Raw genomic sequence first — 144,179 nt, 5'->3', positions numbered from 1 at the left:
GTTCTTCTTTACTAGCCCGCCAATCGCGAATAGTTTTTTGTGTTGGTTGAGGTCCGAAATGCCGCTCAGCTGTTCTGTTTCCATGTCCTTCTGCATTTGCTATTGTGTTCTTGTGGTCTTCAGTCCTGAGACTGGTTTGATGCAGCTCTCCATGCTACTCTATCCTGTGAAAGCTTCTACATCTCCCAGTGCCTACTGCAGCCTACAGCCTTCTGAATCTGCTTAGTGTATTCATCTCTTGGTCTCCCTCTACGAATTTTACCCACCACACTGCCCTCCAATACTAAATTGGTGATCCCTTGATGCCTCAGAATATGTCCTACCAACCGATCCCTTCTTCTGGTCAAGTTGTGCCGCAAACTCCTCTTCTCCCCAATTCTACTCAATACCTCCTCATTAGTCATGTGATCTACCCATCTAATCTTCAGCATTCTTCTGTAGCACCACATTTCGAAAGCTTCTATTCTCTTCTTGTCCAAACTATTTATCGTCCATGTTTCACTTCCATACATGGCCACACTCCATACAAATACTTTCAGAAATGACTTCCTGACACTTAAATCTATACTCGATGTTAGCAAATTTCTCTTCTTCAGAAACGCTTTCCTTGCCATTGCCAGTCTACATTTTATATCTCCGTTACTTCGATCATCATCAGTTATTTTGCTCCCCAAATAGAAAAACTCCTTTACTACTTTAAGTGTCTCATTCCTAATCTAATTCCCTCAGCATCACCCGAGTTAACTCGACTACATTCCATTATCCTCGTTTTGCTTTTGTTGTTGTTCATCTTATATCCTCCCTTCAAGACACTGTCCATTCCGTTCAACTGCTCTTCCAAGTCCTTTGCTGTCTCTGACAGAATTACAATGTCATCGGCGAACCTTAAGGTTTTTATTTCTTCTCCGTGGATTTTAATATCTACTCCGAATTTTTCTTTTGTTTCCTTCACTGCTTGCTCAACATACATATTGAATAACATCGGAGATAGGCTACAACCCTGTCTCACTCCCTTCCCAACCACTGCTTCCCTTTCATGCCCCTCGACTCTTATAACTGCCATCTGGTTTCTGTACAAATTGTAAACAGCCTTTCACTCCCTGTATTTTACCCCTGCCACCTTCAGAATTTGAAAGAGAGTATTCCAGTCAACATTTGCTATTACTTTCAATTTATAGCCCGCACCTTTTGAAAACCTTTTATTTTTTTTCCCATTACGAAACTAGCTACTAACGAAAACATTGTACTCTTACCGATAACGCAAATACTGTCAACTGAAGTTCACTGGCACGGTGGACTGCAATGATGCATCATAGGCTGGGCAGTGTTCTGGGTTTGTGATGGCAGGGCGGGAGGGAGACAATGTTAGCAAGCCTGTGAATTCCCGCAACTCGTGTTCGGCGCATCGGTGCACTGCTGCTGCCAGTTGAATCCAGTGTTGCCGGATAGAGATAAGGTTCCCGCTGCGTCGAATATATGGCCATTTCTAAGACTGGCGCGAATTTCAACCCAAACACTGGACATTTTTATATTAATATCGAATATAAGTCGCATCTGGATTTTGGAGGCAATTTTTCGAAGAAAAAGTGCGTCTTATAGTCCGTGAAATACGGTAGCGGAAGGAGCAGAGAAGACTGAACGAAGAACGAGGAGTTCTGCCTCACGTACGTCAAGTAGTCACGAGAGAGATAAAGATGCGTTTGACGCACTACAGTGGCAGACGCTAAATGCAAGGCGCTGTGCATCTCGGGGAGGTATGCTGTCAGAATTTCGAGAGCGTCCGGTCTCTGGCAACGTATTATTTCTCCCCGTGTACGTCTCGACGTGACCAAAACGTAGGAAGTCAGGGAAACTGGAGCTCATGTCGAGACTTGCCATGTGCCATTAGCGAGTGGAAGGGGGTGGAAATCAGACTGGCAGGCTGCAACATGTTCCCTCGGCTGGACACCGTAAGGTGACTAGCAGACTGCAGATGCAGATGTAGAAGAGCACCGCTCCCTATAGAAAACTGTGTTCAATAGTGAGAGTAAGGACCTCCAGGGTTGTCGCTGGTAATGGCCGTTTCAACGAGCGGCAACGATTCTGATGGTGAGATCGATAACTATCCAAATGTTTCATACAGCAACATAGACGACAAACTTCAAGCTTCTGGATGCGGGGGCCATAGACTCCAATTAGTGTTAGTCTCTGGAAGAGCGGTGTGCTGACACCACGCCCCTCCTATCCGCATCCTCCCACTCGTGGCCTGAAGACGAAGTGCGCTAGTGCTGTGCTGGTTCAGGTAACAGTGGCCAGTACCACACGCACCCATAACGTGATTCAGCCCTGTCTGTTGCAAGTGATGTCCTTTCCCCTGGGTACAATACTGACACGTACCTTGCACTCCCTACAGGAAAGTCGTCAGTTCGCGTGGCCATTTCAGATGGTATCGGTTAGGGAGTGACACCTGACACGATCTAAATTACCCACACCAAACGACGATTAATGACAACAGGTGGCGGATATTTTAGCCTGTTGAAACCACCCACCTTCTTTGACCCATGACGTCACCAGAATCGCGGACGTAAACCACTCGTCGACCTCTAATGTGAGTAAAGAAGACGACGCAAGAAGAATTGTAGTCACTCTCATGAGATCCCATTCTTTGCCTCCGTCAACTCACGACTTACCATATCCCAACCTGACCTACATCTTGGGTTATCCTTCAGATAAGTTTAACCTACGTACTACAATTATAACAAAACAAAAGCAGGAAAATATTGGCAGTGATCAGTTATGTATCTCTGTGTACGTGTATGACGTTACACGCCGCAACATCATTACGAGGCGAGTCAAAGATCACGTCCAGTGTCGATAAATTCAGTCGACCTTCCTCGTACTGCAACATTCCTACAGACATAGCGCTTCTAACAGCGTCACGGAGCTTCCATCGCTATCCACTTGTTCATTTACACGTAATGTAAATCGCAGCATTCTGTTGTGTGCTCACAAAATTTCTTTGACTCCTGTTGACACAAAATTTTTTTGACACCTGTCGACCCAAAATTTTTTTGACACCTGTCGTTGTCGTCCTGTTACGCACGAGGTGTTTAGACCTACCTCTTAGGAAGTCCTTAATCAAGTTACAAATGCCGTGCGATGCTCTCTAAGATCGTTATTTTGTTTCCTATCGTCAGTGCAAAACTGTATGTAATCCTTCTCTGAGGTCAAGAACACGTAGGGTAAGCGGGAGCAAAGGTTCACACGGGGTAAAGATCGTAACCTGGTGTTTTTCCTACTTCTGAGTGTAGTCTGGCAGCCCCACATGTTCAGTTGAGAGCCTTTATAGTGGAAGCGTCAGATGTGTTGTGTTAGTCGCTTGCTCTTTGAGGCTTTCCAGATGTCAGGTGAGAGAATTTTTTGGAACTTTAGGTATACGTATTACCAAGTAACTCATTGCTATCTACAACAAAATCCCAAAGAATTACCATCACCACATGTGTAAGTACATAACCTAAGTCACGCTTCAGGCTTAGTTGTTAGTTTATCAGGTTGCCATACACGGAAGCTGATACCAGAAGTTCAGCAATGAACACCACGAGGCGAAGATTCTGCGAATTAGCAGGGGCAAATTTCCGCGTGGCTGCCTTATCTCCTAAACGTTTATGTTTTCTTTTTTCGGTTTTAATACTGGACGCATAGGTTTATTTAACACATTTAGTGGAGCTTAATTTTTAGCTCACTGTTTCACATCGACTGATTCAATATTAATAATGCATGGGGGCTTAATTAAATATAATTGAAAATACTTTTTAGTTTTTTTGTAGCTGTAAGTCCGATTACGCTGTGTCTCGTAATCGGTTGGCCCTGACTAGTATTATTACGCTATCTGACTGCAAAGAACAACAACAAAGAATGAAATGAAATTTTCGTTAACACAATTAATTAATTAAGTCCCCAGCAACTATAAAACCAAAGCAACGACAAGCTCAACTGTAGCTGTTCTGTGTGTGGGAGTGTGACTCAACGTACACATCTGGCACGGTTCTTCTTCAACAAGACAAGAAATTTTAAATACCATTATACTGACGCGATAAAAGGAAATTAGAAATACCATAATTGCTCAAGGAAAGCAGAATTACACTCTAATACAAGAACACAAGCCAGATGCTTTGTTGACTGAACCTGTCATGACGCATTATTTAAAACATGGAAATAATGAAAAAATACGCAATATTTTACCTTCATATATATTGACGAAAAGCACTCTGATCGTTACAATATCTTCATTGGAATAACATCTGCTATCTCTCCCATCAAATAACTGCATAAACATGGAACAACACTCTCCACTACCACATCTCACTCCAACTTCACGACAAGCAGTGTCCACCACAACTTCTCGGCAAGAACTGCCTGCCGCTACCTCTCAATAATCACTCTCTGCTACAACATCTCAACACAGACTACCACGAGCTCTGGACAAGCACTGACTGCTACGAGTTCTTAACAGGCACTGACTACTACGAGCTCTCAACAAGCACACTACCACGAGACCTCGACAGGCACTGTGTAGGCGGCTTAATAATACTCTTTGGCTCAATCTCTGGCGCAGTGGCTCAGTATAGCCACCTTTCAATAAGACTAGTTCAACATCATCTTACAGAAACTACGAGAGAAAAATGTTCTCCACGCCGTTGTCTTCCAAATAGTTACAGGTGGCTAAGAAGCTAATAGAAGATCTTGCATTAGAAATTTAGCTAAAAGACTTGGCTGTAATGAATCCACATTACGTAAAAGACTATGGAGTGGCATCATTGCGGCGTTCCAAGAGAGTATTTTCTGAGACAGAGGAAACTGAATTGGCGGAGCACTGCACTATCTCGATTCCATGTTCTATGGCCTTACGTTTGAACAATTCCGACATTTAGCACACCAGTCTGCCGAAGGTAGTGGCATAAACTAACCGTTTAATAACGAAACCAAGTCAGGGGAGCAGTGGGTTCGTTCATCCATTGCTCGTCATAATTTGAGATGGAGGCAACCGGAGAAAATCAGTATCGGGAGGATAATGGGATTCAATAAAGAACAAAGTGAGCTCCTTATCAGCGGCTTGGAAAGTTTGCAATCAAAATGCAATTTTCAGCTCCATCGAGTTTATAACGAAGACGAAACGGGAATGCAGGCTGTACCGGGAAAACTACAGGAAAAATACCAAATAATAATGACAAAACGATGTGTTTGCTTGTGTTAATGTTTTGCATTTAAATTAGTGATATGTTAGTGTCATTTTTTGAACTTTAGTACGATCACGGTGATTTAGACAAATGGTTCAAATGGCTCTGAGCACTATGGGACTTAACTTCTAAGGTCATCAGAACTGCTTAAACCAAACTAACCTAAGGACATCACACATATCCATGCCCGAGGCTCTGAAGATCTTATTCTGTTTGATGTCCTCCCTCGTGATGCAACGATCAACACTTAAGTGTACTGTGCTACCGTCATGAAATTGAAGAAAGGACTTCAGCGTGTTCTTCGGCACAAAAATGGAAGCGAATTTCTCCATGACAACTCAGGGCATCACACAAGTCTGCACACCCGAAAGGGGCTCACAACACTACACTGCAGTGTTCTTCCTCATCCAACCTAAAATCGTGATCGCACACCTTCCCACGTCAATCTGTTTGGCCCAATGAAGTATACACTCCACGGGAAGAAGTACGATGCTGGAAGTGTACTGACGCAGCAAGACGTTGCCGCCAATGTCGATCAGTAGAGTAGTAGCCGGCCGCTGTGGATGAGCGGTTCTAGCCGTTTCTGTCCGGAACGGCGCTGCTGCTACGACCGAAGGTTCGAATCCTGCCTCGGGCGTGGATGTGTGTGATGTCCTTAGGTTAGTTAGCTTTAATTAGTTCTGAGTCTAGAGGACTAATGACCTCAAATGTCCCATAGTGCGTAGAGCCATTTGAACCTTTTGACTAGAGTAGTTCCATGCGGGCATACATGCCCTCCGAACAAGCTGTCGTACGTTCGTTGCATTGAACGGAGATTTATTGAAAAATATGGTTTCCCAGGCTAAAGAGTGGGGAATAAGGTACTGGAATTCTTAATAAAACCAAACTGCTTCTAGAAAACAAAACAATGCGTTAATTATTGAACGCCACTCGTACACTACTGGCCATTAAAATTGCTGCATCACTAAGATGCCGTGTTACAGACGCGAAATTTAACCGACAGGAAGAAGATGCTGTGATATGCAAATGATTAGCTTTTCAGGGCATTCACACAAGGTTGGCGCCGGTGGCGACACCTACAACGTGCCTACACGAGTTTCCAACCGAATTCTCATACACATACAGCAGTTGACCGGCGTTGCCTGGTGAAACGTTGTAGCGATGCCTCGTGTAAGGAGGAGAAACGCGTACCATCACGTTTCCGACTTTGATAAAGGTCGGATTGTATCCCATCGCGATTGCGGTTTATCGTATCGCGACATAGCTGCTCGCGTTGGTCGAGATCCAATGTTAGCAGAATTTGGAATCGGTGGGTTCAGGAGGGTAATGCGGAACGCTGTGCTGGATACCAACGGCCTCGTATCACTAGCAGTCGAGATGACAGGCACCTTATCCGCATGGCTGTAACAGATCGTGCAGCCACGTCTCGATCCCTGAGTCAACAGATGGGGACATTTGCAAGACAACAACCACCTGCACGTACAGTTCGACGACGTTTGCAGCAGCATGGACTATCAGCTCGGAGACCATGGCTGCGGTTACCCTTGACGCTGCATGACAGACAGGGGCGCCTGCGATGGTATACTCAACGACAAACCTAAGTGCACGAATGACAAAACGTCATTTTTCGATTGAATCCAGGTTCTGTTTACAGCATCATGATGGTCGCATCTGTGTTTGGCGACATGGCGGTGAACGCACATTGGAAGCATGTATTCGTCATCGCCATACTGGCGTATCACCCGGCGTGATGGTATGGAGTGCCATTGGTTACACGTCTCGGTCACCTCTTGTTCGCATTGACGGCACTTTGAACAGTGGACGTTACATTTCAGACGTGTTACGACCCGTGGCTCTACCCTTCATTCGCTCCCAGCGAAACCCTACATTTCAGCAGGATAATGCACGACCGCATGTTACAGGTCCTGTACGGGCCTTTCTGGATACAGAAAACTTTCGAGTGCTGGCCTGACCAGCACATTCTCCAGATCTCTCACCAATTGAAAGCGTCTGCTCAATGGCGGCCGAGCAACTGGCTCGTCACAACACGCCAGTCACTACTCTTGATGAACTGTGATATCGAGTTGAAGCTGCATGGGCAGCTGTACCTGTACAGGCCATCCAAGCTCTGTTTGACGCAATGCCCAGGCGTATCAAGACCGCTATTACGGCCAGAGGTGGATGTTCTGGGTTCTGATTTCTCAGGATCTATGCACCCAAATTTTGTGAAAATGTGATCACATGTTAGTTCTAGTATAATATATTTGTCCAATGAATACCCGTTTATCATCTGCATTTATTCTTGGTGGAGCAATTTTAATGACCAGTAGTGTAGAAAGAACGGCTACAGCACAGCACAGGAGTAAATTTAACGCACAAGTAGAAGCCAGAAATGAGGAAGAAGGAATGAGTGAACTGATAAGAACTCCCAGGAAAATCAAGGCAAACCACCGGAAACTGCGCACTCGTGACTCCTTTACCTTCATGTAGTAGGAGAGTGTCAGTAGGACCAACTCTTCGAAAAAGAATAAGAAACAGAGCAACATCATCTCCTGTTGAGATCATAGGTGGCTCCTACAAGAGGCTCCTCCTTAACGAAAAAATCTGAAAAAAAGTAGGCCTAACAGAACTAAAACTGGCAAAACTAAATGTGGCAACACCTCTTCAGGCTGAATGTGCAAGATCTGCCACGTTGATCAGGCGGAAAAAATGAAGAAGTTCCTGAAATGTGTTTTCTTCTGCAAAAGTGCGCAGAAAAAAATAATTTAATGTGACAGCTGCAAAGCTGAACGAGTAGCCAATGCTGATACTGTTCAGTGTAAGATTGCATTTGTTTGCTAATCTCTCATAAATTAAAATAAATGTTGATCATACTAACAAAATACGTATATTTGTTGCTAATTTCATCAAATTTTTTACGGTAAAGTTTAGGATACCACTGGTACAACTTAGAAGACCTACTTTTAAACTTTTCCACTTTGCAGTGCTCTAACTAATGTTTGTTGAAAATTCACTTTCGAAACATTCGGCCTGTGTGTCTGAAAAAATAGGCTACACATTATTAGTATTAAATTTAGGTAACGTATAGCATACTTCTGGAGAATCAGAAAAATGAAGAAAATGGTACAATTTATGAGGCTTAACCCTAATTGTAATCCGTCTATTGTGACACATCCTATTAACGATATCAAGTTTGCTTCATTTATGTGTACCTTTGTGATGCTCGAGTTTCCTTAAAGGCTGGTCTCCTTTTGCACAACGTCCGTGACAGCAATATTGAAGAAATTTTTCAAAATGGTTCAAATGGCTCTGAGAACTATGGGACTTAACTTCTGAGGTCACCAGTCCCCTAGATCTTAGAACTACTTAAACCTAACTAACCTAGGGACATCCTGCCCGAGGCAGGATTCCAACCTGCGACCGTAGCGGTCGCGCGGTTCCGGACTATAGCGCCTAGAACTGCTCGGCCTGCTGGTGAAATTTTTCACTCGGAACGGTCTTCGTTCTCTTTGTCCAACCACCACAAGAACTATAGGGTGCAGTTACTGAGCACACTGTAACCCCAACCCGCCCTCCCTTTCCAATTGTCATATTTGTAAACAGGTGACCTTGGAGGCTCGCTAGAGGAAACAAACAGAAAAAGCAAGTAGTATCATTGTAATGTCGAATTTGTAAAGCCGACATAACTCGAACTGACGCGGATTAAAAATCTTAAAAGATTACACTCAGCCGTACAACTGTGAAGGACGCCAAGGGCACAAGTGACAAGTAGCCATTATTCTAGTGTCTTCTAAAGCGACACAGATTTGCTCCGCCTTTTCGTGTCGCAGCAGATCCTCTGCCTCACAGTCAGAACTGCCCGACCGGCTACAGCACGCCGCGTCCAGTTCTTGACGGCTGTTATTAGCGGTGCGAAGGGAAGGTTCGCTCGCGAGACGTACATAAAACCTGGCATCAGAATGTGCTTGCTCCATATTACGCGGCGCGCAGTAAGTGCGGTTTTGCCGACAGGCGTCAGCCTCGGCGGCTTGTCTCGCCCGCGGCAGGACAAGAAGCGGCCGGCGGCCGGCGGCCGGGTCCATTATTATCAGCGCCCCGCCAGCGCCGGCACGACGTCCGAGGACCGCTTCTTGCCTCGCGCATGCGCGGATGGACTCCTGGTCGTCTTGTGGCGACAGCGCTTATCTGACGCACTCAGCCACTGTCCACTGTGTCCGCTTCTGCGCATCTGCTGCTCTCCATCCCTGTTAGACACGGGCTCTTTGCGGTCGCTACTGCAGTGAGTTCGTGAATACACTACTGGCCATTAAAATTGCTACACCAAGAAAAAATGCAGATGATAAACGGGTATTCATTGCACAAATCTATTATACTAGAATTGACATATGATTACATTTTCACGCAATTTGGGTCCATTGATCCTAAGAAATCAGTAACCAGAACAACCACCTCTGGCCTTGATACGCCTGGGCATTGAGTCAAACAGAGCTTGGATGGCCTGTACAGGTACAGCTGCCCATGCAGCTTCAACACGATACCACAGTTCATCAAGAGAAGTGACTGGCGTATTGTGACGCGCCAGTTGCTCGGCCACCATTCACCAGACGTTTTCAGTTGGTGAGAGATCTGGAGGACGTGCTGGCCAGGGTAGCAGTCGAACATTTTCTGTATCCAGAAAGGCTCGTACAGGACCTGCAACACGTGGTCGTGCATTATCCTGCTGAAATGTAGGGTTTGACAGGGACAGAATGAAGGGTAGAGCCACGGGTCGTAACATATCTGAAATGTAACGTCCACTGTTCAAAGTGCCGTCAATGCGAACAAGAGGTGACCGAGACGTGTAACCAATGGTACCCCATAGCATCACGCCGGCTGATACGCCAGTATGCCGATGCGAATACACGCTTCCAATATGAGTTCACCGCGATGTCACCAAACACGGATGCGACCATCATGATGCTGTAAACAGAACCTGGATTCACCCGAAAAAATGACGTTTTGCCATTCGTGCACCCAGGTATGTCGTTGAGTACACCATCGCAGGCGCTCCTGTCTGTGATGCAGCGGCAAAGGTAACCGCAGCTATGGACTGAGAGCTGGTAGTCCATGCTGCTGCAAACGTCGTCGAACTGTTGGTACAGATGGTTGTTGTCTTGCAAACGTCCCCATCTGTCGACTCAGTGATCGAGACGTGTTTGCACGATCCGTTATAGCCATGCGGATAAGATGCCTGTCATGTCGACTGCTAGTGATACGACGCCGTTGAGATCCAGCACGGCGTTCCGCATTTCCCTCCTGAACCCACCTATTCCATATTCTGCTAACAGTAGTTGGATCTCGACCGACGTGATCAGCAAATAGAGATGGGTTTTTTGTTTAAGTTCAACGTGGAATCCTGCTCTCTCCGTTGCTGGAAAACAGGGGGACAGAGTTTATGCTATCTCCGTATGGTTATTAATTTTCACTGTTTATACTTCTGACTCCAGTCATCTTTGTTTCCGTAATAGCTCTAGTGTTTTCAGTACGTGTGTGCATGTTACCTTTCCGGAAATGCTCTGCAAACAGAGGTTTTAGATTCACTTTCACAGCGCTTCCTTGCTACAGTTTTGCCTCGAAAATTACAGGGCGTGCACCTGTCGAAATATCGGCGGTCGTTGAGGACGCCACCCAGCTGAATTCCCATAAGTTGTATGGACATTGTACACGCCGGGAGAAACTCAGGTCCCACTGGAATTGAGTCACGACACGAAGTCGCGTTCAAGGCCTGCGACCAGTAAGCCAACAGACATCAATTGTTAGTCACTGCTGAATGCATCGCTCGAGACGTACAGACCTCTTGCTGTCCAACGAATTATATTTGACGCGTTCCGGGCGTAGCTATCTTCGAACTGAAAAACAAAGTCATGAGAACACAAACACACTGTACACCAACAATTAAGAGTAAAGACGTTAAAGGAGCTACAAAACCTTTCAAAATGAAACACACATGTCCAGTGCCTACAACCTGTGCCCACTATAATCGTAACTGTCGATATCATTGTGTCTACATGGACACACGGACGGGGTCGTCTATTGCAAATCCCCATGTCTGAACAAAGTACACTGTTCGCTGTTGTCGAAACACTTGTACCTGTGCCGCCTTGTGCCCTGTCCTCAGATCTGCCACAGATCGTTGCCTGTTCTACATTCGAGAACGGACGAGCTTCTGACTTGCGCGTTCAGTGACGAGGCGTCGTCGCCCACTCGTGGTTTCACCGTCCTCCAACCCCTTTCCACAGCTGCTCACGAAAGCTGCACGTGCGTGCGTGAACGGCTTCGCCGTTTTCGAGATGTTCGTTCCCAGGTGTTGAGCTACAACACTCTGCCCTTTGTCTAAGTAGTTCTATGTCCGTGTACCCCTCCATTTCCTGGTCGTATTCTAGTTAGCACGCCGGCCGGAGTGGCCCAGCGGTTCTAGGCGCTTCGGTCTGGAACCGCGCGACCGCTACGGTCGCAGGTTCGAATCCTGCCTCGGTCATGGATATGTGTGATGTCCTTAGGTTAGTTAGGTTTAAGTAGTTTTAAGTTCTAGGGGACTGATGACCTCCGATGTTAAGTCCCGTAGTTCTCAGAGCCATTTGAGCCATTTGTAGTTAGAACGATTTTCTATTAGTCTCTGCTCCGCTTATACAGAGCGAACGATGACCCCACCGATAAACTTTCAGAGGTGCAGTAGGCAGCAGAACAAGTTTCAAATATTCTGTTTTTATAGTAAAAATCAGCTCTAAATGTATAGCTTATCAGCTACTACTACTTGTTTATCTTACCTACTGTGAAACAGGTCTCTCGTGGTGCAAGCTCTTTGCGTACCTTATGTTGGCAAAAGGAGGTATGGACCAAAACGAGAAAAAACATATACAATAAACGTGGGTTCTAAAACTCGTACCATAAGAGCTATAAGCATTTGTCCAATAGAAGAGATGTGTTTCACAGAAGCGATGATGAACAAGTGTTTCCAGCTCTTAAAACATTCATTTTAAAGCCCATACTTACTAGAACTTCTTTTCTTGCTTTGGTGTCTACTTCCACCTGTGGAAGTTCGTCGTTGGAGTTCCAGTGTACCTCGTACACTTCCCTTGTACGTTGTTGTTGTTGTGGTCTTCAGTCCTGAGACTGGTTTGATGCAGCTCTCCATGCTACTCTATCCTGTGCAAGCTTTTTCATCTCCCAGTACCTACTGCAACCTACATCCTTCTGAATCTGCTTAGTGTATTCATCTCTTGGTCTCCCTCTACGATTTTTACCCTCCACGCTGCCCTCCAATACTAAATTGGTGATCCCTTGATACCTCAGAACATGTCCTACCAACCGATCCCTTCTTCTGGTCAAGTTGTGCCACAAACTTCTCTTCTCCCCAATCCTATTCAATACTTCCTCATTAGTTATGTGATCTACCCATCTAATCTTCAGCATTCTTCTGTAGCACCACATTTCGAAAGCTTCTATTCTCTTCTTGTCCAAACTATTTATCGTCCATGTTTCACTTCCATACATGGCTACACTCCATACGAATACTTTCAGAAATGACTTCCTGACACTTAAATCTATACTCGATGTTAACAAATTTCTCTTCTTCAGAAACGCTTTCCTTGCCATTGCCAGCCTACATTTTATATCCTCTCTACTTCGACCATCATCAGTTATTTTGCTCCCCAAATAGCAAAACTCCTTTACTACTTTAAGTACCTCATTTCCTAATCTAATTCCCTCAGCATCACCCGACTTAATTAGACTACATTCCATTATCCTTGTATTGCTTTTGTTGATGTTCATCTTATATCCTCCTTTCAAGACACTGTCCATTCCATTCAACTGCTCTTCCAAGTCCTTTGCTGTCTCTGACAGAATTACAATGTCATCGGCGAACCTCAAAGTTTTTATTTCTTCTCCATGAATTTTAATACCTACTCCGAATTTTTCTTTTGTTTCCTTTACTGCTTGCTCAATATACAGATTGAACAACATCGGGGAGAGGCTACAACCCCGTCTTACTCCCTTCCCAACCACTGCTTCCCTTTCATGTCCCTCGACTCTTATAACTGCCATCTGGTTTCTGTACAAATTGTAAATAGCCTTTCGCTCCCTGTATTTTACCCCTGCCACCTTTAGAATTTGAAAGAGAGTATTCCAGTCAACATTGTCAAAAGCTTTCTCTAAGTCTACAAATGCTAGAAACGTAGGTTTGCCTTTCCTTAATCTTTCTTCTAAGATAAGTCGTAAGGTCAGTATTGCCTCACGTGTTCCATTGTTTCTACGGAATCCAAACTGATCTTCCCCGAGGTTGGGTTCTACTAGTTTTTCCATTCGTCTGTAAAGAATTCGTGTTAGTATTTTGCAGCTGTGACTTATTAAGCTGATAGTTCGGTAATTTTCACATCTGTCAACACCTGCTTTCTTTGGGATTGGAATTATTATATTCTTCTTGAAGTCTGAGGGTATTTCGCCTGTTTCATACATCTTGCTCACCAGATGGTAGAGTTTTGTCAGGACTGGCTCTCCCACGGCCGTCAGTAGTTCCAATGGAATATTGTCTACTCCGGGGGCCTTGTTTCGACTCAGGTCTTTCAGTGCTCTGTCAAACTCTTCACGCAGTATCATATCTCCCATTTCATCTTCATCTACATCCTCTTCCATTTCCATAATATTGTCCTCAAGTACATCGCCCTTGTATAGACCCTCTATATACTCCTTCCACCTTTCTGCTTTCCCTTCTTTGCTTAGAACTGGGTTTCCATCTGAGCTCTTGATATTCATACAAGTCGTTCTCTTATCTCCAAAGGCCTCTTTAATTTTCCTGTAGGCGGTATCTATCTTACCCCTAGTGAGATAGGCCTCTACATCCTTACATTTGTCCTCTAGCCATCCCTGCTTAGCCATTTTGCACTTCCTGTCGATCTCATTTTTGAGACGTTTGTATTCCTTTTTGCCTGTTTCACTTACTGCATTTTTATATTTTCTCCTTTCATCAATTAAATTCAATATTTCTTCTGTTACCCAAGGATTTCTACTAGCCCTAGTCTTTTTACCTACTTGATCCTCTGCTGCCTTCACTACTTCATCCCTCAAAGCTACCCATTCTTCTTCTACTGTATTTATTTCCCCCATTCCTGTCAATTGCTCCCTTATGCTCTCCCTGAATCTCTGTACAACCTCTGGTTCTTTTAGTTTATCCAGGTCCCATCTCCTTAAATTCCCACCTTTTTGCAGTTTCTTCAGTTTTAATCTACAGGTCATAACCAATAGATTGTGGTCAGAGTCCACATCTGCCCCTGGAAATGTCTTACAATTTAAAACCTGGTTCCTAAATCTCTGTCTTACCATTATATAATCTACCTGATACCTTTTAGTATCTCCAGGGTTCTTCCATGTATACAACCTTCTTTCACGATTCTTAAACCAAGTGTTAGTTATGATTATGTTGTGCTCTGTGCAAAATTCGACCAGGCGGCTTCCTCTTTCATTTCTGTCCCCCAATCCATATTCACCTACTACGTTTCCTTCTCTCCCTTTTCCTACACTCGAATTCCAGTCACCCATGACTATTAAATTTTCGTCTCCCTTCACAATCTGAATAATTTCTTTTATTTCATCATACATTTCTTCAATTTCTTCGTCATCTGCAGAGCTAGTTGGCATATAAACTTGTACTATTTTAGTAGGCGTGGGCTTCGTATCTATCTTGGCCACAATAATGCGTTCACTATGCTGTTTGTAGTAGCTTACCCGCATTCCTATTTTCCTATTCATTATTAAACCTACTCCTGCATTACCCCTATTTGATTTTGTGTTTATAACCCTGTAGTCACCTGACCAGAAGTCTTGTTCCTCCTGCCACCGAACTTCACTAATTCTCACTATATCTAACTTCAACCTATCCATTTCCCTTTTTAAATTTTCTAACCTACCTGCCCGATTAAGGGATCTGACATTCCACGCTCCGATCCGTAGAACGCCAGTTTTCTTTCTCCCCTTGTACGTATCGTATTGTATGTTAACCGGGGACCTAGAAACGACGGAGAGGCTCCGTCCCTGCCGCAGCCGCAGTGGTCCGCAACCCCACGACGACTACCGCAGTCCACTTCACCCCTCCGCCGCCCCACACCGAACCCAGGATTATTGTGCGTTTCGGTCCCCGGTGGACCCCCCAGGGAACGTCTCACACCAGACGAGTGTAACCCCTACGTTTGCGTGGTAGAGTAATGGTGGTGTACGCGTTCGTGGAGAACTTGTTTGCGCAGCAATCGCCGACATAGTGTAACTGAGGCGGACTAAGGGGAAGCAGCCCGCATTCGCCGAGGCAGATGGAAAACCGCCTAAAAACCATCCACAGACTGGCCGCTTCACCGGACCTCGACGCAAATCCACCGGGCGGCTTCTTGCCGGGGACCAGGTTCTCCTTCCCGTCCGGAAAGCCGTGCATTTTTTTGTAATATTTTTTATTTTAATCTCATTTTGTTCGTTTTCATTCGTTTTATCTGCTCGGTGCGGACGTCGCAAGACGCCCGTTTCAGTTCGTTGTTTGATCCATTAAGTCAGCTTTTTTATTACAGAGCGCAGCTAACCCTCTGAGTGAACACGCTGAGTTACCGTGCCGGCTGCATGAGACCGCACGGCCAACCGGGCGGGCATACTTCCATTACTGCATCAACGGCAGCAACGCCCTCAGGCAGCTTTTGGTCTCTGAGTGGTCAGTGATCATAACGTACATAATATATGGAGGGTGTAACAGGCGCAAGAGCAGATATTACTGTTGGTAACCGAAGACGGTACCGAACAACAGTACATCAGTAGTTACGTCATATTCAGACTAATAATTGTAGCTATTACAAGTCATATGTATTTACGTCATTTTGCCCCGGGCAACATGTCAGATGTGGAAGTGTGGATGCGTGGACATAAAACGGGTAGTCTATACCGACAGGCGTAGTCGTCTTCCAATTACTGGTGCAGTTACGACCGCGCAGAAAAGATCAGGCAGTAAATATTATGATGTGTTTGTGGGAAAACTGTTCGACGCAGAGAAAGAACAACAGACTGATGTGTGTACAACATGTAAAAATACCTGCGCTTACCCGAGTTACACCCTGTATAATGTATGTGCATTGATCCTCCGCAAGATCTGCTGCCGCCGAGCAAACGAGTTTTCTTCGCAAACGTGCTGTACCGCGCTCGTCGACGGCTGGCCCGCGGCTATCCATTGCAGGTGTTATTATTTTGGGAGCGGCCACATTGACTTGCATCAGATCAGGGGCGGTGACGAGGAGCAGAGCAGCCGCGACGGTGGCGCCGCGCGCGGCAGCAGCGGGCGGCGGCCCCCCGCGCCCCGGCGCGGCCGCAGCGGCGCCGCTTTCCGGCGGGGGCGGATGGAGCCGCCGTCCATCACGGGCACGCTTCCCGTGTCCGCCTCGCCACTGTGCGTGCGTGTGTGTGTGTGTGTGCGCACTGCGTGCCTCCCACAGCGCAGATAGCTGCCGGCGGGTGCCCAGCCCACCACAAGTTACTATCTTAATGCTGTCACGGGCAGTAAAAACTTGTACCTGCCCAATTTAACAAACAAGATTTTCATGGTTAAGAATATACGTCGGTACGGGGGTGGGTGTGAAATGTTCCTGACTTTACACCGAGACGATAGTGTCAGAATTTAGATCATACATAATGGTTCAAACGGCTCTATGGGACTTAACATCTGAGGCCATCAGTACCCCTAGACTTACAACTAATTAAACCTAACTAACCTAAGGGCATCACACACATCTATGCCCGAGGCAGGAATCGAACCTGCGACCGTAGAAGCAGCGCGGTTCCGGACTGAAGCGCCTAGAAGCGCTCTGCCACAGTGGTCGCCCATACATAATTATTCAACATAAAGGGTGTTGTGTTGGCGGAAGAGTCAACACCGTGTTACTAGTGGAAGCCAAAATGCACGCGTTTTAGCTCACGCAGGCTGGAGTGAGGAGGGAAGGACTATACTAACGTGAGGTCTGGAACATGACAAGTAATGAGAATTCAGAATGCGGGCGTAATTAGTTGATAGTTAACTTTAATCCATTAATGATGAACGTCGCTCTTGACGGTACATGATTCACAATATTATCAGTTCAGAATACATTCTCCAAGATATGACTTCTAGTAACTGAATATGGCGCCTTGCTAGGTCGTAGCAAATGACGTAGCTGAAGGGTATGCTAAACTGTCGTCTCTGCAAATGAGAGCGTATGTAGACAGCGAACCATCGCTAGCAAAGTCGGCTGTACATCTGGGGCGAGTGCTAGGGAGTCTCTCTAGACTTGACCTGCCGTGTGGCGGCGCTCGGTCTGCAATCACTAATAGTGGCGACACGTGGGTCCGACGTATACTAACGGACCGCGGCCGATTTAAACGCTTCCACCTAGCAAGTGTGGTGTCTGGCGGCTACACCACAGAGAGTGTTTCAAAAAAGATATATTTATTATGTGGTGTCACCGCCAGACACCACATTTGCTAGGTGGTAGCCATTAAATCGGCCGCGGTCCGTTAGTATATGTCTGACCCGCGTGTCGCCACTATCAGTGATTGCAGACCGAGCGCCACCACACGGCAGGTCTAGGCTAGAGACACACTCTAGCACTCGCCCCAGTTGCACAGCCGACTTTGCTAGCGATGGTTCACTGACTACATACGCTCTCATTTGCAGAGACGACAGTTCAGCATAGCCTCAGCTACGTCATTAGCTATGACCTTGAAAGGCGCCATATTCAGTTACTATGAATGTATTCTGAACAGATAATGTTGTGAATCATGTATCGTCAAGAGCGACGTTCATCATTAATGGATTAAAGTTAAGTATGAAACTAATTACGTTCGCTTTCTGAATTCTCATTACTTGTCATGTTCCACACCTCACGTCAGTATGGTTCTTCCCTCGTCACGCCAGCTTGCGTTTGCTAAAACGCGTGCATTTCGGCCTCCACTCGTAACACGGTGTTGGCTCTTCTGCTAACACAAAATATTACAAAATACAATGTCGTCAGAACTATCAATCGCTGGGCCATGGATCGTCTGTTGGAGGAACGAGGACGATGTCTAGTTTATATTTACTGCCGCTAGATGTCGGTTGCCTAGTGTTTCCTTCATTACCGTACACACAGCAAAATGGCTGCTCTGCAGCAGAAATCATTTGTGTTTTCGAGTTTGGAAAGAGTAATTCCATAATTATGGTGCAAATACGTTTCAGGCTCAGGTAGTAAATTCTTCCTCTGAATGGACGGAATATTCGAAATTGCTATCGACAGTTCTTAGACACCGGATGTGTACGTAAAGGAAAGGGTTCTGGCCGCAGTCGTGTTTCCGACGAACATTTAATACAGATTCAAACTGCTTTCCAATGTAGTCCTACAAAATCAGTTCGTCGCGGCAGTTGGGAGTAACAATAGCCTACAAAGTAATCTGGCGTGTTGTGAGACTTGCGTTGGTAATGAAACCGTACAAATTGCGGCTGGTAAAGGTTTTACGTCATGATGACAGACGCAATCGTTTGGCATTTTCCGTCGAGCTTGCGAGTGCTATTGATAGTTATAACACTTCCGCACAACGCATCGTGCTCACTGAAGAACAGACTTTCCACCTTATTGAGGAAGTAATCTGACACAACGAATTTGGAGCCTACGGGAGCCAAATGCACACAATAAACATGTACGAGATTCACCCAACGTCAATGCGATATCAAAGGTTCAAATGGCTCTGAGCAATATGGGACTTAACTTCTGAGGTCATCAGTCCCCTAGACTTGGAACTAATTCAACCTAACTAACCTAAGGACATCATACACATCCATGCCCGAGGCAGGATTCGAACCTGCGACCGTAGCGGTCGCGCGGTTCCAGACTGTGCCGCCTAGAACCGCTCAGCCACTCCGGCCGGCAATCCGATGTCCGGATTATCTGTTTATGGCCCGGTCTCCTTTGGTGGAAACCCTGTTGACGGTCAGCAGTATCTCGCTATGTTACAAAACTTGCTGTTTCCGAGACGGAACGAGAACAACTTCACTTCTACAAGGCCGGGAACCCTCTTACTGGAGTCGCCAAGTGTGTGAATATGTCAGTGAATCTCTACCGAGCCCTTGGACTCGTCGTCAAACAGCCGCCGATTTAGCGCTTCTCAGCTGGCCTCCACGGTTACAGGGTGAGACGCCCTGTGACTTCTTCCTGTGGGGTTAGGCTAAGAATAACGTTTCAGCACCGTTACTAACACAGGACTCAGAAAATCTGAACAACTGTATCCGTACTGCCATAACATCAGTGACTACCGACCCGAGCATGGCAGGAATCCGAATATCAACATGATATTGTTCTTATGGCTGGTGCAGGATATATTGAACATCTGTAATCTAAACTTGAGACATTTGTAAATACGTGTCTCAAGTTTCGTAATAGTATTCTTATAAGTTTAGTAAATACTTTTTCTAAAACAACCTGTATTCTCCATTCTCAGCCCCCCCCCCCGCCATCCGAAATCCACCAAGCACCAGAGTAGCTAGTAGCGAAGGGCGATATTTAACGTAACTACCAAAATAACTCTGAGTCGTTTTAAGAGGGTAGCATTCACGAACAGAAAAACCGCTTTTTACTATTCACCGCCGGTTTTTAGTAGCAGTGAAAAACTATTCAGTTTTTAGTACAATGATTTTAATCTTGTTAAAATTTCAGTAACAATACCATTCTTGCATTGTCACTGTAACGGACAGCTCAGAAGTCCACCTCGCCAACTGTGACACGCATGTGGTTCCATGTAGTCTGGATGTTATTTGGAAGCCTGCAATGTATTCATTTCTCATTAATAGGGGTGGATGTTACCCGTGGATGGAAAGTATTCGTTCCTTGTGTAAGTACGGTTAACTGAGCCCGGATTGCGCATCCCTTCCAGTGCGTGCCAGCCGCGGTGGCCGACCGGTTTAGGCGCTTCAGTCCGGCACCGCGTGACCGCTACGGTCGCAGGTTCGAATCCTGCCTCGGGCATGGATGTGCGTGATGTCCTTGGTTAGGTTTAAGTAGTTCTAAGTTCTACGGGACTGATGACCTCAGATGTTAAGTCCCATAGTGCTCAGAGAAATTTGAATCATTCTGAACCTTCCAGTGCGGAGGTCCTGACTCACTTACAGCTCCAGGTGTGTTGTGAATTCTTCACTGCAGTCTTGTACCAGTGTATACGCAAGTGTGATATCTGAAAGTGAAGTATAGAAATTTTACCTGCAGTTTTATGTGTGGCTGGCACGAAAGTATAAAGGCAGACCTGTAGTTATTTGTAAGGATGTTTTTCGGTAATGGATCAAATTAACAAAAGTTCTCTGAATTCCACATTTTGGTACCATCAGTGCCTTGCACAATGATTTGTTCAAAACTGCACCATGAATTACGTGAGCGTTATAGTCGCTTAAGCCCAAAATATGCTGTTTCAAAGTAAGGACCCTCATTTGTCTAAAAGTACAAGAATACAAATTTCCTACCGGCCGCTGTGACCGAGCGGTTATAGGCGCTTCAGTCAGGAACCGCGCTGCTGCTACGGTCGCAGGTTCGAATCCTGCCTCGGGCGTGGATGTGTGTGATGTCCTAAGGTTAGTTAGGTTTAAGTAGTTCCAAGTCTAGGGGACTGATGACCTGTCCCATACTGCTTAGAGTCATTTTGAACAAATTGCGTATCTTGACTATACACCTCCTGATCAGAAGTTTGAGGACACCTGTTAGTGGATATTAATGCCGTGTGTGTCCACTGTTCACCTTTATGACAAACTAAACACTGCTGGGGACTGTGTCAATGAGGTCCCTGAATGGCTGTGGTGGAATGGCCGCGCATTCTTGCTCAAGAGCCGAAATCAGATGAGGCAGTGATGTTGGACGCTGGGATTTCGAGCGCAGTCGACTAAATGAGTCCAGAGGTGTTCCACAGGGTTCAGGCCTGGTGTCTAGTTAGACACGTCATTTCAGGAATTGTATTCTCCACACGTCATTGCTGTTATATGATAGTGTGCATTGTCAGTGTGCTACAATCGACCATCGTCTCAGTACTGTTCCTTTACTGCAATCACAAGGGGACGTCACGACGTTGGTATCACTGATTTACCACAAACTTTTTACACCTTTAGTGGGCCATTAAAACAGCATAATGCGCAAGTGGTAAGGTGCACTACACTGGCAGTTCCGAGAAAATCATAAGAGAAGTTTTACCGCCTATTATGTAACTGATTTACCTGTGCGAAGATGCTTTCCGCAAGACGTCGCTGTGGTCAAGTTCTTAGCGTTCGCGCTATGCAAGAGTGTCATGGCTGAAGCGACGGTCCGAATCCCGCAAACACTTATTTCTAAATCTATATTTTTTCTCCTCAAATTTCGACAATAGAATGATGAAGTACTTCTCAAATAGCCATTGCACCTGCAGAAATTGTTGGTGATTGCTCCGCATAAATAAGGTCCGCTTCTTGAAGGGTGTCACAGTACTCGAGCATGTCTTTTAACTAACGTTCTGTAGCTGCATTATGCACTGGCTCATCATGATATTCATTATCTGCAGTAGTCGAAGGACAGGGAGTCACCTTCATTTTTGTAGTACAAAAATTCTGCGATATTCAAAACATTTGTACCTACGCTATACGTTCTTGCTACGTTAGCAATGTCTCACCGCCAGGCAGGTTAACTGCCAAATGGGCCATGCCCTTGTGTCTGCATTTCGAAGCGTCGAGGTGCTTTGCCTTAGCAGATTGCGTGTATAACGGATTCCGCAAAGCACGACAGGCATACATTTTAAGCAAAACTCTATGCGTTTCTTCGTTGACTTTTCGATTGTTATAAATATGTTTGTTCTAATACTTACAAGTATTTAAAAATGGTAATTAGTCAAATAACATAAAACTCCCTATAACTTCATACAAGTACACGTGTTTTCACACACGTAAAAAAAAGTTTTGCATCACCTCGGTTCCTAGAGTTCCGGAAACTGTACAGAAAATTGGAATGGAGATCAGTAGAAGCATCATTTCCGCCCTTTTTATTGCTCATTAAAACCACACATTGCATGTCGTACCACCATACAGCGAGACCTTCAAAGGCGGTGATCCAGATTGCTGTACACACCGGTACCTGTAAGAGCCAGTAGCACGTCCTCTTGCATTGATGCATGCCTGTATTCGTCGTGGGATACTATCCACAAGTTTATCAAGGCTCTGTCGGTCCAGCTTGTCCCCCTCCTCAATGGCCATTCGGCATAGATCCCTCAGAGTGGTTGGTGAGTCACGTCGGACATAAACAGCCCTTTTCAATCTATCCCAGGCATGTTCGATAGGGTCAGGAGAACATGCTGGCCACTGTAGTCGAGCGATGTCGTCATCCTGAAGGAAGTCATCCACAAGATGTGCACGATGGGGGCGCGAATTGCCGTTCATGAAGAAGACTGCCTTGCCAATACCCTACCGATATGGTTGCACTATCGGTGGGAGTGCGGCATTCACGTATCGTACAGCCGTTATGGCGCCTTCCATGACCACCAGCGGCGTACGTCGGCCCCACATAATGCCACCCCACATAATGCCACCCCAAAACTGCCCTTGCTGGACATTGTGTCCATGGCGTTCAGCCTGACCGGGTTGCGTCCAAACACGTCTCCGATGACTTTGTGGTTGAAGGCATATGCGACACTGATCGGTGAAGAGAACCAATCCTGAGCCGTCCATTATGAATGTTCTTGGGCCTATCTGTACCGCGCTTCATGGCGTCGTGGTTGCAAAGATGGACCTCGCCATGGACGCCGGAAGTGAAAGTTGCGAATCATGCAGCCTATTGGCCACAGTTTGAGTCGTAACACGACGTCCTGTGGCTACACGAAAAGCATTATTCAACGTGGTGGCCTTGCTGTCAGGTTTCCTCCGAGCCATAATCCATAGGTCCTGGGTGACCTCAGAGAGGCACGTCATCGACAGTTGCTGTCTCTCTGTATCTCCTCCATGTCCGAACAACGTCGGTTTCGTTCACTCCGAGACGCCTGGACACTTCCCCTGTTGAGAGAACTTCCTGGCACAAAGTAACAATGCGGACGCGGTCGAACCGCGGTATTGACCGTCTAGGTACGGTTGAACTACAGACAACACAAGCCGTGTACCTCCTTCCTGGTGGAAAGCCTGGCACTGATCGGCTGTCGGGCCCCCTCCATCTAATAGGCGCTTCTCATGCTTGGTTGTTTACGTTTTTGGTCGGGTTTAATGACTTCTCCGAACAGTCAAAGGGACTGCCTCTGTGATACAATATCCACAGTCAACGTCTATGGCCGGCCAGGGTGGCGGAGCGGCTCTAGACGCTACAATCTGGAACCGCGCGACCGCTACGTTCGCAGGTTCGAATCCTGCCTCGGGCATGGATGTGTGTGATGTCCTTAGGTTAGTTAGGTTTAAGTAGTTCTAAGTTCTGGGGGACTGACGACCTCAGATGTTAAGTCCCATAGTGCTCAGAGCCATTTTGAACCCAACTAACCTAAGGACATCACACACATCCATGCCCGAGGCATGATTCGAACCTGTGACCGTAGCAGTCGCGTGGTTCCGGACTGAAGCCTCTAGAACCGCTTGGCCACCACGGCCGGCTCGGCCAGTTAAGAACAGTGTGGTGCTTAAGCTGGAAGTTGGCATTTAATCCAATCTGACTGTCACTGCTGGCCACTCTGCAGTCGCCATCAGCATGTAGCACCTAGAGGGGGATGGATTCTAAACGAAAGGAATCTCATAGGGAGACAGCCCACTGAGAACTGTCACTAATCAGCAACGGAGCTGCCAGACATTATGCCATCCTCAGGTACGTAGATCAGCTCTTCCTTTTAGTTGAGGTTTCGTCTAGAGCCGCACTGGATTAGCCGCGCGGTCCAAGGCGGTGCAGTCACGGATTGTGCGGCTGATCCCGGCGGAGGTTCGAGTCCTCCCTCGGGCCTGGGTGTGTGTGTTTGTCCTTAGGATAATTTAGGTTAAGTAGTGTGTAAGCGTAGGGACTGATGACCTTAGCAATTAAGTCACATAAGATTTCACACACATTTGAACATTTTTTGTCTAGATAAATAAAGACGAACTTAGCGAGTAGGAGGCATTATTTTTGATAATATGTGGTTTTTGTCCTGAAAAAAGGATGGCATGTATGGATGAAGAAGACCTAGATGCAGATGGTGTGGGGAACATAGGCGATATCAAAACAATATCGAGTGGGCAAGCAACTCATTAGACAGAATGAAAAGGTTTGAGGTTTGTGGAGCAGGTCTGCTGTCGATAAGTCCTCATGGTATAAAAGAAAAAAATACTCAAATACTCGCTAACGATCCGTGAAATTGAAAAATAACTAACTGCAGTGTGTGATTACGAGTGAAGGAATACAGCTTACGTAGCCTTCAGAGATTATATCGTGACGTTTTTAATGCGTTGACGTGTTGTCTTTCTATGACTTTTTCTTTTCGTGGTAGCAGTAGTGACGATTTATCATCCATTAGATTTCCTATGCCGCCGCAAGCAGGCGGGGATCCAGTTGTCGTTGTCGAAGCGGCCCACACATTATTCACGGCTACACGTGTGACACCGCTAGCGGGGCCAGAGCGGCTGGCGTCTACCGTAGTGAGCGAGGTCTGTGGCGCTAACGCCAAGTCTAAAAGGTACTGGGGTGGCAGGGAACTGTGAAAAGGCGAAGTAGTCGCTCGTGTAATGCATACATTGCCGTCTCTCGCAATGGTTAGGAAGAGTTTCTTCTATACCGCAGCCATGTGCTTGGTTTATATTGCATTGAACAACAGGAATGTCCTAGCAGATCCACAAATACGTCTACATTCCGCAAGCAGAGGGTGCTTCCAGTGTCATTGTCATTCCCCCCTTTTCCTGATCTATATTCTAACTATGTGGGAAGAACTACAATTGGTACGCCACAGACTGAGCAATTTCTCCCACTTTCTCCTCGTTGGTCATTCTGTGAGATGCATATAGGGTGTTACAAAAAAAGTGTCCAGTATTTCTGGGGATGATTGTAAGCATGGAAACATAAAAATGTTGTAACCATGGGTCCTAAAAAACATATATTATGACATGTGACCACTTGTTCAGAGGAGGTGCTTAACATGATGTCAGTTCATTTCGCCCGCATCTCGTGGTCGTGCGGTTGCGTTCTCGCTTCCCACGCCCGGGTTCCCGGGTTCGATTCCCGGCGGGGTCAGGGATTTTCTCTGCCTCGTGATGGCTGGGTGTTGTGTGCTGTCCTTAGGTTAGTTAGGTTTAAGTAGTTCTAAGTTCTAGGGGACTGATGACCATAGATGTTAAGTCCCATAGTGCTCAGAGCCATTTGAACCATTTTCAGTTCATTTCAATGCGCGCCTCTGTCCTTAGATGGTTCAAATGGCTCTAAGCACTATGGGACTTAACATCTGAGGTCATCAGTCCCCCAGATCTTAGAACTACTTAAACCCAACTAACCTAAGGTCATCACACACATCCATGCCCGAGGTAGGATTCGAACCTGCGACCGTAGCAGCCCGTTGCAAGATCCCCTCGCTTATAAACTGATACTGTTATTACTCAACTTAGCCGCGAGTCCGTAGAGGGTGGTATATGTGACGTACAGTATGACTGGTCAGCATTTCCACCCGGAATTTGCGAGTGTAAGTCGGACCTTCCTTGATCCGCCTTGGTGGGTCGTGTCGTCGGATTTCCTCCTACCTGTGCGCGGTGCAGCTCTCGTAAATGTCGTCCCATGCAGATTCTTCATTGGTGCATTGGATGTCTCTGTCGGTGGAAGCTAATTATCTGAAATTGCTGTCGATCAACTTTGGGGTATCTATTTACTCGAAATTAACATTCAGAATGCCGTAGTATCACTTTCATTCCTATTAGATCAATAATGAAACACTCATGTCACAAACTACTCGTAACCGAGAGCATGGCTACCATCGAACAAGACAGGAAGAGCTCTTAACGCCGACTGCCGACTTTGGCGCGCAGTCCGTATCTCTTACTAGTTTCGTCACAGTTCGTGGATTTCCGATCAAGTTCGTACTTACTAAGATATGCATTTGTTAATGAACGGGTGTGAGCTTTAACGAGGCAAAATTATGATAAATAGTTTTAAACATCCAGAGGACCTCCTAGTATTCATGTTGTCATACATGACTTTAATTATTAAATATAAATAAACAAAATCGGTGACTTTGGCGTCAAGATGGCGGTACTTCCCGTCATGTATATTTACCAGGCTGACGCTTGTTGCTACGGTCCAGCGCCGAGCCCCACCCCACTACGCGCGACATACGGTCGCTTCGTCACCTAGACAGCCAGCGTCGGAAATGCTCTCAGATCCATGGCCGGCTACGGACTTCAGCACTTCCTAACTACCGTGAATACATCAATAAGAGACAATAATTTATTAAAACTGGTAAAAATGTCTTCCTTACGTAAGAGGCACCTTACACTGTCCTTAGATGTAAGGACTCATGCACTCTTTGAAATCACCCTGGTTGGTTCTGAATGTGCTGGGAAGCATGGAAGATTGTGTAGTGTCTGCACATCGTTTATTCGCGTGAAATAGACTAATTACCTCATGTGTCTAGTGGATTTAGATCCAGGGAACGAACAGGCCAGGCTATGCGGTTTTAAAATGCCCTCGTCAAGTGTCGATGCACAATGAAGAGAAAATGTGCTGGTGTCCACATTATGAATGAACCACATTCTGTAATCTGTCCCGACATGGCGAATCCCCCAGCAATATAGGCAGTACGCCCCTCAGGAAGTGCTGATAACGAGCCCCAGTCAGCCTCTGTGGTAGCACGTAAGAGACACGCGCGATTAGCCGAGCGGTCTCAGGCGCTGCCGTCATGGACTGTGCGGCTGGTCCAGGCGGAGGTTCGAGTCATCCCTCGGGCATGGGTGTGTGTGTTTGTCCTTAGGATAATTTAGGTTAAGTAGTGTGTGAGCTAAGCGACTGATGACCTTAGCAGTTAAGTCCCATAAGATTTTACAACATATTTGAACATTTTTTGGTAGCACGTAAGGTCCTAGCAATTTACCGAAAAGGACGTCTACCCATACATTGAGTGAGAATCGATCCTCATGCGTTATTTCTTGAACCGCATTCGCAAAAGTCAGATGAATGAAAAAGTGAAAGACGGCATCGATTTAGTTTTTTAATGAGATTTAATGAGGTAGCGTGGGACCATGTGTCAGAAGCTACTTGGTCTTCGTAAGAGCGTCTATTTAATTCCAGAAAGCTTATGAATACTTTAAAACTCAAAAACGAACATCACAAAAGTAAATGACGCAGAATAAGATTTGCAGTAGCAGATTAACAAACAAGACATTTGCGAGCAAGGCTCTAAACTACTGCAGGACTCGTTAGTATAGAATAAAAAAAAGTGTTCTAGAATGAAGGCAGCCTTTCAATTTATATTTGAAAATATGGGGATTCATCATTCGAATATTTCAGTTCTGAACAAAAACTAATTATAACGAGACCAGCAAAACTGTTGTTATCTATGTACAACTCGTTTTTATGTGTAGTGATCTTATGATTTTCCTTCTGAATGAGATCATACTATTAATAAGATTTCTGTTAAGGACGTTCATGAGGAGGGGCGGTGTTCATCTTTTTCTTCTACACTTTCAAGGCATTTTAGGCCATATGTTTCGTTCCATTTATCAAAATTGGTTTCTTTATAGTTTTCCAGTACTCCTTCAACACATTGGCTTGTCATCTATTTCCTTTTTCTGTGTTATATCTCCCATGTTAATTAAATGCTCCTTCTACTTCCTTGTTGTGTAAATTATTTTCTCATTGGTTTTTATACTATTAAGCTAGTGTCTGACTACATTGTAGCTTATCTTATTGAGTAGTGCATGACCTCTAATTGATCTAAGATACAGAAATACTGGGAGACCCATAACTGTGTAAAATCTAAGACGTATTTCTTTTCTTGTTTCTCCTTTCACATCGTATTTAACTGTTCCGTATGTTGTTTGGAATATGTTTTAGTTTCGTCTGATTATAGTTGTCATGGTTGCAATTGACAGTGAAGGCTTTGTAGTTTATTATGAACAGTTATTTTTTGTATTATTTTGATATTTTCCTATAAATAACGTGCTATTACTTTTAGTTGGTGACACAAGCAATTTGTGATCAGAGCGGATTCGACGTCGTTTATGAGTAGCAAACAGAAGCCGGCCAACACTATCGCCTGAAAAACTAAACGTCTATGAGGATGTGTCGGAGTCAGTTGCTATGGGATGATAGAGTTAGGATTACGAGCTGATGTTTCGTTAAACGATTCGCACGCTGAGAGTTTTTGATAGCTCAGCACTGAAAAAAAACAGCAATTTGCAGAAGGGTTGCACTTTTGTCATGTTGAAGGATCTTTTTCCGACAGCAGCGATGGCGGAGATTTGATGTTTTACCGGATTCCAGATATTCACGGTAGACTCGTGAAAGGATCGTACGCGAAAATCTCCACGTCATTGCTATGTCGGAGATGCTGTGTCCCATCGCTCGTGCGCAGACTATAACATAACGTTTAAACTCACTTAAATCTTAATAGCCCCCCACTGCAGCAATGTAACCGATCTAACAATTGCAGCAGACACTTGTCTTACTTACAAGGGAACCTCCCCATCGCACCCCCTTCAGATTTAGTTATAAGTTGGCACAGTGGATAGGTCTTGAAAAACTAAACACAGATCAATCGAGAAAACAGGAAGAAGTTGTGTGGAACTATGAAAAAAAAAAGCAAAATATTCAAACTGAGTAGTCCATGTGAAAGATAGGCAACATCAAGGATAATGTGAGCATAGGAGCGCCGTGGTCCGGTGGTTAGCGTGAGCAGCTGCGGAACGAGAGGTCCTTGGTTCAAGTCTTCTCTCGAATAAAAAGTTTACTTTCTTTAGTTTCGCAAAGTTATGATCTGCCCGTTCGTTCATTGACGTCTCTGTTCACTGTAATAAGTTCAGTGTCTGTGTTTTGCGACCGCAACGCAACTTTTCGATTTCTTACAGTTCGGAAAATATTCATTGTCCTTGTTATTGAGGTCGCGAGCTATATTTGCTGGATTCATATTGCCCACGGAATACATCTCACGTATTCAATGCACCCTCGTCCAAAGTAGCGAACAGTCAACTGCCAGCCAGAGAGCCTTGTTAGCAGGAATACTCTCTCTTCCGTGCGTTGTAGTCGACTGATGTCGTGTGTTTCGATGTTTGTTTAAGTGTAGTGTCCTCATACTACGGCGCAGTTACCTCGCAACGGACGGATAGATAATAATTGTCTGAAAATAAAAAATTAAACTTTTCACTCGAGGGAAGACTTGAGTCAATGACCTCTGGTTCCACAGCTGCTCACGCTAACCACGGCACCACGGCGCACCTAAAGCTCTCATTATCCTTGATGTTGCCTATCTTTCGGATGGACTACTCAGTTTGTATATTTTGCTTATTTTTTCATAGTTCCACACAACTTCTTCCTGTTTTCTCCATTGATCTGTGTTCAGTTTTTCAAGGCCTATCCACTGTGCCAACTTATAACTAAATCTGAGGGGGGTGCGATGGGGAGGTTCCCTTGTTAGGCGTTTCCGACCGCAGCGCCGTGTTCTGCCCGTTTACGTATCTGTGTATTTGAATACGCATGCCTATACCAGTTTCTTTTGGCGCTTCAGTGTATAAAGAGTCTCTTGGACACTTGTGACAGTGAAAGAGCGAATGTCACTTGTGTTCATACAAAACGTAAAAAACCGGATCCATAGAATAACAGACGTAGACCGCTGGCGTCCGTTTGTTAAACGATTCTACAGCATACACTAACTAATCAGAAACGTCCGGACACCCCTGTGTAAGACAGAATTGAACGCTGGATGTCTCAAGAAGAGGAACCGTCAGTACAAAATGGGGAGCGAGAGTGGAGTACTGGGTTGAAAATACTGAAGCTGTAACAGCACAATGGGTCGCTCAGGAGCCTAATCATTGGATGTCATCTGAGTAATAGATCCGTCAGGGACGTTTCAGCCCCTGTGAAACTGCACAGACTGAATGGTGGAGACGCGATTCTAAAGTGAAAACGCGAAGGAACCACAACAGATAAACCAAGAACTTAGAGATATTACGTACTGTACACGATAATTGTTTAAAGCGTACCACAGTGTTGCAGACTACGTCGATGTGCAGTACAGTTTTGGAACATATTCTGTGTTCGAACATTATGAAGTACCTCGAAGAAAACGATTTATTGACACACAGCCAGCGCGGATCCAGAAAATATCGTTCTTGTGAAAGACAACTAGCGCTTTATACTCTTGAAGCAATGAGTGCTATAGAAAGGGGATAAATTGATTCCATTTTTTGGATTTCCAGAAGACTGCCGACGTCGTTCCTCACGAGCGTCTTCTAACCAATGCCTATGGAATATCGCCTCGGTTTTGCGACTGGATTGGTGATTTTCTGTTAGAAAGGCCATAGTTCGTAGTAATAAACGGAAAGTCATTGAGTAAAACAGAAGTAGGGTCTAATATCCGGCGTTCCCCAACTATTATAGGCCTCTATTGTTCCTGAACTATATTAACGACATAAGAGACAATCTAAGTAGCCCTCTTAGATTGTTTGCAACGATGCTGTTATTTACCCTCTTGTAAAGTCATCAGACTGCCAAAACGAACTGCAAAATGATTTAGATAAGATATCTGTATGATGTGAAAAGTGACAACTGAAGATGTAGAGGAAGTCGAGGCGAACGTTTTGATATCAAACACTTGTGGTCCATCAAGTCGGAGAACTGTCACAAATTGGCTTACGAAAATCATCTACGCTACAGGACTTGCGCAGACTATTAGTCCTAGAGAAAAATTGAATAGGATGTTTTTAGTAGGAAATGTAATGTAGTTTAATTTTGCATTTGGACATATTTTCGCTAGACGATGCGACTTTAGAGTTATTCCAGAAAAACGTGTAAAAGTGGCCATCAAAGCCAAGTTTGTTGCCTAGTGGGAAAGTATAAATTAATAACGTGAATGAAGTAGGCGATCAGGCCCGTAGCTTTGTAGTCCAGAGAATGAAGGCCAAAAAATGTCGAACGTGAGAAACAATTTGTGCGGTCGCTAGGTTTTGAAAGGCAGTATGCAGGAGTGCCATGAAAAACATCGTGGTGGTGGAGGTACGCGTGAAATTCACCTACGTATGTTTTTCTTGAACAGCTCTAAAACTGGCGCCTCTAGCGAAATGTTCCCCGGTACAAAATTGAACTAATTCAGTTATTCTCTTGGTCCAATAGCGTGCGAGCAGAGAGTAAGACAATGTTGAGAACCTAGCACACTGCGCATGCGTTGTAGCTTAGGTGGTCTTTGTAGGCCAATTTCTGGTAGTTTCCCGACTTGATGGATGACAAGAATCCCATATCAAACTGTTCCTCTCGACTTCCGCTGTGGTATGTTGCAAAAAACTCTAGTTTACACCCTGCATATGTAGACGCAGAAGTTATTCAGAAATAGGCCGTATGGTGATCAGCATTTTTCGTCTCCCGAAATAGCCCGGAAGACATTTGTGTCATCTTCTACCTGACAGCCTCATTATCTGCATATCATACAGTTTGTGATCCAAATCATTTCTGTAAAGTTCGTAATCAAAATGGTTTCATGTCTCAGAAGCATCACTGGCCTGAGATCGGTACTCGCCAGTGAACCTGCACTGCAGTGTGAGGGTAAAGGGCCAGAATGGAGCGTGATAGCTGACGGCTGTGATGACGTCACGGATGAACACCGCCAGTCTGGCGCTGGTAAATGAGAATTTTTGTAATTTCCGGCAGCTACTTGGACGGAAGGTCCTCCAATAAAGAACGGTTCCATAAAACTCACGTATCTGGGGTTTACTGCCGTGCACAAGTACTGAAATGAGAGACAGCCGTGCCGCGTTTTCATTCGTAACCGTACGCGATGAGGTACTGCCGACTTTACGAGATCTACGTGTTTAGCAGCTGCTGAGGTTTCCATTTTCAATTATCACCAGCAGCTCATGACACGCCCTTATTATAGATGCCATAAATCTTTCGGCACAATGCGTACCTGTTATCTGAGGTGCACTAAAATGGAAGGCACCCTCTCCTGCAGTGGTGTAAAATTTCCCCTGGCGAAGTGAAATCCTGTGTGTTGGTCGGAAGGAAAGTCTATATACGCTACGGTTGGCAGAGTTAAAATCTGTGACACGTGTTCAGCGCGTGCGAGAAAGGAATGGAACGTGGATCCTCCCACACGTGAGTCCAGACAAAACTCTTCGAGAAACGGGATGTTTCATTTCAAATGCTGGAAACTTTCTAAATCGCACCGTGGAACCTGTGCGGGAAGCATTCGCTAGAAGCACAAGTAAACCATTCAAAGAAAGCCAGTAGGGAAGTAGTCGGTCCCCGTTCGAAGGTGCGTATTGTACACAAACGCCCTCAACTTTTGCGCCACATTATGCCTGAGAATCACCGCACGTTATGTGATTTTGCTGTTGAAATGTTGCATTGTATAGACGAACAGCGACTTCTTCAATGCAGTGTTCTTCAGTGATGAATCTGGCTTCCACGTCTGTGGCAAAGTTAGCCGATAGAACTATCGAAAATGGGGAAGCGAGTCTCCACCAAAAGTGACTGAGTACGAAAAGGACACACCAAAAGTTGGTGTGTCGTTGGGATTACATCAACATGCTGTGATTGTTCCATTTTTTATTGGAGTGTACAGTGACGGGTACACTTGTATCGAGACGTCAGCTAACTATGCAGTTCCACAGCAGCCTCCCGACATCATTTTCGAGCAGGATGATGCCCCACTCGACTGTCGACGGAGTGCTACCGCACGTCCGCGTGGGACGTATACTGAGCGTTGAATCGAAAGGAGCCTGGGGGTCCCATTGCATGCCCCATCGGTCTTCCGATCTTTCTTCAAAAATGGTTCAAATGGCTCTGAGCACTATGGGACTTAACATCTATGGTCTTCAGTTCCCTAGAACTTAGAACTATTTAAACCTAACTAACATAAGGACATCACACAACACCCAGTCATCACGAGGCAGAGAAAATCCCTGACCCAGCCGGGAATCGAACCCGGGAACCCGGGCATGGGAAGCGAGAACGCTACCGCACGACCTACGATCTTTCTCCGCTGGATTTGAGTGCTTAGGCATTTATCAAGTACATTGCTTACAGAAAGAATTTTCGCGATCTGGTAGATTTGAGACAACGCACTTGCGCCACAGTAGGGGCCGTAATACCTGTCATGCTTATTAACATCCAAAAAAAGGTGCCCACATTGAACTATACCACCATGCCCAGAAATCTTTGAGCTCCTGTGTACAGTGTTGGTCAAAAGAAGTTATAAACCTCAATAGGTACTGAAATATAAACAAACGTTTTTATATACCACTAACCACACATCCTGTATATCAGAATGTCTTAAGTACTATCAATCTGAAGTTCACATTTTTTTCCAGATACTTCCATATAGTTTTTTCTATACACAACTGAAATGATTAGACATAATCCACTCCACATTTGTATGTACATAGGTCTGAAAGAGGTCTCATACCTGGTCGACTGTACTGTGCTGGACGAACCATGGGTAGACATTTAATAACTTTCATCACTGTTCTCTCCATCATCTCCTTCATGTGGCTCTATACTTTATGACGACCGACGCCGTTTCACGCTCATGTAAGATATTACGGACGTGAACTCTACAGAAATGTGTGTAAGATCAATCCAAGGTCGATGGGTGTAGGTCCTAGTATAAGGAAAACAATATTTCTTTATAGTATGTAGGAGTACATGTAGAATTTGCAACAGTTCAAAACGAAGTGTGCTACTGTGGCGACTGTAAGAAGTACGTCTGCATATTGCACAGTAAACATTTGTGCGCATACATCGTATAATTCAGCGCAGGCCATGAGACGGTTAGGATCATATCTTGGAGAGTATGTCTCTATCTACTGCATATTTACCCAGAAACATAGCATGTCCAGTACCCTAGTTATATGCATTTGTTTGTATTTTTAGCCTGGACATCCTGTAGAAGTGTACTGAGGAAGAGCGTCCACATGTCACATTAGGTAAGCCATATCCAGCTCAAGAAACGAACTGATGACGAGATCCCGTAGCGGTGCCAGACTGCGGGGATGTTGATCCCTGCTTTTCACCTACCGTTTCAGACAGTCCCAAATATTTTCTGTGCGATTGAAATGGAACAATTTAGCGGGCCATTCGACATGAAATCGGGTGCCTCACTTCGTCAAAACGGAACGAACGCGTACAGCCCTGTGATACAGCTGTTTTCATGTTGGAAGATGGGAGTGTCGGCACAGTAGTTACCATGAACATGTAGAACAGAGGGCAAAGCTTTGGTCACCCCTAATACTGAAGTTAACATTCTGCTTTACGTACCCTATAACCTGAATGTGAGGGACCAGTTAATGGTACGAAATACACCCACAGAACGTCTCAGAACCACCTCCGACGTCAACTATACCCTTTGCATCATCTGCAAGAAGGCATTGTGAGGTACCCGATTCCAAATGTTCATTGCAATGTTTGTTCGGAAAATAGTTTAGACGGACCTGTAATCACTGGCAGTTACTGTTCAACTTCTTCGTCTATATCTACATCATACTCGACAGGCCACCTAACGGTGTGTGGCGGGGGTTACTTCTGGTACTACTAACTGATGCTTCTTTCCTTGTTAGACTCGAGAATGGCGCTTGCGAAAAATAATCGTCGATAAGCCTCTGTATCAGCTCTTATTTCTAACATTTTCTCGTCGTGATCATTTCTTGGGAGGAAGTAATACGTTGTCCGACTCTTTCCTTCTCTAGAAATTTCAGCAGTAGATCTCTCCGTGATGCACAACGCCTCTCTTGTAACGTCTGTCAACGGAGTTCGTTGAGCATGCCTGTAAAGCTCTCGCACCGAATAAACGAACCCGTGTCGAAACACGGCGCTCTTCGTTGTATCTTCACTAGTTCTTCTCTCAGTCCTATCTGGTAACGGTCCCAGATTTTTGAACAATACTCAAGAATCGGTCGAACAAGTGCCTTCTACCCGGTATCTGCTTTTCAGACGGTTTGCTCTGTGGTCATTCCTTTTAGGGTCGCTCCGTATAGTTATTCTTAGATAGTTTAGGGGAGATATTGTTTCCGAAGTTTCTCATCACTAGTACAATTGTACAACAGTCGCTTTCTTTTCCTCTGTATGCCCAATGGCTTACCTTTATTCACTTTCAGGACCAACTGCCGGTCGCTGCGCCATTTATCAACCCTCTCCAGAAGCATTTCGGATATGCTAGAATTATCAGCCGTCATTTACCTATAGCCTGGCCGTGCCGATTATCTTGATCTCTGTGACTTCTGGCTACGGTGTATCTGAAAGATGTTGTGTTCAGTGTTCCAATTAGGGACGTAACTGAACTGAAGACAAGCATTCCGCAAAGCGTTCCGAACGTGACCCCCAAGACACTCCTATCTGCTGGGGAACATGCCGTTTCTCGATTTCACCTTGTGGCAGAAAACGTTGGACAGCATATGGAACATGTCTTGCACCACTCTCTGACAATTAGAAACCGACGTTAGTTTGCTAATTATGCGGTTTCTAGCTCGGGGGGAATTAAAAACCGATGTTGCTTTCTTTTTCGTGCGGTTTTCAGCCTAAGCAAAAATAAAAACCGATTTTTCGCATCCGATGTGGTACGATTTTGCCGTGGTGTATGCCACAGCTGTTGGCCACCGAACTTCTGCAGTCACGCACACTGAACAGTGCGGATGGTCTGATGTTTAACACTAGCCATAGCTGTCAGTTGTCATTTGTAGCAGATCCCATCTTCGTTAAGGCGCTCACAGCACCATCTGTTGGTAAAATTTTTGGTTTGTTTTTTGTGTTCCATCATGACGGTTTGCTTTCTTTTTATTTTATTTTTTTGTTCCATGATACTGTACATTGAACAGTACGGATGGTGGAATGGCCAACTGAAACCATACGTGTCGTGTTGTGATTCATCTGCGATATATAGCTGACCCCAGCCGATCGCAACTACGTTAACACGCTTACAACACCATCTTTTCATCTACTGGTAATTATTTTTTCGTGACGTTTCCCCTTGCATTAAGTAAAGTGCTTTTCAAATTTGGCGTCATTCTGTGCAAATGTTGTCTTTCTACAGCGTTTTGGAACTGAAACCTTTATTAGGTCAACTTTTACGTTGTAAACAGAAACTGTTCTATGACGCTTTCTTGGGTGCTTTGGATTTCTCTCTACATCTGTCGGTATTGTTCCGTTAAGAGCGACGTGCTCAGTTCTGTCTGCAAGTAAGTCTTGAAACCAGTCGCAAATTTGGTCCGATACTCGGTAAGCTTGTGTTTTTTTCACAAAACAGCAGTGCAGGGCGGCGTCAACTGCCTCCCTCAAGTCAAAGATCACGGTATCAATCTGAGCCCCGTTGTCCACAGCGCTACAGACGTCATGGAGGAACAGAGCGAGCAGTACGATCTCTGTTTCCAAAACCGATGTTGATATCTATAGAGGTGATTTTCGTTTGAATCCGTTTGTCACTGACAAGACGTGACAGTTCGGTCTATAGCCCCTGTCTGTCTGAGTGCCTCTACGACGGTGTTTCGCGGCTACGAGTGGCACACCGTTCGCTGTAGACAGTTTGGACGGTTCACGTTGATACATCAAAAATAGGGGAACTGTTTTCACGGTGTATCCGAGGTCACGTCCAAACATGAGAGCTGTTTCCTGCCATTCTGTCAAGTCTGCAAGCACACCCATCTCACTCTTATTACACTACTGGCCATTAAAATTGCTACACCAAGAAGAAATGCAGATGATAAACGGGTATTCATTGGACGTATATATTATACTAGAACTGACATGTGATTACATTTTCACGCAATTTGGGTGCATAGATCCTGAGAAATCAGTACCCAGAACAACCACATCTGACCGTAATAATGGCCTTAATACGCCTGAGCATTGAGTCAAACAGAGCTCGGATGGCGTGTACAGGTACAGCTGCCCATGCAGCTTCAACACGATACCACAGTTCATCAAGAGTAGTGACTGGCGTATTGTGACGAGCCAGTTGCTCGGCCACTATTGACTAGATGTTTTCAATTGGTGACATATCTGGAGAATGTGCTGGCCAGGGCAGCAGTCGAACATTTTCTGTATCCACAAAGGCGCGTACAGGACCTGCAACATGCGGTCGTGCATTATCCTGCTGAAATGTAGGGTTTCGCAGAGATCGAATGAAGGGTGGAGCCACGGATCGTATCACGTCTGAAATGTACCGCGCACTGTTCCAAGTGCCGTCAATGCGAACAAGAGGTGACCGAGACGTGTAACCAATGACACCCCATACCATCACGCCGGACGATACACCAATATGGCGATGACGAATACACGCTTCCAGTGTGCGTTCACCGCGATGTCGCCAAACACGGATGCGACCATCATGAGGCTGTAAACAGAACCTGGATTCATCCGAAAAAATGACGTTTTGCCATTCGTGCACACAGGCTCGTCGTTGAGTACACCACCGCAGGCGCTCCTGTCTGTGATGCAGCGTCGAGGGTAACCGCAGCCACAGTCTCCGAGCTGATAGTCCATGCTGTTGCAAACGTCGTCAAAACTGTTCGTGCAGATAGTTGTTGTCTTGCAAACGTCCGCATCTGTTGACTCAGGGATCGAGACGTGGCTGCACGATCCGTTACAGGCATGCGGATAAGATATCTGTCATTTCGACTGCTAGTGATACGAGGCCATTGGGATCCAGCACGGCGTTCCGTATTACCCTCCTGAACCCACCGATTCCATATTCTGCTAACAGTAATTGGATCTCGACCAACGTGAGCAGCAATGTCGCGATTCGATTAACCGCAATCACGATAGGCTACAATCCGACCTTTATCAAAGTCAGAAACTTGATGGTACGCATTTCTCATCCTTACACTGGGCATCACAACAACGTTTCACCAGGCAACGCCGGTCAACTGCTGTTTGTGTATGAGAAATCGGTTGGAAACTTTCCTCATGTCAGCACGTTGTAGGTGTCTCCACCGGCGCCAACTTTGTGTGAATGCTCTGAAAAGCTAACCATTTGCATATCACACCATCTTCTTCCTGTCGGTTAAATTTCGCGTCTGTAGCACGTCTTCGTGGTGTTGCACTTTTAATGGCCAGTAGTGTACTTACACACAGCCGACTGATGCGTTCACAGCACTCCACTGCAACATCAGTTGTCGGTGGAGGGTCGCACGACCGCCTGGTACCGGTTCAACAGCAGCTGCAGCGCTCCACAGCGAACTGACTGCTGTTTACTGTGGCCGAATCACAGTTCGTCCGCTGAGCTTATGGCTGATCTCCCTGACCAAGCGGCTCATCAGTTTGATTTGAATACCACTGAATACAGAATTAGTTTTCTAATACTGGGACAAAAGAGAGATACACGAAATCCCCAACCACGACACAATATGTGAATAGGGTAAACAACTTCTGCATCGAGGGCCAGTGACGGTTTTCAGCAAGGGAACATTAGTATGTGAATGACAATGCAGTCTATCCTGTTCTCCTGCAACGGGAGTAATGTAACACTTAAAATTGTTCGAAGAGCCTCAATGGTGAACACTGGCGCGGTCTGCGTGAGTAATTCTGAACACATTGAGAAGATAAAAAAGAGTGGTGAACTATCGTTGTATGGCAGAATAGCGCACAAGACTTGTAAGATTGCTGTTACTTACCTTCTTTCTCCTCTTCGTAGTTTTCTCGATGATTTCCATTGGCCCAGTATACGTAGAAGCATATTTCCCTTCTCACAAGAACTGCGTAAGACGTGTCAAAAAGATAAAGAGATTAGCGATTTTTTCTGCTATACAAAAATGCTGTTTAAACTCGATTCATAAAAGCAAATACTTTTTTGTGTGTAATTTGTACTCTTCATAATTGACAATATAAATGTTGTACGTTATCCTAGGTAACTGAATAACACTACCTAGCGAAAATCATTATAGATGTTTATCAAAATTATAAAATTTGTATGACACATTTTTAGAATTGCAAGCTTTGGTATGAAACAGCTTACCATTACACGATTTTACATTTGAATTCGACCAAATTATCCTTCATACCATCTATATTAATGTAAATGAATATCAAACTTTTTGTTGTGTGATAAAATGTTATTGGATCGGAAGGTGACTTTATTCAATGTATCGAATTGTATTCTAAAAATAAAAGTGTGTACCACTCACCACTTCCGTTACACTGTACTACTTACTTTCCAAAAATACTCAGTCATGGCCTGTTATCACCATCTCGTGTCCATCATACGACATTTTTACTTCGTGTTTAAGGCGCGTGATTTATTTTCTTAGAGTTGTGTGACAAGAACACGTGTGTATTAAACCAGGGACCTAGACACGACGGAGAAGCTTCATCCCGCCGTAGCCCTCAGTGGTTCACAACCCCACAACAGGCCACAGCAGTCCACTCACCCCACCGCCGCCCCACACCGAACCCATGGTTATTGTGTGGTTCGGTCCCCAATGGACCCCCCCCCCCCGCCCCCCCACTCCCGGGAACGTCTCCTACCAGACGAGTGTAACCCCAAAGGTTTGCATGGTAGATTAATTATGGTGTACACATATGTGGAAACAGTGTTCGCACAGCAATCGCCGGCATAGTGAAACTGAGGCGGAATAAGGAGAACTAGCCCGTATTCGCCGAGGCATATGCAAAACCGCCTTATAAACCACCACAGTCTGGCCGGCACACCGGACCTCGACACTAATCCGCCGGGCGGATTCGTGCCGGGGACCGGCACGCCTTCCCGCTGGGGAAACAGCATGTTCGACCGCGCGGCTAGCCGGGCGGGCTGACTAGAACACGTAGTCTGAAGTCCGATTCGTCATCCGAAAGGTTGCACGTACGTTTATAAAGGCACTGAATAATACGCAAACTGCAAATTCTTCAGCAATGGACTGCTACGCAAATTGTCTCTCGGGCCTTATTTAGACAAATTAGACAAATGCACTGAAGAAAATGGACGAAGGAGTTAAGGACTTTAGCTATTTGAAAGTTAGACCCGGGTATATGTATTTCAATATGTATGTGTTTTCTAACGTATCAGAATACTTATTTACGGCCTTTATTTTCGAGACAAGTGAGTGGAAGACACACATTTTTACGAAAACTAAGGTGTTGGTGTACGGAAATCAAGTTTATACAAATGTCTGAATACAAATAATTTGTTAACGCTAACATCAAAAATGGTAATTTAATCAATCGTCACATCTGGTCACATCTTTAGTGTTCGGGGCAGACTGTTGATCCACACAGACGCTCAAGAACTTAATGTCGTTGCATCAAGAATACCTTGATGTGTCGATTCCGTTAGATGGAGATGGTGTGAACTGTTACTAAGAAGAAAATTCTGGTTCGTACAGTGCCTGAATGTCCCCCCGGTGGCTTAGGGCCTCCCTTTGTGGAGACAGTCGCAGGGAATTAATATCAGTTTAATAGATAATTCCAAAATGAGATTTACATTATTTATGGAGCAATTTGTGCAACATTTCTAAGGATTACACAAAATATGTGGAAGTCTGCACAAATGAAAAGGTTCCATAATATTTTGAGAAGAAGAGAAATATACGAACGAGTGAATGATAAAGTTGTTAAAAAGAGAATAGAAGCTTTCGAAACGTCGTGCTACAGAAGAATGCTGAAGATTAGATGGGTAGATCACATAACTAATGAGGAGGTATTGAATAGAATTGGGGAGAAGAGGAGTTTGTGGCACAACTTGACAAGAAGAAGGTTCTGCGGCATCAAGGAATCACAAATTTAGCACTGGAGGGCAGCGTGGAGGGTAAAACTCGTAGAGGGAGACCAAGAGATAAATACACTAAGCAGATTCAGAAGGATGTAGGTTTCAGTAAGTACTGTGAGATGAAGAAGCTTGCACAGGATAGAGTAGCACGGAGAGCTGCATCAAACCAGTCTCAGGACTGAAGACCACTACAACAAACCCCGGTTTTACACGTTTGTTTCGTCAACCCTGAGTATCTGCATTGATTCGCAGCTACGTTTCCCGTTCCATCAACGTCCATCTCTTTCTCACCTAGTCCAACATTTTTACGAGCGACGAGATCGTTGTGATGTCCAAGAGATCTGAAAATATTTCCATTTACTTCCAGTCCACATTCGCAATTATACATTTGTAGAAAACACGAGACGCAACAAAATTCGCAGTTATCCTAAAAAAGCTCTTTTATTTTTATTCCAATCACCAGGTAGTCAATTACAATCTATGATGACCATTTTGAAGTTCTACAAAGTAGTAAGACGTATCACAGTCCAAAGAATTTTTCAGCGACATATAAATGTGATATGGTCAGAAAGTAACAAGCCAAAAAGGCTCGTCGTTTTATGTAAGAATGTGAGTATGAAATACAAACTATTCGAACTGTCATGTTGACTTTGCACGACACTTTAACAGACCAAGGTGCAGCGACGATAGGCATGCGTGCAGACGAGCGCGCCGGCTGACGTCGCTGGCTCGATGAGATTGAACGCCTCTGTCTTATTATTTTCTAGGCCTCCAAGTTAATCATCATAAACCGAAATTTATTACCTCGCGTAAAATAATATGGTCCGTACTTGGAATAAATGTAAAAAGTCCGTACATACGACCCCGCGCCGCACGACACCGCATCTGAATAACGCCACTGGCAGAAGACGACTCGCCTGCCGCTCAACGTGATATGCTTATAAACAACGAACATCGCAAGCCACCAAGTTACTGGAAGAAAATAGTGCAAAATTCACTTCTATGTGAGAGTGTCTGTACAAGAGAATGAAGTGTATTTGTAGCCGTGCGGTTAAAGGCGCTTCAGTCTGGAACCGCGTGACCGCTACGATCGCAGGTTCGAATCCTGCCTCGGGCATGGATGTGTGTGATGTCCTTAGGTTAGTTAGGTTTAATTAGTTCTAAGTTCTAAGCGACTGATGACCTCAGAAGTTAAGTCGCATAGTGCTCAGAGCCATTTGAACCATTTTTTGAAGTATATTTTTCTTTTTCAATGTTACATGGATTTTGTATACTTATTCAACTCTTCTTTTTACTTGATATTTATTCTTTAATGTAGTAAAATGCAACAAATAAACCCGTTAAAATGTTGAATACTACTTTGTGATTGCCTATAACAGAGAGGAAAGCGACTAAAAAAAGTCAAGAAAGTAGTAATGAACTTGCTTATGATGTTAAATCCTTAATTCACTGCATGTTGTAGCACCTAATTTCGTGGTTTTGGGACACTTATAGGGGTACTATGAAGCCGTTTTGTATTCCAGCCGAAGCATAAAATATTAGAACAGAGATTCAAAAAAATGGTTCAAATGGCTCTGAGCACTATGGGACTTAACATCTATGGTCATCAGTCCCCTAGAACTTAGAACTACTTAAACCTAACTAACCTATGGACAGCACACAACACCCAGCCATCACGAGGCAGAGAAAATCCCTGACCCCGCCGGGAATCGAACCCGGGAACCCGGGCGTGGGAAGCGAGAACGCTACCGCACGACCACGAGATGCGGGCGAACAGAGATTCGGCACTACAATAAAGTGCAGCACAAAAAAAAATAAAAAAAATAGCGGTCGTTGTTCCTTCTATTCATATAACAAAGTAATAGCGACCCCTTAGCTGTGACACCTGCCACAAACAGGCGAAAAGCCCTTGCAGTGTGCTCTGCAGTGTCATGTCCATGGCACATATCGGATACAAATTGTGAAGTTGCCCTTGAAATGCATATACAGATTCCACGGTACATCTGAATGGACCTGTCTGCATTAGCTTTGTAATGACACTCCAAAAATGCATAGCTCTTATGGGTAAACTTAACGCCGTGCTGAAGGCTAGTGATGTGGGAGGCAATATATGTTGACGACAAAAATACTATTCTGCACAACCTAAACAAAGATGCGGTTATTTGTGTGCGGTCGTGGATTGAAAATAAATAGAAAAAAATATAGCACGGCAGTTGATGAACTGAATGCTGGACATTTGCCACGCCGGACATTTGCCACATTTGCCCCTTCGCCAGGTAGCGATCCCTCAGGTAAGGGACGCCCTTCCTACTTCTGTCCGCTTTCAAACCGCCGTCTCCACAACTTACTCGATACAACCAGTAAATAAGGGACCTTCTTCTTCGACATATTGGCCAAATTCGGAGCTTATTTTCCGAAATATAAATATTTCTATTTCGGAAAATAAGCTCCGAATTTGGCCAATATGTCGAAGAAGAAGGTTATAAATATTTCTAACTTTTGGGAAACGAAAGCAATACCGACGATTATGTCAGTATTTAATTAGTTCTGCCAAGTATAAATATAGACCCCTCCGTCTGTACGGTAGCTTTCTTTCACGCTTACTGATTTGGATAGAAACAGTCCATCGCCATGAGAGCAACAAGAAAGGAACGATGTAATGAGAATGCGAATGTACACTAATCATAATTAGTTCTGCCAAGTATAAATATAGAACCCTCCGTCTGTACGGTAGCTTTCTTTCACGCTTACTGATTTGGATAGAAACAGTCCATCGCCATGAGAGCAACAAGAAAGGAACGATGTAATGAGAATGCGAATGTACACTAATCATTTCGATTTGATCACTGCATTTGTGCTTACTTTAATTACTACAACTGCATGCCCAAAAGACAATAAGAAAAGACGAAATAGGTATGTGAATGTTTGAAAAGAAGAACGACATACTCCATATTAATTTACTCTCTAAAATACGATATCCCTTGGGGCGAAACATTAGTTAATAAAGTGTAGCTGGACAATGTTCAAAACATGACTGAAAATACGTTCACTAAATAGAGATAAGATCATCTATGATTGACATGTCATCTAAAGTCGACATACAATTTTAAAATGTTAGAAATAAGGAAATGAAGTAATACAGAATGTTATACTTGTAACGTATGTTGTTGTTCTACATTGTTTAGCTCTGGTATTTACAGGGTCACAGAGAAAGCATCCTAGGTTTTGGAGGGAAAAGCCGTAATTGTAATGACCTGCACTACAACAGAAACAAGAATCACAACTTAAAGAAAAATAATGTAACGTGCATTCCAGCTCACAAGCGACATTGAAGCAGTTAGTCCTGTGTCTTAGTATGGGCAGAGGTTACATTCGACAACCAGAATAAATTAATAACTGGCTCCTTCTATCGATCCCCAGTCTCAGATGAAACAGTTGCTGAACAGTTCAAAGAGAACTTGAGTCTCATCACAAATAGGTACCCCACTCATGCAATTATAGCTGGCAGTGACTTCAATCTACCTTCTATATGTTGACAAAAATATATTTTCAGACCCTATTGTATATAGAAAAAAACTACCGTAATTGTTCTAAATGCTTTTTTAAAATTATTTTGAACAATTAGTCCACGAGGCCATTCAAATTGTAAATGGTTACGAAAACACACTTGAACTCTTAGCCACAAATAATTCTGAGCATCACGACGGATACAGGGATTAGTGAAAACACGGTCGTAGCGAGGCTCATTTCCATAACATAGAAATTCACCAAAACTAAACGCGAACTATGTCTATTTATAAAAGCAACTAAAAATTCGGTTGACGTCTTTCTAAGAGACAGTCTCCAATCCTTCCAAACTATGTAAGTGAATACCATATGTGGCTTAAGTTCAAAGAAATGTATCAACAGCACTCGAGACATTCATACAAAATAAATTAATAAGAGACGGAACTGATCCCCATTGTACACAAAACACGACAGAAAGCTGATGCAAGAGCACCGAAAAAGGCAAGTATAATGTAGACTAACGTAAGATCTCCAAGATTGGCGAAGTTTTACTGAGGCTCGAAATTTGGTGTGGATTTCAATGCGAGATGCATTTAATAGTTTCCACAACGAAACCCTCTCTATAAATGTGGCAGAAAATCCAAAGAGGTTCTGGTTCTAAGTTAAGTGAAACAGCGGAAAGGCTCAGTAAGCCGTGAGGAGGAGGAGGAGGAGGAGGAGGCAAGGGACCCAACCCTTCGGAGCAGGTAAAATCGTGGCAAATGTCCGGCGTGGCAAATGTCCGCACACCGATGAACTAGTCTTCTGCTCCTCACGGCACGTGACGTCTTGGAGTCAGCTCTGCAGTTCCTCACGACGCTTTCGCCTTGCGCGGCCCCTTTGTGGGCGGCAGCGCCAGAGAGATCAGCTTTCTGCAGAGGAGCCAGAGCACGGCCAGCGCGGCGGCGGCGGCCAGGGCGACGAAGGCGACGACGTCCAGCAGCAGGTACTGGTACCAGGACAGGTCGAGTGCGGCAGACCGCATGTGCGGCGCCCCCTGGTGCCGGGCCACGTACTCCACCCAGTACGCTGCCTCCTCCAGCGGCGGCCGGGGGCGGTCCCGGAACAGTGCAGACACCTGCTTGGCCCGCGTCCAGTACCTGAGACACCCAACGACAACAACTCCAGCTTACTCCCGTGATAAGTTCATACGAGAGGCGCCTGCTAAGTTAATACGAAAACCAGGAATAGAATCTTTTCGAAGGTTTTGTTTCTCAGAGTACAAGAAGAGAAGAAGTGGGAGAATAGGACCGTTCAGGAGAGAAGACGAGAGCAAAGGAGAGTGGAGGAGGAACTCAGAGTAAAGGAGATGAGTATAGAGTTGAGGAGAGGAGGATACAGGAGAGAAAGACAGACTAAAGTAGTGGAGAGGACAGGAGATGAGACGATATGAGTTTAGAATAGAGAAAAGGAGAACAGTGGTGAGTACGAATGGGTAGAGGAGAAGAGTATGGAGCAGAGGAGATGAGGACTGAATAGAAGAGAGGAGGATACAGTAGAGGAGAGAAGATTAGAAGGAACTGGAGGAGAGGAGTGGAAACTAGAGGATAGGAGAAAAGAAGAGTAGAGGAAAGAAGGGTAGAGGACACAGGGGAAAGGAGTTCTGTATGCAGTAGAAGGGAGGAAGATAGTGTAGAAGAGAGGAGAGTAAGGTAGAGGAGAGGAGAAGGGGTAAAGGAGACTAGAGGAGTTGAAACTAGAGCAAAAGAGCATAGAGGAGAGGAGGATGGAGCAGAGGAAAGGAAATGAGAGGAGAAGACAGGAGACTACAAAAGGACACAATGAAAGAGAGAAGGATGGAGTGAAGAAGAAAGAAAAGGAGACTAGGAGAGAGAAGAAGAAACAAAAGGAGAGAAAAATTGGGGAGGGCAAAGGAGATGATGATGATGATGATGTTTGGTTGTCGGGTACTCAACTGCGTGTTCATCAGTGCCCATAAAAGGTCCCAATTTTTACATAGCCCAATTTTTACGCTGTCCAGTCTTGCGACTGTCACGAATGATGATGATGATGATGGCAACACAAATACCCAGTCCCCAGGCAAAGAAAATCCCCAACCCGACCGGGAATCAAACCCAGGATCCCATGATGCAGAGGCAGCAATGCTAGCCAAGGGAACAGGAATACAGAGGGGAAGAAGATACAGTAAGTGAGAGGAGGAGGAGAAGATAGTAGATGAGTCTAGAGGTAAGGTATTGAAACTAGAACAGAGTAGGATAGAGGAAAGGAGGAGAGAGGAGGGTAGAGGAGAGCTGAGGAGGACAGAGTAGAGCAGATTATAGTACAAATAAAGGACTGAGGAGACAAACAAACAGTAGAGGAGAGGAGACTATAGATGAGAGACAGGTAAAGGAGAGGAGGATAGAGGGGAGGAGGAAGAGGGCAGGAGAAGAGAGGATATACTAGGAGAGGGTGATAGAGGAGGAGAGAATAGAGGAGAGAAGAGGAGAGGAGATTCTAGAAACACTTTTGTTTTCCTCTCTAATGTTTGGACTGATGAAGCAGCTACTTGACGTAATGAAATTCGCTGCCTAGCATTTATTGTTTGATGTAAGGGAGAGAAAGAAATCGTTACGTAGTAAATAAGGCCAGCACGAACAATAAGTCATTAACTCAACGTTTTTCTCTGCCAAATGGCCAATTGTTTGATTTGCTGTGTGACAGCAGACATTGCTATAATGAAGAATGATGAGACGTTTTCGATTTTTCTATGATCTTATCGATGATTTTTGCAAAAAAGCGATCATTTTGTTACAAAGACCTCGCAAATGAACCACTTTTGTTGGTTTCGTTTCGTCTTGGAACATTCAAACAATTAAATGCAGATTCATTCATGGCACATACGAATAAAGCTAGGTTTCATCTGCTGTTACAATGTTGCGTAAGTATTTAACATATAGTCGGTCGTTCGATGAATGATTGTATTTTTCCTTTACGTCAAGCGTTGATAAATATTGAATATAATGTTGTGTAGAAAATACCCCTTACATCTAACATCAATGATTCAGAGCATATTCGAAAAAACTTTATTTGTGTTAGACCTAACCGCAAAACGTACAGACTCAGTATCAATGAATAAAGGAGAAAGACAATTACGTAACTGATCACCCAACGTATTTAATATCAACATTGACGATGGTATTTGTAGCTGAATTTTTGAGGTAAACACATACAGCTCAGTCATTTCTTGGTATTTGGCCTGCAGATGGCTATTGAGAAATGAATGAAATATTTTATGAAAATCTGAAAATTTCCGGTGCAAGCAACTACAACCATGGTTTTTACAAGTAAAAGACTACACTTGTCGCTGACAACATATTAATTGTGAATCATTAATGTGAGGCAGAAACGGGACATTCGGGGACGTCAGCCTGTTTCTGAAGTATATAGTGCTAATCTCCATCAGTAAGCTTTGAGCAAAAGCAGCAAAAAAAATTGTACGTATTTAGTTTGTTTTACGTTAATGTTGTTGTTATGTCTATGTAATAACGTGCTAACATTGATCCTCACAAAATCCAAGCGAGACGTACACAATCACTGAAGGAAGGACTGTTGTGGATTTGTAAGTTCTATCTTCGGAACTGCATAGAATGTGATTTACAAGATCGCGTTCTGTAAGAACACGTCTTAGGTTTGTCTTTACGCATTCGTTTTATTGCACCTGGTCTATTTTTTGCGATCTGTGGGTGTCAGTCGTTTGCTCATTTTCAGCTTATTGTGAAACACCATCAAGCGTAATGTGTTGGCTGCTTATTATCTTGTGCAACTGTGGCGACGGTCACTTACGTTTTCTTCATAGTTGTTCGCAGTTACTGTTTGTTATTCCCTTCCAGTTTGGTCTCTGTGCAGCTCCTACCTTCACTGGGATACTACTGCGTAAAGGCAAACGTTCACCTTGACGTTTCGATGTTTTCGGAAAATCGGACACAGTACACATAGCGCTGAAGGGAATCCAAACGTTCTAAACCATATTTAAGGCAAAACCTTCTTATGCAGCTACATGTACTTTTACGTAGGTAATTCATAAACGACAAGTGGTAGGCGGATAAAATTAAATAATTCGCACGTAAACTGAAAGCATTATACAATTTTCATGGAGCCTTTTCGTCTGAATGAAGCACATCTGGTACAAAATACCCGAAAATTTTCAGCTGCGAACCAAGGAAACGAGGGTACTAGCTATGGGAAAACTGGGTACTATCTCGGGCCTTGGCAGGAAGCGCTATACATTCCTTTGCACGTGACCTTCGTCATACACGTGCGTCTTCCAAACATCATTCCTACAGACAAAATCTTTGGAGATAATTATTGTCTTAACTGTTGGACAAGCAAATGAAAACTGGGAAAGGAATTTTTCTCTGAAATTTGTCTGTACTTTGTCAACACGACGTATCCGCACGCATAGGCAAGTCATTGTGTATGGTTGTATTTTGTAAAAGACTATCTCAGTTAAATGCGCTAAGAATAAGACACGACCTTATGGCTATATTTGAAATCAACCTCAGTGCAGTTGTCAGTCGAAATGAAACGGCCATAAGAAACGCACGTTGTTGGACGAAAGAGCAGTTTCGAAGTCATAGAGTCAGTATTGCCTCACATTTTCCTATATTTCTCCCCAAACTGATCTTACACTATGGTTGCTTCTACCAGTTTTTCCATTCTTCTGTAAATAATTCGTGTCAGTGTTTTCCAACCCTGACTTATTAAACTGATGATCTGGCAGTGTTCACACCTGTCAGCATCTTCCTTCTGTGAAACTGGAGTTATTACATTCTTCTTGAAGTCTGAGCGTACTTTGCGTGTCTCATTTATCTTGCATATCAGGTGGAATAATTTTGTCATGGCTTTCTCTCTTAGTAATACTGAGGAAATGTCATCTACTCCAGGGGGTCTTGTTTACATTTAGGTCTGTCAGTGCTCTGTGAACTTAGTATTGATATAGTCCATTATTCTCTTTAGCTGCAAACCCCAGAAGGCAGTGGTCAGACACATATTGAACACGCTGTAAACAGACAGATATTTATATATCAGTTGTACTCACAGTGTTAAATGCTTTGTCCAAAAGGAAATAACATACTTACACTTTTGTGTCTCTGGAATGCTGCCATCAGTCCCTATAGAGTTAACCCGAACTCAACCAAGAAAAATTTGAGACTGTTGAGGGATATTTTTAGAGCCTTTTGTTATATGGGAACTGTGGTCTCTGGTGGCCAATATGTACTTTGTGTATGGGGTCACTGAATCCAATGGAAGAGATGATGGTATTCTGTGCTGTGCCTTCAGCAAAGGCAAACACATCATAGAGAGAGAGAGAGAAAAAGAGAGACAAGATCCCATGAAGGGCTCATTTAGATGTTGTGAGAGCATTGCAGAGCTGCTGCACAATCTCTTGTGGCAGACACTACAAGAGAGGTGTTGCGCACAATGAAGAAGTTTACTACTGAAATTTTGAGAGACTACCTTCTGGGAATAGTCAGACAGTATATCACTTCCTACCACATACATCTAATGAAATAACCACAATGAAAAAATTTGAGAAATTAGAGCAAATATGAAAGTTTACCGACAATAATTCTTCCAATGTGCCATTCACGAATAGAACAGGAAAAAAGGGTGGCAGTCAATGGTACCAGAAGTACCCTCCGCCATATACTGTCGTGTGGCTTGCGGAGTATTGATGTATATGTAGATGAACAAGTGCTCACAGCTCTTGAGATATGCACTTTAAAGCCCATGTTTACTGGACTTTTTCCTTGTTTTGGTGTACCCCATCACCTCTCAAAATGTGGAAAGCAAAGAGCGTGCAGTAGAACAAATTTACTTCCCAGCACCGAAGCTAAAGAAGGCCTCATAGCTCTTAAGATATGCATTTTAGCGTCCATGGTATTACTCACGAATTCCAATGCAGGGAACCCCCAAAAGAAAAAAAGTCAAGCAGCTCATTACCTATAATAATATAATTATCATTTATATAGTTCATGGCCTTAATTAGATTTGTTTCTGAGAAAATACCTTCACAACACTGAAAAATCTGTAATGTGCAATCAGCAAGTAACATGGTAGGATCTGGTTTCTCATAGGCGTCAACATATAGATGCAAAACTGCTGTGATGACTGTGGTGACTCACTCAGATCCTGGGGCGGTGAGCTTCCGCAGTGCGTCGACGACCTGGTCAGTGGTGATGTGGTTGATGTCGAGCTGGACGGCGACGCCGTGGCGCACCATGTTGGGCACGTTGAGCTTCTGGTCGGCGAACAGCGGGATCCCCAGCACCGGCACTCCGCAGTGGACCGCCTCCAGCGTCCCCATGAGCCCGCCGTGGGAGATGAACGCCCGGACCTTGGGGTGGCCTGAGAGGGCAGAACAGCGTCCACTTCAGTCACAATATACGCAGAACACGTCTAGCTGCTGTTTGCCCCCTTGCAAGAATCAGGTTGTAAAAACTTTCTCATTGACACTTGAAACCAGTTTCCTCGTGTGGCACTTACAACATTCTTAATTGTTTGTTTTCTAGTTTCCCTGGTTATTTTTTCGGTGATTCTGTGGTATCAGAACACCTTCTGAATTTTTTTATACAAACAAGTTATGAACAAACCGAGATTCATTTTCCTGACAAATTTAATACACTGAAGCACCAAAGAAAGTGGTACAGGCATGCGTATTCAAATACAGAGATATGTAAACAGGTAGAATACGGCGCTGCGGTTGGCAACGCCTTTATAAGACAACAAGTGTCTGGTGCAGTTGTAGACTGGTTACTGCTGCTACAATGGCAGGTTATCAACATTTAAGTGAATTTTAACGTGGTGTTATAGTCAACGCACGAGCGATGGGACGCAGATCACACAGGTAGCGATGAAATGGGCATTTTCCCGTACAATCATTTCACGAGTGTACCGTGAATACCAGGAATCTGCTAAAGCATGGTATCTCCGACGTCGCTGCGCCAGGAAAAAAGATCCTGCAAGAAAGGGACCAATGACGACTGAAGAAAATCATTCATCGTGACAGAGGTGCAACCCTTCCGCAGATTGCAGCAGGTTTCAATGCTGGGCTATCAACAAGTGTCAGCGTGCGAACCATTCAACTAAACTTCATCGATATGGGCTTTCGGAGCGGATGGACGTGTACGGGTGAGGAGACAACCTCATGAATCCATGGACGGTGCGCGTCAGCGGGGCACTGTTCAAGCTGGTGGAGGCTCTGTAATTGTGTGGGACGTGTACATGTGGGGTTATATGGGACCCCTGATACGTCTAGGTACGACTCTGAAAGGCGACGCGCACTTCAGCATCCTGTCTCATCACCTGCGTCCATTCATCTCCATTGTGCATTCCGGCGGACTTGCGCAATTCCAGCAGGACAATGCGACATCTCAGACGTCCACAATTGCTACAGAGTGGCTCCGGGAACTATCAATTTTAAACACTTCAGCTGGCCACCAAACTCCAAAGACATGAACATGAGTGAGCATAACTGGAACCCCTTGCATCGTGCTGTTCAGAAGAGATCTCCACCGCGCGTACTCTTACCGATTTATGGACAGCCCTGCAGGATTCATGGTGTCAGCTCCCTACAGGACTACTTCAGACATTAGTCGAATCCATGCCAACGTCGCGGTGCGCCACTTCTGCGTGCTTTCGGAGGCTCTAGACGGTATTAGGCAGGTGTACCAGTTTCTTTGTCTCTTCAGTGTATATGGCACTTTTTCACTTTACATATACCAGCAGGACTATTACTTATAACCCAATTGAAACTATGGAATGCACGCCGTTTCGAAGCGATAGCTTCAAGTTTGCCAATATCTACTCTTTACTGTTAAGGTAAGGCACAATTAAAGTAACAGAGCAACCGCAACATGCTGCCATTGCTGAAACACTATAGAGATGTGAAACAAAATAAAAAAGTTGGATATATTAAATAAATTCATGCGCCCAGGTTGTAACGATACAATCGCGGCTTCCAGCTGTTAGAATACGTTAAAGAAACTAGACTCTTGGGGTCTGTGCATTTTGTTACTGTTTCGGACAGGGCAGATGCCTTGAGCTTTAGCTAACGGTGCCATTTGCAGATCACCGCGGTTTCCTGGAAATATCCGACCACACGATCAGAGAACACTGGTGCAGTTGGTCCTCCTGGGTGGGGGCTAGCAAAGACTTCGCGCGAAATTATGTCTCAGCATATCACAGAACAGACATAATTAGAGTAATACATTGGTAATTAAAACTTAGTGTATAAAACAGAGAAATAGTTACGTACGATCGACACGATTATGACTGAAATAAGAAAAGTAGAATTTTATAAAAGCAAATGTTGAAAGGAAATAGCAGAAGTTGTCAGAAAGGGGTGATGGGCACTCAATGATTGGCTGTCGCTTGTTACGAAGTGCTAGCTTAGCAGGGCGTACTACTTGTCTGTTATTCTCTAGCTCTCACTTTGCAGAAATAGTTCGCTTCTAACGGAGACTTGGTGGCTTTCACTTGCGACTGGTGGAGAATTTGGAGCGGTATGCCGTCTTGGTAGTTGGTAGCGGTGTTGGAACGCGTTCGTGGAGCGAAACGTAAGACATATTTGACATCCTTCCTCACTGTGACTTTTTTTGTGGGTAGAATTACTGTGAGTCACGTATTAAAACCACCAGCGTATTAGACGTGCTCACATTATCTTGTGGTGCCGTGTTAACGCTTTTGTAATGGCGCTGTGAATTTAAATCTAATGAACTTATTTAAATAATGTTTTACTGGAGTACTGACACGCCTGGCGACCGGGACGTAATAAAAATCTTAATGTAACTGTTATACCTTGACGCATCTTCGTCTCAAGCGTCATGGCCGTTGCGACCTTGGCCTGTACAGATCTACAGGGTTATTCCTAAGTACCTCTGGGATATCAGGAGCCTACTGGTCGTATATTATGAGACATACAGAAAAGACTCATATCAGTGGATACAGCATTTCTCGAGGTTTAGTTTCTCAATACGCGTCATGGAAGAGCGCGGCACTAGGGGACACGCGTGTCAGAAACAGGGAGGTACGGAATTGGCCCGAAAATAAGCCGCACTTTTTATCCTGATCTCAACCTCGATAAGTTAGGGCTAGGCTTGTATCCGCTACCTTATCCCCTTGTCCTTTTATATACTCTTGCTGTAAACAAATCATGCCCATACAACTAGCGTCTGTGGCCGAAACTGACGGCAAGGCATTTTAGTACATAAGAGTGCAAACTCTAACCGGTATTTTATTGGCGTCAGTATTGCGCCAGTCTACCAACATTGTTTAACTAGCTTATTATTCAGTTTCAGTTGGACAATGACAAGAAAGTCTGATTAATGTCGATTTGAAAGACCGTTTAGAGCGAATAGTGTCATTAAGCCAAGGAATTTGGCGCAGTTACGATGCAAGCTTTAAGTTGTGAGGTATACCACAACCAACAGAGAGTCCGGAAGAAAATATGCACGGGACGAATCTAATGTGCGACTTCAGGCTGCTTCAGAAGAAAAATGTAAGAAGGAAGTTTCAACGAGAAAATCATTCAGTGAACCGAACAGTGGCAAATATCCTAAATTTGTAGATTCTCTCCTAAGTGCAAGATAAGAGGAAATACGGGATACCTCTCTCACGAGAAATAATCCACCTGAAGTCCTCGGAAATCGCAACAGTCTTAATTCTGTGCGAGTATTGGTAGTTGTCATCGGTTGATATGGAGAAATGACCTTGCTCTCCGAAGGAGTATTACGGCAACACAGAATGCCAGAAGATTTCGAGGAGAAGCTGGTTAACTTCCAGCGGTATGTCATCAATATGCGAAAGTGCCAGTCATCCCCTTTTGACCAGACTGGCAATATTGACGAAAAGGCATTTTTTCTGACATGCCGAGCAGTACAACAGTAGACATGAAAGGGGCAAAAGATAACGCATTGAGAGGAACCCGGAATAAAAATAATAATAATAATCAGACTGGCTGCGATGTTAGCTGTTACAGGCGATGGCGAAAAGTTACCCTCTTATGTCATTCTGAAGATAAAAGCTATCTCCAAAGAAAACTTTCATAAGGGCTTAGTGATCACTGCCAGGTAAACGGCTGAATGACAACGCAATTGATTGTTGACTGGCTGTCTGCTGTATGGAATCACTGAACTGGGGTACTGCTTGCTAAGAGATACAGGCTAGTTTAGATGCTTTTAGTGGACATCTAACTGCTGAAGTAAAAGATAAACTTGCTGCACGAAGGACAGACTGTTTCATAATACCAGCAGGAATGCCTTGAAAGTAGCAGGAGCTAGGAGTAGCCATAAACAAGCCATTCAAGGACAGCCCCCGAAAAATGTATTCAGATTGGTTCCTGGAAGAAGGTCATGTCCATTCACCGTCTGGTAAGGGCAAGAAGCCATCCATCACTCTTCTGTGGGAGTGGTTTCTTGCTTCATGGCGCTCCATGTCATCGGAGTACATCATCAGGGGTCCAAGAACCGCATATCGAATGCTCTGGATGGCAGCGAGAATGACGAACTCTGGGGAGAGCATGAAATAACGATGGGAATGAGAATGAGACCAATAAAGAAAATATCTGTACCGATAATAATGATAGTGAGGAAGACAAAATACGGTACCGGTATGTTAGGTGCCATCATGTTACAACAAAACGTTTGTGCTACGTACGTATTACGTGTAAGGATAAGCAGATTTCTGGTAATTTTTCTGCTCTCAATCAGTGTGCAGCTTATTTTCGCTCAGAATACATTTTTGTTCTTCCTCGAAATTTCGGGGTACGGCTTACATCCGTTGGCGGCATTTTGTCGTGTGAGTACCGTAAATAATCCATTCCGTACCGCGGCATGAAGTTAGTTCACAACTGGAGATTGGCAACCCTCATAATACATTTTCAAACCATACTCCTATCACTTCTTCCGGTAGCAGCTGCCTGAACGATTTGCAAGCACGCATTGACATCTGTGGCGTCATAAACGGTGCCCATACAGACCACCTGTAACAGGAGTTAAAAACTCGGAGAGACGCGACGCACTGTCCACTGACCCATCTCCACTTTCTGTATGTCTTGTAGTCTGTGCGCGCTCACCTTACGAAACCCCTGAGGTAATGATGAATAACGCAGTGGTAGAGTCCGTGCAGAGTACGGTTGCTGATGAGCAGTGGCCAGGTTTCGTCCTAAAGCCGTCGGCACACGGACCGTGCTGTCGAACGTTAACGTTGAGCGTGCCAAGTTCAACTTGCTGCTGAACGCTCAGGAACGATGCGACTTGTGCGTACGGTACGTGGGCCCCAACGTGGTATACGCGATCGCAACGCACTCCAGCGGCAGTTTGAGGGATGTTTCTAGTTCGTAAATCACACTGTTTACTCAACGGGCGCGCGTGAAATTTCCACGTTAGGTCAATTAAAACGCACATTTCCTCCATCGTGCACCAAAAGGAAAGTACCATGTTCAATCAGTAAGGACACAGGCTTACAAAAGTTCCATTACAAACAGTGCGGTACAAATTTGGAATACTTCTCCGCGTAAGATAAACATTATTTCATCATTCCCACATTTTAGTAAAACCCCAACGTCAGCCTTACTTGATCACTGTTCCTACCCTGTAGCAGAATCTTTGCAACATGTGAATTACGAAGCATAAAAGAAAAACGAGCAAAATATCGTTATACAAGTAGCGCAAGCTGTCCTGTAATTAAGCCACTCGAACAAAGTCACCCTTCAAAAGAAGGTGAACTTATATTTACATAACATCAAATATTATAGCATATACTTATATTAAATTAATAATAAAGTATCAGAACTAAATAAAAACGCGAATGCTAGGTAAAAAAAAAAAATGGGAAAGTAAAGACACGAACCACCGCCTCAACATATATTCTTTTTTTTATTTTTTTATTTTTTTTTATTTTTTTTTATTTTTTTATTTTTTTTTTTTTTTTAAGAGTGTTCAGATATGGGTAGGTGGAGACAAGGCGGGCAGGGGTCGAAACCCGAGGCCTGGCCGCGATGTCTCCCCCCTCCCGTCCCTGAATCACTCACTCAAAGTAGCTTTTTGATTATTTTTTTTATTTATTTTTTTTTTTTTTACCAGGAAAAGGGTAAATGGAAAAAAAAGATCTTTATTGGTACAAACTTAAATACAACAGAAATGCCATCCTTCCGGCGAAAATAACACAAGACAATATACTCGTACAAGGCGAGGAATTTTTTTTTTTTAGGAACATGGTGTAGGGAGAAAAAGAATAATAGGTCTGATGTAATCTAAGAGGTGTGAAGCAATATACAGTGGAGTGAGGGAAAGACCAGTGTTGTCTGGGGTAGTGCATTAAAGAAAGGAGGCGCGTGTCCATGCGCCTACTCCACTGTGGGTTACAATGTAGAAAGTAGCGCGGGGAGTCTCAGATGTCAGCAGGGGGGGCGGGAGTGCTGTCGGCGTGTGGCACCATCCAACTGTAGCGAGGGTGAAGTAAAGATCGCATGTAGGTAATTGGCGAAGAAGGTGCGGTAGCGCGGTCGCTGTTCGACTTCACTGTGGGCGGTTTGTAAGTACTGCCAGAAATCAAGGCGTGATTTGTCGCCACCATTATACATGTAGGTGATCGTCCATCCCTTGACCCAGACAATCGCATGATTTTTGGAGGCGGGGAAATAAGTATTCTCAGGATGGATAAAAGTCCATGGGTCAATCGAGTCCGGCGGAACGCGGAGGTAACAGGCAACGAACTGTCGGGCAAGTTTCCAGACGTCACTGGTGGCAGTACAAGTCAGTTGATGGACATCGTCATCCACGAGGTGGCAAATGGAACAAAGTGGAGAGTCCTGTAGTCCGATGGCGTGAAGGCGATGGTTTGTGGCGAATTTTTCATTTGCGACTTGGTACCATGTTGCCCGGACGTTGGAGGGAAGAAAAGGCTGGTGGATGTGACGCCAAACCGTTGGCCACCGCGTGGACGGATGTCTCAGTTCGATATTGTTGTTGGATATGGAACGAAGGAGAGGGGTGTAAAAATCTTTAGGTCGAGGAGAACGCGTGGTCGGTAAGTGTGTGTGAGCATAACTGAAGTCGACGATGAAATCAGAAATGTGCGTCAAATGGTGCTTGATGTGTCCGACTGGTACTGGTGGTGTTATGGTCGCGGGCACAAGAATTTCCAGCAAGCTGCGCGTAAGGGAGGTGCCCCCGTGCCACTGCTTGAGCATGGTGGACATGTACAAGGACGCCGCTCGGAGTCGCACATTGACAAGGCCGAGGCCTCCTGCTCGCGGGGGAAGGGTGAGCGTGTCGCAGCGGACCTTAAAGATCGTACCGGCTGTAAGGAAGTATCCGAGGGCAGCCTGGAGGCTGCGTCCAATAGTTGATGGCAGCGGGAGGACCTGTGCGATGTGGACCATTCTGGCCGCCACATGTTGATTGAGGTATTGGACACGTTGTAAAGAATCGAGTCGTCGGAGGAGATTTTGTCGCACCGTCGTGCGGATAGTTTGGAGTGCACGCCGAAAATTGATGGCAGCGGAGCGGCGCACGGTGGAGGTGAAAATGATACCAAGATATCGTAGTTGTTGTACACACGGGAGAGGTGCTAAGTCTTCGTGTGAGAGGCCGCGTCCAATGGGCATCGCCGCGGATTTAGCCACATTCATGTTACTGCCCGCTGCAGTGCCGTACGTTGATATCAAATCAAGTACCGTGTGTGTTTCACTCCGTGAGCGGATCAAGAGGAGGAGGTCGTCCGCATACGCACGACATCGAAAACTGTGCTGTCGCAAAGTGAGACCAGAAAGGTGGGTCGTCAGACTCCCGATGAGTGGCTCCAGGCTTATGGCATAGAGTAGGGTCGAAAGTGGGCAGCCTTGCCTTACGGAACGCCGGATCGCCACTGGTCCCGCCACACGGCCGTTAACCTGAATCAGAGATTCGGCGGTGCCGTACAGGCGCCGGATCACGTCGATAAAGGCTGGTGGAAAACCCATGCGGTTCATCACTGAGAACAGAAAAAGATGCCGCAATTTGTCGAATGCGCTGTCAAAATCAATGGCAACCACTGCGGCGCGGAGTCTGCACGCCGCTGCCAGTGCAATTAAATCGCGACATTCTCCTGTGGCCGTTTGTATATTAACTGAGCCGCCCGGAGTTGTCTGTTCCGGGGATAGAATGCTAGGCAGGATCTTGCGGCATCGCGTTGCCAGTAGGCGTGTAAAAATTTTACAGTCTGCGTTAAGCAGAGTCAGGGGACGGTAATGTGCTGTCGTCACACCTGGTGTCGGTTTGTGGATGGGTATAATAATTCCCGTGACGAAGGACGGCGGTACGGCGTTCCCTATCGTCAGCAGTTCATTAAACATCGTTGTCCACCGTGATGCCATTAGTGTGAAGAAAGCGCGATAAAATTCTATCGGCAATCCGTCGACACCAGGTGACTTATTCAGAGCACCTTTTTTGATTGCATCGTGGATTTCGTCACGCGCAATGGGCTCCATCAGCTCTTCCGCTTCGTCGCTGGTGAGGGTGCGAGTTACGTGTGGTAACACAGACTCCTCAGCGTGGTTGTTGGTAGTCTCCTCCTGGTACATTGTGCGGTAGTGGTCGACAAAGGCACTGACGATTTCGGCCTGGCAAGTGACGTGCTGGCCGCGACAGGTGGTGATCTCGGTGATGAGTTGTCGTCGTCGATGTTTCCTATCGGAGGCGATATGATGCATGGTCGGATGTTCTTGTTCCGCCGAATCTTGACGTCGGGTTCGCACCATAGCCCCCTGCAGTCTACGGCGTGTCAAAGTTACAATTTGCGCCTTAATCCTGCTGCGTTCCCTCTGGGTGTCGGGGGTGGGCGGTTGGGCGTCCAGGTCGCGGAGAACGGCGTAGAAATAGTCGGTAGTGTGCCGGCGCCACATAGCAACTTCCTTTCCATACTGAATCAAAGTACGTCGAATGGCAGGTTTGGCACATTCTAGCCACCAGGTCAAGGTCGTGCAGTATTTAGGTAAGCGACGTTCACAGGTGGCCCATGTCTCGGTAACACGTTGAAGACATTCGGGATCATGAAGATGGGAGGTGTTTAGCTTCCACGGTGCACGACTACGCCAGACCACTTGCTTGGGGAAGAGAATGTTGCAGATGTAGGCACAGTGGTCCGAAAAGGCCAGGGGCCAAAGTTCTGCACCTTGGACTGCAGGTGTGAGTTCCCGAGAGACGTAAATTCTATCAAGGCGGCTCGCGGAGTGACTCGTCTGGTAAGTATGTCCAGGCGCGTCGCCGTGCCGAACTTCCCAAGTGTCGCGGAGCAACAGATCTCGGACGACAAGACGCAGTTCTTGACAGGTGTTGTAGTGGGGCACTTGATCTTTAGGGTGCAAGACACAATTAAAATCACCCCCAAGCAAGTAATGGTCGCAGCGTCCAAGAAACAAAGGAGCGATTTCTTCTGAATAGAAGAGGGCCCTGTCGCGTCTGCGGGTGGAGCCTGACGGAGCGTAAATGTTGATGATACGCGTCCCCATGACGGTGACGGCCATGCCTCTGGCAGATGGAAGGTATGTGATATCGGTCACTGGAATGCCTTCTCTGGCGTAGATGGCTACGCCGCGTCCCAGGTGGTCACCAGGAGAAGGATAAGTGTTATATCCCGCGACGTCTGGTAGTGTGGCCAGGTGTACTTCCTGTAGTAGTGCGATATCGACGTCCGACGCCCATATCATCTCTCGCAGCAGTTGAAGTTTCACGGGTGAGCTAATGGTGTTAGTGTTGATCGTCGCTATTCGGTAGGTTTGGAGCTGTAACCCGCCGTGGAGGGGAACTCCACCGGCGGAGGATGAAGAGGGACGAGGCAACGGTGAGTCGTGCCGTACGCCACCTGACGGCATTATCAGCGGCGTAACGATGCTTCCGTCTGGGGTAACTCTGTCCCCAGCGTGTGGTCCGGCTCCTCATCGACGTCCTCACTCCACACCATTGAAGGCGTTGTCGTTGTGATGGTCGTACGTTCCACTTCGGTCGTAGGGGCAGAGGACGTCTCGGCGGCAGTCGCATCTGTGGAGTCCATTGGTTCAGGAGCACCTGAGCGAGCCAGTAGAGTAGGCATCGATGTATCCACAGTCGGCGTCATGTTGTCGTCATTCGTATCGTCGTGTACGTTCTCCGAGGCCTCGTCGGGTCGGACGGCCTCTGGAGCATCGGGGGGTGGTGATCCGTCTCGTTCCGAGACCGTACGGCGCCTCCTCTTGCGCCTCTTAGGTGAACGTTGTTTGCGGGTTCGTCCCTCCGTGTCGGAAGACGGGAGGGAGTCGCGTCGCTCTGAGAGGAAGGCCGTCGCGGGAACGTCAAATGAAGGGGCGTCCATATGTTCAGGCGGGTGGGTGTCGGAAGTCGTCGCTGTTGGTAGTGGCGCCGGAGTAGCGTCAGGCTTTGAGCGCGACGCGTCGGCCCCAGCGGTATCCGTAGCAGCTGGAAGGGTCACCGGTGCATGGTCCGATGGGCGGCGGCCGGTGGGAGGAGAACAGAGCGCCGATGCGTAGGTGATCGGTAAAACCGTAGTCGGAGCCGGAGGTGCCACGGTAGCGGCTGGCAATTGGGTGATCCGTCGCTGAAGACACTCAGATCTGAGGTGGCCTTCTTTGCCGCACCCGGAACAGGTCTTGGGTTGGCCGTCGTATATGACAACCGCGCGGCACCCGCTAATTTGCAGGTAAGACGGCACGTGGCGATGGAGGTCGACGGTGATCTGCCGTACACCGTTAAGAACAGGGTACGTTTGGAATTGCGCCCAGCGTTCGGCAGTGTGGCCATGTACAGTGCCATAGGGGCGGAAAGCCGCGATAACGTCTTCCGCTGGAAGCTCGAACGGGAGTTCGAAAACTCGTATGGTGCGCATTCCTAAGCCGGCATGGTCGACAGTGACCGCTCCGACATTGCCGTCGGCGTGGCAAAAGCGTAATCCATGGTTGGTGTCACGAAGTATTCTTTCACATACTGCGTCATTGACGACTTTGACGTACACAGTACTGCTTAATATGGACAAATGGATGCCCAAGATGTCAGAAGCTGGGATCTTAGCAACGTCGCGTAGGAAGCGTTCCACTTCCAAGGCCTTTGGTCGTGCGTAGTCGTTGCAGAAGTTGAAACGTAAAGGTGATTTTCGAAAACGGTTGGCCATGGTTCTAGCGCACGTAAGCGACACGTAAGTGACGGCCGCTGAAATGTAAACAACAGCGAACGCGCGCGCTCCGCAGGCGGAAATAACAACACGTCCGCACTGCACGGCGGCGAAAGCCGGACTGCCTTTAGCGCTCAGAAACGCTACCCATTACGCTAAACCAACAACAGGCTGCTATTTCTTACAAATATTGTGTTACCCTTGCTAAAAAACGTTAATCGTAGATAATTATGTTATTAATTCAAATTTAATTATAACAAATTGTACGATGAACAATGCGTTTTGGGTGGATCTTCAGTGTGTCGCTATCTTCAAATAGCCTACCCATTACGCTAAACCAAACAACAGGCTGCTATTTCTTGAAAATATTGTGTTACCCTTGCTAAAAACGTTAATCGTAGATAATTATGTTATTAATTCAAATTTAATTATAACAAATTGTACGATGAACAATGCGTTTTGGGTGGATCTTCAGTGTGTCGCTATCTTCAAATAGCCTACTCTCATAATACGCTCGTTACAATAATTCTTTTCCCATGAATATGATGTTTCTCACTATTTTATTGGAACGAATCACACAACTAACAACGGGTTTTCCAGTGATTCTCAATTTGCTGGTGCTCAGAAACGGCGCGTGTGACGTAGGTGGCGATGTGCCATCTCATTGGTCAACGCTCAGACGCACGCTCAGAATATCTGACAGGCCAGATATTGCTCTGCACGTTCGGAAAGACTCCCGCACGTGCTATTCCACACTATGACGTCAGAAACTCGGCACGCTCAACGCTCAACGTTCGGATGCACGGTCCGTGTGTCGACGGCTTAAGCGCTGGGAGAGTTCATTCGTTTGTTCAGAAGGGAAGAGCGACAGTGTTTGCCACATTTCTGCCGGTCGGCGCAGACCCTGTCACTATTCGGTAAACAAATTTCATTTTTGCGTTAGTTATACCTTTATATGTCAGCTTCATGATAATGTTCCCAACATTTGGTTAGTAGTCATAATTATTGTGATATTTGTGTGGAAGTAAGACACTGTGCGAAAGTCGAAAAAGTGTCCAATGAAAAATATGGATCGTTACGATTTTGGGTTTGGTGCATGTTATATAATATGTTGCTACATATGAAATTCATCTAAAGTAGCCTATTGAATTTTTCTTCAGTCTTGGGTGGAGGTCTCCATCTACCAGCAATCAGGAGAAAACTCAGATGAGTAGCACCAGTGTTGAAACCAGAGTAAAAATATCAACATTCCTCATGTTTCACAAACGGTTTGTCATATTGAAATGACGTTTTGGCAAACGATAGCATACACTGAGAGGAGAGTATTTTGTCATATGGTTATTTCTCGAATGTTGATTATCCACTGTGTTATTCCACTAACTACAGACTTTTGATGAAATAATGTAATTTTTAACGGCGAACGGTCATCTATGGATTTTGGAACAACATAAGAGACGACATTACACGGTTATTTTTGTACCGAGGATGTGCTTTTTCGCAAGATATTGACCTTAGTTCACTTCATAAACTCAGTAAACCACTGTTTCAGAATTCTCTCGCAATTGCGTCTGCACAAAACGTTATTGAGGTGAGGCCGTGTAAACTCATCTGTGTTTTGGCAAAAGAAGCAAATTTTAACATGTCGACAAGAGAAATGTGTAGGTTTTAGTCGAAATTCACCATTCATGTTGGTTCGCTGAAAGTTACAAGTGGTTAACAAGCCAGGCGAAAAGGAAATGCTGCTTTTGTTGCATTTTCTGCAGATTTCTTTGTACATACTAACCAAAGTAGAGGTGACAGTAGACCTTTTTGAATGGTCCCATGCAAGAGTGTGCGTAGAGGGAGTCCATTTAACATTTAGAAAAAAGTATGAGGGTAGTAGTTCCCCTCCAGCGCTCGGAATTTCCCCCTACAGCGCCCGCCCGCATCCACCAGCGCTACAGCTCTTCCTGATCGTGCTCTGCCGGTTGTAAATCTACTGGTCACGTTATTTTATACAAATTTCAATACACAAAGCTAAAGGCATTGCCGCAGTGGTAACGCCGGTTCTTGTCAGATCACCAAAGTTAAGTGATGTCTGGCTGGGCTAGGACTTGGATGGATGACCATATGGTCCGCCGAGCGCTGTTGGCAAGCGGGATGCACACAGCCCTTGTGAGGCAAACTGAGGAGCTACTTGACTTGAGAGGTGGCATGAGCCCCCTCTCATATTTCTATCAGACCAATTCGATTTTCCTCTCTAATTGCATGCGGTGAAAAGTTGCTATTCCTTCACACGCGAACTCCCCATGCAGCGTCTCTCGTCACCTGGGTGGTCCGGTGACAGGCGGGATCTGCTGATCTTGAAAGGGTTAAGCTGACGGGTGTGAGGGAGTCGAGTGGATGCTTTCCAGACGCCGACATTGTCATAAGAGCAGGGGCGACACGCCCACAGGCGCCTGAAGGAGCAGCTGGGGCTAGAGATTTCGTTACTTCGCAGAAACTTAGTGAAAATACTTTCTGACGGGCTACCAGCGAAGCGTGGGAATGACTTGTGTTTGCAGGCAGTCTTGGCGGGCAAATTCCGGCGTTTTCTGCAAAATCATAACTGTGATTGGCTTGCTCAGGGGATAGCTCCGTGACGTAGCAAAATCGGCGCAGAAATCGAAGCCAAGTATCTCCATTGGTGGAATAGTAGTGCTTCAGCAATAGAGTGGAATTTTCCACCGGTTTTCGAGTACAGTTGTTCTTGAGGAGTCGTCTTTCGCCTTTCGGTCGGAGTAGGTTACAAGACTGAGCTCTCGCTGCTTTGGACCGCCTGACTTCCGTTGGCTGTCTAATATACTTTTATTTAAATGTAGCTGCTTGACGAATTTGTTGAAGTTTCGAATTCAACGTAACTTTCCGAGTACAGTTGGCAATTGAGCGTTCTGCGTACAAGCGGCCTATGTTGTCTGTCTTAAGCAGTTTTGGCTACAGTTGACTGTATCGGAGTTACTGTGTGACATCGCTTGTTAAAATCAATCACTGTACCGTCAGTGATTGTATAGCGAGCGTTCTCCGAATCCCCCAGAGGCGCATTTATGTTGCTAGGAAGTCTTTAATCTGGAACAAGCAGACCAGGATAATTTATTTCGGGCTATACTCGCGACATTATCATCACCACGACGGGACGTCGAAGCAACAAGCCATCGCCTGGGGTATGCCAGATCGTGTCCTTGCAGTTAGGGAGACAGTTCGGTAATGTATGTCCGCGGCACCAGCAAATCAGGCAATTTTGCTATGTGACAATCAGAGCTCAGCAGAGCTCGCTTGTTCCTGTTGCTGGTTCTGTCTTGGGTGTTCATTGTCTGAGTTGTCACTACTGTAGCTGCAATAAATGTTGGGTTGGCTGGATGTTTCTCTTAAGATGTGAGTTGCAAGGAATTGGCTCCACATACCACTTGGTCATAAATGTCAGAATCTAGTTTATGGACAACTTCACCTTCACAACATTTATTTGAGTATCCAATTTGACGTATTGTAAATGTTTCACGTGTTTTGTTTATTATTTTGAGTTTAGTCATAATAAATCAAATTGTTATTTTGGACAGAGCTTTCATTCTGTGGATCGCTAAAGCAAGCCTTTCATTTCTCACTACGTTAATGAAACTTTCCTTTATCAAACTAATTTCTATCAAATTAAATTATTGCAGGAGCCAAACTCTTTTCTACTCCAGTTGCAGGGTCGATTACAGTCAGTTCGCGTTTCTTCTTAATGCATGTGGAACAGCAAAACTCGGAGTTAGAAAAGGGGGGGGGGCGGCTTAGAGTATCATTTCCATATGAAGATTCTGGAAGAATTAAGTGTTAAATACACTGCTAGCCTCGGCGCCTCGCAGACTGAGAAGTAGCGGCTCCGGTCTCGTAAACTGACATATGGCCGGGAGACCGCTGTGGTGACCACGTGCCTCTCCATATCCGGTCAATACTGTTGAGCCTTCATGGCCTGTTCGGGCGTAGTTTTCATCACAAAAGCCACACTGGTCTATAAAATGCAGAAAATGCGGTAAGCTCGAGAGTACAGTGCTGCTTTTCAAATGGTGCCCCGTCTTCTTGTGACCGATCCCGGAAGTGTTTACTGGAGCTGCCACCTCCACACGTGCGCCGCCCCGCCCCGCCGCGCGTGCCCCACTTTGTTGAGGGGACCTTATTGGCGTGCGGAGAGCCACTCACTGAGGACGTCGAACTGCGGCAGCCAGGTGGTGGCGAGCACGTTGTCCGGCAGGGCGACGCCCCTGGAGGCAGCGGCCGCCGCGTCCAGCTTCCAGATGAAGCGCTGCGGCCGCAGCTGGCGGAAGGCCTCGGCGAACGCCAGCAGCGTGTCGGTGGGCAGTGTGTCCGCCCGCACCAGTGAGCCGAACGTGAACAGCACCGCGCCGGTCTCTCCGGGCGCCCCGTCCAGGAACTGCTGCAGCTCCTGTCGCACACACACACACGCCTAGTTTCAGCTTCTCCACTTGTCGCATGACAGGAATCAAAATTCTACCTCTGACAGAATGCCCTTTAGTAGGCTAAACTCCGCTGAATTCAGGAAGTTGAAACGAATCTACCTAAACTACGGTAATTGTACGCATGCACTGATCTCACTAAGCGCAGTGGCAAATACACTGAGCTGACAAAAATCATGGGGTACCTCGTAATATCCTGTCGGACCAACTTTTGCGCGACATAATACGACGTGCCATGGACTCAACGAGACACTGGAAGTACCCTGCAGAAATACTGAGCCGTGCTGCCTCTACAGCCGACCATAATTGCAGAAGTGTTGTCAGTGTAGGATTTTGTCCACGAACTGACCTCTCAATATCTTCTGGTAAACCTTCCGGGATGTAAGGTCGTGGTCCATGAAACTCTTCAGCTCCTAACGTTTCGTCCAGAGCTGCGCTGGACATCTTCAGAGGGGTGTTTTTCCTCCGGTGAGTCTTGCCGACTGAGTCGGCAAGACTCACCGGAGGAGAAACACCCCTCTGAAGATGTCCACAAGACTCACCGGAGGAGAAACACCCCTCTGAAGATGTCCAGCGCAGCTATGGACGAAACGTTAGGAGCTGAAGAGTTTCATGGACCACGACCTTACATCCCGGAAGGTTTACCAGAAGATATGTCATCCGGTCGTGAAAGCTTTCATACTATGACCTCTCAATCATGCTCCATAGATGTTCGACTGGGATTCACGTCGGGTGATCTGGGTGGCCACATCATTCATTCCAACTGTCCAAAATGTTCTGTGGTCGGTGACATGATGAAATATCATCCATAAAAAAGCCATTGTTGTTTGGAACACGAAGTCCATGAATGGCTGCATATAGTCTGCAGGTAGCCGAACATAACCTTCTCCCGTCAATGAGCGGTTCACTTGGACCAGAAGACCCAGTCCATTCCATGTAAACACAACCCACGCCATTATGGAGTCACCACCAGATTGCACTTCCGTTGACCCCTACATAGGTGAAGGGAAATGACCGATTCCAATTTTCATAGTTTTATATGTAGGTGTAAAAGTCAAACATCCCATCGCAAATTAAAAAACAATCAATACACAATAAATACACAAAACATTACAACTCGAGAAAAATAGACCCAAAAAAACAATTATTTACCACGAACAAATTTCGGCGCTGCAAAGTGTAGGTCGGCCATCCCAAACACACACACACACACACACACACACACACACACACACACAGAGGGAGCCATCATACCCAACAAGACGACATCTACAAACACAACCAACTCATTAACTCTGCGCAGTAATGACGTTACATAGGTCAAGGGAAATGACCGATTCCAATTTTCATAGTTTTATATGTAGGTATTGGTGTTTTGGTTTCGTCAGCTGTGGTTGACCTACATATCTCAAGGGAAGTGTCCGATCCCTGGAGATTTTTGTAATTTTTTTTCGTCATTTTGTGTGTTTTAGGATCGTGATGTGTCTTTTTTTACTGTTATATTTAGTTTGTACCTTCCCTAAAATCCCAGTTTCTCGCGGCAGCCCCGTTAGTTTGATTGTATTTTTGGAGGGAGATGTTATTGTCTTATTTATACGTATCTTCGTGTTTGTTGCCGTGTGTATGTAGTGAAATCATAGGCGCCATATTGGAGACGCTTAGAATAGCCTTTTCCGCCATATTGATTACGTCATGGGTCTCAAAGCAGACGGGTCGAATTGGATACTTCCGTAATCCCGTCAGGTTTCACAAACCTCACATCGGGATTCACCTGACTAGACCACGGTTTTCCAGACGTCTAGCATCCAAACGATACGGACTCTAGCCCAGAAGAGGCGGTGCAGGCGTTGTGCTGTCAGCAAAGCCACTCGCGTAGATTTTCTGCTGCCGTAACCGCTAACGCCACATTAGGTCGCACTGTCCTGACGAATGCGTTCGTCGTATGTCCCACATTGATTTCAACAGTTATTTCACAAAGTGTTGCTTGTCTGTTAGCATTGTCAATTATAAAAAAAAGTATGATCATTGGAGGAAAGGGGACAAAATGCCGTATGACAATAGGGGGAGAGGAAATAGAGCAAGTGAGTAACTTCAGTTACTTGAGAAGTGTAACAATGAATGACATGTATTGCTCAACAGAAATTAGAAAAATAACTGCAATGGCAAAAGAAGGATTCAAGAGGAAACAGAAATTACTTTGTGGACCACTAAAAAAAGATCTGAGGAAAAGATTGCCAAATGTTACATCTAGAGCGTTTCACTATATGGGGGGAGACCTGGACATTGAGGAAGGAAGATGAAAGAAGATTGGAGGCACTAGAGATGTAGATATGGCGAAGGATGGAAAAAATGAAATGGGAAGACCGAGTAAAGAATGAAGAAGTATTAATAAGAGTTGGAGAACAAAGAAACATGCTGAAAGTCATCAGAAAGAGAAAACGGCACTGGATTGGACATTGTTTGAGGAGGGACTGTTTATTGAAGGAAGGAATAGAAGGAATGGTGTAGGGAAAAAGGGGAAGAGGAAAAAGATTATACCAAATGCTGGACAATATCAAAGGAGACAAATATTCAGAAATGAAAAGACTGGCTATGAACAGACAAAAGTGGAAGAGGCTTAAGCCATGACAAGACCTGCCGTGAGGCATAATACCATACTACTACTATACGAAAACGCCTCTGCTGTCGGTCGTTAAGTGAAGGCCGTCGAACAATGCATTGTCCGTACTGACACTCAATGCACGAAATTTCTCGGTATAACCTTGACACTGTGCGTCTCGGAATGTTCAATTCCCTAGCGATTTCCGAAACAGAAAGTCCCATGCGTCTAACTCCCACTACCGTTCCGTGTTCCGAGTCTGTGTGACCATCATGACGTCGGACACCTCTTCACATCAATTACCTCAGCACAAATGACAGCTCCGCCAATGCAGTGCCCAGTCATCTGCATATCTGCATACGCTATCTCAAGACCTTCTCAACTAAGTGTACATCGTTGGGAACCCTCATATCGCAGAAATATCCACGGCGTGCAGATTCAGATGCGCTATCTCCAACATCTACCATCGTTGCCGAGGACACCAAAACAGGCCACTGTGGTGCCGCCAGACTCAGAGGTAAGCCTACTTGAATTCTGGTGTTGGAAGAAATTTTCACCGGCTGTATTTGGTCAGCAAGAGCCTAAGAGGCGGTGGCGTAAAATATATGATCACCAGACTTTTCGCCATTGTCCTGGACTAAGTTCCAAACCTCGTAGTGTCTCAAGGAGTGGGCGTACGTGGCACTGTTAATGATAATTCGACTGCCGGATTTGTACGTTAAGTCCAGTGGCTCCCTCCGTGCCATTCGAGAGGACAAGCTAAGTGCCGTTCACCCCGTCCCTTTTCTCATCATCGCACAACAGAAACATCACAGCACACACAACATTCAGGTGACAGAAGTCGTGGGATAGCGATATGAAGACCAACTATTAAACGGAGGTGCACTGGCGGAGCTGACAGTTCTACTCAGGTGAATCCTGTGAAAAGGTTTCCTACGTGATTACCACCGCACGACGTGAATTAACCGACACTGAATGTGGAACAGTAGTTGGAGGTAGGCGCATGGGACATTCCATTTCTGACATCGTTAGGGAACTCAGTATCCCGACATCCCAAGTGTCAAGAGTGTGCCGAGAGTAACAAATTTCAGGCATTTCCTCTCAGCGCAAACATAGCAGCGGCCGACGGCTTTCACTTAAAGACCGAGAGCAGCGGCGTTTACGTAGAGTTGTCAGTGCTAACATACAAGCAACACTGCGTGAAATAACTGCAGAAATCGATGAGTGACGAAAGTAGACGTTAGGACAGAGCTGCGAAACTCAGCGTCAGTGGGCTATGGAAGCAGACGCCCGAGGCGAGTGCCTTTGCCAACAGCGTCTGCAGGGCCTCTCATGGGCTCATGACCGTTTGGTCAAACCCTAGACGGCTGGAAAACCGTGGGCTGGTCAGTTGAGTCCTGATTTCAGTTGGTAAAAGTTGATGATAGGGCTCGAGTGTGGCGCAGACACCACGAAGCCATGGATCCTGGTTGTCAACAAGGCGCTGTGCAAGCTATTGGTGGCTCCATAATGGTGTGGGATGTGTTTACATGGAATGGACTGGGTCCTCTGAACCGATCATTGATTGAAAACGCTTATATTCGGCTACTTGGACACCATTTAAAGCCATTCAAGGTTTTCATGTTCCCAAACAACGACAGGGTTTTTATGGATGACAGTGCGCAATGTCACCGGGCCACAGTTGCTCGTTATTGATTTGAACAACATTCTGGATATTTCGAGCGAATGATTTGGTCACCCAGATCGCCCTGCAGGAATCTCATCGAACATTTATGGGCATAATCGAGAGGTCAGTTCGTGCACAAACTCCTGCACCAGCAACACCTTCGTAATTGTGGACGGCTATAGGGCCAGCGTGGCTCAATATTTTTGCAGCGAACTTCCAACGACTTTTCTGAGTCCACACCACGTCGGGTTGCTGCACTATGATGTGCAAAAGGAGATATTACACGGCATTAGGAGTTACCCCATGACTTTTGTCACTTGAGTGTACCCTACTCAAGTGCAAGTATTTCACAATTAGTAAGTGTAATTTATATAAATTTACTTTCCAACGTGGGCGTAATATAGCTATCAGTACAGTACTCCGTTTTTGCTCATGTATCACCAGTGTTAGCTGACCCTAAAGACTTGGCCTATCCTGTTACTTTCAGTTAGCAGGAGTATTGGTCAATAGAGCACTACTGCTTGCTATGTACTTCATTAAAACACGTACGCTGAGTTTTTTACCCAGTGTCAATAACATTTAGAAACTAAGCGTGTCTGAAATCCCACCTTCCTCAAGGGTAGCTAGATATTTGGATCAACAAATACAAGCGCGCAGTGGAACCAGAAACAAGAAAAATTCCTGGCCACTATTTAAACTCGTGGTTTGATTTACAAGGAAATTCGCATAGGGCTATGAGAGTTGCTGAGGTACCTGATCACTATATATATATATATATATATATATATATATATATATATATATATATATATATAATGACCTAGTAGATAGTGTCGAAAGTTCCATTCGGCTTTTCGCGGATGATGCTGTAGTATACAGAGAAGTTGCAGCATTAGAAAATTGTAGCGAAATGCAGGAAGATCTGCAGCGGATAGGCACTTGGTGCAGGGAGTGGCAACTGACCCTTAACATAGACAAATGTAATGTATTGCGAATACACAGAAAGAAGGATCCTTTATTGTATGATTATATGATAGCGGAACAAACACTGGTAGCAGTTACTTCTGTAAAATATCTGGGAGTATGCGTGTGGAACGATTTGAAGTGGAATGACCATATAAAATTAATTGTTGGTAAGGCGGGTGCCAGGTTGAGATTCATTGGGAGAGTCCTTAGAAAATGTAGTCCATCAACAAAGGAGGTGGCTTACAAAACACTCGTTCGACCTATACTTGAGTATTGCTCATCAGTGTGGGATCCGTACCAGATCGGGTTGACGGAGGAGATAGAGAAGATCCAAAGAAGAGAGGCGCGTTTCGTCACAGGGTTATTTGGTAAGCGTGATAGCGTTACGGAGATGTTTAGCAAACTCAAGTGGCAGACTCTGCAAGAGAGGCGCTCTGCATCGCGGTGTAGCTTGCTCGGCAGGTTTCGAGAGGATGCGTTTCTGGATGGGGTATCGAATATATTGCTTCCCCCTACTTATACCTCCCGAGGAGATCACGAATGTAAAATTAGAGAGATTAGAGCGCGTTCGGAGGCTTTCACACAGTCGTTCTTCCCGCGAACCATACGCGACTGGAACAGAAAAGGAAGGTAATGACCGTGGCACGTAAAGTGCCCTCCGCCACTCACCGTTGGGTGGCTTGCGGAGTATAAATGTAGATGTAGATGTAGATGTAGAAATCTGAGCTGAAAATCTGTAATCAAATAAATTTATTATGCAGCACAGTGGACCTAACATTTTAAAAAATAAAAAGGGATGTTTAATAAATATGTATTAAGTGGTATTTTAGGAAAATCGTCCAGTTGAAAAAAATATTAGTGATGATTTAATTTACAAATTGTAGAAAAAAAGCGAATATAAATAGGATTCAGTAATCAGCGCTGAAAAAACTGTAATATTCCTTTACTTTTACTCTGGAATTTGCAGACTCGGATACAGATGAATCGTTTGCTACTTTTTTTTTTTTTGTTTGTTTTGCTTCGGTACTTCTGGTAGCGGCAGATATAGGGATCAATTGTCACCGTAACCCATGAGCAAATGTTGATTATTGCTATTATGTGTGAAAAATATTAGTGACACTTCCTTAATAGGTTATCTATGGGCTAAGCTGTTATCTCTGATTCGAGAGTAATTTGTCTGAGCAGGGCAACTGCAATGATATAATCATAAAACAGGAATATTTAAGAAATCAGTATTTGGAAACGTAGAACAGGGTTTCTGTCGTCAATATAATTTGCCTCCAAGGTAATGTCACTTTGTGGCTGCATGTAGAATGTTATTCTTTGCAAATCGATTTGTATTTATAGTAATAACAATTATTTGGCGTCACTATTACTAATACATGAGTAAAAACACGACAAGTGGGTTTAATATTAAACGTCCTGTCTGAACCAAAATTGTTAGCAAATTTTTCTATAGACCTATTTAAGGAACAGTTCTGACTTGATACACAGTGTATTATCCTCACTCCATAGACATTCCGTTGTCTCAAAGATAAATCAAAAAAACTTTCTTAACTAAAAGATGCAAAGAGTAGTCGAATCAGACTAAATGTACGTTGCTCTTCAACTGGAGAGGTCTGATGTTTCATTAATTCACACCTACTATGAAGTGAGCCGACGTCATTACAGCACAGCAAATATAGCGCCTTTGCGAGTGGTGTAGTCTACTCTTCCATCCCGTAAATAAATTCTTTCGTACTGTGCTCATACAAAGTCCCATTATTATACACGTGGAGGCGGTCACGTGGGTAATTTTCGAACGTGCGTATGAAGCTACTGAAATGTTGAAACTGTTATTATGAATAAAGTAATTGCCGGCCGGGGTGGCCGAGGGGTTCTAGGCGCTACAGTCTGGAACCGCGCGACCGCTACGGTCGCAGGTTCGAATCCTGTCTCGGACATGGATGTGTGTGATGTCCTTAGGTTTGTTAGGTATAAGTAGTTCTAAGTTCTAGGGGACTGATGACCTCAGAAGTTTAGTCCCATAGTGCTCAGAGCCATTTATGATTAAAGTAATTGTAAATGAAAGATCACCTCTTTTTTTAAATGGTGGCGAAAACCATTACAATACGGGAATTACCGGCGATCGGCGGACAAAAACGTGATAGAAGCGCACAATCAGTTGTTTGTCTCACCTCTTCCGTAACAGCTGAATGGGATGTCACATCAAAGATATGGGCTCTAAACACGCTCCATATTCGATATCTAACTAAAATTCAGTTGATCTAAATCGCGTATTATTTGAGCAGCTACATTCCTGTCGAAGCACGGTGTGATTTGTTGAACATAACAAAACACTGTAATTGGTTATCATACAATCAACTCTATGTGCTTAGAGGATTATAGTTTTCACTGCAAGTAGAATAAAACCTCCTGATAACACTACTACAGTCTATTCATTCGCTTGCACAAACCATTAAAGACATTCAAAAATCAGAATGTGTTCTACAAGTGAGTTTATTGGAGCTGCGGCCTTTTCACTTTTTGTAAACATTAATTACACAGGCGAATATAATCGATTGATCAGTCGGTGTGAATCAAATAAACAGACGCTCTGCAGGTGTTTTAACATCGACAGAACTGTTGAGACGATGCAAAACTAGAAACGAAAGTAGCAGAATCATCAGTACGAAATTTAGGTTACGTCGTCCAAACGAATTGAATTACCTACCGGTTAAGGTATCTGATACGTTTTTTGTTATTTTAATGTTGTTTCGTACAGATACCTTACAGCTCGAAAAGATAAAACAGAGAAAACATTATTTTAGAATACAGAGATCTGTGTGTTTTGCCAATCAACAGCGTCATTTAGTTATAAAACTCAGAGTTTATGTAAGTCAATGTTTGAAGGTTAGCGAATTTAAACACGAAATGTCGACGAAGGAACAGTTACATGTAACAAATGACATTGTGGCCAGCAGGCACATAACTCATAAAAGAGGTATTATGTAGGAAAAGTTAAACATTGTTTGAATCAATGTACGATAACACATGAAGTACGGACATAATCATGTCTTTATTTCTAAATGGGTAAAAGAATCATACGATACCACTAGAAAGTTGCCTTTAAAAACTTAAACTACTGTCATAATCTACTCATTAAAAGGTATAATATTATGGATAAGATTTAACACAATAAGATTTAACACAATAAGTTGATTACTAAAGTGAGAAACTCTGTCCATGTCTTGAGGCAGTGTAAGCTACGGCTCGCAAATTACCCACACTATTTTCATCTAAATATTGATGAGAATGATAGCAGTTACAATGTTCAATGAACTTTAGACATAATTTCAAACCTTTTAGAAACTTTTCCTGATTCCTCCACGAAATAACGGAAGGACAGAAGTATACAGCTTACTACCTCTTCGCTGTTGATGCAGTCAGAGATAAGCATCAGGCATGACATTTTAATTTATTATATCTTTACTACTAACTGTGTTTGCAACACATTTTGCAGATCTATTCGCATGCAACACTGACCATACCAACAAAATTATAACACTGTGCGACACACAGTCCAGGAGGGATGCCATCGTAACCACTGAGAAGTCTGAGAAACTATCAACTTTTCTTAACACGGAGCGTAAATTACCCAAACTATAGTCATTCATTGTTTGCTAATGAGAGGACATAGCAATTTCCAACGAACTAGAAACACTATTAATTTTTTATTGGTCTATGAGAGAACAATCCGAAACTAACAAAATTCATGCTTGAGGCCAAATATTTAACTCATTTCTAAACTAATCAGACGCCTGAAACTGTTTTTCACACATGGGAGCTGTTTCTTTAAAGAATCGAGTGTGAGGGTTAAATATTTCACGAAATAGAAATTGCTATGTTGTGTTTTCTTTCCTTATTCGTCATCAAAATGCAAATAAGGAATCCCAGTGACTTGATTGAAGCACTCCGTCTGCGTAGTTACGGAGTTCTCACAGGAGGACAGTATATGCCTAATGGAGATTCTACATATTTCTGCATTGGTTGACTTAACCGAAACGTCATTCTCCCGTTTAAAAGAGCAACGCTGATTGGCGGAATATTTCTGACCCAAAGAACCAGAGGAGTGAGGAAACACAACGAATGATATACCCTTGCAATTTTTCGAGATAAAAGGGGCCATTCTGTTGTCGCTCATGGAGCAGGAACACGTAACGAGAGTGAGTGGACTCGTACGTGTACGCAAAAAGTGAAGAACAAAGTCTCTCCTCAGTACTTCACTGGGAGAGCACCTCTGTCGTTAGCAAATCGGAGTGATACTTTATATTGAGTCCCTCGTGATTAAGCATTGTTCACTGTGTTGGCTGCCACACATATTGTGCAGTGTGAACACGGACAGAGTACTAGTTAAACGCCTGCGATCAAATATTGGGTGCCATCCCGGTGGACTGGTTACCTGACTGGTGCACCACACCAATAGTTAGACTAGGGGCGGATAGGAGTCCTTGACTTCATCAAGGCATAGGGAGAGTTTGATTGGTGAAGGTGAATCCAAATAGAAAGAGATAGTTGTGCTATTTGTCAGCAGCGAGCGACGCGGGCAGCAGTCGTCGCAGCTCACGTTATTGTGCGCTACAGCGTATGCGAACCTCATCTGTCCTCCATAACAGTACACTCCATTACATTTCTCACGCGACAGCCTTGACCGTACCTAAAAAGCTATTCACGTTGTGTAGGCGCGTCTCTCGGCCATTCTGCCGAGTAAATAACATTCTTAAAGAAAGGGGAGAAAAGAACCTTTCCCTACTTTTTAAAATAATAGCATTCCTATCCATAAGAGGCAATCTACTGTTCCAAAAAGTACCCGGAATATTATTAATTTATAAGAAAAAGCTTCACTTGATTTCTCACAATTTCTTTGCAATAAATAATATTTTTCGTTCGTTTAATATTTTTCTTACACTAACTAGCAATACTCCAGTACCCAAGTATTCAACTAGTTATGTAAGAATATGGGATATTTTTGTGTCTTTTCCCTACAGCGGACGACTCCAGAAGATATTTGTTACTGAATGTTTTTCAAGCACTTCTTGTTGGTACATTAGGAGCGTCTGTCTGACTTCTGCAGTAGTGTGAGGTGGAAATTGTTTCTTGCAGGAGTCAAACGGTACTTGTTGGATCAATCCATTGCGCAACTTGACAACATAAAAGCTACACACTCACAACCGTTACAGCGCGTATTTAAAACAAGCCTGATTTGCGTCGTCATAGTGGCGCTTCTAGCGCCTCTCTTATACGACTGGCGCGAAATGTGATTAGACGTCAACTTTCAGATGCAGAACACGCTTACCAACTGTCGCTTATCTCGCTCATTCTTCGTGTTAGGGACCATTTCCGTCGGTGTATTTATATTCTGTTTTAGGCGTTCAAACAAGTAATAAGTTCCTAAATTTGTGTTCCATTTTATGAAAAGCTAGTTCCTCAGGCTTCCGAATGATTTCATATCGTACAATGACATAATTTTGCAGACACAGTAAGTGCGGACTTTAGGGCTAGCTTTAACTAACCGACTGTTTGATTTAATCTGCTTACGTGGACTTCAAAACATTTCAGTGGATTGGTTCAGTCGGTGATAAAAGTTCCCTTGGGTGAAGAAACAAGAAATAATAATGACAAAAAGCAAAGTAAGTAAGACTCAGGACATATTGATGTGTATGTTAATTTAAATATGAATTTTTTCTATATAAACATTGTAGAATATCAGCAAATTCAGAAATATAACTCTGTTTTCCGTGTAAAACGGAATTTAATACATCCATCCAGTCATAGCTGCCGTCAGTGGATCTCAGCTGTAATTTAGTTATGAGGTACAGACTCACTTTTGGAAGTGGTTTCGCAGTTGTCGGAACGTGTATGCCGCCGACCTCTACGACATTCGGCACCAGCGGTCGAGGAAAGTTGATGCTAAAGTGGCTGTTCACCAGCAAAAGGCTGAGGTTCTTCACCAGATCTAGCGTCTTTGGTACTTCGTTCCCAAAATACTCCCTGAAATGAAAATGAATTTTACAGTGGGGCGATAATCTCTTCTAGTCAAGTAACAAAAGTGACATATAAAATTAACTGTACAAACGTGCAACTTGCTCTCTTGTTGTAAAATGCGAACTGCAAAACTTCAAGAAATCTAATCAAATTAATGAAGAAGTTTATCACGTGTACGTCAGTTTTCGATAGTCCAGGAGGTAGGACAGTTCTGTACAACACAACACTCAATATTTTAGTGATACAGTGTGTGTAAGTTGCATAATACAACGCAGCAATGAAGGAAATAGTTGTAGTTCACTGTAGAGCATTTATTAATACAGCTATCAGAATTAACTAATGCTGCAGACATTCAACAGTTTGCTAAGTCTGCACTGCACAGTACTTTTATTATTGGTTGGTTGGTTTTTCTTCTATGTATTAGATTTCTTTCGAATACTTCTTCATGTGTATAGAAATAAAAACCGCCTGAAGCAGAGTTCGGTATTATTTTAAATTACTGAGAGACGATTTTTGAGTGGATCGCTCATTTTAGCAGCTAACTACGAGAGTCAGTTATTTACTTGCATTACTATTTTATTTTGATGCAGCTGTTACTAAATCATGAGGACAGCCAATGGGAGGTCGATTTACTTTGTCTAGTATAATTTATTTACTGTGAACGAGCCCATCATGTACTGCTGGGCAGTTTCAGAAATGCATTTCTTTGTCCGTTAAGAGACGGTGTGAGAAATTCAGTCGGTGTACGAAATTTAGATGGAATGTAACGGCAACTAGATGCAGTGGATAGGAGCCCTATCGTGTCGGAGAAAACAGATAAAATGCAGATGCCACGTACCAAGAAATACTGTGTAGAGGTGTATCAACCTTAGAGTGTAACTTGCCCAGAGTTAATCAAGTCTTTAAAAGAACAAACGATTGCTAATGGGCATAATACGCTTTCCTGCTTGTGTTATAACACTAAAAGTTTTGGATTAACTTTAGTAATTTATGTTTTATATTCAAAGAACGTTCCGAAACAGTTAAAACTCGACAGATTTCTCCTTTCAGCATCTACTTTGTATTCCGATCACGCTCTGGCGTAAAGTATGCTAGTTTCCTATTAAAATATACTCAGGTTATTGTAAAGCATTGCACTAATATTGTGCTGTGAAATAACAGTTCAGTAAGAAGAGTTAATTAAGAATCCAACAAAGGGAGTTGCATCGTTTCCACCTACCAAATAATGCAAACACACTTAACGAAAACATTTTGTAAAAATTCTGACTGACATGTTTTTAATATTACACATGCTACTTATAACTATAAGTTTACTGCCAGGAACATCACTGCATGACCTTCTCGGTACCTTGACATTAATCTTGTTATCCTCAGTACGTATTTTATGTAAATGTGTGTACAGAAGATGACTGTATGGTCAACGGATTGAATACCCATATTAAAACAATCACTCATTCACAGAAAGTTGACGTGATAATATAAGTTGGTTATGATTAGAATGAGCGTTCTACAAATTAGATTTACAGCGCTTTACTTACAAAGATTTTTTGGACGAATATTAGCTAGGTTTTAGGGTGAATATCAGGGAGACGATTCTGACATTTCTGTTGGTGATGGAGGAAAGACTATAAAATTCTACATATCTTCCACCGTTATTGGTGTAGAGAACGTCTTTCACTATGTAGGGTGAATAGAAGGTTAACATTTCCTTGAAAACTGGTGCTAAATTATACAAACACCTACAGAGGACGTGCGTTAATAGTAGAAACTGAAGATCAAGAAAGATCATGTTAAGAGATGTGGAAGGCAAGGTTGAAGGTTATCACAACTGCTTAACAACTTGTACATTGAACATGCGATAAACTAAGTTAAAGAAGATTTCGGAACAGGAGTAAAAGGGCAGGGGAACAGAACCACTGGCCGCGCGGAGTGGCCGCGCGGTTTGAGGCGCCATCTCACGGATTGCGCGGTCCCTCCTGCCAGAGGTTCGAGTCATCCCTCGGGAATGAGTCTGTGTGTTGCTCTTAGCATAAGTTAGTTTAAGTAGGGTGTAAGTCTAGGGACCAATGACCTTAGCAGTTTGGTTCAAAATGGTTCAAGTGGCTCTGAGCACTATGCGACTTAACTTCTGAGATCATCAGTCCGCTAGAACTTAAAACTACTTAAACCTAACTAGCCTAAGGACATCACACACATCCATGCCCGAGGCAGGATTCGAACCTGCGACCGTAGCGGTCGCGCGGTTCCAGATTGTAGCACCTAGAACCGCTCGGCCACACCGGCCGGCTCAGTTTGGTTCATTGGGAATTCGCACATTTTGAACAGAACCAGTGCTGAAGTTCGCGTACACAGCAGTCCTCCGCGCCGAACGTAAAGGAAACAGAGGGGAGCTGTTGAAAGGAGCGGACAACACACCTAGCACGGTAAATGGATTAACGATGAAAAAAAGCCAATGTGATGAAGAGTATGATGTCCTGCATAATACCAGTGTAGAAACAAAACCGTGGTAGACGAAGTGAAAGAATTGTCTCCAGAAAGATATCAGAAATAGAAGGGCACAGCCGACCAGTGCTTTCATAAACAAAATATTCCGTCCTAACAGGCCTCGGAAGGACCAACGGTACCGACCGACCGCCGTGTCATCCTCGGCTGCTAGGCGTCACTGGATGCGGATATTGATGGGCACGTGGTCAGCAGACCGCTCTCCCGGCCGTTGTCAGCTTTCGTGACCGGAGCCGCTACTTCTCAGTCCAGTAGCTGCCCAGTTGGCCCCACAAGGGCTGAGTACACCCCGCTTCCAAACAGCACTCGGCAGACCGGACGGTAACCTATCCTTGCGATAGTCAAGCCCAACAGCGCTTAACGTCTATGACCTGATGGGGAACCGGTATTAACACTGTAGGAAGGCCATTGGTTTTGGTAAAATACCTTCACTGAAAGAATTTTAAATGAAGTGATACATAAGAATGTAAAATTAAGTGGAAAACTGAATTACGAAATGAAGACATACCAGACAGTATAGGTCAGAAAAGAATATGGAAGAGCCCTACTAGAAAAAGGGGCAGGTCAGTGCAACATCTGCTATGGGTTGGAGGAATAGTTAACTGGAAGGATCACTAGAGGAGAATATTAACAAAGGTAGTTAACCACTAGAATATTCAATGCAGGTAGGCGTCATTTGTAACTGTTACACAGCTATGAAAATGCAAGCAAACGATAGGAAAAGAAAGAGGAAACCACAAATCCACTTGACAGATTGATAACTATAAAAAATCGATTCAAAAAATTTCAATTGTTTTCAATATCATGCGAGTTTTCTGCACTACATTTACAGTGCATGGAGCTGCATCATTTGTAATAAGTCGTGGTTCTATTCTTCACGTTTGGAGAGCATTGTCAGCAAGAGGAGCCATAAGCGTTCGTTTCATACCTGTTCAGTTCGTCCACTGATCCTGGAACCAAGAGGTCAAAGCCGACGCTCGTGGCAAAGGTGGACACCGTGTTGGCGAGGCGCTCCCAGAAGGTCATGCGCGAGCTGAAGGGCATGAAGTAGTTGGGTATGTAGGCCGGGTTGTCGGGGTTGCCCACGCGGGAGTTTCCCCAGGGCAGCATCACACTGCTCGTCATCCCCACCACTGGGACTCCCCCCAGGTGGTGGTGGAAGGCTGCGAAGCAGTCCGGCCCGAACACCTGCAGCAGTTTGTAGGTATGTTGCCTTGTACACCAGTGACACGTGGGCGAGATGAGACAGATGCGTTTGAAACGTGGTGCTGCAGGAGAATGCTGAATATTAATTTCGTAGATGGAATAAGTTATGAAGAAGTACTGAATCGAATGGAAGAGTTAAGAATTTATAGTAAAAATTTAGCCAAAGAAGAGATCGGTTGATAGGACACATCCTGAAGCATCAAGGAATAATTGGTCTGATAATGAAGGCGAGGGTAAAAATTATAGACGCTTGACTAGAGCGAGCATTTTCAAATGGTGAAGGCTGAAACAGCTAAGCATTGGATAGACCGACGGGAGAGCTCCATCGAACCAGGACGGAAGACGTTCTTTACCTCGAGAAGGATGACGTCGAACTTTTCCTTGTTTTTGATCAGCTCTTTGGTGACCGGATGCTCGAAGTTGGGCCTGCAAAAGGACTGCATCTCGAACCAGATGAATTTAATCATGCTGGAGCTCATCGCGAAGTCGAAAGAGAAGGTATTGACGATGGGAGGCACGGCGGCCTTGAGGCTGCGGTCCTCGTAGGTAGGCGGTGCGTTGTCCTGGGGGAAGTGAGAGAGCACGGTCACGTGGTGGCCGCGGCGGGCCAGCTCCAGCAGCAGTGGCCGGAACATCACCCAGTGGCTGTAGCCGTGGTAGTGGAACAGCGCCAGGGCCCGCAGACCGTCGCACAGTGGCGCATGCAGCTGCAGCACCGCAGCCAGGCACCAGCACCACGCCGACAGCGACGGCACCGCGCCCCAGGGCCGCATCTGGAACAGAGCCGAAGCAAAGTCAATATCTCCGTGACGCACAACGCCCGTCTTGTAGCGCCTGCCATTGAAGTTTGCTGAGCACTTCGGCAACGCTTTCGCGCTTACTAGAACATCCTGTGATGAAACACGCCGCTCTTCATTGGCTCTTCTCCATCTCTTCTACTCATCCGGCCTAGTAAGGCTCCCAGACTGATCAACCATACTCAAGAATCGGTCTAGCCAGTGTTTTGTGAGCCACGTCTCTTGTGTACAAATTACATTTCCTTAAGATTCTTCCAATGAATTTCAGCAGGGCATCTCCTTTAGTTTTATGTAATCATTTTTTGTAGCTACTGGCTGTTATCGTTGGGTATTTTACGGTATTTACTCTTTCTACGGATTTATCAACAATGGTACAACCGAACAGTACCATTACTTATGAGCTATCAGCTACTTTTAGCAGGGATCCCTGCACCAATAATTGATCCTTTCTGGGTTTTCCTGCAGACCTCTGCCGTTCAAACCTTGCTATACAGTATCGTCCGCAAACGATCGTTTGTAAACAATAGCACCCCTATAACCTTCCTTTAACGTACTCCCAAAATTGTCTTGCCGTCCGTCAAACTCGTCCCATTGAGAAGAACATGTTCAGTTATGTCTTCTAGTAAGTAATTAATGCAGACTCGATAAGATCGTCTTTTGTTCATTAAGCGCCGTTCAGAACTACATCGAATGCCGTCGTAGAATCAAATAATACAGAATCAATCTGCACGCCATTGTCTAAGGCGTTCTGGGTCTCTCGGATCAACACAGCAAGTTTGGTTGTTTTCGAAACATCTGTGTTTGAGCAACCAATTCTGGTTTTATTGAAGAGATTTTCGTTCTCCAAAAACGTCATAATGCATGAGTGTAAAACATATATTTCACTATTCTGCAATAGATGTTGATAGTGATAATGGCCTGGCCTCTAATCGTCTGCATCCGTCCTATGAACCTTCTTCGAAACGGGAATGAACTGCACTATTCTCTTCGTCAAACTGCTGTTATAAAGGGAGTAAATTGTTTCGCGTCGGTACAACTTGCTGACAGGGAGTGAGGAGCATCTGGTACATATCTGGTGAAACATACCTCTCGCTCCTTTGGTGCAGATGACGTTATTCCCGTTCTGGAATCTTAGCACGACATGGAAAGAAAACCCTCACAAATTGACAAACTATATTTTAGCCTCATAGCAGATTACACATACGTGTTTGTTCGCTTATAACATAACACTGTAAGATGAGTGCAATAAATGGGACAACAGATGACTATATTGTTCACGATTTGAGTGGTAGTAGTTTAAAAAGAATTTGGTGGACATGTTGAACTCCTTTGGAAAACGTCTGGGCTGGGTTACATTGCATAAATTTCATCATCATCAGTGTTCTGCCAAAAGGCAGGTTTTCACATGGTGGTTCTCCAGGCTGTCCGGTCTTCTGCCATCATCGTCAGGTCTGCATAATTTCCTCTTCCCTTGATTATCATCTTGTATCTTTTTGTTCCTGTCAGTCTTCTCCCGCAAACCAATCCTTCCAAAGCATTTGCTAGCAAGCACTCCCTTCTCAATGAATGTCCCAACCAGTTCTTTTTCCTTTCTCTTACAACCTTCAGCAGACACCTTCTCTCACCAACCCTTTCCAATACTCTTTCAATACTCACTCTTTCCATCCAGCTTATTATCTCCATTCTCCTCCACATCCACCTCTCAAATGCTTCTAACCTTTATTCATCCTCTCGTCTCAGCGTCCATGTTTCTGCCCCATATAGTGCCACACTCCAGACAAAACATTTGCCAAGCCTTTTCCTTAGACCTTTATCTAATTTGCCACATAAGAGTCTCCTCTTTCTGTTGAATGCCTCCTTCGCTATGGCAAATCGAGTTTTCACCTCCTGGTGACATCTCAGGTCTTCAGTTAGTGTGCTTCCAAGATATTTTAATGCTAATGGTAGATTGTCCTATTTTAATATTGGACAGTCTGCGGCTTGTACCGATGACCATACTCTTTGTTTTTGCTGTGTTTATTTGCATCCCATATTCCACACAAGCTTCATTCTGATCTTTCAGCATGTTATTCACTGTTCGCTCACTTTCTGCCACTAATACTGTGTCATCAGCAAATATACATTCTAAGACATGGTATTAGTGGCAGAAAATGAGCGGACAGTGAATAACATGTTGAAAGATCTGAATGAAGCTTGTGTGGAATATGGGAGTTTCAATTACTATGAATTGTACCATTTACTTATGGTCGCCACTTCACATAGTACCTATAGCCTGTATCTTCTGCAAGTGGACTTCCGTTTTGTATCGTTCCTTCCACGTCATGCGCTCTTCATCGGACCTGCATTTGCTTTTTCTCCCTTCACGGCACAGCGATAGCAGAACTTTTATAAACGGTACACAGTAGAACGTTCTTCCGTAGGGAAGGATGGAGAGGAGGAACTAGGAATCAACAGACATGCACCTCACCTGACATATGGTGAAGTAATGTTTAATGCATATCCTGTATATCGTTTAATGGGTCGCTCACAATCCGAGTCTAAAATATATAAAACCTTGAATGGTACAGTCTACCAGGAGAAGAGACTACGCTATATGAACGAGAAAACTAATTGCTTTTTGCGTACCGCTTCCAACCACATCGCGTAAATTCGCTTCGCTTCCAAGAGTATTGTCCCCTAAGCATTGCTAGAATGTGAACCACTGTTTCACTTTTGACAAAAACTTATTCTACGTAATGCTGTGTTGTCGAGTAACACGTCGGACATTTGCATGTATGCCAGTATTACTAAATTGCAGATATTGAGATAAGTGATCGCGGTATAGAAAAACAATTGTAATCGCTTTGGAGTGGAAAAGCATCAGGACCAGATGAGGTACCTGTAAGGTTCTATAGATATTATATGAAAGAACTTGTTTCCCTTCTACCAGCAGTTTATTGCGGGTCACTGCAACAACAATGGGTACCTAGCGACTGGATCAAAAGGGTCGCAGGAGGGATCTGTTGTAGAACTATGGAACATGTCTTATGATCATATATTATGAAGGTTTTGGGCAACGAAAACTTCATCTACAAAAATCAACATGGGATATTGCGAAACTCACCTCGCTCTTTTCCTCCGCGAATTCCACACCGCTGTATTCATCGGCGCTCAAGTTGATGCCATATTCCTCGACATTAGGAAGGCATTTGACACTGTCTCGCACTGCCGATAAGTGAAACGAAAAATACGAGCATACCGAGTATCGGAACAGATTTGCAACGGGATTCAATACATTATTGCAGAGAGAACCAAACACGTTGTTCTTAACGGAACGAAATCGACAGATGTAAAGCTAACTTCGAGAGTATCCTAAGGAAGTATGATAGGACCGATACTGTTTACAATGTGTACAGGTTGATCCATTGATAGTGACAGGGCCAAATATCTGACGAAGTAAGCGTTAAACGAAAAAACTACAAACAACGAAACTCGTCTAGCTTGAAGGGGGAAACGAGAAGGCGCTATGGTTGCCACGCTAGATGGCACTGCCATAGGTCAAACGGATATCAACTGCGTTTTTTAAAATAGGAATCACCGTTTTTTATTACATATTCGTGTAGTACGTAAAGAAATACGAATGTTTTAGTTATACCACTTTTTTCGCTTTGTGACAGATGGCGCTGTAATAGTCACAAACGTATAAGTACGTGGTGTCAGATAACATTCCACCGTCTTAAAATAGACCGTTTACCAATTGCGGAAAAGGTCGATATCGTGTTGATGTATGGCTATTGCCGAACGGGTGTGTGCTATGTACTCGTATGCTGCTCGGTATCCTGGACGACATCATCCAAGTGTCTGGACCTTTCACCGGATAGTTACGTTATTTAAGGAAACAGGAAGTTTTCAGCCACATGTGAAACGTCAATCACGACCTGCAACAAATGATGATGCCCAAGTAGGTGTTTTAGCTGCTGTCACGGCTAATCCGCACATCAGTAGCAGACAAATTGCGCGAGAATCGGGAATCTCAAAAACGTCGGTGATGAGAATGCTACATCAACATCGATTCCACCCGTACCATACTTCTATGCCCCAGAAATTGCATGGCGACGACTTTGAACGTCGTGTACAGTTCTGCCACTGGGCACAAGAGAAATTACGGGACAATGACAGACTTTTTTGCACGCGTTCTATTTAGCGACGAAGCGTCATTCACCAACAGCGGTAACGTAAACCGGCATAATATGTACTACTGGGCAACGGAAAATCTACGATGGCTGCGACAAGTGGAACATCAGCGACCTTGGCGGCTTAATGTATGGTGCGGCATTATGGAAGGATAATTGGCCCCCATTCTATCGATGGTAATCTAAATGGTGCAATGTATGCTGATTTCCTACGTAATGTTCTACCGATATAACTGCAAGATGTTTCACTGCATGACAGAATGGCGATGTACTTCCAACATGAAGGATGTCTGGTACATAGCTCGCGTGTGATTGAAGCGGTACTGAATAGCATATTTCATGACAGGTGGATTGGTCGTCGAAGCACCATACCATGGCCCCCACGTTCACCGGATCTGACGTCCCTGGATTTCTTTCTGTGGGGAAAGTTGAAAGATATTTGCTATCGTGATCCACCGACAACGCCTGACAAAAAGCGTCAGCTCATTGTCAATGAATGTGCGAACATTACGGAAGGCAAACTATTAGCTGTTGAGAGGAATGTCGTTACACGTATTGCCAAATCCATTGAGGTTGACGGACATCATTTTGAGCACTTATTGCATTAATGTGGTATTTACAGATAATCACGCTGTAACAGCATGCATTCTCAGAAATGATAAGTGCACAAAGGTACGTGTATCACATTGGAACTACCGAAATAAAATATCCAAACGTACCTACGTTCTGTATTTTAATTTAAAAAACCTACCTGTTACCAACTGTTCGTCTAAAATTGTGAGCCATATGTTTGCGACTATACAGCGCCGTCTATCACAAAGCGAAAAAAGTGGTCCAACTAAAACATTCCTATTTCTTTACGTACTACACGAATATGTAATAAAATGTGGGGGTTCCTGTTTTAAAAAACACGGAATTCGTCGATAAGCCCTTTACGTCTCTTCGCAGATGTCGTTGTCAGTAATACGGTAGCAACGCCAGAAGAAAGTAACGATTTGCAGATGGACCTACAGAGGATTGTTGAATGGCGCAGGCTCTGGCAATTTACGTTGAACGTTAATAAATGTAGCATGGTACCCAAAATTAGGAACAGAAAATTCACTACTGTAAAACTAACATATTCATGACAAACTGCTGGAAACAGTAACCACCGTAAAATATGTAGGAGTATCTATCCTGAGGGACATTAAGTGGAATGGCCACATAAAGCAAATACCAGTAAGTGACGATGCCTGACTGGCATTCAAAGCAAGAATCGTACGGAAATTTAATTCGTCCACTGAAGAAGTGGCTTACAAGGCGCTTGTTCGACCGATTCTTGAGTGCTGTTCGTCGATCTTGGACCGTTACCGGGTAAGTCTGAGAGAAGGGGTAGAGAAGATCCCAAGAAGAGCGGTGTTTTTCGCCAAGGGATCGTTTGGTTGGCGCGAGAGCGTTACGGAGATGCCCCAACCTCCTGTGGCAGACGCTGTAAGAGAGGAGTTGTGCATCACGGAGAGATTTACTGTCGAAATTTCGAGAGGGCACTTTTGTGGAAGAGTCGGGCACCTATTACTCCCTCCCACATGCATCTCGCGAAATGACCACGACGAGAAAATTCGAGAAATTGGAGGTAATATAGACGCTTACCGACAATCAGTCTTCTTAAGCGCTATACCTGAATCAGTTAGTGGTACCAGAAATATCCTCCACCACACGTCAGGTGGCTTGCTGAGAATTGCTGTAGATGTAGGTATAGATGTATTTGCTGCACTTTCTAATTTATTGTTGAGCATCAGATTTCAAGTGAATAGACTTCGGTAATTCTTTCGTGACACCTTATATACACGTCAATATTTCCTTGCCCCAAAGAACCTGCTGACTGTGGGTTATCATACGATAATGAAATGCCCTGGATACAGATAATTCATAACATGTCCCGCCAGGTTGGCCGAGGGCGCTAATGCGCTGCTTCCTGGACTAGGGTAGGCGCACCGGCCCCGGATCGAATCCGCCCGGCAGATTACCGTCGTCGGTCGGTGTGCCGGCCAGCCTAGATGTGGTTTTTAGGTGGTTTTCCACATCCCGCTAGGTGAATACCGGGCTGGTCCCCATGTTCCGCCTCAGTTACACGACTCACAGACATCTGAACACGCTCGCAATATTCCATTAATTACACTAGACGCAGACAGTTGGGGGTACACTAATTCCGTCCCGGGGGGTACGGGGTGGCGGCAGGAAGGGCATCCGGCCACCCCTTTCCACTAACCTTTCCAAATCCGTTCCTAACAATGCCGACCCTGTGTTAGCGCGGGACATGGCACAGTGAAAGAAAGAAAGAAAGACTGATGATTCATAACATGTAAATTAATTAAGAAAGGCTTCTACTGAGAAATACAAGTGCAGCAAATAACGAAGTGCGTATTCCCTTGTACAAGTAACTACATAAGCAAGCCACGCGACCAAGCCGCACTCGAAAGTAGCTCCGGTTTCTACTGCCCGCTGTTCGACCTCGCGGCCATATTCCGCACGGTGTGACAGTCTCGGAAACAATGTATTTGGATCAGCATGAAAATTTTTATTGATTGCCGTAGGAATCACGCTATATCTGTTATGTATTATTCACGAGAAACGAGTACTCATGTATATGTAAACCGCTGTATGAATATGAATAGGCAGTTCACTATAAATTACTGCCGACCGCGAGACAAGAAGATTCACGCAGACATTTTTATTTTTGTTTTCTCTGAGTGATTAGTTCTTGGAAAAACATACACTCGAATGAGGCAGTAAAGTTAACAGCGTGTTTACGTACTTGAGTATGGGTGCGCTGGCTGATTATGAAAGCGGTGGTAACGTTGAATTTGCTAGCTCTTAATTTTTTTCATTTGGGCAGCTGGGCAGCGCCTACCATAAATTGTATGGATCTTCTACTGTATCACTAACTATATGCAATGAGCGTCTGCACATTGCTGTTGACTGTCCTATAAACGCACGTAGAATGATATAATATCGGTGTGTGTGCAAGAAGAGGGAAATAACAGCAGAACAGAACGTTAGGCAAGATGCGTATTAGAACAGCTTTATTGCTCCTCCAAAGTTACATACTGCTCATTTATCCAACAAAAGAAAAAATAATACCTATCCTCACTTACAAATTATATAAGCCGTTGAGGAGCGACGGCCAAGTATTGATGGCAGAAATTTGTGCTGTTCATGGTCGTGTAACATGAAATTTTAACCTGATGTGCTAGAATCGACCCAAGTCCTTGGAACTGTAGTAACACAAGTCGGAGTTATATACCACTTTAGTCCTAGTAGACTATACACTAACACAAATTAAATCTACAGACAAATAATCATCAAACACCACTATTTGCGTATTTAAGTCAACAATTTCTAATGTCTTTCTTTACAATTTCTACCAGGTAATACATAAAAATTCAGATGGGACAATGAATGTGCACAATTCATTGCCGTACATATTACGGAACTTGTAACAAAGTTCTATAACACCAAATCACTGAACCAGTTTCCTTTAACTACTATTACAGCCCTGTGGCAAAATTTCGTATTCATCTTGAATAAATGTGTGCTTTACAGTAATATAAATAGCGCAAGGATGATTGCATCTGCGTATATACTCCGCATGCCAACGTACGATGTGTGGCGAGGGGTACCTTGTACCTTTACTTGTCATTTTCTTTCCTGTACCGCTCGCAAATAGAGCGAGGGAAAAATAACTGTCCTCATGCCTCCGTAGGAGCCGTAATTTTCTTATTTTCGTGGTCCTTAAGCAAACTGTACATTAGCCGCAGGAGAATAGTTCTGCAGTCAGCTTCAGATGCTTATTCTCTAAATCTTCTCAGCATTGCGCGTAAAGAACGTCGTCGTAAGGTGAAGGATTCCCGTTCGAGTTCCCGAAACATCGTTATACTCGCGTTTTTGTCGAACCTTCCAGTAACAAATCTGGCGGCCCGCCTCTGAACTGCTTCGATGTCTTCCTTTAATCCGACCTGGTGGGAGCAGGTTACCGTTCATCACACCAATTAGAAAGTCAGTCTAAGTCATCTCCTATCCTCCTAGTCATTACCAACATCTTCCCGTATACCAGAGTGTTATCAGCAAACAGTTGCAGTTTGCTACCCACCCTGTTCGCCAGATCATTTATAAATTTAAAAAAAAAAAAACAGCGATTCTACCATTCTTAGCTGAGGCCCTCCTGACAATACACTCTTCTCTGATTAACACTTGCTGTTGAGGGCAATGTAATTGGTTCTACTGCCCAAGAAGTGTTCCCCAGCCACTCACATATCTGGTAACCAGTTCCGTACGCTCGTACCTTCGTTAATAGTCTGTAGCGGAGCACAGTGTCTAACGCTTTGCGAAAATATGGGAAAATGGAATCTCCCTATTGCCTTTCATCCATGGTTCTCAGCATATCGTGTGGGGCATGTTGCGTTTCACACGGGCGGTGCTTTCTAAATCCACGCTGATTTATGGTGAGAAGCTCCTCCGTTTCAAAGAAATTTACTGCATTGGAACTATGTTCAAGAAATCTGCAGCAAACCAATGTTAGATATATTTAGTCTGTAATTCTGCGGGTCCGTTCTTTTGCCCTTCGTTTGTACAGGAGCCACAGCGCTCTTTCCAATCATTTGGGAGTATGTGCTGGGAGAGATTGACGATAAATGAAAGCTAAGTGAGAAGCCAATGCCCTAGGGTACTCTTGTGTCAAACCGAATTGGGATTCCATCCGAATTTGGGGACTTATTTGTTTTCAGCTCTTTCAGTTGCTTCTCTGCGCCTGGGATGCCTATTAGTACGTCCTCCATACCTCTGTACGACGGTCGAACGTCTTACGTTTGTACGATCCTTCTGCATGAACGATTTTTTAAATGCGGTATTTAAAACTTCGGCTTTCCATTTACTATCCTCTATTACCACATGAGAGTGCTGAATGAGGGCCTGGACAGAATACTTTGACTTTAAATAGGACCAGAATTTTCCCGGGTTCTCGCCAAGATCTTTTGCTAAGATGTGACGGTGGTAGCTACATGCTTCGCGCATCAATCCTTTTAACAATTGTCTGTCGTCATTTGCGCGTTCTTTTTTGATCCGAGAATGCAGCAGCCTCTGTTTTCTCAGCAGTTTCCGAATTTTTTATTAAACCACGCTGGGTTTTTTTCCGTCCTTAATCGTTTTACTTCGCATATACTTCCCCAGGATGCCATCTACAGTCCGTTTAAAGTTTGCCCGTAATTCCTCTACGTCCACCGTAAGGGAACTAAATGATGTCGATCAGTCTCCTAAGAGGGGTGCTAATAACTCATTATCTGGTCTATCTAGCAAAAATACTCACCTAGCCTTGTTGACGGATTTATTAACTTCAGTAACCATCGACTGTGTGGCTTCGTGATCACTAATCCCTGTCTGTATACTGGCGTAGTCGGTAAGGTCAGGCCAGTTTGGAGCTACAACCTCTGTAATATTCCCATTGTGTATGGGCTGCCGAGCTAGCTGCTCAAGTCATCGCAAAACGTAGTCAAAATTACTTCACAACACTACCTGTCCTTACCATCTGCAATGAATCCATACGCGTCCTATAGCCGGTAGGCTATACATAATTTACATAATTTTGTAGAAGATGAGTTAATAGTTCATAGACACTCTTAGCCAAGCTTCATAATAATGTGCACGATGACTCGCTAAATGAATAACTCAACTTCTTCGTAACATAGGAACAGATTCTGCAAATTATTGGTTTTTGCAGCTTCATCTGAGCTTAGATACTATATATTTATTTATTTATTTATCCTGGCAAGAGTAGGGGCATCAGGCCCTCCCATACATCTGAACAGGCATTATACATATATTGAACTACACTCACTATAGTAAGTATATTGATATAGTATCAAATTACTGCAGTGCAGAGAAAACCACACTTTTCATTCCTTCTTGAGAAGTACAACAACAAAGACATGGACAAGGGGCGCTGATGACCTCACCGTTGAGTTCCCATGAAGTCGAAACACTCACTCAGTCCCTTCCCCCTCACACACACACACACACACACACACACACACACACACACACATACTGCAATGGAAAGAGTGGAATGTAATGGATCAGCTTATTTTTCAGAACAAAATGTGTACCGCTCTTATAACCGACCGTTGTGGTTACATTTAAATGGATAAAGTGATGGTTAAACAACAACAGATCAGTGGATGGAGAGAGAAATCAGATGTTTGCTTGGTTTCAAAGTCATATAGACAAGAGGCAATCTTTGTGGTATTGACTTCTGTTACGGGTTTTGTTGATGCTTCCCTTGTGGGTTTCCAGCGGACAGTAGTCTCGAAACTTTTTCTACTCGGAGATGATAGCGAAGATTGCAAATTTTCCTTAAGGCTATGAGTGGAGAGAAAAGCCGCATGCAGCGAGAACCAGACATTACGATGAAATCTAATTTAAATTTGATCTCCAGAAGGTAGAAGAACGACCACAGGAGTGATTTTAAACTCAAACGGTACGAAGCCCAAGAAATATTTGATAGATCACGAAATACAAGTCTGAATTCACAAATAAACAAAATACGATTTTTTTGTGAAATTCTTGTTGGTTCATGTGTCGAACTCCTCTCCTGATGAAACCAGCGTGTCACCCTAAGTCCAGTCAGCTTCGCACCGCATTTCGTACGGCGCTTTCGGTGGGCCCTCAAGGCTAGGCGCTCATTCGCAATTTTCGGTCGCGCTACTTGTTTTTCGCAACAATGAAACTTGGAGGCTGTAACATGATGAGGCGCATCTACGTTCAAACAGTAGCGGCGATTTAAAAGACGCAACAGGCCCTAGTTGACTTGCGTCGCGACGGTAGCAGATGTTGAATGAATAACACCCACTGACACTGGCCCACGTATACTAGCGACGTTCAGACACTGTTTCTCAGTCTCTCTCGTACTGTGCTGCAGACAGACATGTTCTGTGCACCAGCAACAGACTCATAACGAGAGTTGCGGCACAGATGACATTCACAGAGCACAAATTTTATTCATTCATGTAGCCGTTACCCTTACCGCTATTTATATTTTCTAATATTGCCCAGGTACTGGTCCTTATGGAGTCACATGGTCATTTGAAAAATAATCTTACTGTTGTTATTTATAGATCCCCAGACTCCGATTTCACAACATTTTTGCTAAAGCTAGAGGAGGTTCTTGGTTCACTTTATAGGAAATACAAAAAGTTAGTTATATGTGGTGACTTCAATATTAATTGTATAAGTGACTGTGCAAGGAAAAGGATGCTGGTAGACCTCCTTAATTCATATAATCTTATGCAAACCGTATTCTTTCCAACGAGAGTGCAAGGGAACAGTAGAACAACCATAGACAATATTTTTGTTCATTCGTCATTATTAGAAGGGCATTCTGTTAGCAAAAAGGTGAATGGCCTTTCAGATCATGATGCACAAATTTTAAGTCTAAAAGATTTTTGTGCTGCAACACATGTTAAATATAGTTACCAACTTTTTAGGAAAGCTGATCCAGTTGCTGTACAGACTTTTGTAAACCTTATCAAGGAACAAGAGTGGCAAGATGTTTATAGTGCTGATACAGTAGACGATAAATATAATGCTTTCCTCAAGACTTTTCTCGTGCTCTTTGAAAGTTGCTTTCCGTTAGAACGTTCAAAACAGGATACTAGCACAAACAGGCAGCCTGGGTGGCTGACTAAAGGGATAAGAATATCTTGTAGAACAAAGTGGCAGTTATATCAAAACGTTAGAAACAGTCAAAATCTAAATGCAGCAGCCCATTACAAACAGTATTGTAAGGTGCTTAAAAAAGTTATTAGGAAGGCAAAAAGTATGTGGTATGCAGATAGAATAGCTAAGTCAGTCGTAAAGGAAGTGGCTGGTCTGCAGAGACAGGTCGAGAATATAGAATCAGTGCATAGTGGGGATGTCTGTGTTACTGATAAGTCGCATATATGTACAGTACTTAATAATCACTTTCTGAATATAGCAGGTGAACTAAATAGAAACCTAGTCCCAACAGGGAATCATATAGCGCTCTTAGAAAAAAGTGTTCCGAGACTGTTACCTGAAATGCTCCTCCATGATACTGACAAGAGGGAGATTGAGTTAATAATTAAATCTCTAAAGACAAGAACTCTCATGGATATGACGGGGTATCTAGCAGAATACTGAAGTATTGTTCCACGTATGTTAGCTCAGTACTTAGCCATATCTGTAACTTTTCCTTTAGGAGTGGTCGGTTTCCTGACCGATTAAAGTACTCGGTAGTGAAGCCACTTTATAAAAAGGGAGACAGGGATAATGTTGACAATTATAGACCTATTTCTATGCCATCGGTGTTTGCTAAAGTTATCGAGAGGGTTGTATATACAAGGTTACTGCAGCATTTAAATTCACATAATTTGCTGTCAAATGTACAGTTTGGTTTTACAAATGGCTTAACAACTGAAAATGCTATAGTCTCTTTTCTCTGTGAGGTTTTGGACGGATTAAATAAAAGGTTGCGAACGTTAGATGTTTTCTTTGATTTAACGAAAGCTTTTGACTGTGTTGACCACAAAATATTACTGCAGAAGTTGGAACATTATGGAGTAAGGGGAGTAGCTTACAATTGGTTCGCCTCCTACTTTAAGAACAGAAAGCAGAAGGTAATCCTCCGCAATATTGAGAGTGGTAATGATGTTCAGTCCCAATGGGGCACTGTTAAATGGGGCGTTCCCCAAGGGTCGGTGCTGGGGCCACTGCTGTTTCTTATTTATGTAAATGATATGCCTTCTAGTATTACAGGTGATTCAAAAATATTTCTGTTTGCTACTGACACCACCTTGGTAGTGAAGGATCTTGTGTGTAATACTGAAACATTATCAAATAATGTAGTTCATGATATAAGTTCGTGTCTTGTGGAAAATAATTTGATGCTAAATCACAGTAAGACTCAGTTTTTACAGTTTCTAACCCACAATTCAACAAGAACTGACATTTTAATCAGACAGAATGGGCATGTTATAAGCGAGACGGAACAGTTCAAGTTCCTAGGCGTACGGATAGATAGTAAGCTGTTGTGGAAAGCCCATGTTCAGGATCTTGTTCAGAAACTAAATGCCGCTTTATTTACCATTAGAACAGTATCTGAAATAAGTGACATTTCAACACGAAAAGTAGTATACTTCGCATATTTTCATACGCTTATGTCATATGGTATTATTTTTTGGGGTAATTCTTCTGATTCAAAAAGGGTATTTTTGGCTCAAAAACGGGCTGCTCGAGCTATGTATGGTGTAAGTTCGAAAACCTCTTGTCGACCCCTATTCAATAGTCTGGGAATTTTGACATTGCCCTGACAGTATGTATTTTCTTTAATGTCGTTTGTTGTTAGCAATATTAGCTTATTCCCAAGAGTTAGCAGCTTTCACTCAGTTAATACTAGGCAGAAATCAAATCTGCATGTGGAATGCACTTCCTTGACTCTTGTGCAGAAAGGAGTGCAGTATTCTGCTGCATCCATTTTCAACAAGCTACCACAAGAACTCAAAAATCTTAGCAGTAGCCCAAACACTTTTAAGTCTAAACTGAAGAATTTCCTCATGGCTCACTCCTTCTATTCTGTCGAGGAGCTCCTGGAAGAGCTAAAAAATTAAGCAAATTCTAGTGTTACATTCTTGATTTTCTTTATTTAAACTAACGACTTGTCGCCTGAATATGTTTCTTATATTTCATTTTATCTGTTTCTACAATCGTGTTATAATTTCATGTATTGACTCGTTCCATGACCATGGAGACTTCTCCCAAATGTGGTCCCACGGAACAATAAATAAATAAATAAATAAATAAATCCCTTATCTGCATATCGAGCGCATTAGCAACTGTTTCTATAGGCTCACAGCGCTGCAAAAGGCATTCACATGGCTCGTCCTCAATTCATACACCGTCATTTCTTCTTTCTGTATTATGTAGAATATAACAGGCTTTTATTATTAAGTCCGAGAAACCGACGTCCACATCGATAGGCTGATGAAGCAGTCTCCGTTTTTTAGCCAAAATCCCAAAAGAACATTCGACCGTTCTACCAGCACGAGAAAGTCTATGGTTAAGAACAAACTGTTTCATTGTAAGCTTTCTCTTGCAGTATGTCTACATAGCGCACCTAGTAACGATATCTGAGCAGCTTTCTCGCTCTTCTTCGTAGTAGAAGCACCACCAAACAAGCTATCTCGATGAAATCCACGGAGGTGCTGAGAGGAATTGCGATTTTCCCGTCGCCGTGTGGGTACCATATTGTAGTTAGGCTACAGCGGTTGTTCGGTCGAGCCTGCGGGCGCCTAGTCTCACTGTTCAGCAAATCCCCTAAACGTCTTGACCTCCTGGTTACTAGCGTGTTGATTCACGTCTGAAAGACACCTACTTACCATGGATTCAGCAGGTCTACAGATATGTGGCACCATATATATACAGAGTGAGTCACCTAACATTACCGCTGGATATATTTCGTAAACCACATCAAATACTGACGAATCGATTCCACAGACCGAACGTGAGGAGAAGGGCTAGTGTAATTGGTTAATACAAACCATAAAAAAATGCACGGAAGTATGTTTTTTAACACAAACCTACGTTTTTTTAAACGGAACCCCGTTAGTTTTGTTAGCACATCTGAACATATAAAAAAATACGTAATTAGTGCCGTTTGTTGCATTGTAATATGTTAATTACATCCGGAGATATTGTAACCTAAAGTTGACGCTTGAGTACCACTCCTCCGCTGTTCGATCGTGTGTATCGGAGATCACCGAATTACGTAGGGATCCAAAGGGAACGGTGATGAACCTTAGGTACAGAAGAGACTGGAACAGCACATTACGGCCACATGCTAACACCTTTTTATTGGTCTTTTTTACTGACGCACATGTACGTTACCATGAGGGGTGGGGTACATTTTCGACGGGCGTTTCATAGGACGTGGAGGACGCATAAATTGGCCAGCCCGTTCTCCTGATCTTACACCTCTGGACTTCTTTCTGTGGGGTACGTTAAAGGAGAATGTGTACCGTGATGTGCCTACAACCCCAGAGGATATGAAACAACGTATTGTGGCAGCCTGCGGCGACATTACACCAGATGTACTGCGGCGTGAACGACATTCATTACGCCAGAGATTGCAATTGTGTGCAGCAAATGATGGCCACCACATTGAACATCTATTGGCCTGACATGTCGGGACACACTCTATTCCACTCCGTAATTGAAAACGGAAACCACGTGTGTACGTGTACCTCACCCCTCATGGTAATGTACATGTGCGTCAGTGAAAAAGACCAATAAAAAGGTGTTAGCCTGTGGACGTAATGTGCTGTTCCAGTCTCTTGTGTACCTAAGGTCCATCACCGTTCCCTTTGGATCCCTACGTAATTCGATGCTCTCCGATACACACGATCGAACAGCGTAGGAGTGGTACTCAAGCGTCAACTTTAGGTTACAATATCTCCGGATGTAATTAAAATTTTACAATGCAACAAACGGCACTGATTACGTATTTGTTTATATGTTCAGATGTGCTAACAAAACTAACGGCGTTCCATTTAAAAAAACGTAGGTTTGTGTTAAAAAACATACTTCCGTGCATTTTTTTATGGTTCGAATTAACCAGTTACACTAGCCCCTCTCCTCACGTTCCGTCTGTGGAATCGATTCGTTAGTATTTGATGTGCTTTACGAAATATATCCAGCGGTAACGTTAGGTGACTCACCCTGTATATACTGGGTGAGTCACTGACTATTGCCGCCTAGAATAACTCCGAAAGTATGATAGTAGCTGAAACGTTTGTGGGACGAAAGTTGCATGGGACAACGGGGGCCATAATATAACTTCGGTTTTTTATTGCTACGTGGGTCGCGTCAGAGATATGAAGATCAACTTTTTTTTTTAAATCGGATGCTATATTTTGGTACTTCTTTTCTCATAGCAACTATCAGGACGAATCCAACGATGTGTAACAATAAGGTCTTTGAAGGTCAACGAACGTCACAAAGATGGCATGAACGCCCATTTACAGAAGGTGCTCGAACTGAATACCACTGGTATCAATGCAGCGCTAAAATCTTCTTATCATGGATTGAGTGGTATTCGTTATGACTTCTGCGCCTATCGAAGTATGTGCTCTCACAATTCTCTCTGTTATATCATGCCGGTAGTAAATATTCGCCGAATACGGCGTATCCATCTAACGTGCCATTGACATGTAAACACCATTCGACAGTTTCGCAATACAATACTAATAGGAACGTAAGACTAGTATCGTCGAATCAAGCGAATGTGGATGATGTATTCCTTCGAAGAACAAGTCGCTAGGCTTGTCAGTTACTTAGAATGCCAACGAAATTCATTGAGAGCTAGAGACTTATACACTGAAAGATATCCTCAATCTACTCACCCTACACGTCGTACATTTAAATATGTGTACGATAAATTGAGAACAACTGGATCTTTAACGCATCAGAAACATATTCGCCAAAGGAAAGCTACTAACGAGGAAACGGAGGTTGGTGTACTCTTGCCACTGTGGTTCGAGATCCTTGTGTTAGTGTTAGTTCGCGTCAAATGGCAAGGGGAATCTGGCATGAGCCAAAGTAGTGTTGTTCGTGTTCTGCATCGCCGTAATACCATCCTTACCATACCAGTCTCCACCAAGAATTAACTGGTACGGATTATACGCGTCGCGCTGAATTATGCCGATAGGCTAAACTGCAGATTCAGAGGGATGACACATTTATTAATTTGATTTTATTTACTGAGGAGGCTACATTCACGGACCATGGAAATGTTAATTTTCATAACATGCATTATTGGTCAACTGAAAATCCATGATGGTTGCGGCAAGCTGCACGCCAAAAACCGTGGTCGGTGAATGTATGGTGTGGGATTCTGGAGGACACAATTATAGGCTCTTATTTCATCCAAGGAGATCTTAATGGTAGGAACAACACCATATTCCTGCAAGAAACATTAGGTCTGCTATTAGTAGAAAAACCTTTACGAACAAGGAACAGAATGTGCTATCAACACGATGGATGGCCGGCACATTTTACGCTGCTGGCTAGAAATGCGTTGCAGAGAATATTCCCAAATCGTTGGACCGGACGCGGAGGAGATGTGACGTGGCCGCCTCGTTCGCCAGACTTGACGCCTCTGGATTTTTTCTTATGAGGATTCGTAAAAGATATTGTTTATAAAGACGTTCCAACTACACCAGAAAATATGCAAGAGAGAACTGTCAGAGCATGTACTCCGAAAAGTGCCGATATGATAATGAATACCGCTCATCCATGATAAGAAAATTGCAGAACTACATTGGTACGCATGGTCAACTCGTCGAACACGTTCCGTACACAGGCGTTCATGCCACGTTTGTGATGTTCGTTGACCTTCAGAGACCTTACTGTTACATCATTGGATTCGTCTCGATAGCCGCTGTCAGAAAATAAGCGATAGCCGCTGTCCGAAAATAAGTACCAAAGTATAGCAGCCGATTTAAGAAAACTAAGTTGACCGTCATATCTCTGACGCGACCCCACCTAGCAACAAAAATCCAACGTCATATTATGGCCCCCGTTGTCCGATGCCACTTTTTTCCCACAAGCGTTTCAGCTCCTGTCATACTTTCGGAGTTATTCTTGGTGGCAATAGTAAGTTACTCACTATATATGTGCCCAGGATAGCCGTTCCTCCCACCCGCCATTCGCAGATGGAACAGGTATGGGTAAAATGACTGTTGTACCAGAAGTACCCTCCGCTATACATCGCAATGTGTCCTATGGTGTGTAGGTGTAGAGTAACTCTTGTGAGTGACAGGTGTAACAGGTGTAATGGTACCCGAGCAGACATAGGTGTGTGAGCAATATATGACTGTTTCCATGGGATGATTACGAGACGATTTGGATCACAAAGAAGCACTCGATCGGTATGCAAACGACTGCTTCGACGGAAAGGAATTTGTTCGTTGTATCCTAAATTTTCGCGTAGTACAAGTTTGTTCAAATGTAACATAACAGACGCTTTAGGCTGAAAAATAAAATCGTTTCATTTCAGGCTTTTCTCTTTTTTTACTCTGTCGGCTCATATCGTGTGATTCAAGATTTTTCTTTGGGTTCCTCTTTAGAGATTATGCTTAACATCACCAGCATATACTGACAGTAAGAACCATCTGATATTCACGTAGACGTAAAGGGTTGTTTGGTGAACAGTTTGCTCGAGCTAATACCACCAGTATGATACAAGAGCGCTGCTCGTCTTACTATATAATGAGACTTTCTTTTTTTTAAAAAAAATCTTAAGCATTTGTTGTACCTCAGTTGAAACAGAACTGCAAAATACGTCGACTGCCGTAAGCAGTTTTCTCCTAAAAACATAGCGTCAACTCGACGATGCACAGCAAACTGCGGAATCGGTCCGAAAATTTGTGGTTCGGATAAACAAATTTGTCCTATCCTTCGGTAAGGAATTTGTTTACAATGCCGACCAATCGGGATTTCATGAGGAAATGCACATGAAAGGAACTCTGGAAATTACAGGTACCAAGAGAGATCCTTCAAGATCAACTAACATCAGTGCCTTAACGCATTCGTATAGAATTATGCTGATTGATAATCTGGATGGTAAATTGGCTGGTAAGTTAGTTATTGTGCCGATAGAAATTGGAGGTACTCAACCCACTACGATTCTTTTTCGTATGCGTAATCCTGAAAGGGGAATAGGAAATATTTACGTCACAGCAAGCGAGAGTGGGAAAATGAGCGTAAGATAACTACAACTATGGTATAAGCACTGCTTTTGGCCAATGGCTGATCAAAATTATTTACTTTTGCTTGATTCCTGGCCTGCGTATGAAAATCATACTCCTTTAGGACAGCTATCCCTCCTGAAATTCAGTCTTTGGATGTTCGCTTTCACCGTGCGAAATTCAGCCTTTAGATGTTCGCTCTCACCGTGCGTATAACATATATAATTGTACTATATACAGCTACGCCTTAAAGGATAGTCATTTTCAAGATAGCTCCACGACAGTTTCGCATTCGGTTGTACGCCATCACATTCCACCCCGTTACACCAATACTTTCCTATAAGCATTCCTTAAGAGTGGATACCTAGCTGAACGTCCCACACGGTTTGTAACTCCCAAGAAGTTCGCCTTCGAACTTGATGGTGCGAAGCTTTGTTATCACTATGGCGCCCCATTTCTTATCCGTTGTTCATGGAGCAGGTTAGCAGATTCCTGTGAACATTTGTTGAACCTTGAAAACGTCCTTTTTGTGAAGTGTAATACAGACATCTCACAGAAAGTTGATCTTTGCACCTCCTAGACACCAATTTTCTGTCGCCCTCCTGATTTATTGTACATGGTGAGTCTTTAGCAGCTAATAATTTTCCTGTCATAATTGTTAACGCAACACTTTCAAACGAGCCTTACTAAACTTCACTTACGCAGACTGGTCGCAAACCCGATTTTCACACAGGCATCGACGGAAGGTGCAAAACTGTAAACTTTGGCGGACGATGGACGAACATGTGACGCTGCAGCGCAGTTTCACCATGCAGCTGTCAGTGGTAGTAAACAGGGAACGTGTCGATACCAGAGGATGAAATCTTTGCGAATTTCATCCGTGTACTCAGTTGTACAGTAACTACGCATCGCAGACAGGGCCGTGAACAATATGCACAGAAGTCAGCTTCCGAGAGAGAGTGTGTCATTGGACTCAAAGACGTGGGTGGTAGTAATCGCCGAATAACTAGACATTTGAACAGGAGTGATGCCAGAATTCGACGATGTTGGCTGGATTGGGTGACCTCGACTGAACGCAGCGTCAGGAAGGAAGTGGTCGACCTCGAGAGGCGACAGAACGTGGCGACCCAGCAGTTGCACTCAAGGCCACGGATTCATCATCGATCCGCTGTGCAACTGGTGCTTCAGTCACCACAAGGACCGTTAGCAGGTGGCTCACAGAAACGGGGCTGAATTCACGCCGACTAATATTGATCACACTCGGATTCGGCATGTAACCTCATTTATCGGAGAAGAACTGTCTCCAGTGATCAGTCCCGCATCGAACTGACCTGCGATGACCAGCGAATACACTTCTGGAGACGCCCTGGACAGAGGTGGGGTAGCAACCTGACTGTTGCCTGGCGTACGGCCTCGATAGCCAGGAGTGGTGGTCTGGGGAATCATTTCATTTCAGAGCAGGACCCATTTGGTTGTCATCCGCGGGATACTCACGGCACAGCGGTTCGTCGACTATACTGTATGCCCCGTTTTAGTATCCTTCATGGGAAAACCACCTGGGCTTGTTCAAATGTGTGTGAAATATTATGGGACTTAACTGCTAAGGTCATCAGACCCTAAGCTTACACACTACTTCACCTAAATTACCCTAAGGACAAACACACACACACCCATGCCCGAGGGAGGACTCGAACCTCCGCCGGGACCAGCCGCACAGTCCATGACTGCAGCGCCTAAGACCGCTCGGCTAATCCCGCGCGGCCCAGCTGGGCTTACGTTCCAGCAAGATAATTCCCGCACATACTGAGAATTTCTATTACTTGTCTTAGTGCTTGCCAGCATCTACCTTGGCCAGCAGTGTCGCCGAATCCGTCCACGACTGAGAACGTTTGGATTATTATGGGCAGGTCCCTCCAACCAGTTCGGAAGTGTGACGATCTAATGCAGCAGTAGAACACAATGTGGCACGATATCCCTCGAGAAGACGTCCAACAACTTTATTAATCAATGCCAAGCCGAATACCGACCTGGAGGAGGGTCAGAGTTGGACTAACGCGTTACTGACTTGCTCAATTTGTGTAACTCTTTCTCTTGAATGAATTATCAAATTCTTCTGAAATTCTAATCATTTGTTTGTCTGTGCGCGTACATCACATCTACCAATTTAGTAATTCCTTCGTGTTCCGTCGTTTTTTGTGTCTTATAGTCCATTTTTGATTCGTTGTGCTTGACATTTGAGTTTTCCGTCGAGGCAAAGTGATATGCTATGTTTCACACCAATGGAAAGCTGGATGTCGTGTTAGTTTTCCATAAAACATGTCCACCCTTAGTTCCAACTCATTATTTCCAAATTTCAGAATCATTCTCCGGACGGTTAGTTCGTTGTTTGCTTGATTTGGGGGAAGGGACCAAACAGCGAGGTCATCGGTCCTATCGGATTACGGAAGGATGGGGAAGGAAGTCGGCTCTTTCAAAGGAACCATCCCGGCATATGCCTGAAGTGATTTAGGGAAATCACGGACAACCTAAATCAGGATGGCGGGACGCGGGATTCTCCGGGCGACCAGTCAGAATATGTCACGCTTCATTCAATCGGCCCCTGAAACTTAATATTCTACTCTGCAGTTCTGATGGTGTGAAGACAGGATACGCAGTCTGTAATCATATACAGTCTGTAATCATAGATACTGTCTCCCTTGTCTCAGAGTTGAAGTTGTTCCACTGAACTGCATTACCATTCGTCTTCCACGAGACTGAATTTACGGATGCAGTGCATCTAATAGCAATTTGCATGATCTCTCGAAGACGTCTGACGGAATAATTCATGTACTTCACTGTTGACGTTGTTGTTGGGAGTTCCCAACTCTCTACGCGCAATGCGTTTGGTTTGCAGATATTCCGACGCTGTCGTCATTCCGTGTTGCATAATATACATAATCGCAACAGTTTTGTCACGATACCATCTTTTCAGAGCGTACGGGACCCTCAGCTAGTACTCGTATGTGGTACCTGTGACCAATACGGATGACGTAATAAAGTAGTGTTTGCATGTACGATCACTTCTCAGGTAATCTTGCTCACACCACGTGTTTTTTGTTCATCTGCGATATTAGAGAGGGAACTCGCCATTCTGGAACCTACGAGGTGGAAAACAAAAACAGCCTGCGAAAAGTGACGGTTGTAAAATATGAATCGGTAACTGACCTGCAATTAATATAACAATGCCTATTACGGTAGCAGAGTGCCGTGCTATATTACACTGAAGCGCCAAAGAAACTGGTATAACCACGCATATTCAAATACAGCGATATGTAAACAGGCAGCATACGGCGCTCTATAAGACAAGTGTCTGGCGCAGTTGTTAGACCGGTTACTGCTACTACAAAGGAGGGTTATCAAGGTTTATTTGAGTGGTGTTATAGTCGGCGCACCAGCGGTGGGACACAGCATCTCCGAGGTAGCGACGAAGTGGGGATTTTCCCGTACGAAAATTTCACGAGTGCACCGTGAACATCAGGAATACGGTAAAATCTCTGACGTCAGTGCGGTCGGAAAAATCCTACAAGAACGGGACTAACGATGACTGAAGAGAATCGTTCAACTTGACGGAAGTCCAACCCTTCTGCAAATTGCTGCACATTTCAATTATGGACCATCAAAAAGTTTGAGCGTAAGAACCATTCAACGAAACATCATCGATATGGGCTTTCGGAGCCGAAGGCCCATTCGTGTACCGTTGATGACTGCATAACACAAAGATTTATGCCCCGCCTGGGCCCATTGACACCTGCCAGCCGCGGTGGTCTCGCGGTTCTAGGCGCTCAGTCCGGAACCGCGCGACTGCTACGGTCGCAGGTTCGAATCCTGCCTCGGGCATGGATGTGTGTGATGTTCTTAGGTTAGTTCTAAGTTCTAGGGGACTGATGACCTAAGATGTTAAGTCCCATAGTGCTCAGAGCCATTTGAACCATTTGAACCCATTGACACCGACATTGGACTGTTGATGACACATGTTGCCTGGTCGGACGAGTCTCGTTTCAAATTGTATCGCGCGGATGGACGTGTAGGGATATGGAAACAACTTCATGAAGCCATGGACCCTTCATACCAAGAGGGGATTTTTCAAGCTGGCGGAGGCTCTGTAATGGTGTGGGCCGTCTGCAGTTGGAGTGATATCTCACTCTTGATACGTCTAGATATGACTCTGACAGGTGACACGTACGTAAGCATCCTATGTGATCACCTGCATCCATTCATGTCAGTTGTGCATTCGGACGGACTTGGGCAATTCCAGCAGGACAATGCGAAACCACACATACACAGAATTGCTACAGAGTGGCTTCTGAGTTTAAACATTTCCGATGGCCACCAAACCCCCAGTCATGAACGTTATTGACCATATCTGAGACGCCGTACAACGTGCTGTTCAGAAGCGATCTCCACCCCCTCGTACTGTTACGGATTTATGAACAGTCCTGCAGAATTCATGGCTCAGTTCCCTCCAGCACTACTTCAGACATAAGTCGAGTCCATGCCACGTCGTGCTGCGGCACTTCTGCATGCTCGCGGTGGACCTAACGAGATTAGGCAGGTGTACCAGTTCCTTTGGCTCTTCAGTGTATGATCACCTCGTAAAGTGGAATGTGCATTAATTGCACATGGAGCTCTTGTTCAAGTCTCCAAAAGTGACAGCACGCCAATTAATCGGAAAGATATGGGACTCTCAGCCGGCTGTCTTTCATTATATATCACGATATTTCGACTGGGCACCTGCCAGTCATCCTCAGGTGAGCCACTGAACACGGGCCGAGACTGCCACCGTACCGCAAGTTATTAGCGCACTGTGTGTACTCCGAGCATGCGTTCAAATCTTGGTGGCAGACTGACCATACTCCTCTGTGGGCAACACTATCGCTGGTGGAACTAAAGAACCCACGAGGTAAGTACGTGAACTCAGACGATCAGTAACAGTCAAAAATTTGCTTCGAATATAAATCGCCTGAAAAACAGTGGTATCAGGGATTCGGACACAAAACTGAGCATCTTACCACGAGAACCACTCGAAGGATCAACTTTTAAATGTACTTCGGTACTGCGAAGAAAGAACTAGCGATATAGTAGGACCAAAAACATATTCTTCAATGCCGTGACTTACTTCTGTATTTACCTCTGCTTGAAAGAATTACCCCATCTGAAACACAACGTTTTCCTGCGCTTTGTTCACCGAAACGAGAGACAGCCTGTAAACAAACCAAGGCGCGTGGCCGTAGAACTGCCGTCGAGGGGTGGACGAGACAGTTGGCGCTCACTCAGTGTGGCAGCGTACGTTGCAGATATAAGCTCGTTAGCGTGTGTTGTTATACGGCGGTGATTTTAGAATCTGTCTGCACAAGCTGTTTGAAAGACCAGTTGGTGATTAGCGTAAGTACCAGTGTTTGAAATCACATTCAGCATTCGTTGTTTCTGTGACCATCCAGTAGCATCGCATGTTTTTCATTAGTATCACAGACGAGTAGACTCATCAAGTCATCCTTCAGGTATACAGCGAGCGGGGTCGATATGCCAGCGATCAAAGAAGAAACCATTAAGTTGTTCAGAGAGTCGCCCCGCTCTTAATGAGTAAAAAATGTGGTATCCAAAGGAGTCAATGGCCGACATTGGTCGGCCGGTGTGGCCGAGCGGTTCTAGGCTCTTCAGTCTGGAACCGCGCGACCGCTACGGTCGCAGGTTCGAATCCTGACTCGGGCATGGATGTGTGTGATGTCCTTACGTTAGTTAGGTTTAAGTAGTTCTAAGTTGTAGGGGACTGATGACCTCAGATGTTAAGTCCCATAGTTCTCAGAGCCATTTGAGCCGACGTTGTTTTCAAAACAGTTGCAACTGCAAAAATGGCTCTGAGCACTATGGGACTTAACATATATGGTCATCAGTCCCCTAGAACTTAGAACTACTAAAACCTAACTAACCTAAGGACATCACACAACACCCAGTCATCACGAGACAGAGAAAATCGCTGACCCCGCCGGGAATCGAACCCGGGAACCCGGGCGCGGGAAGCGAGAACGCTACCGCACGACCAGTTGCAACTGCAGGTGTTGGTTGTTTTTCATTCTATCGTGTGATAAGTGAGTACAAGGGAACGCTCATTCTGAAATTTCCCAACAAAGAAAAAACACGACAGCATCTTTTAGAAGGTGTTGCTGAGTTCGACAGGAGCGCGATGCGAAGAAGAGGACATGAAATTCTTTTTCGTAACCAACTGTAAACAACTGACAAGGTGTTAGCTGCCGTGAATGAACAGGTGACAAAGTGCTCGCTGCCGTGAATGAAGGTCCAGATTTGGGCAGTTTTCGGAGAACAAAATTTTATAAATTGTTAAAAATAAAAGAATGAATTTTAAATATGTTCGGTGTGCACACGATGGCATGCTAATAGTCAGGTATGGCGCACCATTTTATGGAGGTGGCTTTATCTGCGATCCATTAAATTGTTGATAGATGAAGCAAGCCGCATTTAGCATTTTGAGGGGACATGGTTGGAATCAGGGCACACCGAAAGTAACGTCTAGGTCGATAACAACATAAAATCTTCAAAACTTGCATTTCTGTCCGGATTATCTACCGGAAATAGGAAAAGGCCTCACTATCACACACACTGGGAACAAAGCTGGTTTCGTCGGTGGCTGCTTGTGAACTTTCTGTAGAGTCCTGTATCGCAGGAATCAAAGCAGAGGAAGTTGCTATGGGTGGCCAGTATCCTCTCTACAACACAAACTCACACGTGGATTAATACGGTTCTTTATTTACATGAACCGTAGATTTTACTTAACTGCCATAGAGTCCTGTTGCAAGATAATATTCTGCCTATTACAAACTTCAGTACCGCTATGGGTAAAGTACAAGTCCCGCTATGCTAATGAATGACAGACGCCAAACTAGAATGTGGGTGACAGAGAATTAGTCCGTCAGAGACTGAGCTAGTCAGTCAGTGAGACCCTCCGGTCAGCAGCGGCAGCCTCAATACTTGCTGTGGAGAGGGTTTTGGCGGCATCTTGCTTGCGGTGCAACTCTGGCCTCTCTCCTGATAGGTGTGCTTGATCCAGCGCCTACTATCCATCACACTACATCTTTGCCGACCGGTGTGCTGGCGACAGCTTAGGATGATACGATAGAGAAGTGGTTTCAAGAGGTTCTTCCTCGGTTTCAGAAAAACACAGGTATTGTCCCTGATAATGTGTTGTGCAATTCTTCTGAAAAAGAAAAACTTCCCAATGCGAATTCCAATAAGTGAACTGGATCAGAATTGCTTAAATCTAAAAATATCACTTCTGAAGACGGTATGTTGAAGAAACAACTACCAGATACCATTACAAAAGACAGAGTAGCGCACAACGAATAAGCAGTAGATGAAATGGCTAAGAATGTACAGGAAGTTTGTCTTCAGATCACTCTGTACCATTGGTAATTAAATACCAAGGAATTACTTTGGGCTAGAATCAAAGTTATGTTGTAGAAAAAAAAAAAAAAAAAACAGAACATACTAAATGGCAGAACTTAAAGAGGAGTGGAACAAGTGTGGCTTTTATGTAATGGAAAAAGTTAAAAATCAAATGTGGGATCCACGCTGCATTAAGGAGGAGAGAGAAGAGCGTTTTGTTATAAATCTGAATGAAAATAATGCAAGGTCACTATGCACCACCTATATGTACACGTCTGAAAACTCATGTAACTACAGGTATGGCTGTAATACCCAAATGTGGTTATTGTATACTGTTCTGCGTAGGCAGTACTTAGAGACCTGTTCAAATATTCAATTTTCTATGTGCAGCTTTCCAAAAGAGCTCTTACAGAAAATACAAAAGAGCATTTTATTGTTGGTTTAGATACATAGTCATTGTTGTGGATTGAACTGGGAATATCCAAAATTTGTATCAACGGTGATTTATCATTTCTTGTTGCGCTGCCAGTAGTATTTTTCCTACCCCTGCGTACCCTGTGTTAAATTTTCGTTTCGTTTACGTTGGATGGTTCAAAATGGTTCAAATGGCTCTGACCACTATGGGACTTAACATCTGAGGTCATCAGTCCCCTAGAACTTAGAACTACTTAAACCTAACTAGCCTAAGGACATCACACACATCCATGCCCGAGGCAGAATTCGAACATGCGACCGTAGCAGTCGCGCGGTTCCGGACTGAAGCGCCTAGAACCGCTCGACCACCGCGGCCGGCTACGTTGGATGTTACTCTTATTTTATGTCGCAATCTGTCCTTTGGTAAGTCCGTGTAACTTCATACTAGTGTATTAGTGAAAGTAACCTATACTCTGAACTATCAAAACAAACTGTCGTATAACATTTCCAGTCTTGAAATGAGTGTATGTTTTTTGTCGTCCTTGAACGTTATTGTAACCAGTTTTGTCGTTAAAACCGCTTGTGTATGAATATGCTAGGCCACCTGTCGGTTTTTTATGGTTTATTACATTGCAGCCCAAGTTCATGGTACAGGGTTTCTCAAGGGCGTCGCACGCACTGCTGTGACGTCACCCGTCGGACAACTCCACAGCGTGGTCAAAGGACTTTGGACACCCCTACGTGTAGCGCGAACACTGAATGCTTTCACTGGAACAAGTAGCGGTCGGTCGTAGCTCTCGGTGAATGGACTCTACTGACCTGATACTGCTGCACAGCTATTAAAAGTGCAGGTGTGAGATTTCAGTGAAGTGAGCAAAGCAAAGTGGAACAGAGCAATATGAACAGCGGAAGCCATTCAGGCGGTGCAGTGTCAAACGCCACACTGACAACATTTTCTGGGTTTTGCAAAGCTTATTGCAAAATATGAGCAGACCCGAATTTCGGCGCAGGAAGCTGACTCCATAGCACAGCGAGAAGTCAGATGATGAAAAGAAATAACGAATGTGTTACTTGCGGTTTTTCGTTATCTTATAATATCAACTATCCTTCTCAAGTATAAATTATATGCCTAAAGAGGTACATATCTAGAGGTTGGCAATATTTTGTTGTTTTCGGTGGCTGTATCTTGAGCGTAACATCGTTGTTCGGAAAGCTTTCATGTAAATGAGTGGTCACTCAAACGGCTCTCGTGTGGATGAGTGCAGTTTTGCTTGTGAATTGCTCCTGCATGGTTTCTGGGACGAGCGTTTATATTTTAAGCATATCTGCTTGCGTTTCTGATAGTTCGAGCCAACGCACTTACGTTATCAGCTGTCTTCAGGCTTGTCGCTCACCGTGTACTGTGCCGTCTTCGTTTGGAAGAAATCTTGGAGACTATTGGGTTCTAAGCATTACTGAGCTGGTACTCGCTGTCACACTTAATCAGATTTTCCGCCATGTGTTTTTCGATGGGTTCTATAATACATAAGATGCTATAGCTAAAACTACTATTTTATCATACTCCATTGAATGTTCGGTAGAGATACAACGCTCAACCATAGCAGACTCGATTGGTTGCAGAAGGCGGGTGTGGCGTTGATGTTCGGTGAGTGTGGTCTAGCATATGTGAACGGCAACACATTGACAAGGTATGATGTAAATTACAGCCTACCGCAATAGCAAATCGTCCTTCACTGATCCCAGTATGTCTGTAATTTTAGATGAAAACCATTTTAATGTCAGATTTCCGGAGAAATATGGCAGTCTCCAATGAAATTTTCCAAATAAATGGAAGAAGAGCAAGAGATTTTGCCGGCGTGCTTTACACCCTATCCATTTCCTGGTTTTTGGCATTTCAGTGATAGCGCCCTGTTAATCTGCTGACTAGAATATCCATTTTCTGTGAACACTGTTCCCTAGGTGGGCAGCTCTTTAGGCAAAATAACAGAATCCGAGTCAGTGTGATGTCTGTGTGCAAGAGTTTTAAGCACGATCGTTGTCTGGGACGGGCGATGACAACTCGAGAGATTCAAATGGTTCAAATGGCTCTGAGCAGTATGGGACTTAACTTCTGAGGTCATCAGTCCCCTAGAACTTAGAACTACTTAAACCTAACTAACCTAAGGACATCACACACAACCATGCCTTAGACAGGATTCGAACCTGCGACCGTAGCGGTCGCGCGGTTTCAGACTATAGCGTCTAGAACAGCTCGGCCACCCCGGCCGGCGAACTCGAGAAATTGAAAATACGTACTGCTGTGATTGGAATTTCGATTAAATGAATGCCCCTAAGAGCAATCAATCTTCCGTCCAGCCACAACATTCAGGAATTTCAGGAAACCGACTTTCTACATTTCCGTACTTGTTCTTATGAACGGTGGTGCAAAAATTCCATTAGTATATCTTGTCCGCAAGGTCACACTGTGGACGTATCGTCCATATTTCTCCAAAATAATCTGCTTTGACACCCGCTAACTCCAAGGTTCTCTCCTTAAAGTCTTCCACAAAAAAAAAGTTGGTTCCCAGGGGTGAAAGAGGACTGACCGCTCATGGCGGCTAAGAGACACTGTTGCTGACGAAGCTGGCAGCTCTCTGTGGGAAATTTCGCGAACTACTGACAAATTTAACTGTGTATTCTTCCTACTATATTGTACGCGTGAAATAAGTTTTCGTTTTGCTATCCTTCCTGTTTCTGCAATTTTAATTACAAGTGCTGAAATTTGGCAAATGTATGAGAAGTTTCGGTGCCTCTAGAAATAGTTCACCTTCGTGTGTTAGGTCTACAAATTTGCAGTAGACGGCAGTAGCCGCAAGTGGTGATTCAGGTGGCAAGTCGCCAGTGCCATACAATGAGCTTAAGCATTTTTAAACATAACTTCATCGTAATATTAGTCGATTTCTGGTTTCATCATTAAGTTATTGTCGACTGAATATGTCAGCTTAGGATCCCATTTCTCGTCATTTGCGGGATGTTTTAATTTTCTGGTGTAACATGAAGAAATCAGCGGAAGGAGGCCACAAAATGCTGGGTAAGACCTACGGTGAGGCAATTATTAGTGAAATTGCGTGCAGACAATGGTTTCAACCTTTCAGGAATGGTGATTTTGAAGCCTAAGATCGTCATGCCGGTGGGAGAGAGAAGGTTTTCGAAGGCACTGAAACTGACGCAAACAGTCACAGTAGACCGTTATCGAAAGCATTTGATGGGCCTGAGCCTAGTACTGAAAGACAAACCGCCACACTACAGCGACAGACATTGAAAGGTGATTTTTCATCATGACTATGCTCGACCCCATGTCGCAAAACCCGTCAAAACACAGTTGGAAAAGTTGAAATGGGAAGTTCTGCCACACCCGCCGTTTGGCCATAGACTTCGCTCCCTGTGACTACCACTTTTTTCGATCAGTGGCACACGGCCTGGCTGACCAGCACTTCTGGTAACAGGGACAAGTGCAAAATTCATCGATTCATCGATGTCCTCAAAAGACGCCCAGTTCTTCCGCCAAGGGAACTATAGGCTGCCCGAAAGATGCGATAAAGTAGTGGTCAGATATTGCAGTACTTCGAACGTGAAGTTTTTCACAACGAAGCCTGGAACTTCGAGAAAAATGGGCGGAAGAGAAGACGTCGAGCTGCTACAACGCGGCTCCGATCGGTCACAAATATCCTACCACGGCGTCGTGTGTGTACGTACTGCATTGCTATCAGGTTTTGGATGGTGCCGTGCTACAGTGGGGAGTCTTCGTCCACTCAGTAAATGTTCGGCGGATGTGCGTGACAGCCGAGGCATGGGAGACGGGAAGCGGCCCTGGACACACAGACAGACCTGTGATCAGCTCCCGACCTTGTGGCAGCGAATGACGTAACCAGCCATGAAACCGCCAGACTTCGCTCTTTCCGTTTCTGACCTCTGCGCAGCCCTGACCACTAACGACAGAGCAAAACGAGATAGGCTGACACTGCGTCTCGTGCACGTCAATCAAAGAAAACTCAGTTGGCTAATGAAACATGTATGGTGCTTCATTCACACACGGTTCGACGCATGAGGGCCGTCTTGTCCAGTAGCAAAATAACTGCCCCTCTTCTGTACAAAAGAAAACTGGAGTTCTCTTGTCTTACAGCTGAGACTGGGCGGAAAATGGTTGCCTACAATACGCAAGCTGTTAAGGTGGGCAGTGAAATGTACGATAAGATAGCGTAGTCATATTTCGTAACGTAGTTCGAGGAAGCGTTAAGTACACAATGGGACTGTAGACGGAAAAGTTATTGCGCTAACAGAAGACGTTGTTATGCTGATATGCAGTAAACGGACCGTAACAAGAATATTTGGCACCTGTGGCGCGCCTAACATACAGACATATGTATCTACTTCTGGGAGGGGGGACTCACCGTATTGTGAGTGCGGAGAGAGAGACGGTAACAGCCACCACATTGCGCTCGACGTCCCAGCGACGGAAACATGTTAATAAAACTGTAAGGAGAGAAGATTTGGTTTAACATCACGTCGACATCGAGATCATTAGAGACGGAGCACAAACGCGGATTTTGTCAAGCTTGGGGAACAAAATCGGCCGTGTCCCTTCAAAGGCACTATCCCAGCATTTGCCTGAAGCGATTTAGGGAAATCACGGAAAACCTGAATCTGGGTCGGCCGACGAAGGTTTGAACCATCGACCTGCCGAATGCGAGGCCAGTGTGACAACCACTGTGAAACACCTTACATCCTGCTTTCTTGGCCATTTACTGAATCTGGGCTACAGCGTACCTCACAGGAACGCACCGCTGACTTCACATTATTCACTTTACTATCGAAGTTCCTTACTGCAGAGGACATGGTGGTATGACAACTATTCATTAAGAAACTGTGATTATCTGTGTACAAAAGCTGTAACATTAAGTGAGAGAACTGATGTAAGTGTACATGGTGATTTTAGTAAATAAGAAAAAGCTACTGGAAACGATCCTACAGAGAATATGTAGCAAAAAGGGTCACAGGTACATATCTAGATCTACATCTGCATCTTCATGGATACTCTTCAAATCACACTTAAGTGCCTGACAGAGGGTTCATTGAACGAACGTCGAAATAATTCTATGTTTCTCAAATCTCTAACAGCGCGCGGAAGTAACGAACGCCTGTTCTTTTCCGTGCGAGATCTGATCTCCCTTATTTTATTATTATGATCGTTTCTCCCTAGGTCGTCATCAACAAAATATTTTCGCATTCGAAGGACGAATCACAAGAAGATTCCGCCACAACGAAATACGCCCTTGTTTTACTGATTTGCCCCCAAATCCTCTATCATGGCAGTGGCACTCTCTCTCTCCCTTATTCCTCGATAGTAAAGAATGTGCTGCTCTTCTTTGAACTTTGTCGACGTGCTCCGTTAATCCTACCTGGCAAGGACACCAGGCCGCGCAGCAGCACTACAAAAGAGGACGGACAAGCGTAGCGTAGGTAGTCCCACTTGCAAGTGGAAATAAAAGGCCTTTGACAGTGATCCTGGTATCAGCACCAGTGAGGTGCCCCGCCAGCATGGGATAAACGAGGCGATCGTGAGGAACATTCTCCAAGACAGCTGCTACTATACATGTCACTTACAGCCAGTTCAGGCCTTCTTATCTACGGACTTAACCACCGTGGCGACGGTTCTGTCGCTAATTCGTAGCAGAGGCCACCACAGTGTTGCAATTTCTGTCATTCATCCTGTTCACGGGAGAGGCTACCTTCACGAGTGGTGGTGTTGCCAGTCTCCACAACGCCCGCCCAGGGGCTACGCAAAATTCCTAAAGTGTGGAATCAGCGAACCATCAGTACCGGTTTAGCTTCAGTATGTGGTCCGAAATTATTGGCGACCTCGTCGTGGGACCAGTCATCCTTCCCCTCGCCTGCTGGGGGACGTGTCTTTTGTATAGGATGGGTAATGTGGACACTATGCGATGGTGCTACAGTTCACTGCTCCCTTGAATGTGGCGCTAAGACACTGGTACAGAAAGAACATTCCAACTAGCCTGTCGTGTTCTCTCGCAGACGCAGGATGAAAATGTTGTGCCCTAGCGAACGCGCAATGCTTAGCAATTGCTAAATGTGTATGGGAATTGGATACACGTCCTAATCGCCTTCTACCCCTCTCTCTATTCATCTCCTTCTACCTCCCCCCCCCCTCACACTGTCCATCCGTACCTCCTCCTCCTGTACGTCCATTTCCTCTCCCCACTCCTCTCTGTGAGGATAGCACCTAAATGACATCATCTCGCTTTCTCCTTCTACCTCCCCCCCCCTCTCACTGTCCATCCGTACCTCCCCTCCTCCTCCTGTACGTCCATTTCCTCTCCCCACTCCTCTCTGTGAGGATAGCACCTAAATGACATCATCTCGCTTACTTTTTATCCGCAAACATGAATCATTACAATGTTTCAGACGATTCACGTAATAAGTATAAGCGGGTATGTCGTTAAGTAGGTCTTCCCAGTATTCTATTGATGCCGACTGCAAGGAAGAAGCATAACCAATCCAGCAACGGAGAAAGAATATATGTGCTATTGTAGTTAAAACTAACTACGAGAAATAAAACGAACAGCACATTTTCACAACACAGCATTTTCTTTTTCGCAGCAGGTTTTAACGGAAAAACCAGTACATTTTTGTTAAAAAAACATGTAGCCAAAGTCCGTCTGAATGTTTACGGGGTTATTGTGTAGAAATTTGAAGTAAAATGCGCAAGAACTTTTCGAGATTTTGCTAAGAACATTTCCTCTTTGTATATATTAAAAACATGTAGCCTGTGCCCAGCCGAATGTTTACTAGAGTATCGTGTAAAGACGATAAGTAAGTCATTCATGAACTTTTAGAGATTTTTGGTAACAAAGTGAACCAACGACTTGTCTTTATACAGTAATATAGATTATACGCTGCAAGTAATAGTGGTAATTCTATAAGATGTTAGACGTCTGTTGACAGTGAGCTCAGTACGAAGTAAAAAAGCAGACACTGTTTCCAAATGAAGTGCAGCAAATAGTTACGACAGAGATGATAGTGGAAAAATCCGTATACGATTTTCCTCCTCTGGATATCAGATCGTCGATAATACAGGTATCATAGGAGCGCACCTCGGCATTGGTTGCACGCTTAACGTACATTTATCGCGTATCTCACGCCCAACGGAAACTCCCAAATGACTGGAAATCAGCACAAGTGACCCCCTTACGTAAGAAAGGTAAAAGAACTGATTCGAAAAACCGCAGACCAATATCCTCAATGTCGATTTTCTGCGGATTTTTTGACACTTGTTATTCGTGTTTACAAAGGCGACTTCCTAAGATTCAGAAAATAACAAATTTCCTTGAGAGAGAAAGGCTTCTACCCACAAATCAATACGGATTCAGGAAGCATCGCTCGTGTGAACTCAACTTTCCCTTATCTCGCACGATATCCTGCGACCGTGGATGAAGGGCAGCTGACAGATTCCATATTCCTGGATTTCCGAAGATCGTTGAAACCGAGCAGATTGGACGGTAGCCGATATGAATCTCATTATCAGCGTAATACACTACCGATCCCCTGAACAAAAAACTGTGCCTTGTGATTGGAGAAAAGCCCATGTCCAACTGGTCTTGAAGACGGGTAGCAGAAATGAACCACGGAACTACCGTCCAATCTGATTGACGTCCATCTGTTGTAAAATCTAACTACAAATTCTGAGCTAAAAAAGTAACTCGAACAGAATGACCTACATGCATGGGTAACAAAAACACTGATCACGCGAAACGGAAGCCTCGTTTTTCTCAGACGCCATCACCAAAGCCACTGATCAAGAAACTCAGGCGTGACGCTGTATTTGTTGACTTCAAAGAAGCGTTTGCCCGGTATCGCCCACTTCCGGAGCTTAAGTTGTCGGCACGTCTGACGGATATGGGGACTACCCGAATTCGATTCCCAGTACTGCCAGGGATTTTTACGTCGTGTTACGACTGCAAAGAAGTTCATTTAACATCGGGATACCAACTGAAAAGCCATCTGAATGAGAAACAGAAGCTCCAAGGTCGGGGCAGCCAACAATGGCCATGAAATCGGTTTGTTGACCCCATGTCTCTGAAAAACTGTATCCGAATGACGCCATGCGCTGTGGATGACTCGGTGGTCGATCGGCAAAGCGCGATTATTCGGTACTACGATAACGTATGTCAACAAAAGTACGATTAAATGGAGTACCAAACAAACACAATCACCGTTGAGGAATTCTTGGTAGACATCACGTAACGGGTTATCTTGATCGAGAGCGGTCCACAGAAGCTCAGATACTTCCAGAAGCGCCCAAGGAATGTTTGCTGGTAAACTTGTTACTCGTGTTTACAAAGGAGACTTCCTAAAGACCACATCATTATTTACAGTTACAATTATTCAACTCATACAAATGCCTGGGTGAAACAGTTTTGCCGGCAGGAGTGCCCGAGCGGTTCTAGGCGCTTCAGTCTGGAAACGCGCGACCGCTACAGTCGCAGGTTCGAATCGTGCCCCGGGCATGGATGCGTGTGATGTCCTCAGGTTAGTTAGGTTTAAGTAGTTCTAAGTTCTAGGGGACTGATGACCCCATATGTTAAGTCCCATAGTGCACAGAGCCATTTGATCTATTTTTTGCAGAACGGCGGGCACCACGGAAATGTTGGGAAACCTGAATTGGCAGACTTTTGAAGATGGACGCAAATTATTCCGCAAAAGATTACTCACAAAGAACCAGCAAGTTATGTTACACGCTATCTTATAACCGACGTTTTGGGTTTCCTTAACAGACATTATGTGCATATTACTCTGGTCGAGTATCGCACTTTGAGTGTGCATTGCATAGCAGCTAGTGGAAATCTGGTTCTTAAGAGATCAAAATGTTATGCATAACAACCACATAGTAACTAGCAGGAGTTCAATAAGTACGTGGACGTACTAAAAAGTAATGCCTCCGAATTTTTTGTGACAGTTCTTAAAGCTTTTTAAATAAACCATGTCGACGTATTTATTTCTCAACATAGTCACTTTGCTCCCAAAGAAAGACCAGTTTTTGATACCATCACTGCAAAATGTTTGACTTTGTTGATGCAACTACAGCCTCACTTCTGCTTGCACCATGAAAATCGGCTGGAGCCAGAATTATCGATGACAGTGAGCGCAGGGCGTCGGACTGTTGCAGATGTCGCAGCGCTCGTTTGTGGCCTGGAGTTGTCGTGCTGAAAGATGGGGTGCTCCGTGCGTGGACGAATTCGTCGAATTCGAAACTCGATTACAGCGCCGACGTAGTTAACGCACCGCCGTATATAATTCTGAGTCCTCTGGCGGCAGAGGGCTGCAGATATGTAGGCGTGAGGAATAAAGATGTAGACTGTTAATACGTGTGTTTAATTTAAAAAATTTAAGAATTTTCACATAAAAAGTTCCGAGGCATTGCTTTTCAGCGTGTTCTCGTAAAAAAACTGGAAATGTGTCACAGCTTTCTGCTTTTGGATAGCACCGTACAGGTATATGCGTACTGTCCATCTTTGGCACATACACCAGCAATAAGTCAGTTCGTAACTGCTTTCAACAGAATGTTTTGCACGCGAACGGCAGTCTGAAATGTTGCCAGCAAACGCACACGCGGAAATCCAACGCTGTAAAGTGCCGAGATAAGACGACGGCGTAAAACTAGGGATCGAAAAGGTCATTCTGTATTGAGGCGGCGTTCATAAATATTCTTTTCATTTTAACATATAACGGTTTGACTTTGTTGCCTCATTGACAACGGCGGCAGTACAGTGTGTTAATTGTGAGAGTGTAGCCGTTGCGGGGGGGGGGGGGGGGGGGGGACAAGCAAGGCACGGCTATCAGTTGCAGTGCTGGCACTACAAATTGCGCGTCATGCTTACACGAAATCAGACGAAAGGCTTGGAAGTAAAACTCGGTTTAAATGTTGTTCGTAAACGAAACTGAAATCGTCATGTACATTAATATATATATATATATATATATATATATATATATACTATGCGCTCACAAACCATTCATCCGATTGCAAAGTACTGTAATATGAATGTGTTTCGAAATAATACAGTAACCAGTGGTGTTTCCATACAAAGCAATACGGTAGCAAGGAAAAATGAAATATAAGGTAATTCGGACGAAATAGGGGTGATCGCGAACAAAATATCTGAAATGGAAGCTCACTTTTTCTTGCCAGGCGTTTGTGGTGATACGCCAGGATGATTCTTGGAAAACTGTTTGAACCTTCCAATGCTACGCATGCTTTGTCCTGTGTATGTAGCAGCTCTCACTGAAGATTTGCAAATGTGCTGAAGCAATTTTTTCTGCTCCCTTTCCCTTTCGCAGCATTCAATCACGCACAATATAATTTTGCGAGCATCGCTACGTAATACTGGTTTCCTTCTAACCGAAGGCCTACGGTAGGGGTTGTTGGCGACTGCCGAGATGGGTCAGCAACTGCTCTTCACTCATTTTGATAATGTTTAGCACAACTGCACAATAAAATACGCAGAACAGTACAGCGCAAAACAATAACGAAGCAGACGACAATGGCTACCTTGTACAACACAGTCAGCTACGTAATGTTGGCAGCAGTAGAAACTGCGTGCCTAACGAAGCCTTCCGACGTTTACCGACTTCTACCGATTAAGAACTGAGGGAGAGGTCTGCCATCTAAAAGTTTACACACAGTATATGGCAACAACCAGCGAATGGGGAGACAGCTACACCTAGTCCCTGCATCTTGAATACAACACTTCAGCTTGCCCTTCCGATGGTATTTCCATGCACTAATGACACGAATGTTCCTGAAGACTATCGCGCCTACAAAGAATGACCTCAACGAGTTTAAATTCAAAGGATATCTGGAAAAACGTACCAGCTGTAAATGATTCACACTTTCAAAATGGCTCTGAGCAGTATGGGATTTAACATCTGAGGTCATCAGTCCCTAGAACTTAGAGCTACTTAAGCCTAACTAACCTATGGACATCACACACATCCATGCCCGAGGCAGGATTCGATCCTGCGACCGTAGCAGTCTCGCGGTTCCGGACTTAAGCGCCTAGAGCCGCACGGTCACCACGGCCGACGATTCACACTTTCATACGCGTAAAATTCATGTGTAAAAAGGTTATTACGACTAGCACACTACCTGTCATTGACCCTTGCCTCGTCAAAGCCTCTTAAGAAAACCAAACAAACAGGAAATAAATCTGATAATACAGACTGCCAGTCTGAACTCCCTAAGTTACAAATTATTTATCAAAACAATCTAACAGAGCAAAATCATCAGAACTATTTATGAAAATCATCTTCTTAAGTAGTAATCTTCTTAAGTAATAGAACCCAGTACGTTGTCCTCGATGGTGAGGGCGCATCGGAGGTGAGGGTATCATCTGGAGTGCCCCATGGAAGTGTGGTAGGTCCGCTGTTTTTTTCTATCTACATAAATGATCCTTTGGATAGGGTGGATAGCAATGTGCGGTTGTTTGCTGATTATGCTGTGGTGTACGGGAAGGTGTCGTCGTTGAATAACTGTAGGAGCATACAAGATGACTTGGACAGGGTCCGCAGCTCGTGGTCGTGCGTTAGGGTTCTCGCTTCCCACGCCCGGGTTCCCGGGTTCGATTCCCTGAGGGGTCGGGGTTTTTCTCTGCCTCGTGATGACTGGGTGTTGTGTGCTGTCCTTAGGTTAGTTAGGTTTAAGTAGTTCTAAGTTCTAGGGGACTGATGACCATAGATGTTAAGTCCCATAGTGCTCAGAGCAATTTTTTGAACTTGGACAGGATTTGTGATTGGTCTAAAGAATGGCAACTAATTCTAAATATAGATAAATGTAAATTAATGCAGATGAATAGGAAAAAGAATCCTGCAATGTTTGAATACTCCATTAGTAGTGTAGCGCTTGACACAGTCACGTCGATTAAATATTTGGGCGTAACATTGCAAAGCGATATGAAGTGGGACAAGCATGTAATGGCAGTTGTGGGGAAGGCGGATAGTCGTCTTCGGTTCATTGGTAGAATTTTGGGAAGATGCGGTTCATCTGCAAAGGAGACTGCTTTTAAAACACTAATACGACCTATTATTGAGTACTGCTCGAGCGTTTGGGATCCCTATCAGGTCGGATTGAGGGAGGACATAGAAGCCATTCACAGGCGGGCTGCTAGATTTGTTACCGGTAGGTCTGATCATCACTCGAGTGTTACGGAAATGCTTCAGGAACTCTAGTGGGAGTCTCTGGAGGAAAGGAGGCATTCTTTTCGTGAATCGCTACTGAGGAAATTTAGAGAACCAGCATTTGAGACTGACTGCAGTACAATTTTACTGCCGCCAACTTATATTTCGCGTAAGGACCACAAAGATAAGATAAGAGAGATTAGGGCTCGTACAGAGGCATGTAGGCAGTCATTTTTCCTTCGTTCTATTTGGGAGTGGAACAGGGAGAGAAGATACTAGTCGTGGTACGAGGTACCCTCCGCCACGCACCGTATGGTGGATTGCGGAGTATGTATGTAGATGTAGATGTAGGGAAAAGTAATTATCACTTTGAAATTACGAACTACAAAATAGAGAAGTATAACGAATATATTGTTATTATTATTATCATTATTCTGTATCATTCACAAATTATGCACCTATCAATGTTAACAGAAAGCAAACACTCTCAGAATCTAAATCTATATCTACATCCATACTCCGCAAGCCACCTGACGGTGTGTGCGGAGGGTACCTTGAGTACCTGTATCGGTTCTCCCTCCTATTCCAGTCTCGTATTGTTCGTGGAATGAAGGATTGTCGGTATGCTTTTGTGTGGGCTCTAATATCTCTGATTTTATCCTCATGGTCTCTTCGCGAGATATACGTAGGAGGGAGCAATATACTGCTTGACTCTTCGGTGAAGGTATGTTCTCGAAACTTTAACAAAAGCCCGTACCGAGCTACTGAGCGTCTCTCCTGCAGAGTCTTCCACTGGAGTTTATCTATCATCTCCGTAACGCTTTCACGATTACTAAATGATCCTGTAACGAAGCGCGCTGCTCTCCGTTGGATCTTCTCTATCTCTTCTATCAACCCTATCTGGTACGGATCCCACACTGCTGAGCAGTATTCAAGTAGTGAGCGAACAAGCGTACTGTAACCTACTTCCTTTGTTTTCGGATTGCATTTCCTTAGGATTCTTCCAATGAATCTCAGTCTGGCATCTGCCTCACCGACGATCAACTTTATATGATCATTCCATTTTAAATCTCTCCTAATGCGTACTCCCAGATAATTTATGGAATTAACTGCTTCCAGTTGCTGACCTGCTATTTTGTAGCTAAATGCTAAGGGATCTATCTTTCTTTGTATTCGCAGCACATTACACTTGTCTACATTAAGATTCAGTTGCCATTCCTTGCAGCATGTGTCAATTCGCTGCAGATCCTCCTCCATTTCAGTACAATTTTCCATTGTTACAACCTCTCGATACACCACAGCATCATCTGCAAAAAGCCTCAGTGAACTTCCGATGTCATCCACAGGCTCATTTATGTATATTCTGAATAGCAACGGTCCTATGACACTCCCCTGCGGCACTGCTAAGGTGTAGTAGAGTACCTGTAGACCATAATTCTGCCTGGTAACACAAATGCATAACTAAATATAATCATCAATACCGCACTGAATGGACATTTACATTTATTCTTGCGCCTATAAAAATCAAAATGCCTTGCTAAACTATATGTGACTCCAGCGACACCACTTAATTGTTGAAGGTAATGAATATTACCTGCGAATCGTATCATCACAAAACACATGGTGAAGAAAAATTCTCGCATTCAGACTTAGCAGAGCGATTCCTCATACTGGCAATACAAAAATGTCTCTCACAGAATTTCGTCCTGTGCGTATTTCAGGCAGTAAATGGACATTAAAGACTGGCAGTCTGGCAACACTGTAATCACACGTACGCTAACTACCTGTGTCAGTATATACGACAGTGCTGTGCAGCTGGTGCAGGGGATAGCGTTTTAGGTTTAGCATGCTGGAGGTCGAGGGTTAGAGTCTGAGCTGAGGCGTATTTGTTTTTTATTAGGTAAATGTAGTCTGCATGGTACAGTAACTGGTGTCTTAATCGTCATACAGCGATTACAGTGGTTCTTCTACAAACATTTGCAATTGCGTACTATGAACACGCATCGTGGACGCGAATTGTTTTGCGCCACTGAATCTACTGTATTCCAAACCTGTTTTCTGTGTACTCTCTCCCAACGGTCCCATCAAAACTATTGCAAAGCACGTTGCTAGCCCTACTGGTGACGTAAGGCACTAACGAAATGTAATGGACTTGAACACGGCAAGAATTATAGCTGGTATTAACCGATGGGACCATTGAGGGAGGGGACACACGAAACAAGTTTGGAATCTGGTAGATGCAGTGGTGCGAATCGATTCGCGTCCACGACATGCAGAGGGCTTCTTTAAAAACTGACAACTGAAAACGATTGTACTTCTGTTTCCGTTTTCGTAGTAACTAACTGTAAATGTTTTCTAGAAGACCCACTGTAATCGCTGCATGACGATTAAGACGCCTGATGCCGCACTAGGCAGAGGCCATTTAGGTAACTGAAACAAATAAGCCTCGACCCAGAATCGAACCGTCGACCTCGTGCAAGATAACCCAAAAGGCAGTCCACCAATTGCAGAGCACAGCTGCTGCATGCTGACAGTGTGTTATCGCACCTGTGATTACACTGTTGTCAGACTGCCAATCTTTAACGTCCATTTACTGCCCGAAATATGGGCAGGGCGAAATTTTGTGAGATATATTTTTGTATTGCTAGCATGTGAGGAATCACGCTGCGAAGTCGAAGTGCGCGAATTTTTCTTCGCCCTGTATAGTTACGCGACATCTCACTGCTATGGCCCTAGACATGATAACTAGCATTCAATAATAAACATCAATCTTGGCTGAAATACCTGTGGTCAGTAACATAGTGTTTTTTTTTTTCTTTTACCCATTCAAAAGTAAATTTTTTTCGTTTGATGCTGGTCACATTATCATTTTCAGTCCACGGGCTGGCATATGTAGTCTACGATAGCTTGCGTACAAATTTCTCTAATTTTTATCACCTTATTCGGCACATCACAATATGACAAACCCATAATAGAGCGACACGTGACTGTCCCGTCTGAAATCGCTGACACGCTGATACTGAGCCCTTTGACACGGACTACGGCGATGTGGTTTGACTAGACTTAGCGTGAAACTGACCTTCCCTGTCTCATGAGAGGCGCTGTAGTGATTTCTGTTGCCAGCCATTAGCGCTCCACTGCTGGGAAAAGGCCTCTCCGAGCTTCTCGGTCACTGTCCCACGCTGTTGTTGGCCATGATAGTGCTCCACATGACTACAAACTGACTTACCATCTACTTCCTTTTCGTTTTCCGGTAATACTTTCCCCTTCTAGAGTCAACCATTTTGTTGTCAATTTGGTCCTTCTGATATCAGATCTCCTCATACCAATTTCCGCTCATTACCACCTCAGTGATTGAGTTTCGGCCAGTTCATCGCTTCCTCTTGTTTCGTTTTCTTTGACCCTGCCCCTACGTGCTATAAACTACTCGAAAACATTTTACAGCTTCGTTATGACATGTATTGCTTTAGTTTTGTGACCGGAAACCTGTTTCTCAATACTTTTTTCACTAAAGGAAATCCAGCTGAACTGCAGTGAAAGTAAACCATTTTGAGTGCAGTTCAGTGACTCGCGCTGTGTCTCCAGACGTGAACATGACAATGCAGCTCGTGTGTACGCCTCGAAGCATGGTTTGAAACTTAGGCCTTTAGCACATTGTCACGTTAAGACAACAAGAGTTGTCAGCTAGGGAAGTCACCCGAAAATTCAGCCGATAGCTTGAGACACACAACACTGTAGATCTGCTCAAATTGGTTGCCCGACGTCAACAATACCAGCTGATGACAAATCATGGTTTGCAACACCCCGACTAGAATGCAGCAAGAGTCCGAACTGTTTACTAATTGACATGTTGCCAAATGAAAGCATTCGTATGCGCCCTGTTAAATGCTTATATAGTAATTCATTACGTTCGAGATATTGGACGTAATAAATAATTATAGTAACTTTATATTGCCAGTTTGGAGGCAATTGGGAGGGCTGTAACGAGCCAAACACTACAGAACAGTTCGGTTCGTCCACTACATTGCCGTTTCGAACAAAAGTACAATACTGCTGCTGATTGGTTCGTTCATTTGGGGGAGGGGAACCAACAGCGAGGTCGTCGATCCTATCGGATTAGGGAAGGATGGGGAAGGAAGTCGACCGTGTCCTTTCTAAGGAACCATCCTGGCATTTGTTTGAAATGATTTAGGGAAATGTCTGAAAACCTTAATCAGCGCCGGCCAGAGTGGCCGAGCGGTTCTAGGCGCTACAGTCTGGAACCGCGCAACCGCTACGGTCGCAGGTTCGAATCCTGCCTCGAGCATGGATGTGTGTGATGTCCTTAGGTTAGTTAGGTTTAAGTAGTTCTAAGTTAAGTCCTTAGGTGGTAATGAGCGGAAATTGGTAGGAGGAGATCTGATATCAGAAGGACCAAATTGACAACAAAATGGTTGACTCTAGAAGGGGAAAGTATTACCGGAAAACGAAAAGGAAGTTAAGTCCCATAGTGCTCAGAGCCATTTTGAGACTAAATCAGGATGGCCGGGCGCGGGTTTGAACCGTCGTCCTGCCGAATGCGAGCCCAGTGTGCTAACCACTGCACCACCTCTCTCGGTACAATTCTGCCGCGTGAAGAAAATGAACAAAGCGACACCTGGTATGGAACCTGGATCAGCAACTTAAGATTCTGTTCACTGACTAGTGCAGGATTTGCTTGACACCTGATGATCGTCGCTGAAAAGTGGTGTGGAAGCAGCTAGGATCCAGTGCACGCCTCACACATGCAGTCACACGGGTTCAACGGGAAAGTTGACCAGTAGCCTTTTTGGGCTGGTATAGCGTCCGGATGCCCGACGCCTCTCAGCTCTGTCCTGGGTCATTTCGGGCCTGTGCGGTATCGCTACAGCATCCTGCAACCTATTACCCAGACCTACAGCCAACATTGCGGAATTAGGTTCATCTTTTAAGGCGATAATGCACGAGGACACCTTGCCCACCTTGTGAAAATATTCCTTCAGCAGCAAGTGATAAACCGAATAGAATGACCTGCCGTATCTTTTGCTGCACCAGTTAAAATCTGCAGGTCGCCTTTGCAGGAACCCTTCTTACACACTGGATGACCCCGAAGGCCATAGTCGAAGAGTTGGATTGGCTTCAGCAGCAATTCCTCGATCGTCTTGTGAATATCTTACCAACGGCGGTCGAAGCATGTCACAGGACGCGGGATGCCACGACATGGTATTTTATATTATCCAGCAGCAGTTTTGATTCCACAGGTGTGCAAATCACCTTCGAACAGACAGCTCTTCTCTGACTCTCTTTCGAAGTAAAGTAATTGTTTTAGTTTCATAAACGTTACTATTGTGTGCCCCTTGAATGTAGGCCCACGCAAGTTCGCGAGTATACAGTTTTTTGAGCAATCTGCTGAACACACTATGTTGCAATGCACTCTGGTTCATACTGATTTATACTGATGTTTATGTATGTACACCAAATGTGACAGCCATATGCTAAGGTACGCAAACTGAAAATCTTTCGTCTTTGATACCGGTATGTCCCCCTTCGTAACAGATCTCTAGCTCCAATACTGTTTGCATCCATTCTTAGAATGGATACCAATTACTGGTTGCTGACTGATGCTAAATGACACAAAGTGTCCTACATGTATAAACCGGTTTTCGGTAGCTACGCCATCAGCAGGTACAATGATAAATATGTGATGCAGTGAAATTTTGTAGGATGCAACCAAACGAATAGCATCAAACAATGGCTACTCTCCTATCTGGCTGGACTCAACAATTCACAGAAAGTAGAAACGACAGGTGTACTCATCTTTAAGCTGTCCTCGAACTACGGCCTGAAGGAAGAAATAAACGGTGCACATTCCATATTTAGGTAAGGTCTTACTGTATGTAGACAGGAAATTAAAAACATAATTTTGTGTGCGCAAGACTGTTGGACACTTTTTGCCCGATGGTAAAGACAGCACTCCAGCTTTGGAAAAGAGTGCAGTGTCTAAAATTACTTGTAATTACGGCAAAATCTATGTAGGTCTGTCTGGCAGGGCAATATGCACTAGCTGAAAGGAACATCACAGGAGTTGGAAACTTAGAAAAGAAGAATCTACTTTTGCAAACCACATGCTTAAAGAATGCCATAGTTACAAGGTGCCACATGAAGTATTCCATCGCATCTGTAAAGGAAGGAAGACAGACTACGTGGGAATAATGGAAATGAATGACCAGTCACTTCTAACTGCAGATACTACTCATAATCCCCTCCGAGCCATGTTGTAAGTTGCCCCTCTTACTCACATGTCCAATTTTTCCTTTATTTCAGTTACTAAATCATCTCTTTCAATGTTAAAAAAATTTGCTTTATATAATCACAGTTGCTTTACTTAACTGCTTAACCTCACTAATGTATCTCATCTGTTTGTAATTTACGACGTGTGAAAGACAGGATTAGGTTGGTCAGCCGCGCCGTTGGAACATGTCATCAAAGTTTATTGTTCAATTTATTTTGTGCTATGAACAATGTTGAAATTTGGATATAGTTCATTAGTTACGTCACATATTTTATCGTAGTTAAATAATCTGAGATCGCATTTACACTGACATAATTCCTCTCGTTTTTTGCTAAATCTAACATCAACATTTTTCAGTTCTGGAATTTGAGATAGTCTGTAGATTCACTAGTTTACAACCTTTGATCCTACAAAATTTCACTGCAATATATACTTATTTTTGTATCTGATAATGGCGTAACAGCTGAAAACCAGTTTCTGAAATAAGTACTAAATATTGTAGAATATGACACCAGTGTTGTGTGTGTTTTCGCTTGTAATATACTAATAATAACAGTCCCGTGTAGCTCCATGAACGAGTGCGTCTTTCAACTGGATGCAAGCTCAGCAACTTCCGTGTCCCCAATCTATACCAGTTACCCAAGCGTGGGAAGAGGAGCTACGGTTTAACGTGGAGTCTGAACCACGTGTCATTCCTGGCGACTCGTCACATCGTTCAGAGGTAAAGGTTAGAGCAGAGGCGGACTCCGTGTACTGGTCGGGATTCGATGCTGCGATCACTGGGTTTCCAAGCACATGCTGTATTGCTAAACCACGAGGTTACTCGTAATATGGAGGCCAACTTGATTTCTCACATCACTGATTTGTTTTAGCTTCCCTTCTGTTTCATCTGGCCTATGCGGCAAGAGCACAATGTCGTCGACAAATCTCAGGCGGTTGGATTTATTTCTCGCAATTGTCATTCACGTACCACCCGAGTCCAGTCCGCTGAAGGCATATTATAAATCTTCTGTAAATTATTAGAGTTGATGAGATACTTTCTCTTGTTTAACTCCTCTTTTAGTGTTAAATTTTTCTTGTTTAATTGGGATGTACCGTTATTAGGTGAGGCATTTCACAGCTGTACTCTGTTATTTTACAGGTTCGATGAGGGCTTTGGGAAACAAGAGAGAGAAAAGCATCTGTATAATCTAAGAAGTTTCTAGCTACCATGTTCGTCGCGTAACAAGTTGCTGTATATATTTGCTTGTTACATCCATTATTTTTAATCAATTAAGTGGTTTCATTGGAATCAGATATAGTTTAGCAAAACATTTAGCTTTTACAGGCAAGAGAATAGAGGTAAATGTTCTTATAATGCGGTACTTTTATTTGGTTACTTATTCGTTTACGTTGCGTGGCAGAACTACGACCTCCATATCATCTCTTACACGTAAGCACGAATCACCAGAGAACGTGCTAGCTCTTAACATTGTTGAGTACATAGTTCACGAGTTACACAGAATAATAATAATTTATAGACATATTACCTGGAAACAGACTAACTAAGCGTCTATTGCACGTTGTGACATTACTTATAGCATCGATACCCTTAGTAACGGAAGTTAAGAAGGATTTGACAGAAGCAAAAATTGATGCAACAAATACATCAGACACAGATACATTCAGAAGTAAAATTTATAAGTGAGAGTTTACTGCAGAGATAGAACCAAAACCATACCGACCAAAGTGGGCCGAAGAAAGAAAGAAGGCCTTCGGGGAGAATATAAAGAAATATTGGGAGAATAAGAGGAAGCCTAAGAAAGACTGAAATTCGCCTGTTTATCGTTTCCTAACAATAATAATAATAATAATAATAATGATAATGATAATAATTGGTATGGTAATGAACATAGGTGTTAGTGTAATGGTAGTTTTGGTAACATTCGTCAAGTACCTTTCTCACCACTCACGGTAAAGTGAAGCAACGGTGAAGTTATCAGATCTGGAGAAGAAGGTTACTGGTCTTGGAAACAGCGAGAAATAATAGGGTAAAGACAGCAGATAAAATGGAAAATAGCAAATAGAAGCTGGCTGGGATGAGTACAGCTGTTGGCCCTGTGACAGAGATAATGGTTCCATGTTGGACGTGAGGGTCACAGCTGGGATAAACCGATAAGAAATGTTCACTGCTGATAACAAGTGATGCTGACAATGGATTCACAGCAACAGAAACGCCGTGCATAATGTAAAATAACGTTATTTGTGACTGAAGAGGGAAGTTATTCACCTGAGCTACTCGTATATTTTACCCACAATAATGCAGTTTATCCTGTTTTTAAGCGAGACGGAATTGTACGTCGTCTGTTCACGGCATTTCTGTTGTCTATGAACGCAATGGAAAAACAAATTTATGAGGCCGTTGTTACCTTTCCTATGACCCCTTCTAGAGCCTGTGGATTGAATATGAAACCGCTCTTACTTTGCGAACCAAAAAGTAGCCATCGTTTTAGTGCTCGTTCTACATATGAGTGCAACCCTGTAAAATTAAGACCATCTTTTTTCTGAGTGGTCAGTAAAAGGTTAGAAATACACTGATCGCAGAGAGAAAAGGGCTATGGAGCAGAAAAGCAAAGCGCTGGCGGCACTTCTGCGAAATGTGTTGCAGGCCGTAACCAAACAGCAAACGGCCGAGTAATAACCAGTGGGACAGCAGTTCTCAGAGAAGCGCAGGCTACACGATACTTCACAGATCCGTACAAATACCGACGGCAGAGACAATTCCTGAAAATGAATTTTTTTTTTTCGAGTTGAATTCGGCACACCGCGACTGGTCGTTTAGACATTCAAGTTTCACTGACTTCATGTAAATTCAGATTTATCAAATGAAGAATGTAGACCTAATGAAGACTGTAAACCTAAGTGTAATAACTGTTATAGTAAACACGATGGAGAACTTCCAACCGTATTCATTGTTCAAGGAACAATATTTTTTTGAACAGCACTGATACACAGTCTCTTTCGATCGATGAACCCCATTAACTAACATAACACTGGCGGTCTCGAATCATGTCTCTCTTTGACAAATTTCACTTTATTTTCGTATTTTTAACTGTTTGTGTGTTGTTTCTCAGGCGGGATTTTGAGAACTGCCATAAACCACATTCAGTCTGATTGGTGTACCATACGTACTGTACCAAAACGGCCTTGCTGTGCTGGTACTGCGAACGGCTCAAAGCAAGGGGAAACTACAGCCGTAATTTCTCCCGAGGACATGCAGCTTTACTGTATGATTAAATGATGATGGCGTCCTCTTGGGTAAAATATTCCGGAGGTAAAATAGTCCCCCATTCGGATCTCCGGGCGGGGACTACTCAAGAGGACGTCGTTATCAGGAGAAAGAAAACTGGCATTCTACGGATCGGAGCGTGGAATGTCAGATCCCTTAATCGGGCAGGTAGGTTAGAAATTTTAAAAAGGGAAATGGATAGGTTAAAGTTAGATATAGTGGGAATTAGTGAAGGTCGGTGGCAGGAGGAACAAGACTTTTGGTCAGGTGATTACAGGGTTATAAATACAAAATCAAATAGGGGTAATGCAGGAGTAGGTTTAATAATGAATAAAAAAAATAGGAGTGCGGGTTAGCTACGACAAACAGCATAGTGAACGCATTATTGTGGCCAAGATAGACACAAAGCCCATGCCTACTACAGTAGAACAAGTTTATATGCCAACTAGCTCTGCAGATGATGAAGAAATTGATGAAATGTATGACGAGATAAAAGAAATTATTCAGGTAGTGAAGGGAGACGAAAATTTAATAGTCATGGGTGACTGGAATTCGTCAGTAGGAAAAGGGAGAGAAGGAAACATAGTAGCTGAATATGGATTGGGGGGAAGAAATGAAAGAGGAAGCCGCCTTGTAGAATTTTGCACAGAGCATAACTTAATCATAGCTAACACTTGGTTCAAGAATCATGAAAGAAGGTTGTATACCTGGAAGAATCCTGGAGATACTAAAAGGTATCAGATTATATAATGGTAAGACAGAGATTTAGGAATCAGGTTTTAAATTGTAAGACATTTCCAGGGGCAGATGTGGATTCTGACCACAATCTATTGGTTATGAACTGCAGATTGAAACTGAAGAAACTGCAAAAAGGCGGGAGTTTAAGGAGATGGGACCTGGATAAACTGACTAAACCACAGGTTGTACAGAGTTTCAGGGAGTGCATAAGGGAACAACTGACAGGAATGGGGGAAATAAATACAGTAGAAGAAGAATGGGTAGCTTTGAGGGATGAAGTAGTGAAGGCAGCAGAGGATCAAGTAGGTAAAAAGACGAGGGCTAATAGAAATCCTTGGGTAACAGAAGAAATATTGAATTTAATTGATGAAAGGAGAAAATATAAAAATGCAGTAAATGAAGCAGGCAAAAAGGAATACAAACGTCTCAAAAATGAGATTGACAGGAAGTGCAAAATGGTTAAACAGGGATGGCTAGAGAACAAATGTAAGGATGTAGAGGCTGTCTCACTAGGGGTAAGATAGATACTGCCTACAGGAAAATTAAAGAGACCTTTGGAGAGAAGAGAACCACTTGTATGAATATCAAGAGCTCAGATGGAAACCCAGTTCTAAGCAAAGAAGGGAAGGCAGAAAGGTGGAAGGAGTATATAGAGGGTTTATACAAGGGCGATGTCCTTGAGTACAATATTATGGAAATGGAAGAGGATGTAGATGAAGATGAAATGGGAGATAAGATACTGCGTGAAGAGTTTGACAGAGCACTGAAATACCTGAGTCAAAACAAGGCCCCGGGAGTAGACAACATTCCATCAGAACTACTGATGGCCTTGGGAGAGCTAGTCATGACAAAACTCTACCATCTGGTGAGCAAGATGTATGAGACAGGCGAAATACCCACAGACTTCAAGAAGAATATAATAATTCCAATCCCAAAGAAAGCAGGTGTTGACAGATGTGAAAATTACCGAACTATCAGTTTAATAAGTCACAGCTGCAAAATACTAACGCGAATTCTTTACAGACGAATGGAAAAACTGGTAGAAGCGGACCTCGGGGAAGATCAGTTTGGATTCCGTAGCAATGTTGGAACACGTGAGGCAATACTAACTTTACGACTTATCTTAGAAGAAAGATTAAGAAAAGGCAAACCTACGTTTCTAGCATTTGTAGACTTAAAGAAAGCTTTTGACAACGTTAACTGGAATACTCTCTTTCAAATTCTGAAGGTGGCAGGGGTAAAATACAGGGAGCGAAAGGCTATTTACAATTTGTACAGAAACCAGATGGCAGTTATAAGAGTCGAGGGGCATGAAAGGGAAGCATTGGTTGGGAAAGGAGTGAGACAGGGTTGTAGCCTCTCCCCGATGTTATTCAATCTGTATATTGAGCAAGCAGTAAAGGAAACAAAAATAAAATTCGGAGTAGGTATTAAAATTCATGGAGAAGAAGTAAAGACTTTGAGGTTCGCCGATGATATTGTAATTCTGTCAGAGACAGCAAAGGACTTGGAAGAGCAGTTGAACGGAATGGACAGTGTCTTGAAAGGAGGATATAAGATGAACATCAACAAAAGCAAAACGAGGATAATGGAATGTAGTCAAATTAAATCGGGTGATGCTGAGGGGATTAGATTAGGAAATGAGACACTTAAAGTAGTAAAGGAGTTTTGCTATTTAGAGAGTAAAATAACTGATGATGGTCGAAGTAGAGAGGATATAAAATGTAGACTGGCAATGGCAAAGAAATCGTTTCTGAAGAAGAGAAATTTGTTAACATCGAGTATAGATTTAAGTGTCAGGAAGTCGTTTCTGAAAGTATTTGTATGGAGTGTAGCCATGTATGGAAGTGAAACATGGACGATAACCAGTATGGCCAAGAAGAGAATAGAAGCTTTCGAGATGTGGTGCTACAGAAGAATGCTGAAGATAAGGTGGGTAGATCACGTAACTAATGAGGAGGTATTGAATAGGATTGGAGAGAAGAGAAGTTTGTGGCACAACTTGACTAGAAGAAGGGATCGGTTTGTAGGACATGTTTTGAGGCATCAAGGGATCACAAATTTAGCATTGGAAGGCAGCGTGGAGGGTAAAAATCGTAGAGAGAGACCAAGAGATCAATACACTAAACAGATTCAGAAGGATGTAGGTTGCAGTGGGTACTGGGAGATGAAGAAGCTTGCACAGGATAGAATAGCATGGAGAGCTGCATCAAACCAGTCTCAGGACTGAAGACCACAACAACAACAACGTACTGTTATTCTGGCAGACGAATTTATTTTGCGGCATCCATACTTGTATACTTGCAAAACAAAAGGGTTGGTTGATTTAGGGGCGTCGGTCCCATCGGATTAGCCAAGGATGGGGAAGGAAGTCGGCCGTGCCCTTTTAAAGGAACCATCCCGGCATTTGCCTGGCGTGATTTAGGGAAATCACGGAAAACCATTTAGGTTTGGTTGGCCGCCGGATCCGGGTTTGAACCGTCGTCGTGCCGAATGTGAGTACAGTATGCTAAACACTGCGCCACCTCGCTCGGCTAAATCTACATCTACAGATATACTCCGCAATACACCATACGGTGCGTGGCGGAGGGTGCCTCGTACCACAACTAGCATTTTCTCTCCCTGTTCCACTCCCAAACAGAGCGAAGGAAAAATGACTGCCTATATGCCCCTGTACGACCCCTAATCTCTCTTATCTTATCTTTGTGGTCTTTCCGCGAAATATAAGTTGGCGGCAGTAAAATTGTACTGCAGCCAGCCTCAAATGCTGGTTCTCTAAATTTCCTCAGTAGCGATTCACGAAAAGAATGCCTCCTTTCCTCTAGAGGCTCCCACCCGAGTTCCTGAAGCATTTCCGTAACACTCGCGTGATGATCAAACCTACCAGTAACAAATCTAGCAGCCCGTCTCTGAATTGCTTCTATGTCCTCGCTCAATCCGACCTGATAGGAATCCCAAATGCTCGAGCAGTACTCAAGAATTGGTCGTATAAATGAAAGGGAACAGCAATTGTTTGATAGGTGGAAATATTTTGATGTATGATGGAATGAGAGGGATCATTAAAATAAATTTCACTAGAAAAGTACGCATCGAAGTGGAAATAGTTAATTACATAATTTCATATTTAAAATGTATATAAAGTTTCCCGTTAGTGAGAGTCTATTTATTGACACCTCATCTTATTTCAGTCAGATGATGTTGTCAGTTGGATTACATACGAGGATTGGAACTTAACATAGTGGTAACAGTGCCGTAGAGATGCAACTCAACGGAATAAAATAATGCGGCTTATCTTAGATATACGCACTTTCCTTACCTCAGCGCAAACTGGCACTTCCTTCCTACATCACGCACATGTACAGTTACGTGAAGGTTAGTGTAGCGGTGCTGTCACGATGTTTTACAAAGAAGAGATCCACGGAGTTGGATAAAAATTGAATGCACCAGTGGTTGTAGAGCACGACAGTGTCTTTAACACCTTAAAGGGACTTGCGAGGAATCTACACTGCCTTATAGAACAGTGACAAGTTTTCATCGACGGACCCCGAAACATGACAGATAGTCGTCTGTCAGCCCGTGACCGTATGAGTGAGGAAGTGTCCGCTCCTCCCGTGTTGCTGGACAGTGATGGACGCCAAACGGCATCTGAGCTGGTCAGAAACACAGGATGAGCCCACAGGACTGTGCTTTACACTCTGAAGTTACGTTTGGGCACGAGAGAACTTCTTCACCATGAGTTCCACATCATCTGGAGGAAGCACGCCGCTCGCACTCAGCTGGAACTCTTTCTTGTACCGCATCATTACGCTGGAAGAGTCATTAGCTAAATCAAAAGAATGGTGCCAATACTGGTCACAGTTTCGATGGAATGTTCGTCAGAGACCCAGTAATGTGGAAGTTATGCTGGTTCCCGCGTACCACTGTGGTGTTATCCCATAACACGTGTCCTTCCCCAGCAGCAAACCGTCGGTACACTATGTTACTGTTCATTTTTTGGAACAATACTTGTGACCATCTCTGAGAAAGAACCGGCGACAGCCCACACTTATGCTAAGAACTTATAAGACAACGTTCGGGTACTTGGGACTGGGAACAGCTGTACCCTCAACTATTCTGCCGGACAAAAGTCGTTGTAACTTCGGGTTGACTTGAAAGATTTCGTAGCATTCGCTTCACACCTGTTAGAGATTCTAAGCGGAATAGAGAGGTACAACTATCAACACAACTGTGGCTGCTAAAGGTTTCCTACTACTTTCACAATCGCTGGTAACGTGTTACACACAACGCGCATAAGTACTTTGAAGGAAGACACTAAACCTTTGAAACTTTTAGGTATTTTATATCGATTGTATATAAGTACTTGCCATTAATAACAGCCGGCCGGTGCGGCCGAGCGGTTCTAGGCGCTTCAGTCTGGAACCGCGCGACCGTTACGGTCGCAGGTTCGAATCCTATCTAGGGCATGGTTGTGTGTGATGTGCTTAGGTTAGTTAGGTTTAAGTAGTTCTGTTCTAGGGGACTGATAACCTCAGATGTTAAGTCCCATAGTGCTCAGAGCCATTTGAACCATTAATAACACTCGTTCGCCTCCGTAACTGACACTGTCAGGGAGTTTTCTTCGGTGGGAAGACTGGTACGGGATGCACTCAGCCTTCTTTGGCCAACTGAGGAGCTACTTGATCGATTTGTAGCGGTTCCAGGGTCAAGAAACCCGACAACGAATGGGCGAGCGGTGAGCGACCGCATGTCTACATATACATCTACATCCACGTCGATGCTCCACAGTCCACCTCACGGCGCATGGCAGAGGGTACCCCGTACCACGTCTAGTCAATTGCTTTCCTCTTACACTCGTTAAAAGAACAACAGAAAAACGTCATCTATATGCCTCCGTATGAGCTCTAATTTTACGTATCTTATCTTCGTGGTCCTTATGCGAAATGTATCTTGCCGGCGGTAGAATAGCTCTGCAGTCAGCTTCAAATGATGGTTCTCTAAATCTTATCAGCAATGTTTCTAGAGAGGCAAAATTTTGTACATGGCTGCACGTTCAGAGACCGTGAATAGTTACAATTGAAAGAAAACAGCCCTCGGTCACTATTTTTCAACGAATTAACCGGGTTTCAACACTGCTAGGAGTGTCTTCCTTAGAATTTAAATCAAAGAATGGACTATAACATGGTCATAGTATTATGACTAAAAACGTATAATACAGAGTATAAGTACGGGATCATCGTGAAAGACTGGCAGTACTTATATGTCATTTATAAAATAATGAATATGCTGAAAGGGCATTAGTCACAAAGTTATTTAAGATAAAGGAAACTGTGATGGCGAGCCACTAAGCGCTGCTCGTTACTTGCGTGGTGGAGGTTGTAAAACAGACTACCGTAAGATACTCTGCATCATACGTTTTTAGTCATAATTCTGTGACTATGTTATAGACCATTCTTTGATTTAAATTCTGAGGAAGACACTCCTAGCAAAAAATGGTTCAAATGGCTCTGAGCACTATGGGACTTAAAACATCTGAGGTCATCAGTCCCCTAGAACTTAGAACTGCTTAAAACTAACCTAAGGACATCACACGCATCCATGCCCGAGGCATGATTCGAACCTGCGACCGTTGCAGTCGCGCGGTTCCATACTGAAGCGTCTAGAACCGCTCGGCCACTTCGGCCAGCACACTTCTAGCAGTGTTGAAACCCGGTTAATTCGTTAAAAATAGTGACCGAGGACTGTTTTGTTTCAATTGTTTCTAGAGAAGAACGTTGTCTTCCCTCCAGGGATTCCCATTTGAGTTCCTTAAGCATCTCCGTAATACTCCCGTGTTTATCGAACCTACCGGTGACAAACCTAGCAGATCGCCTCTGAAGTTCTTCGATATCTTCCTTCTATCAGACCTGGCACGGATTCCAAACACTCGAGCAGTACTCAAGAACAGCGATATCTTCCTTCTATCAGACCTGGCACGGATTCCAAACACTCGAGCAGTACTCAAGGACAGATCGCACCAGTGTCCTGCATGCGGTCTCCCTTACAGGTGAACCACACTTTTCTAGAATTATCCCAATAAACTGAAGTCGACAATTCGACTTCCTCTTAACCACCCCACCACCCTCCCCCACAATCCTCACATGCTCATATCGCTTTGCAACGTGACGCCCAGTTATTTAGACCACGTGACTGTGTCAAGCAGGGCACTACTAATGCTGTCTGAAGGAGGAGGTTAGTATTTAACGTCCCGTCTACAGCGAGATCGTTAGAGACGGACCATAAGCTCGGATTAGGGAAGATGGAGAGGAAATAGGCCGTGTCCTATGAAAGGAACCATCCTGGTACTTGCCTTAAGCGTTTAGGGAAATCACGGAAAACTTAAATCAGAATGGTCGGAACGCGGGTTTGAACCGTCGTCCTCACGAATGGGAGTCCAGTGTGCTAACCACAACGATACCTTACTCGGTATGATCTCCGACCATTACGCGTTTGTTTATGCTAAATTTTTCTATAATTAGAGCTAGCCGCCATTCATCACACCAAGTAGAAATCTTGTCTAAGTCATCTCGTATCCTACTACAGCCACCCAACTTCGACACCTTACCGTACACCACAGCATCGTCAGCAAACAGCAGCAGATTGGTGCCCACCCTGTCTGTCAAATCATTTACGTATGAAAAGAATAATTGCGGTTCTATCACACTTCGCTGAGGCATTCCTGACGATAGCCTTTCGGAAATATAAAAATATGTAATCTGCCTGTTGCCCTTCATCCATAGTTCGCAGTATATTACGTGAGAAAATGGCCAGCTGAGTTTCACATGAGCGACGCTTTCGAAAACCATGCTGTTCATGGACATAAGCTTATCGACCTCAAGAAAATTTATTATGTTCGAACTGAGAATATGCTCAAGGATTCTGATGTTAGGGGTATTGGTCTGTAACTTTGCAGGTCTGTTCTTTTGCCCTTCTTATATACAGGAGTCACATACGCTTCTTACCAGTCGCTTGGGACCAGTGGCGGATACAGAAAAACCTCAAGGAGGGGACGCTGAGGATATCTTGAGCTACCTTTACTTTTGCCGTAATAAAAAATAATCAAGTCACATGCAAAAATTAAGGAAGCTTTATTTAAACTGATTATACACGTATACGATACCATCTTATGATATAAAAATGTTACAATTGTGGTTCTCTTCCTTAAATGATGAATTCTATGCGCCTATTCTTCTTGGCAACTGGGTTAATTACAACGGCAATAGGATAATCAATGCCATGGCGAGTGTTCAACAGAGCTACGCCATTAAGTCGATCCTCTTTCACTGTCGACCTCAGCCTTGTCTTTGTACGCCGCAGTGTTGAAAAACTTCTTTCTAATGTAGCAAAAGATGCAGGTAGACAAGCAAACGTTTTGTACAGCGTGTGCAAAGTAGGATAGTCAGATCTAGGAAAACAGAAAACGCTTGCATAACAGAATCACGATCATTAAGGGCGTTTATTCTCATTTGCTTGTATTGAAGAATCGCCGGCCGCAGTGGCCGAGCGGCTCTAGGCGCTTCAATCTGGAACCGCGCGACCGCTACGGCCGCAAATTCGAATCCCGCCTCGGGCAGGGATGTGTGTGATGTTCTTAGGTTAGTTAGGTTTAAGTAGTTCTAAGTTCTAGGGGACTGATGACCTCAGATGTTAAGTCCTATAGTGGTCAGAGCCATTTGAACCATTTGAAGAATCTTTCACATTAGTCCCTTTTTAATTACAAAGAGTCACTGTTCTTCAAAGAATCGTAGTTCGGTTAAGCACTGATTCAATATATGTGCCAGATCAGTACCGTCATGTTTCAGTAGTTGTGAGGGCAAAAATATCTTGAATTTTAAATGATAAATATTTTCTTCATCAAAACGTTCTCTCATGTCAGTTGTAACAAGGTCCAGTGTTGGAATAAAAACAGTTATTTTCCGTTATGTCATAGCATCATCATCATGATCGCAGTTTTTAGGAATCTCCTCGAATCTATTACCGGAGATATACGCATCAATACTTTCTCATACCTAACTCGTTTTAAACTACTGTTACGTTATTAGTAAAAATATTGTTACGAGTCTCGTAACAATATTTTTACTGAGAAATTACTATGAATTACTATTATTAATAAGCCGCGCGGAATGGCCACGTGGTTTGAGGCGCCCCGTATCGGATTGCTCGGCTCCTCCCGCCGGAGGTTCGAGTCCTCCCTCGGGCATGCGTGAGTGTGTTGTTCTTAGCATAAGTTGTGAGTAAGTCTAGGGACCTGAGCAGTTTGGTCCCTTAGGAACTGATACACATTTAAACATTTATTATTAATATTTCACAATCAACTAATCACACTCACTCTTAACTAATCTTCAAATTTGCACTTGCTACAAATAGGAGTTTTTACTTACTCATTCTTCAGTATTAATATTTCTGCTTCTGAATGTAAACTAGCTTCCTATTCGGCGAGTAGTCCGTATTTATAGCACTACGTATCGAAGGTTCTCTGTAGAAGGAAACAGTAGAATATTCGGGACTTTTCTCGAACAAATGAGAGACAGAATAACGTATCGAGATCACTAGAATGGCCACGACTTTTCTCGTAGGTATGTGCTAGCTATTTATGTGCCAGACAGAAACGTATAAAATACGATGACGAGGTCGCGTGTGCCGTATAGGATAGCACAACTACTCGATAACTCGATTCAGTCGAGTCGACCGACAAAAGAAACGAATAGCGTGAGGGCTGAATGGCGGGGGCGGCGGGGGTGGCAATTAGGGGGGTCCCGACACTGTTAGAGATTCACGATGCTTCTTTATCTGCATGTAATGACACCACTGGCAAAGGATGACACGGTGGTCAGTCAGATCTAAACGGCCCATCTAGGTTCAGAACACGGAACCTTATATACTATTAAGGTTTCAAAGCTCACACTTGCTTACCCAAGACAAACGAAACAAAACTGTGATCCTAATAGTACACGAAAACCTTCGTCAGTCGTACAAAATCGCCTGAAGTACAAATGGCCGAAGCCGGATGGAGTCGCAGAAGATCGCACGCCACTCACCTCGGGGCAGCTGCGTCGTGGAGGCGCTGCAGCAGGCCGATTGTTCAGTCACTGCCCCACGGCCGCCTCTGGTCTGGTGGGTCGTTGCCGCCATGCGTCATCCGTTACGTCACAGCTACTGTGCCCTCGTCCGCGGAGCGCGTCGACTGCCCGTGTGTGGCGACGGGCGATGTCTTGCCAGAGCAGATCTGGGGGCAGGGAACGTGGCGTGGTAGCAGGCGAGGGACGGGCGAGCGATGCTCCGTTGTACCAGGGCTGGTATTTAATCTAACATGAAAGTAGTGTTAGGCGGTATCCACGCTCAAGTGTGCAGGTATTAAGTAAGAAAAGTGATTCGTGCTGTGGGCGACGTCGAGGAGTTCTTACCAGAAAGTACTTGACCTCTAACAAACACAAATACACCAAAATCGTGTGAGAAATAATGTAAGGGTCTCTTATTGCACTAGTGATACTCCCGCATCTGGAAAACTCTGCAGTCGTCCTTTAGAGGCCTCTGCGTATACCATGCCACATTGCACTCTGACCTGCCGGTACGCCAGTCGGGACCAGTAGGGACGGTGCAGTGTGCCTCTGAAGTTGCGTTTTGTGACATTATTTGTGTATTGAAGCGTCAGATGGCTCGGAGATTGGTAATCAATCCTGCTAATGTATTGTGATTGGTTGAGATGAAGTTACGAAGAACCCTTCTTTGTGAAGATGGTATTGGTGTAGAAGACGAATCATTCACGTGTTTTCTGGTATCTATTATAGTGCAGAAATATGAGCATAAGTTAGAAACAGATACTGTTGTAACACTAACACATAATTATGATGATAGGGATGATAATGACGAACAACTCATTGCAAACTGTAGTGCTACGGCAAGTGCGGGAAGAGGCGATGGAAGCAGTGGCAGTGAATACCAACTATCTCCCAAGAAGAAGGTTAAAGTTGCAAGTATCATCACGGCGTTTGAGGACAACACACTGGAGAACATGTACGATGATTATTACGTAAGAGGTTTCGACACATACGACAAGCTTCTGAAAGGATACCCTAAACTGAAGTCTAAAAGCAGTTTAAAAAACATACTGGATTACGTGGCAAAGAAAAGATATAACGTCACCTTAGAAAAATTAATGACTTACTGTGCTGATAAACATCTTATGTTATTTGATTTTCAAACAGCTGAGCAGAACTGAATGTACTCAGACATTTCGCATTTCGCTCTTTACCTATTCTGATCAACACTAAAATGACACACAATATTTTTAGCGCAACGCAATCTGACTTTCAATAACCCCTACAAAAGAATGGCCCTGACTAACATTAAACTATACCTTTCACAAATCACATACCTCACAAAAATCTTCGTTACTCAAGCTGCTGCAATACAGCGAGCGCCACTACTGCCAGCTAAATAAAAGATTCAAACTACTGAAGGCACTAACTACTGATGGGCATAGTTAGCAAATGAAAGATTTTGATAGAGAACAAACAATGTATTTAACTTAATAGTGTTCAAAAGTCATAATATATATATATAGCAGTTCATGACATAAATTTTTACAAGCGTACTGTTTCTGATGGACACACGTCCAGATCATCCGCTCTCAAAAATCCGACATCTCACTTCCCCACATCCACCACTGCTGGCGGCTCACCTCCAACTGTGCAACGCTACGCGCTAACAGCCAACTGCCCAACACTACAATAGCGAATATTACAACAATGCCACCCAGCCACAGACTGCACACAGCACAGCCAGTGGTTTTCATACAGAGCGCTACGTGGCGTTACCAATATAAAAACCTAAATAGCCTACTTACATAGCCCCCATGCTCCCCACAAAAAATTTTACAAATTGTTTTGGGCAGTGGCCAATACAGATTTGAAAAAAAATTTCATAATTACAATAACAAAGAAATCAAATGCACACACTTATTGATACAATGTTGGTCAAAAGCTAAAATTTTCTCACAGTCCATAAAGACAGTCCTGACCATTCATCACAGTAAAATTGCAGTGGTTTTTTTTCTCAAAGTCTGAGCAGTAAAAGAGAATGCACACAGAAGTAGTGGATTTCCATGCAGTCTTGAAGAAGTGGTGTTGTCCTTCCAACGGAAAGACAGTGCTGACTCTTGACAAGCAGACAGGTAATAGGCCACAAAAGAGCAAACCCACCGCAGAGTCAGTCGAAGTTTTGAAGAATGTTGGTAGGTAGGTCATCAAAGAGCAGACCCACTGTAGTTCTGGTAGAGTGTATGGTATTGGTGGGCCACCAGAGGTGCAGATCCACTGTAGCCCTTGTAGAAATAATGGTATTGGTGAGTCATCAAAGGTGTAGACCCACTGTAGTCCTAGTAGAGATGGCTAGCAGCCATCCGTTGCAACTGTGCAGGTGCACAATCACCATCAAAGAGTTTTGTGGACAATATAGGAAGTCCATGAACCACCACCTGTGCACTCACAATGTTTTTGGAATTGTCCTTAGAACCAGCAATAGCAAGTCCATAAACCACCACTTGTGCACTCACAATTTTTTTTTTGAAATGTCCTTAGAATCAGCAAAGCTGTTAACCAGCCCCTTGCTGAATTATTAACACACGTGCAAACACTATCAGTCCCAACTTCATACATATAGTGCATTACTATGACCAACAGAAACGTGTGCAGGGAAATGGAACTTAATTTGAAGAACTGGTGTCTACAAAATTATAAATTTACAACATAAGAATACAATTACAAAGGTACAAAATACATCATTAAAGAACATAATAGTACAGATAACATTTGTAGTAATACAGGCTTTAAAAAAGTATAGAAATAGACATATACAACAGTGTTACAGGAATTATGACGTAAGTAAATAAATAAAATAATGAAAATAGTTTTTGAAACATTAATTTCACATATGAGAATTGAAACAGAACAGAATTAATAATGTGTAAACATCTTTACAAAGAAAATGACATATTATTAATGCAAATTATATTTGAGGATAACAGTATTCCTCATCATAGTGAATGTAACTGAGTATTAGAAAAATTCTACAACATAAGTCTTATCAGATAAACACATAAAGATAGGAAAGAGACAAATACACAAGGGTACATAGACACATAGCGGAATAATACAAAAGGAAAGACAGGGTTCGTTTTCAGTGTAACATTTGGTACTGCAGTCCAACCCAAAACTTCATTCCCTAGATCTTTCCTCTTATTTCAACATTTGTTTCCATCAAAAAAATCCTATCCAAGCATGCTTTCTGTATATATATGTTCACATTTTTCTTACTTAATTATTTATTTTCCATTATCTTACCTCATCATTTATTTCCATTTTCCATTATCTTACCTCATCATTTATTTCCTAGAAAATCCTACCTAAACCTGTTGTCCCTAAACCCTACATTTTTGTTCATATCCTCTTTCAAAATACTTTTTTGGCCAAACCATTTTCTTATAGCTTCTCAATGCATGTCTTCCAATTCATCACAATTTATTCTCTTATATAGCCTACCCCATCTTAAGCTAACTTAAATCTACTAAGCTTATATATATATATATATATATATATATATATATATATATATATATATATATATATATATATATATATATATACCAAGGGATGAGGCAATGCAGCAGCACATAACAAAGTAACACAAATAGCAATGACAAAAAAATGGAAATTGGCAAAGCAAGCAGCAGTATATATAAATTAGCAAAGCAATTGCAATATTACAACTAATATAAGGCAA

At 44.0% G+C, this 144,179-nt stretch overlaps 1 protein-coding gene across 1 annotated transcript; it reads right to left on the bottom strand.

Moving 5' to 3' along the window:
* Nucleotides 1–45,276: 45,276 nt before the first annotated feature.
* Nucleotides 45,277–140,555, bottom strand: LOC124799318 (UDP-glucosyltransferase 2-like). The gene is made up of 7 exons (XM_047262905.1): nucleotides 140,438–140,555; nucleotides 81,579–81,998; nucleotides 80,948–81,207; nucleotides 77,358–77,523; nucleotides 65,988–66,231; nucleotides 50,777–50,999; nucleotides 45,277–45,748 (listed from the first exon to the last, which is right to left on the bottom strand). The coding sequence occupies exons 2-7, from the start codon at nucleotides 81,996–81,998 to the stop codon at nucleotides 45,460–45,462; spliced, it is 1,602 nt and encodes a 533-aa protein (XP_047118861.1). The 5' UTR covers nucleotides 140,438–140,555; the 3' UTR covers nucleotides 45,277–45,459.
* Between the last annotated feature and the right edge of the window lie 3,624 nt (nucleotides 140,556–144,179).

Source organism: Schistocerca piceifrons, chromosome 5, assembly GCF_021461385.2.
Source record: "Schistocerca piceifrons isolate TAMUIC-IGC-003096 chromosome 5, iqSchPice1.1, whole genome shotgun sequence".
Taxonomy (NCBI): Eukaryota; Metazoa; Arthropoda; class Insecta; order Orthoptera; family Acrididae; genus Schistocerca; species Schistocerca piceifrons.
This window is presented reverse-complemented; position numbering and strand designations above follow the sequence as displayed.

Bases quoted from the DNA above. Each gene is read 5' to 3' on its own strand.
- LOC124799318 (XM_047262905.1), bottom strand. From the start codon at position 81,998: ATGCGGCCCTGGGGCGCGGTGCCGTCGCTGTCGGCGTGGTGCTGGTGC. The intron at 66,232-77,357 runs GTGAGTCTGTAC...TGTGTGCGACAG, and splicing joins CTGCGAAACCACTTCCAAAA to GAGCTGCAGCAGTTCCTGGA. The intron at 45,749-50,776 runs GTGAGTCACCAC...TGGGTGTCTCAG, and splicing joins CTCACCGCCCCAGGATCTGA to GTACTGGACGCGGGCCAAGC.